Source organism: Arachis stenosperma, chromosome 2 (genome assembly GCF_014773155.1).
Source record: "Arachis stenosperma cultivar V10309 chromosome 2, arast.V10309.gnm1.PFL2, whole genome shotgun sequence".
Taxonomy (NCBI): Eukaryota; Viridiplantae; Streptophyta; class Magnoliopsida; order Fabales; family Fabaceae; genus Arachis; species Arachis stenosperma.
Genome location: NC_080378.1, coordinates 121,172,549 through 121,316,727, shown reverse-complemented (window position 1 = coordinate 121,316,727; position 144,179 = coordinate 121,172,549). Strand labels below are relative to the sequence as shown.

At 30.9% G+C, this 144,179-nt stretch overlaps 14 protein-coding genes and 2 long non-coding RNA genes across 31 annotated transcripts; 11 read left to right on the top strand and 5 right to left on the bottom strand.

Annotated features, from left to right (window-relative positions):
- The first annotated feature begins 8,105 nt into the window (after positions 1-8,105).
- Positions 8,106-10,252, top strand: LOC130961580 (uncharacterized). The gene is made up of 2 exons (XR_009079596.1): positions 8,106-8,996; positions 9,359-10,252. It is a non-coding gene; the product is annotated as an uncharacterized LOC130961580 (long non-coding RNA).
- Positions 10,253-19,169: 8,917 nt separating this feature from the next.
- On the top strand, positions 19,170-20,976 carry LOC130961980 (F-box/kelch-repeat protein At3g23880-like). The gene is made up of 2 exons (XM_057888037.1): positions 19,170-19,365; positions 19,498-20,976. The coding sequence occupies exon 2, from the start codon at positions 19,511-19,513 to the stop codon at positions 20,807-20,809; it is 1,299 nt and encodes a 432-aa protein (XP_057744020.1). The 5' UTR covers positions 19,170-19,365; positions 19,498-19,510; the 3' UTR covers positions 20,810-20,976.
- A 3,621-nt stretch (positions 20,977-24,597) lies between these two features.
- LOC130963720 (uncharacterized) lies at positions 24,598-25,559 on the bottom strand. Its single transcript, XR_009079844.1, has 4 exons — positions 25,429-25,559; positions 25,109-25,214; positions 24,852-24,920; positions 24,598-24,750 (listed from the first exon to the last, which is right to left on the bottom strand). It is a non-coding gene; the product is annotated as an uncharacterized LOC130963720 (long non-coding RNA).
- An 826-nt stretch (positions 25,560-26,385) lies between these two features.
- Positions 26,386-28,275, top strand: LOC130961901 (pentatricopeptide repeat-containing protein At1g07590, mitochondrial-like). The gene is made up of 2 exons (XM_057887939.1): positions 26,386-26,842; positions 26,911-28,275. Exons 1-2 carry the CDS (start codon positions 26,558-26,560, stop codon positions 28,159-28,161), a joined length of 1,536 nt encoding a protein of 511 aa, XP_057743922.1. The 5' UTR covers positions 26,386-26,557; the 3' UTR covers positions 28,162-28,275.
- A 12,231-nt stretch (positions 28,276-40,506) lies between these two features.
- On the top strand, positions 40,507-41,567 carry LOC130960586 (protein S40-4-like). Its single transcript, XM_057886014.1, has one exon. The coding sequence runs from the start codon at positions 40,609-40,611 to the stop codon at positions 41,137-41,139; it is 531 nt and encodes a 176-aa protein (XP_057741997.1). The 5' UTR covers positions 40,507-40,608; the 3' UTR covers positions 41,140-41,567.
- Positions 41,568-46,581: 5,014 nt separating this feature from the next.
- On the top strand, positions 46,582-47,882 carry LOC130961887 (uncharacterized). Its single transcript, XM_057887923.1, has 4 exons — positions 46,582-46,840; positions 46,974-47,085; positions 47,179-47,217; positions 47,326-47,882. Exons 1-4 carry the CDS (start codon positions 46,707-46,709, stop codon positions 47,413-47,415), a joined length of 375 nt encoding a protein of 124 aa, XP_057743906.1. The 5' UTR covers positions 46,582-46,706; the 3' UTR covers positions 47,416-47,882.
- Positions 47,883-55,436: 7,554 nt separating this feature from the next.
- On the bottom strand, positions 55,437-59,313 carry LOC130962064 (auxin response factor 18-like). The gene is made up of 5 exons (XM_057888150.1): positions 58,621-59,313; positions 58,475-58,510; positions 57,199-58,342; positions 56,103-57,019; positions 55,437-56,022 (listed from the first exon to the last, which is right to left on the bottom strand). The coding sequence occupies exons 3-5, from the start codon at positions 58,321-58,323 to the stop codon at positions 55,953-55,955; spliced, it is 2,112 nt and encodes a 703-aa protein (XP_057744133.1). The 5' UTR covers positions 58,324-58,342; positions 58,475-58,510; positions 58,621-59,313; the 3' UTR covers positions 55,437-55,952.
- Positions 59,314-74,304: 14,991 nt separating this feature from the next.
- LOC130963656 (BTB/POZ domain-containing protein At5g03250-like) lies at positions 74,305-76,517 on the top strand. The gene is made up of 6 exons (XM_057889759.1): positions 74,305-74,369; positions 74,471-74,540; positions 74,632-74,860; positions 74,904-75,649; positions 75,743-76,167; positions 76,325-76,517. Exons 1-6 carry the CDS (start codon positions 74,305-74,307, stop codon positions 76,515-76,517), a joined length of 1,728 nt encoding a protein of 575 aa, XP_057745742.1.
- A 58-nt stretch (positions 76,518-76,575) lies between these two features.
- Positions 76,576-82,549, top strand: LOC130959071 (pentatricopeptide repeat-containing protein At4g38010). Of its 13 annotated transcripts, XM_057885266.1 has the most exons (5): positions 76,576-76,725; positions 76,976-77,212; positions 78,052-78,180; positions 78,609-78,662; positions 78,813-81,350. In XM_057885266.1, the coding sequence occupies exon 5, from the start codon at positions 79,264-79,266 to the stop codon at positions 81,031-81,033; it is 1,770 nt and encodes a 589-aa protein (XP_057741249.1). In that variant the 5' UTR covers positions 76,576-76,725; positions 76,976-77,212; positions 78,052-78,180; positions 78,609-78,662; positions 78,813-79,263; the 3' UTR covers positions 81,034-81,350. The 13 variants fall into 13 exon arrangements, 12 of the variants coding, with proteins under 12 accessions (XP_057741249.1, XP_057741255.1, XP_057741247.1 ...); XM_057885272.1 differs by lacking the exon at positions 76,976-77,212 and having other exon boundaries at positions 76,603-76,725; positions 78,052-78,148; XM_057885264.1 differs by lacking the exon at positions 76,976-77,212 and having other exon boundaries at positions 76,603-76,725.
- Positions 82,550-84,949: 2,400 nt separating this feature from the next.
- On the bottom strand, positions 84,950-89,146 carry LOC130960352 (cytokinin riboside 5'-monophosphate phosphoribohydrolase LOG3). Its single transcript, XM_057885735.1, has 7 exons — positions 88,727-89,146; positions 88,304-88,401; positions 88,052-88,082; positions 87,198-87,297; positions 85,753-85,823; positions 85,499-85,642; positions 84,950-85,309 (listed from the first exon to the last, which is right to left on the bottom strand). Exons 1-7 carry the CDS (start codon positions 88,844-88,846, stop codon positions 85,214-85,216), a joined length of 660 nt encoding a protein of 219 aa, XP_057741718.1. The 5' UTR covers positions 88,847-89,146; the 3' UTR covers positions 84,950-85,213.
- Positions 89,147-109,256: 20,110 nt separating this feature from the next.
- LOC130961912 (protein CNGC15a-like) lies at positions 109,257-113,187 on the bottom strand. Of its 2 annotated transcripts, none has more exons than XM_057887953.1 (7): positions 113,000-113,187; positions 112,369-112,909; positions 112,069-112,281; positions 111,704-111,996; positions 111,516-111,627; positions 111,195-111,431; positions 109,257-110,646 (listed from the first exon to the last, which is right to left on the bottom strand). In XM_057887953.1, exons 2-7 carry the CDS (start codon positions 112,846-112,848, stop codon positions 109,909-109,911), a joined length of 2,073 nt encoding a protein of 690 aa, XP_057743936.1. In that variant the 5' UTR covers positions 112,849-112,909; positions 113,000-113,187; the 3' UTR covers positions 109,257-109,908. The 2 variants fall into 2 exon arrangements, with proteins under 2 accessions (XP_057743936.1, XP_057743935.1); XM_057887952.1 differs by having other exon boundaries at positions 112,995-113,124.
- A 1,416-nt stretch (positions 113,188-114,603) lies between these two features.
- On the bottom strand, positions 114,604-116,777 carry LOC130962113 (29 kDa ribonucleoprotein A, chloroplastic). 2 transcript variants are annotated; one of them, XM_057888206.1, is made up of 5 exons: positions 116,342-116,777; positions 116,012-116,113; positions 115,316-115,618; positions 115,042-115,146; positions 114,604-114,896 (listed from the first exon to the last, which is right to left on the bottom strand). In XM_057888206.1, exons 1-4 carry the CDS (start codon positions 116,678-116,680, stop codon positions 115,084-115,086), a joined length of 807 nt encoding a protein of 268 aa, XP_057744189.1. In that variant the 5' UTR covers positions 116,681-116,777; the 3' UTR covers positions 114,604-114,896; positions 115,042-115,083. The 2 variants fall into 2 exon arrangements, with proteins under 2 accessions (XP_057744189.1, XP_057744188.1); XM_057888205.1 differs by having other exon boundaries at positions 114,604-114,900; positions 116,342-116,776.
- A 3,327-nt stretch (positions 116,778-120,104) lies between these two features.
- On the top strand, positions 120,105-122,735 carry LOC130958360 (uncharacterized). The gene is made up of 4 exons (XM_057885210.1): positions 120,105-120,848; positions 120,943-121,281; positions 121,579-121,719; positions 121,827-122,735. Exons 2-4 carry the CDS (start codon positions 121,222-121,224, stop codon positions 122,157-122,159), a joined length of 534 nt encoding a protein of 177 aa, XP_057741193.1. The 5' UTR covers positions 120,105-120,848; positions 120,943-121,221; the 3' UTR covers positions 122,160-122,735.
- A 3,282-nt stretch (positions 122,736-126,017) lies between these two features.
- LOC130960209 (phenylalanine ammonia-lyase) lies at positions 126,018-130,159 on the top strand. Its single transcript, XM_057885537.1, has 2 exons — positions 126,018-126,549; positions 128,156-130,159. The coding sequence occupies exons 1-2, from the start codon at positions 126,155-126,157 to the stop codon at positions 129,903-129,905; spliced, it is 2,145 nt and encodes a 714-aa protein (XP_057741520.1). The 5' UTR covers positions 126,018-126,154; the 3' UTR covers positions 129,906-130,159.
- A 170-nt stretch (positions 130,160-130,329) lies between these two features.
- On the top strand, positions 130,330-133,302 carry LOC130960210 (isocitrate dehydrogenase [NAD] catalytic subunit 5, mitochondrial). Of its 2 annotated transcripts, none has more exons than XM_057885539.1 (7): positions 130,330-130,946; positions 131,544-131,864; positions 131,951-132,112; positions 132,209-132,283; positions 132,380-132,489; positions 132,569-132,641; positions 132,797-133,302. In XM_057885539.1, exons 1-7 carry the CDS (start codon positions 130,773-130,775, stop codon positions 132,986-132,988), a joined length of 1,107 nt encoding a protein of 368 aa, XP_057741522.1. In that variant the 5' UTR covers positions 130,330-130,772; the 3' UTR covers positions 132,989-133,302. The 2 variants fall into 2 exon arrangements, with proteins under 2 accessions (XP_057741522.1, XP_057741523.1); XM_057885540.1 differs by having other exon boundaries at positions 130,707-130,946; positions 131,531-131,864.
- A 1,406-nt stretch (positions 133,303-134,708) lies between these two features.
- LOC130961345 (adenosine kinase 2-like) lies at positions 134,709-138,761 on the top strand. Its single transcript, XM_057887179.1, has 12 exons — positions 134,709-134,935; positions 135,121-135,174; positions 136,004-136,050; positions 136,204-136,235; positions 136,320-136,421; positions 136,529-136,596; positions 136,963-137,039; positions 137,136-137,233; positions 137,484-137,554; positions 137,630-137,696; positions 137,783-137,963; positions 138,220-138,761. Exons 1-12 carry the CDS (start codon positions 134,844-134,846, stop codon positions 138,360-138,362), a joined length of 1,032 nt encoding a protein of 343 aa, XP_057743162.1. The 5' UTR covers positions 134,709-134,843; the 3' UTR covers positions 138,363-138,761.
- Positions 138,762-144,179: the final 5,418 nt, after the last annotated feature.

Below are 144,179 nucleotides of genomic sequence, written 5' to 3'. Positions count from 1 at the left end.
GACGCTACGGCATGAATCACTACTTTGCGCTGTGTAACCGCGCACAATCTATTTTTAGTTAGTAACAATAATATCTCTTGGACTTAATCAACACTATATAAAGTAGAAGATCGTAGAAATCTAAATCTAGATCTAAATCTAATTCAGGAGGTCAAGTTGAGTATTTGTATTTTTCAAAAAATGCAATAGAGAAATTAAAAAAAAACGAAAATATGTTTACGGAGAAACGAGTCAAGGGTGAGTAAGAATGAGAAGAAACGGCGTGGCACGGAGTAAGAGTAGCGATGGCAGAAAAATTCGCAGATCTGATCTAAAATAAATATATATGGCGAAAACGAAGTAATCGGATATGAAGGTACCTATTGAGAGTGATCAGCAAAATTGATGATTCAGATACACGGATTGACAAGGAATGTGAAATCAGATCAAACGCAAAAATACTTCCTTTAACTTCCTTTTACTCCTCTCCTAATTCTGCAAAATTTTGTTTTCTCCCATTCTGTTTTTGCGTATTAAATCTTCTAACTCAGTACTTCGTCTGAGTAGGAGGACATTCCAGTAACTTCACTTTTATTATATTTATTTATTTTTGTTATTTTTCTTCCCCCAATTATTGTCTCCCAAAACAAAATAATAATTATTCTCTTGGTCTAGATCCTTCGTTTTTTTTTTTAATTAGGAATAAGTTTTGAATTCCAGATCAGTAGGTAAGAATGAGAATACTATACTATTTGAACTCTTGTTTACTTATAAATAAAATAATAAATTTATTAAAAAAGATAAATTAACAAAAATGCATTTTAATAATTTTATTATTGACAAAAATACACTCAAATTTTATTATTAAAAAATATTTTTAAATAATTTAAAAATGCAATAAAAGTATGCAACATTAAATATGTCTTCTCAAAAAATACTTTAGAAATTGAATTGTGAGCAATTTTTTACAAGCATGATCAGGAATATGAAATATTTTTATTTTTAAAATTTGGTGATTTTTCGTTAAGTATATTTTTTGTGATTTTTTTTGTAAAAAATAATACTTTTAACAAATAAAATAAAAATATGGAAATCAAATTTTTATCGCAATTTTTGTGTATTTTGTAAATAGTTTATTTAAATATTCCTATAAAATTTTGAATCAAATGGATAACGGTTTGTCAAATACAAAAGTCATTTGCCATTTACAAAAGAAATAAAATTTTTTTTGAATATTTTTTCTCATGTTTTTAAATTATTTAAAAATATTTTTGTCAATAATAAATTTTTAGTGTTTTTTATTAATAAAATTATTCGAGTACATTTATTATAGTTTACGGTAATCAAATTTTGATAAATTTATTATTTTATTTATTATTATCTTTTGCCCACATTCTACCTTAAATTTAAATGGATACAATATAAATTACAAATAAAATTTTTTATTTTTTATTTAACAAAGGTCTCTCATTTTTTATACCATAAAGATAATATATTTTTAATTTATTTTTAGTTATATGCTTTTGAGTGAAATTTTGATGATTAGTAATTGATTGTAATTGTTTATTTGATTAATTAAAAATGATATTTTTTTTGTACAATGTTAAGAAAAATTTACTTCTACTTAATATATTAAAATTAGATTTTCTTTTAACTAATAAAAGTAAAGTGTTAATTTCACATGAATCTATTTTTCCTCTAAAATAAATATATTTAATGAATAATACATAATTATACTAATTTAGAAAAATATCTTTATTATAATATATAAAATCAGTATTTATTGTATTATTAAATTATTTATCAATTATCAATCGGAAATATTTTTAATAATAATAATAATAATAATAATAATAATAATCTACTTCTACTTAATATACTAAAATTAGATTTTTTCCTAACTAATGAAATTAAAGTTAGGTGTCAATTCCTTATAAATTCATTTTTTTGTCTAAAATAAAAGCACTATTCTCTCTTCTAAATTTATTTTAGAAAAATGTTTTTATTATAATTATATTACAATTATAATTCAATTAGCATTTAATGAATAATACATAATTATACTAATTTAGGAAAATATCTTTATTATAATTATATAAAATTAATATTTAATACATTATCAACTAATGAAAGTGAAGTATCAATTCTTCATGAATTTATTATCTCTCCAAAATGAAAGTATTATTCTCTCTTATACATTTATTTTAGAAAAATTATAATTTCACAATGAATATACGTGACAAATTTAAAAAATTTGGCAAGTTAATGGAACCAAATCATATTTCTATAACATATATAAGAATGTATATTTCTATTATATGAAACTTAGATTTTTACACTTAACAATAGAGCTGACGTGACATACTTTTTAGCGTATTTCTTAATTTATTTTTTATAACTCATTGAATACAATTTATTACAGTAAATTAATTATATATATCAACTAATTAATTTGATTAGATACTTAAATATCACACAATTTATTATAATTTATATCAATTATTTTAATTCATTAATTTATAAGGTACATAATAATATAGATGATTTGTTATTTATACTAATTAAATACAATAAATGCAGATTAATTTAGTTAAAAAAAATCATTGTCTCCTATGTTTTTTTATTTATTTTTTTAATTCATTAAATCTAATCAATGATAATAAATTAATTATCTCAACTAATTAATTCAATCAATTATTTCTTAATTTATTTTTTTGAATTCAACAAATCAAATAAAATCAATTATATTAATTATTTGTATCAATTAATTGATTTGATTAATTCTTAAAAATATTTTTATTTTATTTATTTAAATACATGAATTATAACTAATTAGTTATTTAATTTTATTAGGATAAATATCAAATTCTATTTCTAATATAATATAAAATACAAAATTTTATTCCTTCTATTTTTATTTTACCACTATAAAAGATTATATATGCCAGAAGAAAATAATATTTATTTACCAATTACTCTTTTATTAGGTAACTTTTACAACAATTCTTTTATATTTAATTTGTTTTACAGTGTGATAAAATTCATTGTTCAATCAAGAATTATTTGGCAAAGATATTTGAGAATGAATTGATTAAGGGGAAGGTCAATATCTTCTTAGATTTTGTGATTGAGGAATCAAGCGAAATTTATCTTCTGATTGTACACATGTGTAGAATAACTTTTAAGAAGGAGTCACGTATAATAAACACAGTCAATGATTGTAAAATTCCTGACAATGATTTCAATTTTCTTGCTCATGCTGAAATATTGAAATAAATAAACGAACAGTCCAATTTAATTTTATTTGGTACGTAGTTAATTTGTATTAATCTACACAAAATTATTTTTTTATTTTAATTCTTGCCAAAAAATTATATAATAGCATCATTTTACCGATAACATAAATTTTAATAGTTTATTTATGCAAATATTTAAAATTGTATTGCGACTTTTTTAAAGGTATATCATTTTATTAATATATTGTTAGTTGTATCGTTTAATATAAAATAAATTGGTAAAAAAAAGTTTTATTTATAAGTAATTTATTATGTTATTCATTTATTTATTCTTAATTTGATACTTTTAATTTTTTTTTCAATTAGATGTTATTGGACTTTCGACTGAAAAAGAAGAACTTATATCATGATTAAAAATAGGAAGAAGTGACCATTATATTACATTGTGGTTGATCTTTATGATTTGGAGTATGTAAAATTTTAATATTTCACAATAAAATTTTGTTTTGTAACAATTATCTATACATGCAAAATATTTTATCTTTTTCATTATATATTACTACTTATTTTTCTTAATTCTTGCTTTTATTTAGAAATAAGAAAAAATAAGGTGCATAATGTGAAATCAATTTACATCTCAATTATTCAATTATCTACGTGATCACCAAACAACCAAATACATACTTATTCTCCAATTTGCAAAATTTAACCAAGGCATTGGTAAGCATATCGGTTACCTTTTATTTAACATATTTTCATGTTATATTTGTAAACATATTATATCTATTTTTACGAATATATCTTTTAATTTAATTTATAAGTAATTTATTATATTATTCATTTATTTGTCCTTAATTTAATACTTTTAATTCATTTTTTTAATTTGATGTTATTGGACTCTTTACTGAAAAGAAGAGCTTATATCATGATCAAAAATAGAAAGCAGTGACCATTACGTTGTGGTTGATCTTCATGATTTGGAGTATGTGGAATTTTAATATTTCACAATAAGATTTTATTTTGTAATAATTATCTATACATATATGTAAAATATTTTATCTTTTTTATTATATATTACTACTTATTTCACTTAATTCTTGCTTTATTTAGAGATGAAAAAAAATAAGATGCATACGGTGAGATCAATTTACAACTCAATTATTCAATTATCTATGTGATCACCAAATAACCAAATACATACTTATTTTTCAATTTGTAAAATTTAATAAAGGTATTGGTAAGCATATTGGTTTAACTTTTTATTTAACATATTTGTTTATGTTATATTTCTAATAATATTATATCTATTTTTACGAATATATCTTTTTAAAAAATACTCTTAGTATTAGCATATGGTGTATTAAATAAATGTTAGTGGTTTTAAATTATTTATTATTTATTAAAGAATTTTGTGCATTATAATTCTCTAATAATTTGTTGTTCATTTTAATCTGATTTTGATTTATTCTTACTTCACGGTAAAATAACATATAAAAATTTGTTGGTGGAAAGTATTACTAGATTATTTATGGTCACATTGAGTATATATGTCTGATTTATTGAAAAAAATAGATTACTAAAACTGATTAATAACTATTTTAAAATTAATATACTTAACATTAGATTAAGAAAAAAATAAATAATACATAACATGTTACTTTTTTTATTAATCAAATTATTATAATTCAAATTAATTTTAATAAAATAACTTAAACATTACAATTGTAAATAACATATAACTTGGTTTGGATTTTATGGTTAAAATTTTGCGAGGATATTGTTATTATTGTCCAATATCTCAAATTTTAATCGGAAATTGTAATGGTAATTTATAGACATTCTATTGTTTACTTATATTTATACAACAAGTACAATCTATAGTTCATTTTAGCATGAAAAGTTGAATGCAATAAATCTACTGAAAGTATATAGGTTTTCTGAGGTTTATTCATATATAATGATGAAATTAGGTTATGTAATTAAGGTTACAAATATTCCATTATATGCTGTATTATTGCATTAGTCATTAGGTATATATGGATTGATTATTCAAGCACAAAAAAGGTAATGAAAAATTTCTCATAATTAAGTAATTAATTGCAAAGTGTCATCATCATATATCCCCTCTCTTGTTATTAAACAAATGTTGATACTGCTTACGCTTCTGATTGATGTTCTTCTTGTACACAAATCCCCCCAATCCAACCATACAAACAGCTCCAATCAAAATCCCACACGTTACCACATTTTTGTTCTCAACATGGTACCCTTCATGATGGAAACTCTCATTGGTTATTTCCCCTGCATCATCTTCAGCTGTGTAATTGAATGGCAACACTTGAGGCCGTGGTGAAACAACAGCAGCATCATCATCATTATCATCAGAGTAAGGTGTACTGTCTTCAATATCCCCAGATGGCTTGAATCCTGTAGGACTAGGAGTAGGAGCTGAAGCAGAAGAATCATATAAGTTTTGATCGATATCCTCATCATCATTATTAGGACCCTCTATGTCAACACTAAGTTCAATTGAAGGCAAAGGAGAAACAGAAGGATTTTGAATATCATAATAATATGGAGACATGTTTTCTTGATCAAATTCATCGTGTAGTGCTTGTGGTGAGGGAAGTGTTGTTGCTATAAACACAAACACAATTACTAGTTTCTTATTAGCCATGCTCACTAATATTATATTTAAAAAAAAAGGTGGTTTATTTCTAATATCTTTGTGTGATGAATTGAAAGACTTCAGAATTCAGATGTAGGTTCAGAATAATTTGTAGTCCTATATAAAGCTCCTTATTATCAAGGTGATCATGCATGTAACTCTCAGGTTGAAATGGAAATTTGCATGCAGAAATTCATGGGAAATCTTGAATTATATTCTCTTTCAAGATTCAATATTAATGTAACCATCGAATAGTGGTATATTCAATTCAATTTCAAGTCTCTCGTTTTCATCCATTAATATATAATAATATAGTGTTATTCAATATTTAATGGCTAGAAATCGAAGGGGCTGCGTAGATTAGTGACATCACTATTCCCTGTTAGAAGAAGTTGGAGAGAAAATATTATTGACCGACCCGGTTAATAATAAGAGACATTTTAGTATTTATCTTTTTTTTTCTTTTTTTTTTTTTGGTATCGAGACATTTTAGTATTTTAGTAAGGGAACTCACAAATTAGTTAGTTAGTTAGTTTTTGTTACTACTGTAAAGTTACTCTGAAGGATTATTTATAAAAATATCGTATACACGACGAAGAGGATGAGATAAATCATAAAAGGTTGGGGACCGGGTTTGGGGTGGGTGGGGCTTATAGGGTTTGGGTTCTGCTTGTAGGGCTTAGCCCATGTTAAAAAAAGTCATAAATTCATAAAAATGAGAGAATATGATGATGGCATCGGCCTATAGAGTCTCATAGCCTACAGGCTAAAGATACGAAAAAGCATTTTGCAGGTTTATTTTCTAAAGGATGAGGCCTTGTGTATTTTCTTGGTGAATGGATGAGGCTTGTTTTATTCTTTTGCTTTCAGCCCAATGAGGATTGTTGTGGCAGCTTAGGAGTTCTGTTGGGGCCTGGATTTTGTTGGTCCAGGTCTTAGTCCAAAAAAAAAAGCAGAAAAAAAACAAGGTTTTAAGAGCATAATATCCTTGATTAATTAGTCTAATTTTGCTAGGGATGACATTCCTATTTATCAGAATATAAACAACTATGAAACTGAAAAAAAAAATCATCTCCAACCAGCCCAATAGCAACGATAAAGTCCAACAAATCAAATGATGCTTTACTCACTTTTATTTTTATTTTTTTCTATTCTCTCCATATCTTCTAGAATTGGTTAGTTTGGTGAATCATTGTTCTGTTAGAATATAAATTATTTTAGAAAAATTGGCAAGATTTAATAATCTTTGCTATTGTATATATATATATATATATATATATATATATATATATATATATATATATAGACTGTTTGTACAGTAAACAATAAAAAAAATACAATCATAAGTTTTACTCATTTATTTTTATTTTTTTGTTTTATTATTACTTACGGGTATTCACTCCACTCTTAATTGAGACTGATATTTATTCACTTTGTTTTCGAGTGGGTTCTCTTACACACTGTTTAGAATAGAAGATTTTGGAAGGAAGAAAAATGAAAAAGAAGAAAATGGATGAAAAAACCTATCTTTTATTGTTTAAATAAAAAAAATGAGTGAAAAACAAAAAAATAGGCATGAGGTCGATGTAAATTTTTTCTTTTCATTTGCTGCGAAAAAAATTGAGAAGAAAAGTCCAAACAATATTAAAATTTCAGATTTACCCTTTTAATAACAAATGTTAAAATTTCAGTTATTTTTATTATTTTTTTACACAATTATTTATTTATATTTATTTAAAAAATAAAGATATATTTTTTAGTTTATGACATTTAAAATTTTAAAAAATAATTTGGATGATTTTTTTTATTAAAAAATAATTTAAATATATTAATAAATTACAATTTATATATAATATATATAAGGATAATAAGATAATTATACTCTATTATAATTTTTTATTTTTCTAATTTTTTTATTCAAAAATATTTTTTTATTTTTTTTATTTATTTTCTTTTCATTCAAACAACATATAAAAAAATTTATTTTTTTATTTTTTTCTCCTATTTTCTTTCGGGATGGTTCGAATTTTTTTTATTAATTAAGGAAATGAAAAATATAGAGTTTATCCAAAAAATAAAAAATAAAAAAACTATTGTGTGTAATTAATATTATTCAATTTCAAGAGAAAGTTTCCTTCAAGTTTTAGGAAAATTATTTCCAATTATTTTCCATATATGATTAATTGATTATTGTTGTTTCCGATCCTCGGAACATTATCGGCCATAAAAAAAATTGAGTTGGGACATGGAGATTGGAATAATGAGATCTAGCCACACAATATAGAGAAGAATACAGTAATAATTATTCATTAGATTACAAAAGGAAATCAAAACAAAATCTTTATTTGAACACCACAACTTGACAAACTCAAAAACTCTAATGTCGATTGTTGTGGAAGTGGAACTCCATCCATTCTTCTTTGTGCAAGTTTACATAGAGTGGACCAATTCTTCATCAATATCATCATCCAATTCTTCAGCATCTTCTTCTGCAATAGTTTCCAATCGAGGAAAAAGTGAAACTTTCCTCAGAGGAATCACTGGAGAGGGCGCAAACTCCACAACACACGACGCCAAGAACAAGTACTTGATTTCATTTGCCATGCCACTTTATGATATGTACTACCTTGGACAGAAGTGCGTGCTACAATAGAGACCCAATGAAGGTGTTTGATGAAATTTGATGTTGTATGTTCTCTTTAATTTGCTGTTATGCTAGTAGGATTGTCTTTCCCCTTTATATATAAGGGTGTTGTTATCATAATGAAGAATAATAATAATTATTATTTATTAGTAGTAAATTAGGCACAGTCAAGTATTCTAAGTGGGAAACGCACGTGAAAAGTATTTGTATTCTTGTGATTGTAGTGTAGACATACTTAGCTTCTTGGAAATAATGGCCAATTGAGACATTACATCAATAACACCCACCAAGAAGATGCAGGATCACAAATTTTAATGTCTAGATGCACTTAACATTTCCATTGCTAATATGCCAAAACGTGTTTCTTGTGATAAGGTAGAGGTACCTCATGATAATGCACCTATATGATTTATAATAGAATAATCTTTATTTTGTTTTATGTTCAACACTACTCATCCTAAAGTTTCGGGTAAGAATCACATTTTAACATCCAGCTTTTGTTCTTTTGCTTTTAGAGTTAAACAATACTGAATAGAGTGCAAGTTATTCTACTTTTAAATGTATAATAATTAATACTATGAGTACTTTTTTTGTAACTATATATTATGCCTCCATACTTTTTCTTTATAATTAGATCGGACGTGCATGATGCATGTGTGAATTAGTTTAATCTTGAATTTGTTGATGTCTAAATAAGAAGAGTCCACATGAAATGTATGGTGAGAATTAAAAGAGACTAAAAATAAACGATTTACATACATAATATATGATGGTTGCTTAAGATGATAGTGCATTGCAGTGTGTAACCTAAGTGTTGTGTCGCTTTTACAGTGCCTATCTAAAAAGTAGAAAGGATAGTCTCGTCTTTTCTCTTGTTGAATAAAGTATATTAAAGCCTAAAGCTACGGACGCGAGAAATTAGAGTAAAAGAATCAACAAAAATCAGTAGAGATTCGAAGACAGATTTGGTACCATCTCGAGTGTGAACCCCATTAAACAATTGAAGAATATATCCAGAGACGACAACACACAAAATTGCCACCGACAGTTACTATGTTCACGCGATTCCAGTCTACATCAAAATTGTTTCATTTGTGTCTCTGTTTTTTTTTTTTTTAACTGCATACTACCGGATCTTAATTAATATTATCGATAAATAAATAGAGATGAAGATTGAATTTTGTTAAAACCACAGGAAAAACTGCAGTTTCATTTCATAAATAATCAGCAACAGCAACTATGTTGTGCCGAATGATGGATTACAAAGAAAGAGAAAAACTAGATAATATTTACAGAATTAATTGACATGGAATTGAAGCTTCTCACGGATGGAAGAAGAGATGAGAGAGTTATTATTGGATTGCTACTTGAATTCATTTATATAGCTTGTTTTGATGACGGTCATAACCCTCAGCAGCTTCTTCTTCAGCAATTGTCTCCAATCTGGGCGAATTGGATGGCTTGGTTGGGAAGATCACCGGTGCCGGAGCAACCTCCATCCAACAACTTAGGTTTCTGATTCCCTTTGCCATTACTTTCTCTCCTCCTCCTATGCTTAGCTTAGAAAGAAGAGAGACTTTTTCTTATATATATGTTTCTTTTTCAACTACTTCCTTACTAATTCATTAAGGAAACAAACTCGGTTATGCGATCCCTATTCTTATTGTTATTGTTATGTTCCAAGCAACTTCTGCTGTCTCAATATATATATACCTATATATGAAATGGACACGTGTCACGCGGTAAGCATATTGGAGACATATTCTTAGGAAGGTTCCCAATACGGTGAGGTAATTAAGGTGTGCGAATTCACATTAATTATTGGTGGCCCATGAAAATCGTAGGCCAATTCAATTATTGTTTGTTGGAAAGGTCAACCATACACACATACGTACAATTCCTTTATTTTCTCTCCTCCACCCATCATCTTCACACATTCTAGATGTTTCCTAGAAATATGATGACCAGATTCCATCTGTTGCATTGCATCACATGTGTTTATGAGACTACCAAACACATTAATTAACATTCATTCATTCTCATTCATTTTGGGCATACATTATATTCTCCAACTTCACCATACTTGATTGTTTAAGTAATTTAGTTATATTACACCCTAATTTATCTTAGGTTTGCTCACTTGTATGTATGATGAACCTTCTGTTAAGGTCTCACACTAAGAGAATTTGAAAATCTTCAAGATGAAATACTAAGGTTCAATAAAGTTTTGGTTGCTCAAAAGTTTACGTAACTATATTTCATAAATTAAAATAAAAATAACTTTCAATAAATACAAATTATAAATTTTGTATTTAACAAAATTGTCTTTAACAATTACAATGAATTCAATATAAAACTTGGTTTTAAATTTTTTACCTTTGAAATATGCGTCCACTCAAAAACGAACTTTAAATTGTTCAAAACTAAAAATATAAGTACATAATTTTTTATTTATTTATCAAACATGAAGTGAAATGTATGTGCAATCCAAAAGGCAAGCATCTCTATAAAAAAAAATTACCGAATCGCACCAACACTACATTAATTTTTCTAAATTATTTTTAACAATAAAAATTTTACCAAATTGTACCTGGCTAATATAATAAGTTAATGGGTTATATTAGGTAACCAATGATTTTTTTGAACAACATGAACAATGGGCCATAAAATTTGTCCAATTCAGGTAAAACACATTACATTACAAATTACACATCTAAATCTTAATATTAGAATAACTATCCGTACAGCGCAGGTCAAGGACTAATCCGTCGCGGTACTGAGCTCCATTTAAGGGTTTACCGCTGGCCAATAGATTGCTGCATGTACAAGGCAGGATTCGAACTCACAACACTTGCTTAAGCAGATTAGTAAGCTAGCTACTAAACCAACCTAACTTGATTCATTATTCACATTATTTAATATTTTCATTGTCTAATTATACTTTTACTAAGTGAATATATACCTAGCAAAACTAATACCACGTTATCACTTTCCTTGTCCAAGTGACGGTTTTTTTTTTTTTTTGTCCAAGTGATGGGTTTAAACCGTAACAGTCTCAATTTAGAAAGCTTAATATTTTTTGCACGGATAAGCCCATTTTATATGGACTAAAATTGTATCTTGCAGTGGGCCTATAAACTAGCCTAAAATACTACAGCCTATAGAATAACAAACGTATGTTCATGTCCAAAAAGCAAAAAGGAATGTTCAATACCAAAAATAAAAACTTAGTGAATTTTGGTGACTTGAAAAAGACAGTTTTGAGGCTTAGCTTAAATGGTTACCCATGTGTCTCTTAATATGCTGCATTCGGGTTGAAACTTTAGTAAATGCACCAAGTATTGAAAAGAATTCTTTAGTGTTATGTGAGTAAGTGTATAGTGTATGTATATTGTGATATTTAAAATTGGGTTAATCCAATCCATCTGACAAAAACAATAGTTCTCATTTAATTTGTGTTTGGATAAATTTATTTTGTTGTCAAAAGTTAAAACAGGTTAAGACAAAAAATAAAGAAGTCAAAACAGGTTATTATTATTTTTTTTTGAAAGCAAAGCTCAACACAATAGGGTGGAGCAAACAGGATCATCCAACAAAACAAAATAAGAGCTAAATACTAAAATAACTGAAAACAACCACCCGAAATCGATCCTCACGTCATCTCCGGCATTGCCATCAACAACAAAAAGGATCCACACAGCTCCACTCATTAGCGCTAAGGAAGGTCATGTTGATAATTTCGTCAACGCCTTTGCTGGTATGCTGGAATATCCTCCTATTTCTTTCCAGCCAGATGTTCCAAATGATCACACAGAAGCACCTCAACCTCTGCCGCTGATTCTCCTTACTCCTCGGTTCCTCTGTCCAGCTCAAAAAGTACTTTTTTAGCGAACCCGGAAAAGACCAGAGCCGGCCAAAAGCTGATATCCAAGCATTCCACACCTGCCACGCAAAAGTACAACCTAAAAACAAGTGATGTATATGTTCCACGTCATTATTACATAATACACAAACAATATCTTCCTGAGTGGTGATGCCAAACCAGCTTAGCCTTTCCTTCGTATTCACTCGGTCTAGCAGTACAAACCAAGCAAATAGCTCCACTCTTGGTGGAACCAAACCTCTCCAAATACTCCTAGTAAAGCTGAAACTAGTTATCTCCTCTAGTAACACTTCCTCCTGCCATACATGCACAAACAAGTTAGTTAAAAAAATACCTTGTCTATCATATTTTCACACCACTTTATCCTCTCTGTTTTGTTCTAGCTTCACTGGTCTCAGAACCTCATGCATCTGGTTCAGAAGTTCCAATTCCCATTGGAAGAGCTCACGCCTCTATTGGAAATTCCAGATCCACTCTAGCCCATCCCAAAACCCACAAACCCCAATGACAGATCCCTTCTGGTTTGAAACAGAGAAGAGCCTTGGGAACCGATCCTTTAGAGCTCCACCAAGAAGCCACACATCCTCCCAAAATTGAGTCCTTTGTCCATCACCCACCTCCATTGACAAGCCTGTAACTATCTTATCTCTAAGCTGTTGATTCGTAAAATTGACTTGGCAAATATCCTTCCATTGACAAGCCTGTAACTATCTTATGTCACCTGTGCTTGTAATAAGAAAATTATTGCTTTATTCTCTTATAATTCTACCTCCATAGAGCGAACTTTAGCCATATCAAAGTCATGATTGCATGAAGAAGATACCCCTCCTAAACTATTAGTAGATTTCTTTCTCATCATGTAGCTCCACATGCTCCAGCTCTTGTGAACTCCTGATACGAACAAAAAAGTATCAGAATAAGATCACCATTCAAAAATAATGTAATCACAAGCTTATTTGTTTTGTGCGACATTATATGAATGACTTCTAGGAGGTTGCGGATTTGAGGAAGGAAAAAAATAGTCCTACAACAGCTGTTCTACATACACGTGAGATACAAAAATTGAAGTTGGAATTGGAGTAAAAACACAATAAATTGGCAAACATTCAACTAAAATACCATGGTCTATATTCAGCACTTCAGTATTTATTAGATTTTGGCGCATTTTGGGAGTGTAAACTAAATAATTGCTAACTATCATGTTCTTTCTTTTAATTTCAGATGATAAAAAATTGAACAAGTCTTTTCAGGATGAGCTTAAATTACCAAAGCTAAATTATCAAAGTTGGAAAGAGAAAAAGTAAGTTTGTAAACAATATAAAATTTTTTATGATCATGTTGTTAAAACACTACACCTTCTATGCTAGAAGCTTCCCGACGAAATCCATCATGTATGGTTATAGTATTCAGAGAATTTGCGAGCTATAAGAGCTTTTGGAATAATCAATAGGCCTATATTATCAAACTAAAGTATAGTTATACTTTAATTTCTGTGTAGTCTGGTGTGTCAATTTTTAATTTTTCAAAGTCTCCAAATCATTATCTCAAACTGGGAAGGAATAATCTGATCATTTTGTTGAAAATTTTAATTGTATTACTGCCACAAAAACAGAGCTTATAACTCTTACCTTTTTTCACTTCACTCTGTCTCTCCTCTGCTACCCAATTTCTAACCTTATTCTTTCCCATTCTGTTGTTAGTGTCTCCTCACTTGTGTCTTAAACTCCACAATAAACACAAAAGATATATGCTCATGTTACTTGCTTTGTTGCACTTACACAATTTTAATTCATTATTTTTTGGGTTATTCTTGTAATAAAATATTATATTTCCATATCTGACATCACTCTATCTTAATGTATGAGAAACTACATAATTAATCAACATTTTTTAATCAAAAGCTTATGTGATCATATTATATATAACACTTTCTAAAATTACACATTAAATTATCTATTAAAAACTGTGCGTAAAAAAATAGAGAGGGAAGAAAATTCTAATAAAGAAAGAGACAGAATAACCTTAAATTGAAGAAATTTGCACTTCCCGGAGAGAAATTCGTGCGTTCAGAGTGATGAACAATAAGGAGAAACAACTAGAGAATAAGATAATGGGTTATCAATGATTTTTAACTAGAAGAAGCATAAAATTGAATCAGAAAAGAAAAAAAAAACATAATTAGCTTACTAGGGACAGAAATAAATGCGTATAGTTTTGCTAAGCAATGATTCGTTGTAGATTTTTGTTTTCTTTTCATTGCACTTGTGGTTCTAGGCACGCTAGGTTTGGGAAGAATGAAAAATTGGGGTAATAGCAGATAGTAGTGGATAGTAAAACTAGCGAGAAGTGCGAACGAAAGAGAAATTAGGCGGTCTGAATAAGTAATGGCGCGAATTTCATAAACCGCTGTGGAGCGAACGTGATGGCCGCCGCTGAATTTGTGCTTCAGAGGCGATTACGTTTTACCACTGGTATGTGAAAGTAGGGATTGCAGCGACGACAGTTCTATTTGACCGCTTCCTCCAAATGGTCGCTGAAATTAGGTTTTATTGTAGTGTATGCAGAAAACGAAATTTAAATACTTAATATTTATTTAAACAAACTTATAAATTAATCACTAAACTAATCTAACTTAAGAAGATATGTTCTTTGTTAGTTTAATGTACTATTTTGTTTTTTCAAGAATATGATAACTAAGATAAGAGAAATAAAGCAGTGTTTGTTTAGTGTCTTTTAGACATAAAGACAGAGACACAAATACATAGAGATACATAGACACAAAATACACAAATTTTTTTATTATGTTTGGTTATAGTATACAAGACACACTTATCTAAATCAAATATCATTTTTGTCCCTATCCTGTATCCACCACTGTCATCATTGCTTTCCATCACCACCATTGACTTTTCTACAATCCAAATTACTATCATCATCATCTCTAATTCATAAGCAATTCAATAATTAAAAAAAAAATTGAACAGAAAATAAAAAATAAAAAGAAGATGAGAAGGAGGCTGCAATTGAACTTTCTTATGTTCCATTACCATTATCATGAAATCAAATTTTTAAAAAAAAGTGATGGCTTATTTTGTGTGACTTTTTTCCATCATCCAAACTCATTGTCGCCACGGCTAGATAGACAGATCTGGAAGCAGCACGATCTGAAAAACATGAAAGTAGAAGCACATGGAAAAGGCAGATAGAAGAGCGCATACAGATCTAGAGGGCAGCATCGACACGAAGACCAGATCTATTCTCTGGGGCGTGAAGAAGAAGATGATAGATACAAAAAGAAGGAAGAATAGAAAAGAAAAGAGAAAAAGATGATGATGATGATTAAATCTACCATATGGGATATGAAGAAAATGATGGGGGTAGAAGAAGACGAAAGAAGAACAGAAAAAGGAAAGAGAAAAGGGATCAGAAAAGAAGAGAGAGAGTGTTAATAGTATAGGATAAGTATGGAATTTTCAAAAAATAATAAGGATAGAATTGTCCAAAATTTTAACTCAATTTATGTCTCAAGCCAAAAATCCGTGTCTTAACATTTTGAGAAGACACAAAATACATGTTTTTTGTGGATAACCGTATCTTAAAAAAATTGTGTCTCGACAAACAAACTGTGAACATGTACTACCGTGTCCATGTCTCTGATAAACATGGACAACAACCAAACGGTACCTAATAGTAATGAAGAAAAGGAAAAGTGATAATGTTTTTCATACATTTCATGTTAGGACATACATAACGATATCCCTTGTATTAAATATAGGAATAGGGTGTTAGCTAGCTTTATCCATATCAAGTATGAGATGTAACTACGTAACTATGTAAGGTAGTTGTATTTTACGTTGTCACTTGATAAATGTTGTAGAAATTTTGATTGGTGAATTATTTTATACATATTAAGATTCATGGTAATGATTCAAGAATAATAAATTTAATAACTAAATATTTTGTAAATATAATAGAAGATATCATTTATTTATGGATAACGAATAAATTAAAAGACAATCAAGTAATAAAATACAAATATATAATTACCTATTCGGTTCTTAAAAAAGCTTGTTTAGCATAAAATTAGGCGCTATTACCGAGGATACGGTACAATACCCTGATTTAGATTAAAATAAAAATAAAAAAATGTTTAGATTTTAACAAAGATAGTTTCATAATAGTATTATTTATTATGACAATTAATAAGTTTTATGGACAAACTTTATTTCATGTTGGATTGTACTTATTCAAACCAGTTTTTAGACATAACTAATTATATGTGGCATTTTCAAAAGTTAAAAATAAGTTTAAAAGTTCTGCTCATGAATTACATAAAAATGTCTACAAACTCAACTATCAATGTTATTTATAGAAAAATCTTTGAAAAAATATATTCCTAATGTAAATATTTTAATTTTTATTTTAAATTGTGTATTGAAATCAATGAATAATTATTTCACTTCGAAAGTAAAATAATGATTATTCACTATTCTCAAGTTAAATTTTGATTTTGATAGTAATTTGTAATTTTTTTAGGATAGTAATTATTTCGTGTATTTTTTCTTAAAATATTTAAAAATATAAATACTTTTTGTACTTTTATAAATTTTTTCGTACATAGATACATACACTAAAATTAGATTTTTCCCTAATTAATAAAGGTGAGATGTCGATCCCTCGTGACTCTGTTTTCTCTCCAAAATAAATGTACTTTTCTTTATTCTAAATTATTTTATAAAAAATATATTTATTATAATTATATTATAATTAATATTTAATGAATAGTATATAATTATACTGATTTAGTAACATATCTTCATTATAATTATATCAAATCAATATTTAATACATTATTAAAATACTTATCAATTATCAATTAAAAATACTTTTAATAATAATAATAATAATAATAATAATAATAATAATAATAATAATAATAATATGATAATGGCACCGGTGGTGGTAATCATGATAAGAATATTTGATTCTAATCATAAAATGATCAAATCTTATGATATTAATAATGCACATTATTGATTTTAAATATTTTTAGTCATTTTAATTATATTAATTTTAAAAATATTGATATAATTCTAATTCTTATTCATTATCCAATAATAATAATAATAATAATAACTTGAAAAATCCGTATATAAACTATTTCAATTATCTGTGTATTATTATAAAAATTGTATATATCTACTTAATATATTAAAACTGGATTTTCTCCAAACTAATGAAAGTGAGGTGTCAATTTTTCATGAATCCATTTTTCTGCCAAAATGAATGTACGATTTTCTTTTCTAAGTTTATTTTAAAAAAATATCTTTATTATAATTAGCATTTAAGTAATAATGCATAATTATACTAATTTAAAAAATATCTTTATTTTTAAAAAGCACTATTCTCTCTTCTAAATTTAATTTAAAAAAAATCTCTTTATTATAATTATATTATAATTAACATTTAATGAATAATATCTGATTATACTAATTTAAAAAAATATTTTTATTATAATTATATAAAATAATCTATTTAATATAGTAAAATTAGATTTGTTTCCCAACTAATGAAAATACGGTATCAATTTCTCATGAATTCATTTTTTTTAAATAAACGTACTATTCTTTTTTCTAAATTTATTTTTTTAAAAATATATTTATTAGAAATATATTACTATTAGCATTTAATGAATAATGTATAATTATACTAGTTTAGAAAAATATCTTAATTATAATTATATAAAAATTTAAACATAAATTTATAATCCTAATTGTCATAAATATGAAATTAAGTGGTGAATTGATATTGCAATAATTAATTATTATAATTATTTTTGTACCACTAAAGGTTATATATAGTGTTGAGTAAAGTATTGTTTTTGTCCTCAACGTTTGGGGTAAATATCAAAATTGTCCCTAACGTTTCAATCGTCCTATTTACGTCCCTAACGTTTTTAAATTGACTCAATGTTATCCTACCGTTAGGGATCCGTTAATAAAATTAACGGCGGAACAAAATTGAGACAATTTTTAAACGTTAGGGACGTAAATAGGACTAAAACGTTGAGGACAAAAACGATACATAGAAATAAATTTTAATTTTATTCTTCAATAATATCAATTTTTTACTGTACATAGTATTAATTATTTTTAATCATATTTACACTTAATCACTTTATTTTCATTCTAAATAAATTAATTTTTTTATAATTTTACGCTTAAAGTAATATAATTTTTTTATAAATAAATAAATTTTATACTTTTATTCTAAATAAATAATATAATTTTACTTTCATTACTTAATTACATTACTTATATTTTTTTATAGTTTTACACTTTCATTCTAATCACATTACATTATTTAAAGAATAAGGTGCTAGCGCTAAATGCTGAGATGGCAGAATGACCTTCTTGTATTTTCCTTCTTTTTGAATTCTGTCAATCACACTTAAATACTACCTGTAATCAAAAAAATTGTAATACAACTCAAAATAGCATTGATGATGGCCTAAAACTCGTAGTTCTTATAAGAAATCAACAAATTATTATATAAATCATTAAAAAAAATATAAATAATACTTACGTATCATAATATTAAACTTAAAAGTATTACTTGTCCTCAAATAACTTACACAGTAAAAATCTAAAATGTGGGTTTGCTTAAGAGCTGAGTTCTCGTGGAAGCTCCTTTTTGTCTTATGAGTTGGACTTTGTAACATTATGATAATGAGTGCTATCTTATTTTTCACTGTTCCTTAAAAACTTGAGAATGTCAATATCTGAACCGAACCAGAACTCGAATGAAACAAGTAGTTAACTACTACGATTTGAATTGGACGTGGGGCCCATGCAGATTAGAAGCCCTGATATTAAACATTGGATAGATCTGGAGCTCCAACTCAAGCGCAGATCATTGGCTTCCTCTCACCATCGCCGGCGCCGTCTTCCTTTAGGTAAACCTCTGTTTTACTTCTTATAGAATCTCCATGTATGTTTTCTTTTGTAAATTAAATGGCAATACAGCTGAGATTTGAATTTTAGTAATTATATTGTTTTTGATTTCTTATTCCTCCTATATTGTGGAGTTTCCTCGTACGTATGAGGAGGGGTCCCATTCCTGATGATGATGATGCTGTTCCGAAGAAGGGGAAGGTTGTCACAACCACCGGGTGGTGGCCGGAACTGCTCCGCTGTACCACGACAAAACCACCGCCTATCCTTCTGGACGAGCTCATAGTGGAAATCCTGCTGAGGATACCGGCGAGGTCTCTCATTCCATTAAGGAACAGCGTCTGCAGTTCATGGAGAACCCTAATTTCCAGTTCCCAATTTGCCAAGGACCACCTTCGGCGTTCAATGGCGGTGGATCCAGGCTTGAGCCACCCACTCATGGCCTATTATAGCCAAACCTACAGATACCCCATAATCGGAGTGTTCTCCGTACGATCTGTGATGGAGAACGCTCCCCATGAACCCACTAAAGTAGTTCCCTATGAGGGACGACGCTTCCGCCTCATCATTGGCTCTTGCAATGGATTGCTGTGCTTGCACGATGAAGAGCGCCAGGATGGATTCATAATAAGCCATCGTGCCATGCTGTGGAACCCCTGCACTGGATTCACCTCTCAGCCGCTTGAAATTGGAGGTCTCCTCTGCACTTGCGGATTCGGTTATGATCATGTGAATGACAAGTATAAGCTTTTCGCGATTCTGGATAAGAAATCACGCATGTTTACATTCGGCCCAAAATCTACCTGGAGAACAATCCAGGATTTCTCCCGTAATTTTCGTGACGGCAATTACAGGGGTTGTCAGGTGAATCTTGTAGGGCTTTTTGTAAGTGGCACTGGCACTCTGAATTGGCTTTTTCACCGCTATCTTAGTTTTGTGTGGGTTCTTTCCCTTGACTTGGTCAAAGAGACTTTTAATCAGTTTTCCCTTCCCAACAGGGATTCAGATGATGATCACTGGGTGACTCCCCAATTGGGTATCTTGAGGGATTGTCTTGCTGTTTGTTATGAGACTAAGAAAACTCATTGGACTGTCTGGTTGATGAAGGAGTATGGAGTTCCTCAGTCTTGGACTAAATTGGCCATAATCCCCCACCACCCGCTACTCGGTCGTCGTCCTTTAAGCCTACGGCCTATATACATGTTGAAAGATGTTCTTCTTGCGTTTGCTCCGAGTGGCAAGTTTGTTTTATGTAATTTAAATGATGGCAGCATAGATATTCCTAATATTGACAGCTCCACTGATGGCATGCCCAAACTTGGTCCTTTAACTCGGAACGTATCTGCAAGGAAGTTTCAACTCTATCATGAAAGCTTAGTTTCACCGTTCCACTTTGGTCTTCCAAGTTGCTCATCTGAAATGCGGTTAATTAAGCCAAGCCTATAATCACTTAAAGACGGTTTGCATTTTGGGTACTTTTTTGGAGAAGGATTTCCTACACTATCTCTTGAATCCATAACTTTATTATCATTAATGTAGTGCCTTGTTTTTTTGTGTTTTATTTTTATAGGCTCTGTCTAACTGTCTTCATTTTTAATTAGGTTCCTTATGAATATCGATCTTCGTTTGCTCTAGTTAGAATATGTATTTATCATGAAATGCTATATAATTTAGGAGACATTTAGAATGAAAACAGGTTTAAATCCTAGAAGAGATTATAAATACTTTCTGTTTATTGCATGCTGATGTGAATAAAGGTGAATATGTAAGTACACTCCTAACAAAATCATTACATTTTGAATTTCAAATAAACAACTAATGTAACTACTTGTATTCATTTTTCAACCAGAATAATCAATGTCTATAAAGTACAAACTACCTTGAGTCTGAATAAGGATATAAATACTAGGGGTGGCAAAACGGGTCGAGCCCGCCGGGCCGATCCGCAAAACCCGCTAAAAAAGGCGGGTCGGGCTAGAATTTCGAACCCGCTGGGCCGAAGCTTTATATTTTTCTTTTTTTTATTAAATAAAATAGTGGTTACTATTATAAAATTAATAATTATAAAATTTTTAAACACTTTTTTTTTTTATTTTTATTTTTCTTTTAGTTATTAACTTTATTTATTTTATTTTACAATTTCGTATATATGCTCAAATTATGTGATTTATTTTTTAAAATAAAGATAATTTTATTGACAAATATTATTTTGAACAATTTTATTGAAGTTAAAAATTAAAAAAAATAGTAAACAAATTATATTATAATTTGACTATTTTTTATTTGTATTTTATTTTTTAATTATTATTTTTTGATTAATTTTAATGAATTTTATTTTTTAAAAAAAAAAAAGAAAAAAGAGTCAAGCGGGCTAGCCCGCCAACCCGCCAATCCGCCATAAAGCGGAGCAGGCTAGCATTTTGAACCCATTTTAGTTGGCGGGGCGGGCCGGTCCGCCCCGTTTATGAGGCGGGCCTAGGCGGGGCGGGGCGGGTTGGGGCGGGCCAGCCCGCTTTGCCACCCCTAATAAATACACTGTGGCAGTCAGTTGTCAATAAAGTAACCTCTGACACCATGCAATTCTCTTAACAAGCTATACACTCTGTTCCATCTCTAACTAAAACAGCAAACATTGGATGCAAGCTGTACAACAAATAATTCATTCAATGATCTCACAATGATCTATAATCCTTCACCATTAAAATTTCGATGCATAATTTCGTGGCACTTGCTTTAAAGGAAGACTAACATTTGAAACCTTCAATCTCCAACTATAGTTTTATGCTCGAAACATTAAGAAATCAATTAAAAGCGAGTGTTCATCTCATCAATTACAATATTGTGTGAATATACAAAGACTCGAGGTATAAATGAATTAAAAAAACTATAATGTTACTTTTTTTTCTTTCTTTTGTTTAGCCTACTTGCTGCTGCAAGTGATTTGAGATAAGAGTGATATACACAGTTGGAACACTGCAAACTAGAGATATATAAGAAAAAGAAATGGTACGTAAGTTCATCGCCATATGTCACTTGAATCAGTAACTGAGCAAAGGCATCCATGCATTTCTCAGCCAAAAAGTAATAAACTTACCAATGAGACGTCCATAGGCAAGAAAATATAGCCTTTAAAAGTAGAAGAGGAATCAACCAGAGTCTTCAAAGATTAAGACTGGCTAAATATGGAAGGAGAATAACACACACAAAGAGACAATTTCTTTTTTCTTTTCTTTTCAACCAACTGAACCAAGAAAGATACATTCAAGTACAATAGTAGAAGAAGTTTTGCAAGCAGAAGCTATTAAAAAGCAGAGAAAGAAACAGTTCCTAATTCAACTTGAGGGATTCTAAAATTCAAGTTAGAACATTTTTGGTATCATAGCTCAGGAGCTAAATAGGGAAAGACATTTTTTAATCACTCTGATTTATGTTTACATTTTTTACACAGTTCCTTTTCATGGGGACTGTATATTATAACTCATTTCCATTTTGCTCCTCTCCAAGACCAGCATGGAGTAATGGGGAACAGAATGCATTCGTTGCTCCTCTTCTAGCATCACATCGTCTTTGTTGGAATTGGAGAAAAAGTGTGATGCACTTCTCTTTACAAGTTTGGAATCCTTATATCGCGAACCTGCTATCTGCCAAACGATTGAGACAAGTCTGCAAAAATCTTCCAAAGATGTACACTCTCATATTTAGTGTTCTTGCCTTGTTGCAGCCGAACTATAGCTCGTCCCACCAGAATGGTTGGCCGACCTTATCAATGAGCCACAATATACCTCAACCAGCGAATGAGACAAAGGGGGAGTACTGGGGGAGTACCTGCAAAAAGTACTCCAACGCTCAAGTCAGTTAATGAGAATTATTTTGAAGAGAACTTTTCAGCTTAGAATGATTTCATACCTTTGCCGATTTCAATCGTTTCCTTTCATAGCCGGGAGATGATAACGGTCATATTCCTTAATTGATTATCTCTGATGTAACCGATCAAAGGTAATTTATTGCCATAAACTCGTAACCGATGTATAACGGTTATAACACTTAGTAAAGATCAATTTGAAATACAATTTGAAGTTACTGAATATAAGTATTTCCATAAAGGAGAGAGTCTTTTTCCTGAAAATGAAGGTGAAATTATTGAACCAAAAATCTAGTTGCAATGTTTTGCCTCACACCAGCACACTGACATTACATAATCACAACTGATATTCATGGAATAGACTATAAAGCTGTGAAGCACAACTGTGATACAATAGAGTGATAAAGGTTTAGTACAAAAATTTCTATTATAATGCATAGTCTACATGAGTGACACATTTATATACTTATATGCGCCTATATTGTGTTCATATAGATCTTATCTTTATTAGAGTCCTTTATCATTGTTATCTCTGTATATTTGTTCGTTGTTTTTATTTTTAATCTTTTGACCCTTTTCTTCACTCTTCTATTATATATATTTTCTTCTTATATCTTTCTGGCAACCTCTGATTTGTTACTATGTCAAAATTCACACATTTTGCAATTTGCACTATTTTTGGATTTTGAGGTGAATATGAAAGAATCATATTTCCCCGCCCACCCGTTACGCGAAGAATTACTATTAGGTGGTCCGAGAGTAAAATAAAATGATTTACTCTTTTCAATCAATTTATACAACATATGCTAAAATAATTGTCATACAAATTTATTAAGGACTTATTATTCAATTAATATATTAATATAAGTTATAATTTAATCCAAAGTGCCTAATAATTTTTCTTATGCGAAATATGCTTAATTTGGCAAAAATATGTTTTACTCATTTCACAATAACAACGTTTAAAATATGTTTCATTTCAAACACATTCATGCAAAATACTATTTAATCACCAAGGCACTAAGACATTAGGAAATTGTACCTCTTGCGTATTCAAGCAAGTATTTCCACTTTTGCCTAATATTAGAAATAATAAATTTTATTTATTTAAATTAAAAAAAAAAAACATAAAACAAAAATTGCAAAACAGAACGCACATCCTAAAAAAACACAATTACTACTCGTTAGTACAACAGCATAAGGGAGTGCATTGGTCTTTGGTAATTGTTCAGCCCCCAGAATAAATCAAAATCCTAATCCTAAAATAAAAGGCCAAGAATACATGACAATTTAGCAATACATTGATAGAAAAACCACCCAAAAAAAAAAATTACATGATGCTCCTATGAGCATTTTCCAACCAAAATAAAAAGACTAATAATTCTCATCTTCTCATCTTAAAGCAAACACTCTTCTCACCCTTATTCCATGAAAATGGGACCAAAATATAGAAGGCCTGTCATGAAGAATCCTCAACATCAGCTGCCACTGTTTGTACCATCTGATTGGCCTCAAAATCTTTATTCTGAAAAAAATGTTTAAATAAAGGGAAAAGATTAAGTTTATGTAAGAAGAGAATGAATCATTATCATAAATATAGTGAGTGCATCGGTTCCAAGTTCCAACCTCATTCTTGTTTAACTGAGAATTATGTCCAGCCATGGACGCGGCTCTCGATAGGTCCCTAAGAGTTCCCTATGGTTCAGAAAATGCATATCAACAATGAAATCAAAATTAGTATATTGCAAATAATATAATTGAAGGAAATCAAGCACAGTTGTTTAACTTTCTAGTTTTAAGATATTAATGTTCACTTGTAGAATAGAATTGAGAAAATAAAAAGAAAGAAACAAACTTAAGGTATAAACATGAATGTCATTCACCTTATTTGCCCACATAAGTCCACAAGCATTGCAGAGTGTTCTTGGCCTTTCAGGTCCACGTCGCATCATCGGTGTGCACTTCTCACTAATGCCGCAGTGCCGACAACTGACATATTTTCGAAAAATATGGAAAGATGGACTTAAAACTTCTCAAATGGACTGAACTCATGATTTTCATTTTGAGCCATAAAATCCACACCATATAATCATTATCATTACAACAAGAAAGCCATTTTCCACATGGTGGGGTTGGCAACATCTAGAATAGAAATTCAATTTCTTTTTTACCCTCTTGTTCTCAAATATACCGGTGGACTTACACGATATCTTGTTGAGATCCATTGTTATCTGATGACCAGCTTTCATTTGCCCCCTAGTTTGCTGCACCTGATGCAGATTCATCATGATTGGGCTTAGAAGATGTAAACCGACCTTTATTTCTTTGCATCCTACAAAAGTCACTTGTCTTGTAAGCTACTACTGGTGCAAACATAACAAAATAATATTGCCAGTAGGGACATGGATTCGAGTATATGTTTAATTATATGATCAAGTAAGTAGACAGAAGGATATACAGAATCTTATATCCTATATTTACTATAATATTACATTTCACTAAGAAAGCTATATATACTATAATCTTATATCCAAAAACACCATTGTCACGCTGCTTAGCCAAGCCACTTAGAAGATGGAGAAGGTCTCGCGCACAAAGTCAACTGAACACCCCCAGCACTAATTTTTCACGTTAAGCTAACTCCTGACAAGAAAAGCAACTATACTTCAGCATTACTACTAATTAATCCCTCCTTGTATTTTCAATGTGTTTAACTGTATATTAAATGTATCATTAGCCATCATCATTTCACAATGTCCCGAAGAGATTGAAACGCAAGTATGGCAACGATTTAAAGTGTTGTGCCTTTTCCTTTTCTAATACTTATGGGTGAAGATGTACATTATAACATTTCTAGATAATGTTAGAATGAATATTTTGTGCCGTCATGTCCATGAAGCGATCCGTTAGCCCAAGAAAGAAAAAGAAAACGGGTATTTGTACATCAGCCATTCACATTCATCCATCGTGCCCTCAATCGGTATTATAAAATTGAGATGTATAAAATTAAATTAAACCCAACTACAAAGTCTCTTTTTTGGTTTTTAGCGTCACAATTCCTATAATTGCCTACCGAAATACAATCGCTTTAAAATACATGTAACTTGCAAATATGAAATACAAACGCCGGGATGGAATTAATAAACCTATCGAATATTTATTGATAAATCCATCCAATTTACCGAATAAAACTACCTATTTCCTTATGGCGGGTTACTCACTTGCAAGTCCAAAAAATATTGGGATATTTGCCCAATAAGAAAGGAAAGGAAATTCTCATAACGTGCTGTTCATTTGTTCAATTCTGTTGGGCGAGGGAAGAAAAGAAAAACATGCTGCGACGCAGGTTTATTGAGGCAATGCGTCGAGCACCTTCTGCCCACCTCCGTTTCAGATTCCTTTGCACCCAATTACCGCGAGAATCCTCCGAAAGCGATTCCGAGAGGCCTCAGAACTCAGAGAGCTTGTCTAGAAGGATCGAGAAGCTTCGGAAAGGGGAGGCTGTTGGGTCTGCCTTCCGCACTTGGATGGGCGATGGATTCCCCGTTCACAGAGGCCATGTTTTCCACGCCATCAACCGTCTTCGCAAGCTCAACATGAACAAACGCGCACTTGAGGTAACAACCAATCATTATTACTTCCAAAAACCTTCCCTTAAGTTGAACTCATGTTACAATTATTGTAGGTGATGGAATGGGTGATCCGAGAGAGGCCCTATAGGCCTAGGGAACTTGATTACTCTTATCTTGTCGAATTCACAATTAAGCTTCATGGGATTGAACATGGTGAGAAGCTCTTCCCTCGAATTCCACCTGAGTTTCAGAATGAGTTGCTATACAACAATCTGGTCATTGCAATGCTGGATAAAGGTGTCATAAGGCTTTCACTTGACTACATGAAGAAAATGAGGGAGCTGGCTTATCCCATCTCACATTTGGTCTTCAACCGCCTCATAATCCTGCATTCCTCTCCCTCCAGGAAGAAGTTGATTCCGAAATTGCTCACGCAGATGAAGGCAGATAAGGTCACCCCCCACGTGTCCACCTACAATATTCTGATGAAAATAGAAGCCAATGAACATGATCTTGAAGCCTTGGTAAAGGTCTTTGCTCAGATGAAGAAGGCACAGGTTGAACCCAACGAGATCTCTTACTGCATTTTAGCTATTGCTCATGCAGTGCCAAGGTTGTTTACTGCAACTGAAGGCTATGTTCAAGCTGTGGAAAAGTCTATTACAGGGAACAATTGGTCAACATTTGATGTTCTACTTATATTGTATGGATATTTGGGGAGCCCAAAGGAGCTAGAAAGAGTTTGGGGAATCATTCTGGAACTCCCCTTGGTTAGATCGAAAAGTTACATGTTAGCTATTGAAGCATTTGGTAGAATCGGACATCTGAACCGTGCTGAAGAACTTTGGTTAGAAATGGAAACTAGAAAAGGGTTGAAATCCGTAGAGCAATTCAATTCGATGATGTCTGTATATTGCAAGCATGGATTGGTTGATAAAGCAACTAGGTTGTATAGAAACATGAAGGCAAATGGGTGCAAACCAAATGCAATAACTTATCGTCAACTTGCTCTGGGTTGCTTGAAATCTGGTTTGATAGAGCAAGGTTTAAAGACATTAGACTTGGGCATGGGGATGAAAATTAGTAAGAGGGTTAGAAATTCAACCCCATGGTTGGAGACCACCCTTTCAATTGTTGAGATTTTGGCAGAGAAGGGTGATGTTGAAAATGCTGAGAGATTGTTTGAAGAATTTCATAAGGCTAAGTATTGTAGGTATACTTTTGTATATAATACCCTTATTAAGGCTTATGTAAAAGCCAAGACTTACGATCCAAATTTTGTAAGGAGGATGATCCTTGGAGGAGCTAGGCCAGATGCTGAAACTTATAGTCTCTTGAAAGTTGCTGAGCAGTTTAGGACCTGATTTTGATTATTAATTCTTGAAAAAGTAGTGTATCTTTTTGTTGTAATTGTATATAAGTTACAAGTATATTGTATTGACTACGGCACAAGAGTTAATAAGATGGAAGAGATATTATTAGAGAACATCTAGCATTGTTTGAGGAAGCTCCTTTTGTTTAATTCTTAATACTCTCTTTGTTATATATTGATAAGTCATTTTCTTTTTAATATAGTAACAAATGAATGTATCTAATTGTAACTTATATTCACATCCATTGATTTACAACTATACTGAAATTATCCATAAAAAATAGAGAATATAAGATAATCATGGTTTGATTGATTTAATATGTGCTAATATATAGGTAATATAACCCGAAACAAAAATGTAAGAAAATATATCATACATATGCACTAAGATATCCATCCAAAAACATATTATCAACTTCGTCTCTATTTTGTAAACAAAAATTATTGCTTCAGTTTCACCAATTATGAAAAATAACTTATGAGGCAAGCATTATTTTACAGATAACATGAACTGAAAGCCCTGTGTACACATTAAATAAAAATAACTCCAGTCTTGTGAACACCTCTCTCCCATTTTTTGGTGAAAGCTCAAAACAATTTAGAAGCAAAAAAGAAAAGAAAAAGGAAAAAAAGAACCTTAAGCCCTTAACACTTAATACTCCCTAATGAGTAGTTTTGGAAAGCAACAAGACCTTTTGAAGGTTTCTGATATAACATTATTGTTACCAGCTTCTTCAAATGTCTTCACTGGAAAACTAGCAGTAACAAGAATAGGCAAAATGGTTCTTCTTGGATACATATGGAGATAGGAAATTGGAGGCAGAAGCAGATGAATCTTGAATATCAGCTGGAACCAATATCTGAGTTTTACCAGCACCAATTCTCTTACCAGCTACATTTGCATACAATAGACCTGAGATTGCTGGTCTCACCTATAAAATCAATTGTGAGAGATCACACTTTACTCTCTAAAATAAAATTTAAACTTTACATGATTCAAATTCAGCAAAACTAATACCACGTTATCACTTTCCTTGTCCAAGTGACGGGTTTTTTCTTTTTTGGTCCAACTGATGGGTTTAAACCGTAACAGTCCCGATTTAGAAAGCTTAATAGTTTTTTCACCGATAAACCCATTTTATATGGACTGAAATTGTGTCTTGCAGTGGGCCTATAAACTAGCCTAAAATACTTCAGCCTAGAGAATAATAAACGTATGTTCATGTCCAAAAAACAAAAAAGAATGTTCAAAACCAAAAATAAAAACTTAGTGGATTTTGGAGATTTGAAAAACACAGTTCTGCAGTTGAGACTTAACTCAAATGGTTATCCATGTGCCTCTTAATATGCTGTATTCGGATTCTAATCTTGATGTATGCACCAAGTATTAAAAAGAATCATTTATTAGAGTCCGTTTGGGAAACTCTAGAAGTAATTTTTTTAACTTTTGACTTATGAAAAGTAATAGTATTAATGTCTCGTACAATTTTTAAAACAAAATTGTAACTCTCTAAGAATCTATTTAGGAGATTATAGAGAAGTTAAAAAAATTGACTTCTCTCATAATACTACTACTTTTCATCATATTTCTATAAAATAAACACTTTTAGAGTTAAAAATCCAAACACAAAACAACTTATTTATAAGTTACTTTTAACAGAGTCATTTATTGTTTAAGTTATTTTATCAAAAGTAACTTAATTAAATTGGTTACCAAACTGGGCCTTAGTATTGTGTATTTGTGTGAATAAGTGATATCTAGAATTGAAAATTGTCTAATCCATCTAACCAAAAAAAAGTTCTCGTTTAATTTGTGTTTAGATAAACTTATTATGCTGTCAAAACTCAAAACAGGTTAAGACCAAAAACAAAGAAGTCAAAACAGGTTATAATCATTAGTTATTAATTGATACTTATTAATTATCCCATAGAATTCTCCCTTAAGAGGTTTTAAATAGGTAGTTTCTATTTGAGCTAAATTTTTTTAATTTCCTGGATACTGTTCTTACACGTATTTTCCTACATTAAGTTTACACCGTATTTTCATTGATCTGACATGGTTTGCAATTGAGTCACTACTTTTCTATGTGAACTGCATCCTTGTTTAATTTTGAACATGAAGTAGAGAGTTATGTGTAAATTGTAATTATTTTAAACGGAAAACTCTAGTTATATTGACACTACTGACCATAGTGATCACTAAAACATGTTGCACCTGAAAAACAAAAAGAGAGGTTGATAGAAGTTTGGTCTAGCTTGTTTTGCTTAAGGGTTATCTAGCTAGCCTGGTTCTGTTCCAAAAATCTCTTAAGCCATTCATGCACATCATACAATGAATTTCTCCGTCAAACTTAGCTTCAAAGCTAATAATTAAATGCATTTGTTATTCTAAAACTTAATTAAACTTATTAGTATATTGTAGGTGTTACTTATTATTGAGTGTCTAGTTAGTACCACTATATATTAACTTCTTCTTTTTAAAGTCACTAATAATGCACCTATTAAATTAAAAGTGTTGATTTCTTTATTTGTTTAATAAAAACTATTCCTTTAATATTTTCTAGCTTCTATCCTTTCCCTCACATACAAAACTCGAACCCAAAATCTTAAGGAAAACAAATACAAAATCATCTGTACAAACTACGAGTTGAAAAAAATAAATCCGAATATTCAACGTAACTGTTCTCCCTCATTTTTGTCGATTGTGAAAATAGTTCACATATCCCCACCCCCTCTTTTCCTTAATTCTCTCTCAAAATATTCAACTTAACTTGTATATAAAAGAATAATTACGAAGTTGACATTTTTGTCGGTGAGTATTTTTCTAAGAGAAATTGTTAAATAAGATTATTATTATTTTATTATATAGAAATGACAATAGACAAAAGAGAAATAATGGCAACAACCATTTCTTGGAGTTTTTCTTGTTGCTATCTTAGATAAAACAAAATGATATATACGACTTACGTATTTTATACTCAAATGCAAAATAATAATGCTACAATATCTGAATGGATAATTAAATTTTACAAGATTCCAATTGTTTTAAAATATTTTTTCTCTTTTTTCGTACCGGGTCTCACTAGGGAGACAATGGCCTATTTATACAATGTGTACAATGGGTTATTAAGTTACAAAATGAGCATCTCCTATATTATCTAGAATAACCATCCGAGTACTAGGGATAATAAATATCTTTCCAAAAATTTAAACTAATTTTGAGGTTCACCAAGAATTGAACTATTAACCTTTCGAATCTAAGACTCTAATACCATGTCATGATACCATTCATTCCAAAAATTTTAACTGATGGAAAAAAGTAACACTAATGGCTATATCTCTAATACTCCATAAACCTTCATTGTACACATTATACAAATATTCCATTGACTTCTCATACTTTTCCTTTCCTACCACAATAATACTCTTTCTGTGAATTTAAAATTTTAAGTACATTCATAACTCAACTAATTTAAGTATATATTTAAAAAAAATTTAAATATATTCTGTAATTCAGTAATTTATAACTGTTGATCTTAATTATAAAAAAATATATAATATATAATTAAAATCAATGATTAAAAAACACTAAATACCAGTATACCATATACTTACAAACTTTCCACATATTTATATATAGTTTGTGCAACAATACATTGAACTCAATGAAATTTATAGCACAAAACTCTCATGTTTCTTGAAACAATGGAACTAATTAATTAGTATTGGTGGTGAGATTGAGTCTAGGTGCAATGCATTATTGTTTAATTTGGCAACTTCCGAGTGAGACGCATGGTCCTGCATCAACAAATTGTTCCTCCTCTTTCCGAACTAAACAACAAAATCTAAGAAGGGGTTTGTGTGGTAGTAATCTTCTTCTTTGGAGAGACAAAAATCTATGATATATGATCAATATCCTTTTATTCTTGCCTAATTCGATACGTTGCTAGGAGATATGCATGTGCGCATGCATGCCTTTTATCTAATTTATTCACTTCTATTCTTCCTCTTTTGCAAATAGTTTCTAGCTACTAATATTTTACAAAATTTGTAATCATATCAGGCTCGTCTCTCTTCTTCTTTTTAACTATTGAGAAGGAATGATTTGCTTTCCTCTACTTTCACTCATTGTTTATAACTAATAGATAGATAAATAAAAATAGAAATAATGTTCGTAAGTTATATTTTGGCGAGTGAATCTTACCTTAAAACTTAAATATAATTATTTTGTATCATAATTATTAGAAACCATAATATTATATTTAATACTAGCTAGTTCGTAAAGTGACATTGGTTATCTAGAAGCTTATTCTTGCACCCGCTGTAATAATTAACTATGCATGTATATAAGGCCTTACTTTTGAAACACATGTTTTACATGTTTGATTTCTCGATATATATCCAGCGGGGGGCGAGTGGAGACCTCGGCTCCAACTTTTTTTTAAAAAAATTAATAATAGTAAATTATTAAGTATAATTTAATTATTTAAAATTTATTTAATATTTAGTTTAGTATAAATAAGGGTAAAGTATATTTTTTGTTTCTGAAGTTTAATAAAAATTTTAAAAATATCTCTAAGTTTTATTTTGTTTTAATTTTGTCCCAAAAATTTTTTATTTGCATCAAAAATATTTCTCTGACGGCTAATTTTTCAAAAAATTTAAGATCGATTCAACAACAATTTCATAAAAACAACCCTCAACTCAAGCAAATCAAACATAATTTTCATGAATTATTGTTAGATTGGTCTTAAATTTTTTAAAAATTTAGCCGTCGAGGATATATTTTATGCAAATTGAAAATTTTTGGGACAAAATTAAAACAAAATAAAATTTAGGGGTACTTTTGAAACTTTTTTGTCAAATTTTAGGAACAAAAAGTATATTTTATCCTATAAATAATAGTTTAGTCCAACCTAAATATTAATGATTTTTAATATCTAAAAAATAAGTAACAACATTAAAAAATATGAAAAAGATATTATTACTAATAATTAAAAATTTTTAAATCCCACAAAGTATATTTTTTTTCTTGTAATCGTCTTTTTTATTATTTGGTATTAATTCTCTCTGTTTCAAGTTTCAACTACTATAACTGAAAGATCTTTTTTAGTTATGAATATTGTGAAGAATGACTCTGAAATAAAAAAAAATGAATTTCTTGTTAATTATCTTTTAATTATATTTAAAAATTGCTAAAAAATTTGACATAAATTCTATTACCGATGAATTTTATAATGCCAAGAATCGACTACTTTATTAATAAAATGTATACACATATTTTTTAATTTGCACTTTAAAATATATTTTCTATTGATATATTTTTGTAATATATTTTATATTATATAATTTTTTACATAATTTTTTAATATTATATATATCATTATTTCTATAATAATATTTCTGGATCCGTCTCGTATATATCGAAGAAGATGGAAATGATATGATCATACATTATTAGGCTCTTATTTATAATTTACTATTATTTTTTTCAAGTATTAATTTAATGAGATAAGTAGTTAGGGAAGAAACAACCGATGGCGGTGAACGAAGTCCAACATATGATATATACCTTATTATTGTGCCCTTCATCATTCTACTTCTTCTCCATTTTCAACTAATCCATCAACCTCTTTGCCTTTATTTTAATTTTCCATCAAAATTGCTTGATAATTTCCTCCTAAAGAAACAAATAGTAACAAAAAATATAAAAAACATTTAAATATATTTATTAAATAAAAAAATTCATAACATAATTATAAACTAAAATTTTTAACATTTTACACACAAAAAAAATTAAAAAAATCTTATCAACAAATAAGAGTAAAAAGATCTAGTTATTATTTGCTAGCAACAACATAAAATAAAAACAAAAAAAAATCAAATAAAAAATATATAAAAAGAAAAATTCATAAATCTTGTACACAAGTGTTTTAAAATCCAAATCACCTTTCAAATGCTCTAAATCTCGTCTTCATCCCCACTATTCTTCTTAGATTTTTCTTTTTCTTCTATTTTGAATTTCATCGGCTACTGTGTAACAATTAAAAGTGGTAATTATGGAGGTTTTTTTTATCTATGAGCTATAAAGATAAAAGAGTAGAGAGAAAAATGAAAATTTATATTTTAGATAGAGAAAAATAAATAAAAACAGTGAATATATATTGTGAGAAGAAGTGTGAAATTTTTATATATAGAAATTAAAGAAAAAATGAGATTAGATAAGAGAATAGATTTAGACACATTTAACGATAAGACACTATTAATATAATGCACTTTCTTCTTGCACTTCACGAGATATAATGTAAATTTTATACATCATGTCAAAAATAATTTTCTATACGATGGCGAAAAAAAATATCCTCTTATCCCGTGTATTTGAAATTTACCAATATTAATTCCGTATCAAAATATTTCTCTTGAGATATTATTTTGATTACTATACTGATAGTATCTAGTAACCGGTCATTATTTTCTCTGAATACCTAACTTTTGGAGGTTTATTTCACACTAATATCAAGGTAATGTCAATAGCATAATTGGTCAAGTTCATGTAAGCTGCAAAAGTCTTTGGTGACGTGTCAAAGATGTGGAACGTTTTAATTTGATCATCATTGAAGTGTTATTGGTGGAACCCACAGCTTGTCCTGGTTAACCCCTCAATAATAACTTGCATTATCCAAATCTGAAACGCAACATTATTATTGGATGTCCTTCAAATCTATATAGTTCTAGTTTTCCTTTTCCTTTTTTTTTTTCTCTCCGTAGAAAATAATGAATACCTATAAGCTTTTGTCCTTTATCGTGTGCTAGGGGTGTTTTATACATCGGATCCGATCATATTTACATTATTTATTTGAATCTAATTCAAAAACTATAGATATATATTCCATCCACAAGGTTTTTGAATCAGACCGGATCTGATTCGCATACTAATAGAATCGAATTGCGAATTTTATGTTGAAATTTGCATATTCGTAAAAATAAATAAATAAATAAATAAATATTTTTTTATATTTTATTTCAACTATTAATTATCATTTATGTTGTGTTATTTTAATTTATTATTTAAGAAAAGAATATTTAATATTATTTTAAAAGTAAATATATTTAAAAAAATAGAAAAAATGAAATTTATTGATATTTTTTTAAAAAAATAAACTTTTAAAAATATTTTTGTGTTTTGCGAATATAATCAATATCCGATCTACAAATGTGCGGATTTGATCGGATCAAATCCAAATTTAAAAATTATAGATATTAGATCCAATCCAATCTGATAATTTTAATGCTCGATTCGATCTGATTCGCGTTCACGCATGTAAACTTTTGCATAAAAATAATTTATCTCCATTTCAGCATTTTTTTTAGTTACTTGTTAGTCTGTATTATTATTAAGTGATAGTAGGTACGTACTAAAAAAGATTATTATAGAAGAAGATGTTGCATTCCAGTATGGTGAAATTCTTTTTGGTGAGTGTTATATATATATATATATATATATATATATATATATATGTTTTTTATTAGTTTAATTTAAAAAAAAATAATTTTATGATATAATATTAAAATATTTATTTTTAAAAGATTTAGAGTTTCAATTTTTATTTACTCCAAAAGAAATTTTAGCATAAGACAAATTAAAAGATCTATTTACATAAAAGAATGTATTAGAGAGTTAATTTATATATCTCTTTTTATGAGTTTAAATTTTAAAAAAATAATTTGATGACATTAAAATAAAAACGAAGAAACTATTTTTAGTTTCTTTTAAAAAAATATTTATCAAGAAATTAAAATCATCTTTATCGATCCTTAATCATTACTTGTAACAAAAATTCAATTTAATCAACATTATAGTAGACCAGTTATTACATAATATGTGATAGTTATATAGTAAGGGATTAGACATAAAAATAAATAAAAAATTAGCTATATATTAAAGATATATTTTAAAAATATAATAATTTTTTAAGTTTTTATATATTTAATAAATTTAAATATAAAAAAATTAATAATTTTTAATAAAATACTTGTTTAATATTCTTGAAATATTGTCTTAGAATCCATGTTAGCAAAATTAAAAAATAAATTGCATCTAGCTAACCCATTATATTAAGAAATTAATTTCAAATGAATTTTTGACAATAGATATAGTAGTACTGAATATGAGAAGACATCATATTTAATAACAATAATCATACATAAATGCAAGCAGAGGTATTTTGTCTTATGTCTTTGCTCAAAGCCTCAAACTAACAGCATTTAAGAATCTCTACTTCTATTACTACTTTCTGTGGTCGAACAGAGGAACACCCACATTGGTCCACGTGTATGTGTGTTTTCATGAATTGGATAACTTTGCCCTTATCCGTTCTTTAGTTTATTCAATTTTCTCTCAAACTCTGAAGAGATGAAATCGTTGAACAAGTTTAAATAAGTAAGGGTGGATTACTGATTTGCCTACGTGTTATTTGGTGGACTACTGGCTATGCCAAATCCATTTATTCACCCACGCCACGTATTGTTGTCCTTCCTGTCTCTAATAAGAAAGAAAGAAAACAATGATCAAACATAATCCAAATTAAGAATTGAGGTTTGAGAATAAAACAATAATAATATAAAAGATAGACATTACTTTATTTGTACAAAGAGACAGTAAAATATACTGTTATCTTAAAATAATTTTCCTTTTAAAGCACTTGAAGGTAAGTGTTTAATTATTAGCAGAAAGATATTTTTTTAGGTATTTTTTAATTGAGTACACTAAAAATTAATTTAAAATTTAAGTTTTATTTAAAAATTTATTGTTGACTAATAGTTTTATTTAAAGCGGCAGCGGTTATTTGAGAGTGTGGCAGCGGTTATAATTGCCGCTATTTTTTGTTTCCAGCGGTGAACAAAGCGTGACCAGGTCAATTGTCGGCACAGTAGCAGCGGCGATTTTGAAGAACCACTGGAATAATCGCCGCGAGAGTCACTCGGCAACTAGCGGCGGTTTGAAGCCGCCACTATGTTCTCGAGTCAGGCAGAACAGGTATATGGCAGCGGTTTGGTAACCGCCGCAAACTTTCAATTTGAAATTAACGTTGAACTTTTGCGGCAGTTTTGAACCGCGTAAAAATCAAATCGAAAATGATTTTTGTGGCGGTTTTAAACCGCCGCGATACCTGCAACATATTTTTTTATTAAAAAAAACTTGTATATAAACTACTTTCTAATCCTTCAATCCTAATAAAAAAATTACCACTACAATATTAAAATCTACAACTCAAAATAAAATAGAAAAAGGTACCAAAATAATATGAACATTGTATTTCAAAATATAATATATATTTAATAAGTCTTACATAATCATAAATCAAACACCACCAGTGTTTATTAACAACTATATTTACATATCAAAGTAAATTCAAATAACGCAATCCTAAAATTGAATTAGAAAAGAGTTTTGCTTCTATTATTTAACTATGCTAAAAGTCTAAAATAAATAGTCACTTTGATAACAAAAGTCTTCAGTCAATTCAATCATAAAATTCTATAATCAAGTCACGAAATAGTAAAAGGTGGCCCTTGTCTCCATTGGTGAGTCTGCAACCTAAAATTAAAAATAAATAAAAATACATTAGAATAAAAACAAAGACCATTATATAATTTAAGTATAACATTAATAGGCATAAACCATACGAACAAATAAGGATAATGACCAACAATAACTAAATCATCGTTTTATTAAATCATTCACAATGAAAGATTCAGGAAAAAAGAACAAAGTATAATATTTACCTCATTATTTGTAGTTGTAGGAAAGTCATGTGGCACTTTTTCACCCATACAATGATTAATAAAATATGTCACATGGGCTTGTAATAAGAAAATTGTTGCTTTATTCTCTTGTAATTCTACTTCTATAGAGCGAACTTTAACTATATCAAAGTCATGATTGTATGAAGAATATACCCCTCCTAAACTATTAGCAGATTTTTTTTCTCGTCATGTAGCTCCACATGCTCCAGCTCTTATGAACTCCTGAGACGAACAAAAAAGCATCAGAATAAAGTCACCTTTCAAAGATAATGTAATCACAAGCTTATTTGTTTTGTACGACATTGTATGAATGACTTCTAGGAGCTTGCGAATTTGAGGGAGGAAAAAGATAGTCCCACAACAGCTGTTCTACATACTCGTGAGATACAAAAATTGAAGTTGGAATTGGAGCAAGAACACAATAAATTGGCAAACATTCAACTCAAATACCAGGGTCTATATTCAGCACTTCAGTATTTATTAGATTTTGGCGCATTTTGAGAGTGTAAACTAAATAATTGCTAATTATCATGTTCTTTCTTTCAATTTCAGAGGAACAGAAATTGAACAAGTCTTTTCAGGATGAGCTTAAATTATCAAAGATGGAAAGAGAAAAAGTAAGTTTGTAAACAATATAAAATTTTTTATGATCATGCTGCTAAAACACTACATCTTCTATGTTAGAAGCTTCTCGATGAAACCCATCATGTATGGTCATAGTTTTCAGAGAATTTACGAGATGTAAGAGCTTTGGGAATAATCAATAGGCCTATATTATCAAACTAAAGTATAGTTATACTTCAATTTCTATATAGTCTGGTATGTCAATTTCCAATTTTTCAAAGTCTCTAAATCTTTATCTCAAATTGGGAAGGAATAATCTGATCATTTTGTTGAAAATTTTAATTGTATTATTGTCACAAAAATAGAACTTGTAACTCCTACCTTTTTCACTTCACTCTGTCTCTCCTCTACTACCCAATTTCTAACCTTACTTTCTCTTATTCTGTTATTAGTGTCCCCTCACTTGTGTTTCAAACTCCACAACAAACACAGAAAATATATGCTCATGTTACTTACTTTGTTGCATTTACACGATTTTAATTAATTATTTTTTGGGTTATTCTTGCAACAAAATATTATATTTCCATATTTGACATCACTCTATTTACAGAATTAATCAATATTTTTTAATCAAAACTTATGTGATCATATTATATATAACACTATTTAAAATTACACATTAAATTATCTAGCAAAAACTGTGCGTAAGAAAAATAGAGAGGGAAGAAAATTCTAATAGAGAAAGAGACAGAGTAACCTTAAATTGAAGAAATTTGTACTTCTAGGAGAGAAATTCGTGCATTCAGAGTGATGAACAAGAAGCAGAAATAACTAGAGAATAAGATAATGGATTATCAGTGATTATTAACTAGAAGAAGCATAAAATTGAATCAGAAAAGAACAAAGAAAAATACAATTAGCTTACCAAGGACAGGAACAAATGCGTATAGTTTTGCTAAGTAATGATTTGTTGCAGATTTTCGTTTTGCATGAAGATTTTCTTTTCATTGTACTTGGGGTTCCGGGCGCGCTAGGTTTGGGAAGAATGAAAAATTGGTATAATGGCAGATAGTAGTGAGTAGTGGAGCTAGCGAGAAGTGCGAACGAAAGAGAAATTAAGCGGTCTAAGCAAGTAATGGCTCGAATTTCATAAACCGCCTTGGAGCGAATGTGATGGACACTGCTGGATTTGTGTTTCAGAGGCGGTTGCATTTTACTGTTGGTATGTAAAAGTAAGAATTACAGCAACAGCAATTCTATTTGACCACTTCTCCCAAATGGTCACTGAAATTAGATTTTATTACAATATACGTATAAAACGAAATTTAAATACTTAATATTTATTTAAACAGACTTATAAATTAATCACTAAACTAATCTAACTTAATTCAAGAAGATATATTCTTTGTTAGTTTAATGTACTATTTTGTTTTTCCAAGAATATGATAACTAAGATAAGAGAAATATTAGTAATGAACAAAAGGAAAAGTGATAGTGTTTTTCATACATTTCATGTTAGGACATATACATAACGATTTCCCTTCTATTAAATATAGGAATAGGGTGTTAGCTAGCTAGCTTTATCCATATCAAGTATGAGATGTAACTATGTAAGGTAGTTGTATTTTAAGTTGTCACATGGTAAATATTGTAGAAATTTTGATTCGTGAATTATTTTATACATATTAAGATTCATGGTAATGATTCAAGAATAATAAATTTAACAACTAAATATTTTGTAAATATAATAGAAGATATCATTTATTTATGGATAACGAATAAATTAAAAGACAATCAAGTAATAAAATACATAATATATAATTACCTATTTGGTTCTTAAAAAAGCTTGTTTAGCATAAAATTAGGCGCTATTACCGAGGATACGGTACAATACCCTGATTTAGATTAAAATAAAAATAAAAGAATGTTTATCCATAAATACTGAGAAAAACAATATAAATATATGCAGCGAGCAGTGAATGAAGACTTGGAACCGGAAAACATACACAGCAACAACCAACTAATCAACTTTATAGAGAGAGAGAGAGAGAGAGAGAGATTGAATTGAATGGCGTCTAGGAAGAGCTTTCTTTCAAAGCAAAGTTACATGTTTCAACCAACAAGGAGCACCTCAAAATCGTGTTCACAGGGTGATGCCATGTTTGAGTTTGATGAAGCTGATTTGTGGAACAACATCTCCGTTGCAAGTAACAACAAGAAGGGCTTCTCTTCATCTTCATCATCTGCATCTGGTTTGAAGAGAGGTCCTTCTAGGAAGGTTGTTCATCATGATCATGATGTAGCTGCAGCTACCTCGTTGCCGGTGAACATACCTGACTGGTCAAAGATTCTAAAGCAGGAATACAAGGATCATAGGAAATGGGAGAGCGATGATGATGATGATTATGAAGATGATGATGATGAGGACGGTGATTATAACGGAGGAGGAGGAGGAGTTAGGGTTCCCCCACACGAGTATCTGGCAAAGACAAGAGGGGCCTCTCTGTCTGTTCATGAAGGCATTGGAAGGACCCTCAAAGGTAGAGACTTGCGTAGTGTCAGGAATGCTATTTGGAAGAAAGTTGGCTTTGAAGATTAATTAACTTCAATCATTATTATAGTCTCATTAATTACATCTTCTTCTTCTAATTAATCAGAGATCAGAGTATAGAACAGACTTGGATAGATCCGATTCCAGAATTTTGTATTTTGGGGGAAAATTTTGGATAAGGTTATATTATTATTAGTTTCATTTAATTATTACTTAATTAGCCTCTGTTATCGGCCAGCTAATTAATTAACTATACTTCTTGTTCCATCATGTTCTACAAAGATGGATCCATGTGTGTCATTATTGTTAATTGTATTGGGAATTTTCTATTGTTGGCTTGCATTGTAATGTTAAGTATTAATTACGATTAATTAAGGAGAATAATCCCTTCTCCTTAATTCATTTGGGTGTACGTCTTACAACAGTTTTTAAGGACCCTCTTGCTTGTAATCCACTATTCTAATGCAACTTTAATTATGTGCTTATTATTGTATTATCATTATGAAAAAATTGAATTGAAAAGAGATAAATTTGTGTACGATGCAGTCACTTATTTAATGATTAAAATGGAAGACGAGAAAGCAATTAAAAGCAAGAAGAGGACAAGGCATATTTAATGGGAAAAAGTCTAGGGAGCCAATGGCCTAAGCGTACAATGTGTACAATGGAGGTTTAAGAAGTATTAGAGATATGACCATTAGTGTTACATTGTCCTATCAGGTTACGCTTTTGGGATGAGTGGTTTCAGATATGGTATTAGAGTTCTAGATTCGAAAGGTCAAGAGTTCGATCCTTGGTGAACCCCAAAATCAGTTTAATTTTTTATTGAGATGTTTATTATCCTTGGTATCCGGATGGTTATCCTTGGTATCGGATGGTTATTCTAGCTAGTATGGTGATGTTCATTTTATTCATGGACCAAAAATTTAGCCCATTGTACACATTGTACACTTAAACCATTGGCTCTCTAGCACTACCCATTTAATGGTGGTTTATGATGAGTTAGGATAGGTTGGTTGAATAATGGGAATAATATAAGAGGAAATTAAATAAGGAATGGTGGAGGCAGATCGGTGGGTGTGAAATCTGAAATCTGAAATCTACGGCTGTGTGTGAGTTTTTGATTAAAATTGTATGTACCAGTTTGGTGAGAAAGGTATTGCTTAGCTACAACAAACATCACTGACTTTTGAGTAACATTATTCATCTACATATCAATAACACTATACTCAACTTTTTCCCATACCCATAAAGGACACCACTTACTTTATTCTATCTTATTTTTCTCTTTGCTAATAAAGTACCTTACATAATCACATAAAAAACCACTCACGTTATTTCCTCTAATTTCTCTCATATTTTCATCAGTCACATTCACATTCACATTATTGCCAAGTTACTGACACTTATTGCACGCCCTTTTTCAAAGTCCTAGATGAAACCGGATAACTTAGCTTCAATAATACATTATTAGAATGTGAAAATTCAGGTGAAGTTGACTTTACGTGAAATTGATATTTAAGAGTATTAGTTAAATCATCTAACGACTCTTAAATATCAACTTTACGTGAAATTGACTGCATCTGAGTTTTTACATTATTGTAGTGAATGTCTTTTATCTAAAATTAAAGAAAATTCCATTCAAAATGAGGAGTCATACATTCACATAAAAGGATAAGACCAAAAACATACACAACTCAATTTCCATGTAGCAACAATATTTATTATATTATTTATAATTCAGTCGAATTGAAAGAGAGATGAAATTTATTCGGGATGGTGATATACTAATAGATCTTTTTTTTTTAACCCGCAAGTCTCATGCTATAATGAATTGTATTGGAAATGTCGACGTGAGATTTAATTTGGACCGCGTAACTATAAAACCTTTCATAAATTAAGAGGGTCAGACTATTAGAGCAACTCCAATGCTAAAAAATAGAGTTCCTCTTCTGACATATGGAGACTCAAGTACCATTGGAGTGAAAAGGGAAAGAGGACTCTTCACGTAGATCAAGGTTGAGAGTCCCTCTAAACAGGGACTTGCAACAACCAATAAAATCATGCTATGTGGTAAGTTAATAAAAAAAATAAAAAATATATTAAATATATATTAAATAATTAAATTATAATTAATTTATTAATAATTATAATAACTTATTATATTAAATATTTATATATCTATTTAGTTAATTATTTATATTAATTATTTAATAATTAGTTATATTAAATTATAATTAATATAAATAATTATGTTAAATCAATATCAAATATTATTTATATTGTTATATTAAATTATAATTAATTAAATTTATTTTACATAAAAAATAAATTTAATTTTTACATATTATAAAATAAATTTTAGTTGGATTATTTATTTTTATTTATAAAATTTAAAATATTAACCAAATTTAAGTTATTTATTTTAATATTTTATAATATTAAATTATTTTAAATTTATAAATTTAAATAATATTATTATAAAAAATAATAATTATATTAATTTTAATTACTTTAATTAATTAATTATGTAGGACCACAATAGGAACTAAAGTTAGTTCCTTCTAATGGAGGAGAGAGAGATTTTTTGAGTTCCTATTTACTGGTAATGATGCAAAAGCTGACGTGGAGTTACTTTTTATAACAGGTGGGCCATAAATAGGGATTAGAATGAGTTCCCTACTGGAGATGGTCTTAGTATTAGTTGGGTTAGACTCCACCATATAACGATATATCAATCGTCGATATTTTATTGGGAAACTATATAAATATATGTTTCAATCGCTTTCCTAGCTAAACGTACCATGATATCACCATATCTTAACAAATAATTAAATTTTTATGTTACATATTAGTGCAAAAGGAAAAAATAAATAAAAATTAAACAAGGTAGTGCGATGTTGTTGAAACCAAAAAAATATAATAAAAAAAAACTTATAATCGATTCATTTATTCTTACTTGAGTTGGTCTTCTAATGATTATTTTTTAATACACTTCAATAAATATGGATGTTCGCAATTTCATTTTATATATACTACAATTTATAGATAATAATAAATTCTTAGATAAAATTTTAATTACCAACAAATTTATTCTTATTCTATTAAATTAGGTGATACGTAAAAAAGCACCAACAGTTAGTTAAAATTTTTAAATTATAAAAAAATTAATATATTAATATATAATTTATCTTAATTATATATATTATATATATATTTTATAATTAAAATTAACTGTTAAAAATGACTAAAATACTAATATACTAGTATACTTGAAAATTTTCGTAACATATATGCAAACTATTAATAAATTCTAGTACTTAAGTTAATGCTGAAGGATAATGATGGAGGACCGGAAGTAAATAAAAGAGGACAATGTTGAAAAATTAAAGATGAAGGACTAGAAAGTTCTGTACTGTACCGAATGGGCGAATGGAAATTAGACAAGTGAGGAAAGATTATTTAGCAGCATTTAAAGGAATCTCAATTGAACATTATTATCCATAATATTATTCTTTTCTGTTTTCAAATAAGTATTTTTTTATTTTTATCTAAAACTAATTCAAAATTTACTAGAATTATAAAAGGTAAAAAATAAATTATAAATTACTTTTTAGACTCTACAATAATAATTCTATTTATTTACTTAATTTATTATTTTTATCACTTATTTATTTCAAAATTGTTAGAGGAATATTTAAAAAGTTAATAAGATTACATTAATTTACTAAATAAATATGTATTTATAAAATAAGAAATGAAACTTAAAAAAAAACTTTATTGAGAACGAATTAAATAATGAAAAATAATTTTAATTTTAATTAATAACACAAAAAATATAAAATGTAATGTAAATATTCTTCTTAAATAATAAATAATCATCAAATAAATAAATAAATAAATAATCATCTTATAGAGGATTATTCCAAATTCCTAAACCACCACTACAAACCAAACAAGAGGCGCAGTCGCTTGATTTGATAGATATGTCATATGCGTGTTTCTTATGGATACGTTGATATGGCTTAATTAATTAATTAATTAGCTACTCCTTGGTCCACCAACTTTGGTCGAGTGAATTAAATATAAGTGATTAGACACAAAAAATGTATTAATGGCTAAATTATTTTATATTTTAATTACTAATTTTATATAAGTAGCTAGTCTCCTAAAATATATATCATTCTGCTTAATGATTTTTTTTGTCTTGAATTATTAATGACTATAGTTGAACAGTAGTAAACTTTGTTAGTTTGTGTAATTATCAGAGGGTTTAACTTGTTTAATTTGTTTTAACTTAGTAACACTATAATATATATAATGTGATTTTACTATAAGGTTTCTTTGCTGCTTTGAAAATGAACAATCCTTTGCACTAAAAGCTGGCATTTGAGAGTCTTATTTGAACTCCCATGCAAACAAACAACATAGGAAACATTGTAGATAGAAATGTATTTAAACTATCTATTTGTTAGCCTTCGTTATTCTGTGTTGTTGGATCTTATCTACCCACTATATATGAAACTGTGATTATCGCTGAAACGAATCTAATTTCGGTCAAGCTAAGTGTGTGTAACGTGTTGCCTAGAATGGGTTTTCCCAAACTTATATTCATGCAATGATTATTCATCTCGTCCTCGTTTCCATTCGGTATTATAATTAATAATTAATTAATTCATGTTGAGAGTTAGATCACATCAATTATATCCTCTAGTTTTCGGCATTATCCCTAATTACAACTTTCCCTATTCATGCATGGCTCGCTGAACAGAATAAGAGAATATACCTTTTATTTAGCCATTATTTTTCTTTTTGGGTGGGCACAGAATATATCTTTTGTATTATTAACCAACAGAAAATTCTTAGTGTTGGTATATTTTGGTTTTCTATTTGAATATCTGGTTTTGGATAAGATTCGTGAACAAAAAGCAAGTGTATATATATATATATATATATATATATATATGATGATGATAGTAACATTCATTAGTAAATGGCAAATTAAGGAGCTAAACCTGTGCATCTCCCTATGCTATGCTCTACATATATAACATTAATTACTTGGCGTTACCTTTTGACTTTACGTATTTGATATTTATTATTGGAAAAGTGTTAGGGATCAGTCACTTTTGTGACTTGTAATCATTAAATAACATCAATGATGTTTTTAATGGAGTGAGATTTTATCCAATGATGTGAAATTACTTATTTTTCTTTTGCTGGTTATATGCTAGCCAAAATTTAATAACGTTGTTACTCCCAAAACTTTTCCTTATTATTATTATTATTGTCTATTACTTACCTCGATCTCTTTGGTTAGTTAAGTTTGTAGTTAGGTTTTTTTTTTTGAACAGTGAGTTTTTGGTTAGGTTTGAATGGGGCAGGGGAGGCGTGATTTGATTGGGCTTCCTATGATGGGTCCAATAAGGCCCAATAGAAAATGAAAGAAAATGTAGGTGAGCGAGTGGTGTGGTGTGGTGTGTCTGACAAGGTTGGTTCTTGTTAGGAGGAGTTGGGACCTCAAAATGTGAAATCAATAAGAAACCCTCTCTCTCTCTCTCTCTCTCTCACTCACTCACTCTCTTCACTCTTTTTCACAAGAAAGAGTGTGTGATATGGTTGTGGTAAGAATGAAGAGAAGAAGAATCATAGCAAGCTTGGGTTTTCTAATGCTAATGGGCGTTGCTGTCTATTTCAGGCTTTGGGCCATTCACTACACCATCTCCTCTGATGACTCTGAGCTCCTAAGGTTACCTTCCAATCCCTTTCTCATAATTCAAGATTCCTGCCATTTTGATTGTAATTTGTGGTTCTAGTTTGACAGAGCAGATATGTGATCATAATATCCCCTTGTTTTGGTTGCCAATTGATGATGTATGCAGGCGACAGTTTGACATTGCTAACAGGGAAGCAATGGACGAATCTGCGGAGTGGAGGCTAAGGTATGACCAGGCTGTAGATAGGGAAAGCAAGTGTTTGCAGGAGCTTCAAGGGGTATGCTATCTTCCTCTTCACTTCATTCCACATTAACATTTTCAACCATCTATGCATCTCTTTGTAATCATTCTCTACTTGTGTATGTGGCAGATTAAGGGTACTAATAATAAATTCAAGATCCTGCAAAAGGTATGCCTTTAGAAAGTATGAATCAAGTTTCATTATAAGGCTTTGTTGTTGTTGTGATATCAAGTTTGTTGTACTTGAGTGCTCTAACATTGACATTCAACCTATCAGGAGAATGCAATCTTGCTTGAAAGGCTGGAAACATTGAAACGTGAGGTTGAAGACCAAAAGCTCAAGTGCAATTCAAGAAAGCATTCATGATGTCAAGTGGACTTCTTATTATCAACTTCTCCTCACCTCAAGTTGTTTATTTTCAACCACTGCTATATAGAGTTATAGAGGATTTCTGGTCTAACGTTTTCACGTCAGAGTCACCAAACAAGAATCCACCAAATGAAAAATATACATGAACCATATACTAATCTTCACACTTTGTTATCATCATGTCATTCTCCTCTGGATTATGCCTTATAGTTTTACATTGTTTTATTTAACTCGGAGAAGAAATAGCAACATTTTGTATGTCTCATGTCTTATCTGTTATGTGTTAGGAAACGAGCGAAAGCATAACAAGAAATTTGACACAAATGATGTAATGCATGTGTTTCGAAATTGATAGAATGCTAAAAATTTGGTGTGTTAGTCAGTCGGCTTATGACCAGAAATTATTAACCTTTTAGAATTTTTGAATAAGATCAAATAAAGTGATATTTTACTATTAAGTATTATTAACATACGTTTCACAAGAATGTTCAACCAATGGTGCAAATTCACAATTGATTTTGTTAAGTGAATTTTACCATGGAGAGAATCTCAATTTTATCTATAAACCAACATCTAGGATATATGATGTACTATTTATTTTTTCCGGGGGGAGGGGAGGGGGTATCTTCGTTTTTGTTAAGTGTAGGGACTTCTTCTTCTCTCTAAAGGACAAGGTGTAGGGGCCTTTTATTTCTGGACATCATGTAGGGCCTTACATTGATTCCAAATCAATAATTAGGCATCCAGTTGTCAATCTAATGGGCCAATTATTAGGTCCATGTTTGACACTGCCACAAGTTGAAAAAAAAAAGAACTCTCATTATCTTGTGTAATTCAGCAAATAATCTTTCAATAACACCTTCAAGAATTGATTAAAAAAAGCCCAATAGGCTGAGTGATAGTTGGGGTTCCCTTGAAAAAAGAAGAAAAATGGAACACAAGTGGAATAGAGTTATAGTGGTAAAGTCTCTATCAAGTGTAGCTTGTGAGTGATTGGAAATGTGACCCACCCGCACGAGGCTGTGATGGAGACACGTCATCAGAATCTATGTCGTGTTTGGATGACCCCTTCAAGCCCTTTTACTTTGGCTAAAAACTTGTATAACCTTCTCACACGGTTTTCCCAGATAATGACTTCTTCCTCCTGTGCCTCTTGCTTCCATGGGCCCCACTTTAAAATTAAAAAAGTAAAAGGAAGAAAAGAAAATTAGAAAAACTAACCCATCATCTCTCTTTTAAATTTACAAAGCTACTTGTTAAAGCTTCTTTTCTTAAAATGATAGTTTTCAAAATTTTAATATATTAAATGCGTTAAAATGTTTGATAAATACTTATTACTTCTTTTTCTTCAAAAACTTTATACAAACAAATACCTTTAAACACACTTGTTAGAATAAAAAGATTCAGTGAAATCGTTATTGACAATTTGTGTAAGATAGTGGAAGTAACATGTTTATACATGCATCTTGTGAACACACATGATGAACAATATTTTAATTGAATAATAGGCTACATATATGATGAAGTATATCTTATCCATCATGACATATCAGACACTAGGGTGGCACCAGATAATTCAATATCTAAAATATAACGAGTGGTAGTGGTTAATCAGCAGAAAATTGATAATTGTGTTGTTCAAATATGTCAGTTTATAAAACAGAACTAATAATATATTAGAAAAGTTTTTAAATGTATTAAAATACTGATATTTCAATATTTTAATGTTGATTTTAATTAATATATATTATATATTTTTTATAATTAAATTTAACAGTTAAAATTATAAAAATACCAATGTACTTAATATACTTGAAATTCTTTTAATATATTATACTTAAATTCAATTTTCATTTTGTATCATAAAGGGTGACAATAGTGCTTACCAGTGACCTTCATGGCAAAAGATGGAACAACTCAACATAAGTGTGTGGTCCATTTGGTATAGTCCTTAAAACTATAAAATTTTCCTTTTTCTCCATTTTCTTACGGAAAAACGAGTGATGTATTATTATAGAAAAAATTTTAAGTGTATCGAAAATACTGATGTTCTAGTTGTTTTAACCGTTGATTTTAATTAATATATATTATATATATTTTTTATAATTCAGATCAACGATTAAAACAATTAGAATACTAGTGTTTTCAGTACACTTAAAACTCTTCCATTATTATATATTGTTTGAAGAACAAAGTCAATAGACTGATATGTACTATTGTACTCAAAGTTTTCGGTATAGATTGTGACATGAATAAAAAACTTGCGAGTTGAGACAGTTTGTAATTTTATTTGGACTGCTGGAAGAGAGCCCGAGTTCGTGTGGCTGGTCTGGAGGCCGTTCTGATATGAAACCCGAAAATTAGGTCTGTATGCGAGTTTAGTGAGTTTAATGTCATCACTTTCCATTGCTGTGTTTAGAGAGGCTTGTAATTTATGTTTGGTTTTTCGAGTCGAGTTTTGGAACTCGGAAAATTTTGGGCCATCCCGTGGTTGGGAGTAGGGTGCGTCATCTGTTGGGGGTGGATAACCGTTCCGTGGTTTTGGTCGCTTTGACATGCGCTCGTCGTTTTTATCGGGAGAGGTTTCGTCGGTTACGCTTTTCCAGGTGTCATAATGACACTTAATGTGAAGGGATGTTTGGGTTGTTTTTCTGCTTTTGCCTTTCACATTTTTATCTTCTTTGGGGTGTTTTTGGTCTTTTGCTTCTGTAACAGTTTTTTATCTTCTTTTATTTTTCCTAGTTTTCTTTCTTCACATTGCTTCGCATTTTCTCAATCTACTGATTTCGCATTTTCCTCTACCGTGGTGTGTCCCGCGACTTGGGTTCTGTTGTTTAAGATTACAACGACGAGGTGTCAAAGTTGCCTGGGAGCTGTGAAAAAGGGCCGACGAGGTCAATTCCCGTGTTCCGAAGAGCCGATCTGCCATTATGGTGCTGAGCTTTTGTGGGGCGGCTTGGTAAAAATCGAAATGGATTTGGCACTTGTCGCAACTTTTGACTAATTATAGGGAGTCCTTTATGATGGAAGGCCAGAAGTAGCTTGATCAGACGATTTTTTGGGCCAGCGTTTCCCTCCTACGTGGTGGCCACAACATCCTTCATGGACGAAGTATGTAGCCATGTCGTCGGTTACTGTGGAGATATCATGAAAGCTGGTTCTGGAGCCATTTGAGAGGACGTTGAACCATTTGATTGCGAGGACGGCCAGGGTTACTGGAAAAGCCCTGCACTGGACCGCGTTGGTAGCTCCTTCCAAGTTCATTCTGGCCTCAAAGGCCGTTAGGTGTTCCTGAAAATTTTTGGTCCCGTTGTATTTTAGGTTTTATTCTTGTCAAAGCCCTTTGGAAGCTTGGCTCTTAGAATTCTTTCGGTGAAAGGGGTGGCTCCCACTACGACATGTTCGCTTCTTGCTCGCTTGGTTTTACGGTGGAGCCGTGGTCGTCTTCTTCACGTCGGCGTTCTGGGTCCCGGAAAATGCTGCAGTCGTGTCTCTTGCTGTGTCGCTATTCAGGTGACCTGTTGTTTCTGGTTTCACGGTGAGATCAGGTTCTGGAAGTCGCATGGCTTCCGTATTCTGCGTGATACCATTCCTTGGTCGTAACTCGACCTTCGAGGTCTTGCACTCGGAGGCATAGTTCTTGAATTATTTGGACTGCTTTTTCTCCCTAGCCGTCGAGGGCCCGGGTTCTGGAGGGTGGGCGGTTGTCTTCTTTTGGTTGTTGCTGGGGCAGGGTTGGTTGGCGATGTACAATGTCCTATTATCTTTCCATGGGTGGGAAGGATGGTCTCCCGATATTCAGGAGTTGGGCTTCGTGTGTGTGAGTTATGGTGGTGGCTTGGGGATTGCTTTTCGGGATTATCCGCCATGCCGTCATGATGTTTCAGTTCCTACAGACGGTGTCAATGTATTGAAAGTTTTTGATACGGATTGTGAGATGGATCGGGGACTTGCTGGTCGAGGGAGTTATCAAATCGTCTGATTGGAGCAATGAGGGGTAGTACCTGTAAAGATACTCCGATACTCAAGTCAGAATGGATCTAAGAGGTATAAAGTGTGTGGAATGAATGACGTACCTAAAGGAAGCTTTGGCTCCCCTATATTTAGCTTGATGAAAGTTATCTCATCGTCTTATCTTATTTAGCTAAGATAAACGAAATATTTGAATTTAAATAGTGGTTAAAAGATGCAGAGGCCAGTTTAAGCCTTCTAAAAAGAAAGAGTGGTGCCAACTTCAAGTATCCGAGTCGGAGGTCGTTCTGAGTGCGGGATCTGAGGATCTGGTCCGTAATAACTATCATAAAAACTCAACTTTTTTTAATTTTATAAAAAAATATTGAATATAAATTATTTTTATTAATTATTTGATTTAATCAATTTATGTCCACTTCTCCTCCTCTCCCATATCAATAAAAAGTTAGAATGCCTACAAGAAATCAAAGAGGTATGTGTAAGTGTCAACAACAATGTTAAGATGGTAAAGATAATAGTAGCCATACATGAAGGAGAGGACAGAATGGAAGCAACTGTACATTGAATGCAAATGAGGCACATATATACTTGGATCCATCAAATTCAAAACAACTAGGGCGGGCCCACTTAATTACTTCCTTTTAATATTTCCTTTTTTTCTTTTTCTTTTTCCCTGACTTTTTATCTTCTTAATATTCTTATTTATTTCATTTGGAAATTGACGTTTTCTTGACGAGATCGTAAAGCCATGTTAAGTTCAGGTTATAACCAGGCCATGGAGATAGAGTCTGAGTTATTTATGTTTGTTTAATATCATGCATGGATAGAAAAGCATGCCATATTTGGTGGCAAAATGGTGGGTCCTGAAAACAAGACTAGTCCAACCTGAATGAATGAAGAAATACTATTAATACTGAAGAGGAAACTCTTCTTGTCACCTTTATTTCCTCTTGTTTAATTTCCTCCATCGATCTCTATTCTTCTTCTACACAAATCACTTTTCATACACTAATAAATTATTCTAAATATCTTCACTTCGATATCAAAGTATATATAATTTATATGCAGTCATTTCTTTTTCCTTTTTTTTTTCTCTATATGTATGAGTGTGTGATGTTGTAGGCACATTCATATAATAATTATTGAGGCAATTAACGAAGAGATGTCGTTGATGATACGGTTTCTTCATAAGCTGTGTCACATGATCCAACTCAAGATCTATTTGTTTTGTAGGGATCCTTGTGTTTCGGATTCTGTCTTCTCAGTTTCCTAGAGTTGTATTGTATACACTTAATGCTTTGAACATGGAAGCTTCAACCTAGCTAGCTTAGCTTGGTTCCATGGAATTTTCTTTTCTTTTTTGAGTGACATGTGATGATGAATAAATACGATGACAAACAAGGTTGGACATGTCCAAACATCCCACTTCTACTCATGTTTGCTTCTAGCTAAGCTCCAACTAAAATTTAGAAAAATGTACAAACTGGGTTTTGATGCTTTTATCTAAATTTATATATAATAAAATAAAAATACAACGCACACAACTAGTCATTCATTACTTTCCTTCTATACGCATAAATTAAAAAAAAAATCACGTGCAAGCAATAAATTTTAATAATGTATAACTAGAATAAGAAAAAGTATAGTAACATATTATCTACCAATTTATTATCAATATTAATTAATTATTATATTTTAAATACATTATATATAAAAAAATATATCTAAAAAATATATTTATAAAGACATTTTTATTAAACATATCTATAAAAAAGACATTTTTATTAGATACATTCATAAAGACACTTCCATTAAATACAATTATAAATAAAAATTAGTAGAAGTTGACAGAAATATTATTAGTAACGTTGCAAATTGCTAGAATAAAGTCTTCCATGCATTGAAAAAGTAAAATGTGCATTAACCTCTATTAATAATAAGTTGCATTAGAGATGTGGTAATGGAACTCCTTACTTTTTAATATTAACTCTTTTAGATTAATTTTTTTTAATTAACGTCACTAAAAAAAAAACCCTCATGTAAAGTATATTTTCTAATATAAATAATGCTAGAGAATTAATTAATTTATTTTAAATTGTAATTTTTTAAATTTATAAATATTAACTGATTAATTAATTTTTATAAATTATTTTGTAATGATGTTATGAATTTGAATGTAGTGAGAGAAGAAAACAGCCCGGCAGCCAACCCGCCGCAACACATGCGTAAGGGCACCGTCGATGATGTCAGCCGCACGTGAAGCAACCCACTTTTTATTTATTTATTATTATTATTATTATTAGGTATTACCAAACAAGTCTTTAACTTTACCTTTACTTTACCATGCATGGCCCCACGTTCTCACGTGTGCCTTGTTAAATATTATCTTATCTTATTTCATTTGTTTTGTTGTGTCTTGTGTCATTGTGTAGTGAGTCAAACTGGAATAATGTGTCTCCCTTCTCTTCTGCTTCTTCTTGTTAGTCCATATAATTAATTAATAATCTTTCTGTTTCTTATATTAGTTACCAAATAGCATTATTTTATGCTTGTCACGCTCCGAATCTAACCTATTATTGACTTTGTGTTTGACAACTCCCTCTGCCTTTTACAATCCCGATATCACCACCCATGCTTTGCTATCATATGTGCTTTTTTTTCCTTTTCTTATTTCTTTCATTAAAACTATTAATTATATAATCCATCCATACTTTGCGGCATCACCATGGGACCTGTGTTTCGTTGAATTTTCTTCTGGATTTTTATATATTATTGTTGGTTACAAATTACCAGTAATATTAGCTAATAATCTATTTGTAAGGTATTACTAATTTGGTAAAAAGATGTTCACAGTATTTGTTTCTAAGAACAAGACACCTGAAAACAAGAAAAGACAAGATACGGATCTACAAAGATAAAATTTTGTGTTATTGTATTTTGTTTGGTGATAAATTAGAAGAAATTATGAAAATTCAATTTATTTTCATTTTTTTTATTTAAAAAATTTGAGATGAAAAATATAACAATAAAAAATATAATTATGAAAAATTAATAAGAATAATGAAAAAAAAATAAAAAATAAGTTGTGTTCTTTATTAGTGTCTCTGTGTCCTTTTTGTCAGGATAGACATACAATATACTAATTCAATATCTCTGGAAACATTGTCTCTATTCATGTCTCCTTTACCAAATACGATTTTGTGTCTCAGTGTCCTGTCTCTGTAAACAAACGCAGCCTTAACATTCCTAACTCAAATTTCCATGAGTGATTCTTTAGATGAAAAAGAGAGGACAAGACCATGATTTAAAAAATAGAGAAAGAAATTGTTTGAATAATTATGATAATTTTACCCCATAGAATGACAGTTGTAAGCATAGTTTTTCAAATAAATTTAAATGGTGTTAGGTTTGTATTCCAACAAAAATCTCAATTTAGATGTTAATGTTAGGAACCTTGGGTGGAGGCATGCACGTTTGATTTAATTATCTGTGATTGATTATTTTCCATGTGGCAAGTGATTAGTTGATGAGAATGATGGATCATGATCCCTGTGATAAAACTTCTCATTAAGTCAACTCTACCTATGTACATATGTTTCTCTAACCCGTGATTACACACCCGGCCCCTTCAACTAACTAAATATTTTCCTTCAATTTGTGCTTTAATTTTCCGGGTCAACCAAGCTAACATTATTATTTTGGGAAGATTATTAATCTCTGTGTGTCTCATGAACTGAAACTTGTTCACATTTGTTCACCTCATTTTTCTTGGGTTTACTTATGTGCTAAGCTACTATATCGTTTAATATGCAATTAATTAATAAATGCATAAGAAGGTTGAAAGACCTTGCTTCTAGTTTTTGCATTTTTAACAAGGAGCAAAATAAATACACATTATTAAACCTACCATATTGCCACTCATTAATATTTGAATTTGACTTGAAAGTGAAGTTCCTAACAAAACCATGCACCAATTTTCCACCAACCAAACCAGAACAGACAGACCCCCCAATTGATTATTCTGTTGACAAGAGTTATTATGTTTACATACATTTTGGGGCTAAGGGCCAAATTTAATGCAACATGAAACTGTTTTATATGTATGTGATGGCAGCAACATGACAAAAATGTAAAAATATCTTGAGGTTAATTGCAGAACAACAACAGAGTCACTTTCTCTGTTTTCAATTTAAGTGTTTGCAATTGATACACAATACAATAATACAGACCAATCTATTTATATCAGGTTCTCTACCCTTTCAACAAAATTTAGAACAACAAAGATGTGCCAAGTCAAAATTGAGAAGCAAGAAGGAATAAAGGATCAAGAGTTATGATCACTGCAATAAAATCTCAAAATCCAAAATACAAAATATGTCTCCAAGATAGATCATAGATCAAGAAAGAATTATCTTGGAGAGTATGATATTCAAAAATCAGATCCTTCCTTCCAATTCTTAAGGAAGGAGTAAAAGGGGTCATAAATGGGAATATAGAGGATTTGATAAACCAACTATACAATTGAAAAGGGTAAAAAAGAATTGGTTTTATTTTTTCTTCAACTACACTCCTACATTGTCACTGCTGGAATCCATTAGAATAGTCAATCTCTTTGTTGTTCTTGAGAAATCACTGCAACAATAACATAAAGGACAATGAGATAAACATGTCAAGCCTTAAGTTGGATTTCAATTTTGCATTTATTTTCTTACCTGAATGGTTCATCTCCAAGGTGTTTGACTGCACCATTTATGTCTCGGTAGAGCACATGACTTAGCATCTCGGATTTTTCGATGCCAAACATGTCTGCTAGCTTTCTGTGCAGTTCATCGTACGAAGCAAGCAACGAGAGGTCCAATGTCCGACCTACATCTTCCGATTCCATAAAAACTTTGCAGTGACCGGTCTCCAAACCAGCCTCGGTTTCTTGACGGTGATCCCTATACCACGGGAACCTCTCACAAGAGGAACGTTCTGGTATGCCTTGCTGATGCAGAGCAGAACCAGAACCATCAGAAAAGTTATTGAGTTTATCAGCATTTCCATCGGATGAACTATTTCCGGTAAGAACAGGGGAGACAGCATCACCAGAGCTGCTGAGAGAGAGCTGCTGCTCTGTGAGAATCTTTTGGCCAAAAAGCACAAGCTGTGGTGTCTTGCCTTCATCTGGTTTCTTTGAGGATTGCACAGAACTCGCCATAGATAACAAGCAAGAGACACTTTCACTGGTGCTGGGTTTTTGCAATAGTAAGTTATTGGGGACCCTGATTGGTGTAGCAGCGTGATCAAGAGACGGGAAACCAGCCGAATATAGACCTGACTGCAGTTTACTGAGGTGGAGATCTGATAAGGATATACCATAATGACCATGCCTGGCTCCCTGCATGCCAGCAGGAGTAGTTTCGGGTACACAACCATAGGGGTTACTCGGACCTAAAAGGTTGCTGGAAAATGTTGGCACATGAATTTGGCCATCAAGGGGAAAATCCGGATGTTGGGGCAATCTTAATTTCTTCCGCGGTGGTGAGAAAGGCGAAAGATGAAGGGCAGGCATGTTTGATACCAATTCAACAAGCCATGGACTCACTCTTCTCACATTTTGAAGTAAATCTGGTTCGTCCCATGTAACCTATCAACATATTCTTAAGAGAGTTATAAACTTCATTGATTAGGAATCATGCATTGTATGGTTGAATTGCTTCTTAACATTATTGAGCGCAATGTGCAAATATATATTAATAGTTTCTACCAAATTCAGCATATTTCAGAACTATGTAATGTTCTGTTCTAGTTGAATATGTTTGTTACCTGAAGAAGCCTCCAAGGTGAGTTAGGCCATCCAAGGGGATCAGCAACCTGAACTGAAGATATGGTACCCATAAACCAGCTAATTCGCGACGAGTCCTCGGTTTCAAAGGCCATCTTGAACCTTATTCCAGAGCACCACCTAATCTGCAGTGCAGCTTCAACCAGTGAGGCCTTCACACAGAACTCGGGCGTACTCGCGCGAGGGTAGTAAACGACCTCAAAAGATTGCTTGTTGGCAGCAAGAGTAGCAGCTTCAATGACGGCTTCAGGCCGCACTTTTCCCTTCCCCATCATTCTGGTGCCAGTGTCCAATCCATTTCTCAAGAGCCTCATATCATCCTCCTTCAGAAACCCTGGAAATCCACCATAAGGCATTGGACAATTTCCACCCGCCGGATTCCAACCTGAAGAAGCCTCAGGCCCGCCTCCTAGACCCTTCTTTGCTCTCCGAATCCCAACACACAGTTCCCCATTGTCCGCCCTCAAAAACACAATTGAGTCCCCAGCCACAAGCTTCTTGTGATTCACAAAAGTACTCCAACCGGTAGTTAGGAGGTGCCGCCTCGGCGTGCCCCTATAAATGTGCCTAAACTTCCACGTCTCGCCGTGAACATCTTTTGCAAGTATGCTCTGCACCGGAGGGTCGGCCGAGTAGTCCAGCCGCGGGAAAATGGTCTCGGCACAATACCTAGGAACCGAAAACCCCCCACCGTTGTTGGCATCGGATTGAGTCAAGGTCTTTGCAAATGAAGCAGGCTTATCCTGAGCCTCAGGTTCATGGATTCCACCTCCTCCAACAACACCAGCATCATTTCCATAATCAGCATCATTGCCACTGAGAGGAAGAAGCCTAAGCTTGGCATAGACCTCATCAGTCTCAGGATCAGCCATGTACTTCACAGCAACAACCCTGCATGGAACCATAGGTGGAACCACTTTGGGGCAGGTCCTAAAGTTCACAGGACCACATGCATGCTCAGCATGGCCCTGAGGGAAGTAATAGACCTTTGTGTTCACCTGTGGCATCTGCACCATGCCACCTGCACACGCATGCCATAGCTGAGGGTCCAGACACTTCTCCACTGCTTCTCTTGTTTTCTCCTTTGACTCCATAAACGTTATCATCCTCAGATTAGCTTTTTCACTGCATCAAATTCTCACACTTTCATCAATTTTCCTTAATTCACCCACACTATTCGATATTCATGACAAGCAATTATCGGGTGTAGCCAATTTTTTTTAATGGAAAAAAAAAAAAGAGAGAAAAATTAATTACCTGAAAAAGCATATAGGATCACAATTCACAGCAAAGCTGAAACCAGAAGAAAAGCAAAAAATAAATTAATAAATAAAGTAAAATAAAAATCAGTGCCAATTACAAAATCAGGAAAACCTCAGAAAGTGGATGCAAACTATGAATACCATCCAATTTTGCTGACCGAAGAATTCAGACTCCAGAAGCTTCCTTCCCTATTTTGCTGTCAATTAAACCAAACTTCTTTTGTCTATCCACAACTTTGAAACAATTGGGGGAGTCGAAAAGGGTAGCTTTCATGGAAGAACGAGAGCCATGTGAAAGTCCATGGAAGAGAAACAACTCTCCGTGGAGGATGCTTGAAAAGGAGAATTTTGAAGGAAGAGTTGAAATTGGAAGAGGCAGTGTTTAAGTTTACAATTGAAACATTGCCAAAAGCGTAAAAAAAAAAAAGGCTCAAGATCCAGGGAAAAACATAGTGTGTCCTGTCTGTGAGGTAGACAGTGAAGAGGAAAGAGAATATAAGAGAAGCAACAAAAGAATCTGTAACTGAATTGCAGAAGAATCTCCCCAACAAGATCTCTTCAAAGCTCCAAAATTTAAGCACAAAGCTCCAAAATTTAAGCACAAAAAAGCTCACCCCAGAAGAAAAGGAAGAGAAGAAAAGAGAAAAAGAGAATTAAGAAAAAAAATAATAAAAAAAAGAAGACAGAATTGTTATTTATTGTGTGTTTAGAAAAGAGAGTAGTTGGTGTTGAAGGATTGAAAGGGATGGAAGAAGGTGATGACGAAGTGTATGGCAGACATGGATGGTTGGAAGCAGAGAGAGAGAGAGAGAGAGATGATAAAAAGGCCAAAGTGAGAGACCCACACTTCTTAACGCAGCAGAGGAGACAGCAGAGGGGGCCTTTTCTTTTCTCTGTCTGTTTTTTTTGTTACCAATATTTCATTTCATCTTAAACTTAATTCAATTTCTAATCTTTTCACATTTTTATATTACATTACATTTTAGATAATAATAATAATTCATCTGTGTACCAGCTAGGATTACTAAGCAACCCATTCTATAGTTTCAAAATCTGTATTATTAAAATTTTAACTGTCTTAAACATTAGTATACCACAAGTAGTATTTTGATATAAATATTAATAAAAGTAAATTATTAATAAATAGTAATATTTTAATACTTTTATAATCAAATCTTAATAATATTATAATAATGTTGTAATTAATCCTTCTTATTTTGATTTATAAATATTTTTCCATTTGAGGGGAGGACCGAAAATGTTTCCACAAACATGGCTTATGATTCTCCACGCAATTCAAATTACCTATGTACAGTAACAGTAACTCTCACAACAGTGTTGGGTAAATCTGGTAAGTACTTTCAAGTTTCAAGATTCCTAGGTTCTCAAACTATCAGATTCTCTCGCCTTTTAATATTTTTAGGTACGAGGTTTACGCTAACATTTACTATTCCTCACAAAATTCATATATGTGTTAATATATTTTCTTTTTTTAGAATACAAGAAATTTTGATATTTTAATATATATTTTTTTGGATAAACTAATTAACTAAATTAGTTTGGATCCAACAAGTTTATGACAAAGTTCATTTTTCTTCAGCAATAATTTATTACTATAATAATAAAGTAAAAAATTTTCAAATAATATTAAATAAAAATTGTATACTCCATATAACAAGGTAAAATAATTTATATATTGAATATTGATATATTTTGTCAAACATTTCCTTATTATTATTATTATTAATTTTTTTTCCACACATCACATATAAATGATGTTTCGGTTGTTGGTAATGGGTCCACGCTTTCCGTGTAGATAGTGAGTCAAAGTTTTGTGTTACGGTCTCGTTAATATACAAATTTATTGATATCTAACATATTACATTACTTGTATAAAAAAAAAACTAATTATTAATCTGTTATCAATATAATATAATATATATATTTAAATATAAAAATATGCATTAAATTATATGAAACAATATATATATATATATATTATAGCTGATTTTTCGTATTATATTAAAGTATTTTTGTTTCCTAATTAACGTGTTATTAAAAAGAAACAATGATAATAGTAAGAGAAATGATAAATATACCAATTTTTAAATATGTATAAATATTTCTTAAAAATATTTTGTTCTAGTATTATAAATATTGACTTTTTCTTTAAGGAAGTAATTAAGAGTTCTTTGATTAAATATATTAGATAAGAGAGAAAAAAAATGAGAATTTTGATTTTTGTTCAATATATTTTAGTGCATTAAAAACTAAGAAAATTATATTTTGAGTGGTAGAATTTTGGACGCTTATTAGAATTTTGAGTGCATTAAAAGATTTCTAATATTGGACACTTATTACTTATTAGACCTCCCAAGTCCCAACATTGAGATAGAATTTTAACCTATTTCTCTTAAATGCATATCGGTAGCTACTTCATTTTGTTTTCCAGATTATGTCTAGTGAGATACATTATTATATGGTTCAATTAATATCAAGAAATTATTGAACTAATACTTTTAAAAAATACGTCCAAGAAGAATTAGGTAATTTTTTTCTCTCCAAATATTATCACAATAACCTCAAGACGATTAATAAAAATGTCAATTATTATATTAGATATATAGGTTAATCTATTATATTACATTGATGGCTTTCAATTAAATGAAAAAAAAAAACAAATAAATAAAACGAACCATCTTGCAAATATAATCATTTAAGCTATACTATAGGCTGGATAATATCTATTAATGGGTGCATAGCAGGGTCCAATCATACCTATTGAAGTTAAAAACAAGCACTAGACTGTTGCCAAATGGAGCGGCACTAAACTTTTTCCCCTAATTTTGAGGTCATTGCTACAACAATGAAATTAAAAGTGGGGTGTTATTAATTATTATATGCTGTAGGCCAAATTTAACCATTCCACATATAGCATTTATCATTATGACTTGAATTCATTATTTTCTTAATTTTATTATATATATTTTTCTCTATTATTAAAGATATATTCATCATGTAACTCGTTTTGTCAGCTCAAATTTTTAAAAATAGTAATTTTATGATATAATATTAAAATTTTATAATTAAAAAATTTAAAATTCGATTTTTGTTAAACTTCTAAAAAAAGAATTTTAATATAAGATATTAAAAAAATTATACAAAACTTATAAAAATTCAAAAAAAAAAACTATTACATAAAAGCTAAATATACATATTAAAAATAATTATTAATATGTTTTTTTTTTAATTAAAATTTTTAAGAGCAGTGATAAGAGGTATTCTAATTTATTTTATAAGTTATTGAGACAAATAATTTGTTATTCCCGGAAAGAAGCTAAGAAAAATCTTAGCCCACGCAAGGCTAGCTAAGACTCGGCGCTAAAATGAAACATAAAAATAAGAAGCATAAGATGATATAATTATAAGCAAGAAAGAGACCTTATAACCACCAAAAATAAAAAACAAAATAAAGACATACACCATTAGCTTAGTAAGGCCCAGCCATGCACTGCCCTAATTGATAAATGAAATATGAGTGGTGGTGGGGATCCCGGAAAGAGAGAGATATATAGAAAGAACACCAACAATGTTTTTACATCAAATTATTTATTTTAAAAAAAAAATTATGATAAAAGAAATTGGGAGACAACAAAGACTAAAATCTAGACCTCTTGATTATATAGAAGCTCTAACATGATATTTGTGTCATCAAGAATAATATTTATCAAAAAATATGTGTTTTTGGTAAAGCTAAATACATGAAAGATCCTCGTTCCCATTTAATTTATATATATCATAAAAAAAGTAATTGCAAATTTACAAATAATGAATAGGTTAATTAAATAATTATGTGTATACGTAATTTAACTATATATATAAGCATGTATATCCCGGGATTAGTTAGTTAATTAGGTGATGTCATGGAAACTAGACGATTTACCTAGATAGGTTTAGATGGATGTTGGCATCATTGAATTGAAGATGTAACATTGAAAACACATGGAGGCAGACGTCAAATTTAGGCAGTTGTCGATCCCATATTGAATTGGAACCTTTGCATGACCCGTTTTGTGTGCAAATTTGTACCCTCAATGTATTACTACTATATGGCAAGCATTGCAACCATCCCACCAACACTTAAATACACCCTTCATCACTTGTCTCATCTTCTATTTTAATTCTTCCATCTTCTTTGAGGATGTGTCTTCTTGCTACCCATGCATCCAATCAAACAAATTTCAAATAGTTTCTTCTTAATTTTCTTCCCCTCCCCCCAATAATTATATTGGAGCCAGATATCATTCAGTTAAGTACATAGATATTAGTTTCTAATTGATTATTAGTGATTACCCCATTAGTTATAATCACTTACAGATTATTAGTAGGTAGAAACTCAGGTGCAGTCGACTTCACGTGAAGTTGATAACTGACAATCATTAGATAGTTTGACTGATTTGACTAAATTTTTATCTAACGGTTCTTAACTATCATCTTTACATAAAGTCAGCTGCACTTGAATTTTTATCTTATTACTAACATTTTGATTTCATCGTCGTTAATAATAAAATTTAATCTATTTATAAAATTTAAAAATCTTAATGTAATACCATTTTTTTAACACAAAAATATTTGACGTAAATTTTTTAGAAATCTATTTAAGTATATATATTCTCTAAATTATCTTATTTTTTTAATGAGGAATGCTAGGGCCAGCAACTTTTAAAATTTATAGTTATTAATAAAACTTTTAATGATGTGAGATTAATGTAAGATTTCATTTAATGGCTCACTCTTCTTTACTGATTATATGCTGACCAGAATTCGATAAAGTTGCTGTCCCTAGTTTTCCTTCGTTAATTTCTCTTTCTCTGTTGTTATATATATACCAGTTTTCTTCTACTAATTAAGTTATTGCCTTGGTCTGGGTCTATATCCGCACAACTGGTATAGCTATTAATACATCAATATATCATTATTATGGTTGTCGTGGCTCTATGTTTGTTTTTGTTTTTCTTATTCAATCTTGTTCTTGGTGAAGAGCCATGCCATGATGACTATATATATTGAAGGAACAGTGTCTGCAATAATTATCCGATCTTATCATACTTGGTTTTATTAGGATTTCAACTCAACATGTGAGGTGTTCTTTTGATTAATTAGATTACGTATGTAAGGATCATTATTCAAACTCTAATACAACTTTTAAATTTGTCTCAATAAAATAATTAATTATTTCAAATGACCAGATAAAAGAATTTAAATATTGCTTTGGACAGATAACTGAACGAAATTATTAAATTAGTATACTTAATTGAGCATGAAAGAGTAATAAGGCAAGGTTAAATAGAACGAACTTGATTCTCATAATAATAAATTAATAATAATCAAGTTAATGGTATGAATCTATCTTTGGGACCAAAATTTGAAAAATAATTTCTTATGAAGAGGATATCATCTAAAGAAAAAAAAAGTCTTATAATAAGATGTTAGATATTTTTATTATTATAGTGGTGATTATTTTTTTTAGTATTGACAAACAGGTCAACTTGACCTATTTAGATTCGACTCATTTAAATATATGGGTTAAACAGGTTGGTCCGTTTAAATTTGTCTTATTTATGGATCATGATTTTTTGAACTATTTATGGCCAACTCAATAGGTTAAACAAGTTGGTCTATTTATCCTTTTATTTTATTTTTTTAAAAAATATTTTGACAAAAATATCATTTTTCAATAAAAAAAATGGGTAAATAAACTAATCCGATAAATTTAACCCATTTTAACAGCTTTAGTTTTTTCGTGTTAAGACCTTGTGATTTATTATATTAATACTTTTTGTTTAGAGTTGGCCAGCCAAAAATGAAAGAGAGTCACTTTGATAAAGATGCTTAAAGCGCTTTTTTCTAAAAATATTTTTTAGTAATTAAAATTGAATACATATAATCAATTAAACTGTGTTATTTTTGTCAAAATTAGATCAGACAAATTGATTTTGTCAAAAAATCGATAAACCAAATCTTGAACCGATCTAAATTAATATTTTTTTGGTAGAAAATGACTACATAATTCTATTATAGAAAATAACTAAAACATTCTTGTTATATATACGTTTTAATTTTGAAAACCTTCAATCTTAACTCTATAACGAAGAAAATAAAACGGTTAGAATTTAGGATTCTCAAAATTTTTATATAATAATAAGAAGAAGAAGAATATTGAAGTTATTTTTTATTAAAAAAATATTAGTTCAAACAGGTTCAAAGTATAATTTACTAATTTTTCAGTCAAATGTTTTGACTTATTTAATTTTAATAAAAATAACATAATTCAATCAATTATATATATTAAATTTTAATTATTTAAAAATATCTTTATAAAAAAATGTTTAAACCTCTTTATTAGAATAACTTTCTTAAAATTAAATTTTTTTTGTAGAGAATTCAGATTAGTGAAAAGTTTTAGCCCATAAAAAATCAAGTGAAACATCGCAAAGTTAAACTAGACGTACAAATACTTAAACAACTATATTATAAGACTTTAGGCTCTTCCATCATAATAGTTATTTTTTTTAGTGATTCTCTCTTATAGATTATATATTACAGCTAATTAAGTTAAAAGCTAAGCACAAAGAGTTTTTTAGAAGAAATTAATAAGAAGTCATATGTTGTTGAGTTGTATCTATAATTTGTGTGTTGTTGATGTGAAGGAACGAGATGAGGAATTAAAGAGAACAGCAATGCAAACATATGTTGATATGAAAGCAATTAAAAGCAGTGATTCATAAATTGAGGGGGAAACCGCAAAGGGAAGTTGTCATGTATGTATGTGCATGTGATGTGGATGCATGCTTCATTGATTAATAATGTTCATTCATTTCCTAATATTAATATCTGAAATTGAATTTTAGAGGCATGAGCGCATAAGAGGTGGACGTTGAAGTGAATCTCTGTCCCCTCTCTATTTCTCTCTCTCTCTCTCTCACCTTCTTTGCAATGAATTTGTCTTTGTAGTTCTACAATGCATCTGTCCCAATCACCCCAAACTCTTATTCATATTTTTTTTCTCATTTTTATTTAAATTTTCTTACACTGATATTTATGCGTTTTTTAATTTGAATATAGAAGGAAAGGAGGTGTTGGACTCGCATATGGGGAGGAGAGATGCTTCACCTCGTTGTGGGATCACAGAACCAGAACTTGGACCCTGCGAATTGTGTTCCTGAAAACGGACGATCCAAGTTGCGTTTTGCTCAATAAATTTAGCCAGAACAAGCAAAATGGAGGGTCTGAGTTGCGTGTTTCAGATTTCAAATTCCATTAGCTGCAAATCGGACCATGCTATTTGTGAAGCAAAATTTCATTTCCAAAGAACTCGCATGATCCGAGTTGTTGTACCTTTGGCTCAGAAAAATCTATCCCACATTTTTATCTTATACGCCATAACTCCACATCTGAGAATAACACACCCAAACCTTCTATATCCATAAAATTGAGTGATTAATTAGCTAATTGAGTCAATATATATATGTTCATATCTCTCTAAATCATTTCCTCACCTTTGATTTATGTGTCCTAATTGTGATTATGATTATATGTGTGATTCTTCTTAGACTAAGCTAATATATTTCATTTTATTAGAGATATAATTATTTATATATCTATTTTTATCGGTTAAGTATTTTATATAAATAATATAATGACATAATATCACATAAAATAAATAAAATAAAATAAAGTAGTTATGCAAAATTTATACAAATTTAGAAAAGATTTTTAAATATATAAAAATGTGTTAAAAATATAATTATTTGTATATTTTTATTAGTTAAAATTTTTAGGATAAATGAAATTTAGAGCTACTATTGCTAGCTATTAAAGTAGAGTAGATATATTATTTATATATTTAAAGATCATATATAATAATGAACTTAAATTGCAAGAGATGTTTAAATTATTAAAAATAATTAGGCATGTTTAATTTATTTTAATGTCGAGACACTCAAATTTGGTGTCATGAGACAAGTTGGAGAGAAGCAATGTTTGTATCTTAATTGATGAAACATGGATTTGACTTTTTCCTAACATTACAACAAATAATAAACAATAAACTGTTACTTATGAACTGCCTTCCTATAACCTATCTACTATTAATTAATGGCCTCATCGAGATGGATATTAAAATTCGGTCACCTTTATTTCTCCACACAATTTGTCATCATAAACATATCTATCTTGAGATAAACACTTTAAAAAATTGGAAGACAATAAATTAAAAATCAGCCTAGAGAAATTTAAATTTTTTACTTTGTATTCTCTAATGAATCATGTTGCAGGATGAATACAATTTATTATTTTCAATAAACAGTAGTCAATAATATTAAAAATATTGATTAAAAGTACTATATGGTGTTAATTTGCTGAACTAAAGATATTAGACTGTTAATTAAAAGTGTTAATATAAATTAAAATAGTTGACTTTTAAATTTGTTTCTTTTTTAATTATTACTAAAATAAATAGATAATTTTAAATGTAGTATAATTATAGATGTTATATATATAAAATTATGAACGTTAAGTTAAATACAATAATTTTTTTTAGTATTAAAAATTTTAGGGAACTAATATTTTTCTTTAATTTTGTTTTCAATTTGAACTAATACTAACTAATTTTCTTTTTTTTTTTACCCTAAAAGTATTGGCTCCTGGCACGATCTTATTTTATTTTTATTCTCTTGGCCAATACTCTTATAGCAATTTTAGCTGAATTCTTTGAGTATTCGTATTTAGTTATATCTCTCAGTGGTTAATATATATGATATAATTAAAAATATTAGTAGTGAGTATTAGGAGCATATTAAAATTAGGAATTTAGCTAACAATTTATGAAGGAGAGATATGAATAATAACTAACTTATAAAGTTTTTAAAATATCAAAACATTGAATTTTTGTGAAATTTTTTCTTTTAATACTTCTTTATATAATAAGTGTGTCCTAAATATATAAGACTCTTAAAATTAAATAGGAATTTGTAATGAACAAATTATAATGTATATCAGAAGAAAAAATATAGGTAGACAAAAAAATATTAAACAATGTAAATAATGAATATATCGGATATTTATTTTACTAAATATGCGGATAGTTATTTTAATATTAAAATTTAAGTAAATAATTTAACAGTATAATGTGTTGTTATATTTAATTGGTAATTATTTATGTTCAAAAAAAAATAATTAGTTACCTAACATCTCCCATATTCGAAACTAGGATTTTGGATTCAACTCATATCATATCTATCCTTACACCAATAATTAATAACACTTAACAAGGCATTAGTGTTAATAATATAATTAATAAATGAAAAGTTCTATGATGTGTAAGATATTAATATATAATTTATTTAAAAAGCGAGAGAAATAATAATGAACCTTATTTTTTATTTTTGTATTAAATAGTTAAAAAATTATACATAATAGAAGACAAGTTAATATTTATATATATAAATTAAAGATTATAATTAAGATGATGGAAGAAATGGCGAATGCGAGTGTGACAAGGTTGAGTTAATTTTGACAACTACAAGACAACAAAGGGAGGCAGTGTGTGGACGCAGAGATGCTACGTTTCATTCACATTTTTCTTTTTTTTCTTCATATCATAATAATTATTGTGTTGCTTTCGTGTGTTATGAATGTAATTGTATTTTTATTGTTGGATGGGATATGTTTTGAGGAGTGAGAGTGAGTGAGTGACAAAACAATCTTCCACGCGTTGGAATGTTGTGTCCCACTTCACACATTTCCAATTTCTATCAATCTCGGATTTTGATTTATGACTATGACTTTGACTTTTCAATTTCGACACAACCTAATATTAATATCAATTTACATGCTAAAATTTGTTATTATTAAAATCAAATATTATATATAAATATATATATATATTTAGTTTATTTTTAATATATATTTTTATATTAATAATTAATAATTAATTTTAGTATACATCTAATATGATTATATTAATATATAATCCCACATAACCACATATACATATTCTCTTAATTATTTATTCAAATCAGTTTTCTTTTAATTCAATTCATCTTATTTTATGTCTACTATATGCTTGTTTGGATGTTATTATTTTGATAAAAAAAAAAAATTTTTTTAATAAAAAAAAATCTTTTCTTATTTTTTAACGTGTTTAGCAAATTTCTAATAGTAAAAGTAAAAACAGTAGAAAAATAAAAAAAAGCATCTTTTTTGAAAAGCTGTAATTTTCATCTTTTTTTTAAAGATCTTTTTTCCTTAAAAAAATATTTTTTATGTAATAAATAAACAAAAAATACTTTTATATTGTTATACCCAAATATAATTGATAAATAAAAAATCTTTTGAATTGATATATCAAAACATAAAATTACTTTTACTTTTCCATAAGATCTCTTAAAAAAATAACTCAAAAAAATATCTTTTCGTAAAAATTCACCCAAACAAACTCTATATATCATTTTAAACATCGTCTTTTGATTTTAGCGTAACCTTTAATTATAACATACTTACATACACAAATTGTCCTTATTCGCTAATAAATTAAATAATCTCGCTACGTTACTAATAGTATTTCTGTCAATTTTTGCTAACTTTTGTTTATAACTGTATTTAATAGAAGTGTCTTTGTGAATATATCTAATAAAAAAATCTTTTTTATAGCTGTATTTAATAAAAATATCTTTTATATATATTTTCTAAATGTATCTTTTTATACATATATTTAAAATATAATAATTAATTATAATTAACAATAAATTAAGAAATAATATATTAATACCCTATACTTTTTCTAAATTAAATCTTGGTGGTGTCAAATACATATTTATCTTCTAAGGTTTAAATGACATTTGTCTGATCTTTTTCATTTAATAGACCCATGAGGTTACATTTCATGCACGGTACAAAAACATTCAAGCTCAACTGTGTTTCTGTCCCCCATTTCCGATTTGTATTGACTCGATTACATTATTTTCTATGAATTCGTCACTTCACCCTTTAATTTGCTTTCTTGAAACATAAATAGTCAAATCATATATATATGGAATAATAATGCCAGATGGAGTTAATAACAACGGCATTATTAGAACATACATTTAACCTGAATGAGTTGGCTAGATATTGATACATATACAGCAATGCTAGTAATAGTTTGAGAAAACTAAAATCAATCATTAATAATATACACTTTTATTTACTCTCGTTTTTTATTTCTGGTTGAACAGTAAACTTTTACTGCATAAAGTTGATACGAACTACACTATTGTAGTATCATTATATTTATCACTTTTTTCGTTTTGTTTTAACTAATAATCTTATGTCTATTGAATTTTAAATAATATAGTTTAAGTTAGGTTAGTTCACTATAATATAATTTTTATGGTTATATTACGTGTAAATTAAAATTAATCACTAGTATATAAAATATATATTAAATTATAAAATATATATTAAAAATAATAAACTAAATAACAAGTATTTATATACAAATAATAATAACTGATTTTAATAGTTAATTTTAATGTACAAATATAATATTTGTAATTTTTATTAGCATTAATACTTTATAATTAGATTATAATGCTAGTTGGATTCAAAATCTCATAGTAACTAATTTCAAAATATCATATTAGTATATATATACTAACAAAAATATTATTTATACATTAAAATTAACTATTAAAACTAGTTATTAATGTATTTATATATAAATATATATAAATTATTAGTTTATTTTAATTATATATTTATATTTTAATATATATTTTATATTAATGACTAATTTTGATGGTTAATTTTAATATTACACATAATATATTTTATATACTAATACATTGGAAAAGCTTATACATGATTATTACTCAACATTTTTCTTTCCATTTATGGTCGACTCTTGAAAAAGAAGAAGAAGAAGAAGTAACTAAAAGTATCAATCAAATGCAAGCAGCGCCGCACCGCCAAGGGGGATGAAATTCATCAAAGTTAATTAATTAGGTAGGCAGAGTCTAGAGTTAGAGAGCCTATGTATGTGATGTGTTATTTCATAATTTTATTCTTTTTCAAATTTTATATTGGTACTATTAATAGTATTATTACATTTTAATATAATTCTTAATCTAATATTTAAATTCCATATTTTATTGTGAAATTTTATTATTTAATATCTCATAAATATTTATTTAGATATTAAAAAATGATAGTTAGGGCAGGGTCTGTGGCAGAGGGGCCCAAGGCAACAATAATACGGAACAGAAGCGTCTATTTTCTTTTTCAGTGTACGTGTATATATCCTGCGTATAACTGACTGTATATATACGGTGAGAGGAGTCAGACCAATTAAGGCAGTACTATATATCACATGCCCTAAAATCCCACTGAACAAAACAAACATCTTCACAACATACTTTAAATGCGTGTCTCGGAATAAATGGCCATAAATATATAGTATAATGGAATAACTTGTTCTATCCCCATAATAAAAATTACTATTGAATTTAAAAGCAAACAACATATGAAAAACTCATCGTTTAAACAAAATTGATGCATTCAAAATTCAAGAAATTATCTGGATATGGATGATATATATGAAGTTCTTTTTATGAGTGAACATCCAATCTGATTTTTGTCTTTTTTTTTTTTTTATGGATATCGCGATTCTTATAAGAAAAAATGGACAAATTAATTTCTTCTATCCCATAATTTTATGAGACGTCGTGGTTCTTTCCGTCATTTCTTCTGACTAAAATAAACAGAAATTACTTACGTGTCAGTTAACGTTGTTGATATAGAAAATAGAGGTTAATACTTTGTTAAATTTCACGTTGGCCATTAAAAAATGGACAGGAGTCGATCTGTCCTGCTTTAGAAACATAAAATTACGTTGCTTTTGGATTTGAATCCATGTTCCATTAAGAAATGGATAGAGGTCGATCTGTCCCGCTTTAAAAACCTAAAACTACGTCATTTTTGGGTTTCAATCCATGTTCCATTAGAAAATTGACAGAGGTCGATCTGTCCCGCTTTAGAAACCAAAACTTTGCAAATTCACCACAATAATTCTTATTTCATTCATTATCAAAAGTGTTATTCACAACTCAACTCTAGGAAATAACAGAATTCAGCTATCAAAATTCTACACAGTTATTCTGAACAAGCTTACAATTACAATTCCACCAAAAAATGCTAACAAATTAAATCTATACCTAATACATCTACTTTCACCCATTTTCAATCTACACTTATCTAACTGATCTTCCAAACCAATTAATCTTTCCTCCAACTCATTAATTTTGTTATCCACCACATAACCATGGCCTTCCAATCGATTTTGCTTCTGCTTTGATGCCCCAACTGAGACAACCTTATTATCATCCTCACTACATGAAGTAATATAATCATCTAATCATGTAAAGAAATTGCAATGCCATTTTTTCAGTCTATGAAAATGTTTAACATTTATTAGCATTTATGGAATAGAAATTGAAAACAAAAAATTAGCTAAACGCTAAATAATTACCTTAAAGTTATCCACCACATAACCATGGCCTTCCAATCGATTTTGCTTCTGCTTGATGCCCCAACTGAGACAACCTTATTATCATCCTCACTACATGAAGTAATATAATCATCTAATCATGTAAAGAAATTGCAATGCCATTTTTTCAGTCTATGAAAATGTTTAACATTTATTAGCATTTATGGAATAGAAATTGAAAACAAAAAATTAGCTAAACGCTAAATAATTACCTTAAAATATGGGCAGTGAAAGAATAATCTGTTTGGATTTTTCATCGTCCCTGACATGAACAAAATTGCATGAGAATTACAATAATAAATTGGGACAATCCATTTCTTTTTTCTTGGAGCTCCAGCCTGAATCGTCTCTACTTCGTTAGTTTGATGATGAATAACGCTCTCCACTACCAATCATGGTCTTCTAGGATTTGTATCTGGATTGGGAGAAGAGTGAGAGATTAGTGGAGTGGAATCACTTTCAAACCATTTTGTTTCAGTGAAGACCAAAAACGACGTAGTTTTGGTTTCTAAAAGGGGACAAATCAACCCCTGTCCATTCTCTAATAGAACATGGAATGAAACCTAAAAACGACATAGTTTTAGGTTTCTAAAGCAGGACAGATCGATCCCTGTCAATTCCCTAATGGAACATGGATTTAAACCCAAAAACGACGTAGTTTTAGGTTTCTAAAGCGGGATGGATTGATCCCTACCATTTCATAGTGTTAAAATTTAATAGAGTATTAACTTCTATATCAGCAATGTTAACTGACATGTAGACAATTTTTATCTATTTTGATTAGAGAAGATAATGGAAGAACCGCAATGTCTTACGAAAATATAAGACAGGGACCGATTTATCCATTTCTTTTGGATAAAAATCGTGATGTCCATAAAAAAAATGACAAAGACTGAATTGGATGTTCACTCTTCTTTTTGATTGAATTGTAGGTATAGGACAGTGTCTGATTTTCAATGGACGAGTTTAGTGTGTATATATTCGTGTTGGAAAATATAATTGATTTCTTAAGATAAATTATTCAGACTTTTGATAACAATAAGGTCTGAGTATATACCTAAAGACAAAAAAAAAAAGAAAAAAATGCATGATTTTAAAATAAAATCCCCAATATTAGCTTTCTGAATCCCTAGTAAACAAGTCCATTATATTATTTATTCCCTTCACTAATATAATCCAAGTATGGAAGCAGACATCCATAATAATAATAATAATAATAATAATAATAATAATAATAATAATAATTAGGTTTGCAATCAAAGAGGGTCTAGCTATGATGAAGGTAAAGTGGTCATTTGACATCTCAAGCCTTGACCCAATAAAAATTATTAGAATCAAATGTTCATTTGATTATCAAATTAATAATTAATTATTAATAATAATATATAAGAAAAAGAATGAATAAAAAAAATAAAAAAAGAAAAAAAGAGAATTTTTTTATTTAAAAAAAAATTATTTTAATTACAATAAAAGAATAATATATAATATATTTTAGTTGTAATATTAGTAACATATACAATATATAATAGATTTTTCATATTATGTTGAAAGTAACCATGATAAATTGATAATAAAAAAGTAACAGAGACTTAATATGTTTGTGCAGGTAATATTACAATTCAAAATAACCAAAAGCTACAACACCATATTAATTAATTAACTCGTGAAACAAATACAAGAAAATTGTAAATATGCATGTGTAGCTTTATATAGTGATGCAAAACCAAGTGCTTGACCACTTGAATTGTTACAATTAAGAAGTATCTATTAGCACCTTATAGAGGACGGAAACAGATGCAAATTGATTGCAATAAAATATATTTCATGTACTAATGATTAGTCAAGGACAAAGGCAACGGATCGGAGGCAGATTCGTTACTTGGACCATATGTAATTACTCGGGGATAAAGTTCACTTCTGCTTGTTGGTAATAATTTTAATTGAAATTTTACATGCATATATAAGAATCAAGGTAATTACGTGGCTTTTTAAGCGATTAAGAATTATTGAAGATGATGAAGGCAATTGAAGTGCGTAAGCTAAGCATTAGTTTCGGGTTGGTTACGTTTTCAGTTATGAGCTATAGACTCGCTACATGTTTGTGTTTAATTTGGACCATAATCACAATAATGGATCATCTAGCTAAGCAACACCAGCAACTAATTGCACTATGCATGCTCCCTCTTTCCATTCTACTATTCTCTTGAATGTTCTTTTTTCTCTTCTTCCTACAACATAACATGGAGGCCCTCTTGAGGCTTGGATCTAAATCTTCTGATGCATTTCGTCGAGAAGGCCAATCTTGGTAATTTTATTTCGATTAATTCTTATACACATGAGAATCACAGATCAAAATGTATGTTAAAATGCTCAATATCCATAGTCCAATATGTGTTAATTTTGTAGGCATTGTACAACGGGGCTCCCAAGTGATCTTACCATTGAAGTAGGCCAAGTAACTTTTTTCCTCCACAAGGTGCATGCCAAATACGCTTTAATTTCATGCAACACCTTAGAGAGGTAGTATGTTTGTTCATTAATATGTAAAGCTTGATGCACGCATGCAGTTCCCATTGCTTTCTAGAAGTGGATTGCTCAAGAAACTCATCAATGACTCCTCAAAGGAGGAAGAAGGAGCAAGCTGTGTTTTGCAACTTCATGATGTCCCCGGAGGAGACAAAACATTCGATCTTGTAACAAGGTTTTGCTACGGCGTACTAATCGAAGTCGTGGCGTCTAATGTAGTACCTCTAAGATGTGCAGCAGAGTATCTAGAAATGAATGAAAACTATGGGGAATAAGCCCACAATGACTGAAGCTGATTCCTTGAATGAAAAAGATAAATCACAAACCAAAGGTGATGATTGGTGGTATGAGGATCTATCATTGTTGAGTTTACCACTATACAAGAGACTAATTTTGTCCCTCGAAGCAAAAGGTATGAAACCTGAGAATATTGCAGGGTCCTTGATACGTTATATTACAAGATATGTACCCTTGATGAATAGGCAATCAAGCTTCAAGGAAAAGAACAACAACAATGATGTGAATCAAGGGACAAATTCTGAAGCAGATCAAAGAGATATGGTTGAAGAAATTGTGGCAATGCTTCCAAGTAAGAAAGGTGTAACACCTTCCAAGTATTTGCTTAGAATGCTAAGAACAGCTATGCTTCTGCATGCAAGTCAGTCATGCATAGACACTTTGGAGAAAAGGATTGGCTCTCAACTTGAACAAGCCATGCTTGTTGATCTTCTGATTCCAAACATGGGGCAACCGGCTGAGACACTTTACGATACAGATTGCATTCAGAGGATTATAGATCATTTTCTGTCCATATACTTGCCGGCAACTGCATCAACTACTCCGTGCATAAGCATGCATGAAGAAGGGCCATTGGCGAGTGCAGCTGATTCACTAACACCTATGACAATAGTAGCCAACTTGATAGATGCATATCTTGCTGAGGTGGCTCTTGATGTAAATTTCAAATTGCCAAAGTTTCAGGCCCTTGCAACTGCAATTCCAGAATATGCTAGGCCTATAGATGATGGTTTATATCATGCTATAGATGTGTATCTCAAGGTAACACCATGTTGCAATCTAAAATAAATATACATGGTGATATATATGTTGATATTTATAATGTAACACATTGGTCTATGACAACTAATACAGGCACATCCTTGGCTAGTTGATTCGGAGAGGGAGCAATTCTGTAGACTCATGAACTGCCAAAAGCTGTCATTGGAAGCAAGCACACATGCAGCACAAAATGAGAGATTGCCACTCAGAGTAATTGTGCAGGTCCTCTTCTTTGAACAGCTTAGACTCAGAACATCAATATCTAGCTGGTTATTTGATGAGACTAATAACTTTGAGAACTCACAACAACAAAACAGCCTTAATGGAAATAATCTTGGCCATCTAAGGAGTGCTAATAATGGTCAAGTAGACCCTTCACAGCAACAAGGTGGTGGAAACTTGAGGGAACGTGTCTCAGAGCTTGAAAAGGAATGCACCTGTATTAGGAAAGAGCTCCATAAGCTAGCTAAGAGTAAGAGAGGTTGGAACATTTTCCACAGAATCTTCTTTAGAAAAAGGTCTTGCTAGTGTTGCAATATCAACATATATGATGTACTATTGCGCCGACTGAGAATGGAAAAAAAATCAACTTTTGAATATCCTAAGTGCATCATGTAAAAAAAAAAGAAATTGTTCGCGTTGCCTTTTTCTTAACTTAATTCTCATGAAAAATAGGCCTAATGCATGGGTTTCAAAGTGGGTTTTAATTTTTGACGCCAAAAGTGTTATTGTATTAGTAAGATACACGGGTGATGAGGGGATGATGGCTACTGCGTCCACTACTGATTCAGGGGCTTCGAGCTTCGAATATGATGTCGACGATCAGAGCTCCGCCGGGATGCTTCCGATCATCTTGTTGGTTTGCTGAGGAAAAGCTGCTGCAATGGAGAGGAAAACGCAGGTTTGATTTCCGGGTCGGGTTGGGGCTTGGAGATTCTTTGGGTCTGGGCCAGTATTGGCCCGGGTCCCTGACAAAAAAAAAAAGACTCAGTCCCTCTCCACCCTCCACTCTCTTTCTCACAGCCGCTCAGCTCCTCCACGTCGTCAGGCATCAGCGGCGTTATCCACCCTCCAAGGTCCAGTCTCTCACTCTCTCTCTCGACCCTTACTCATTCACTCACTCCCACGATTCTAGGGGTGTGCAAAAAAATCTAGATTATGGATTTTAAATCCAATCCAAACCAAACTATTTAAAAAAATCAGTTTTAAATAAAAAAAAAATCTAAACCGAATTGCATCAATTTTATAGTTTAGTTTTTTAAACCAATTTAAATCCGGATCTGGATCCGACTCTTCCCTCTTGGTCTTCTCATCATCTAAACTCAGCTGCCGGCGCTTATTGTCTCCGCCGCAGCTGGCACCGGAGCAGGCAGCTGGCACTGCAGTTTCTTATCTTTCGCCGCCACCACAAGCGCGTCGCGTCTCTGGTCGTAGCTTTCGCCTCTTTGGATCGTCGTCGCACCGCCGCTCTCTTCCGCCGTCTTTTGTTCTGCCGTCCGCCTTTCCTCGTCGTGACCAGCTCTGTTCTTCTCTGTTCTCTGGGTACCCTCGCCTTTCCTCAAGGTTCTTCTCTGTACTCTGTTCTGCCGTCTTCTGTTCTTTGCATTTCCTTGATGAGTTCTACCGTTCCAAGGGTGTAGAGAATTTGAGTTTGCATCTGTGATATTAGTTTATGAATCAAGAATCCTTATGAATGGTTCAATAATGCTTAATTGCTTAGGTTTGTGAAATTAGTCAGAAATGATAAACTGGTAACATATATAGTTCCTGAAACAAGTAACTGTGGACATCTTTATGTTGCTATAACTAAGTGGGCCACGAAGCAGGCAGCAACTCGCCCAGGTTCGTGGTCGTCTCTTCCTGGCCTCGCTATTGCCGCCGTTGTGAGTCCCTGTCTTCCCCTGGTTCCCACTTTTCCAATTTTCACTAGTTCCTCCCTTTCCTAGTTCACAGCTTTTTCCCTTCTTCTTCACCCAATCAATTCATTTTCCAGTTTGCTATAATTTTAATAATGAAGGTTTTTTAGGTTTTGAATTTTTGATAAGCTAATTAATTTTTTTTGCTGTTGCTGTAATTGTAATTATAAAGTTGATTTAGGTGTAGTTCTAGTGTTGTTGCTGTAATTGTAATAATTAAGATGATTTTAGGTTTTGAAATTTAGATAAGCTGGTTAATTTTCCATCTTGCTGTTGCTGTGATTGTAATGTTGTTCCTGTAATTCTAAAGTTGATTTAGGTGTAATTGTAATGTTATTGCTGTAATTGTAATCATAAAATTGATTTTAAGTTTTGAATTTTAGATAAACTAATTAATTTGCCATTTTGCTGTAATTGTAATGTTGTTGGCTTTTGCTCTTGCTCTTGCCCTTGCCCTTTTATATTTTTTTTTTTAATTATGAACAGGTCAACCGATTCAACCTCTAATCCACCAATTCGACCTCTAATCCACCAGTTGAATCAGTGACCCCATTATTCAGTCATATGATCGGTTCAATTACTGGTTCAGTCTGATAACTATGCTCCGAATCTCAAGTAAATTATTTGGTTGTAATTTATTTGTTTTCTGTATCAGAAAATTTTTACCACAACTCAGCAAGCTCTAAAATTCTGAAATATGATAAATTATAACATGATAAAATTAGAAGCAAATACGTTGAACTGAACTTGGACTATATTTATCCAAAAATTAGGTACATTTTCATACTTTATAGTTTTTATTTTTACTCTTTTGGAACTGAAAATGAACAATGTCCAAGTTAAGCTGGATTCCGTAAATGCTATATATATATATATATATATATATATATGATTTCTGAATTCTGAGGCCTGTAATACCGGTAGCATTCTGAATTTCTAATTAAATAGATATTTAATGCTTTGGTGTGTAGAACTCGTGGTTCTCTCTTCAACCAGTGATGACAAATTTTTTGAGATCTAACAGTGGCAATATCTGTTGGCAGGATGGTTTTTGACATTATTTGCAGTGGGAGGGACAAGATTGAAAATCCGAGCAGGTGCGATGCTTAGTTGCTATATGATTAGTTCATTTGAATTCTTATTTTGACTTGTTTAAGTACGGACAGCACTACTGTTAAACTTTTTTATTTTAATTGAATTATGAATTAAAATGTTCTAATTTTAGTTTTTCCCTTTCCCCAAACTAGGATTGGTTAACAGTGGTTCCTGAGCTCAAACTAGGAGCCAAAGTAGAACAAGAGTTAGTGTGGTCATCAGAAGAACAACTAGGCGGCGGCAGCTGCACCAACACATGGCCTAATTGCTCAGTCGCAACAAACCCCGAAATAGGCCGAGCTTGAACGGTAAAATACAGCGTTGCATTTGCTGGAAAAGCCCAATAATGAGGATGGTTCACAACACTATCACTGGAAGAAGCAGCAGTGCCAGGTAACTTTTTCATAGGTCCGTCAATTAAGGCCCATTTGGCCATTTTAAATAGCAACAAGGAGACGAGGAATTCACAAAAACGTGTTTTTATTGCTTGTTACTTTTTAGAATGCAAAGTTGACAAAAAGCATTCATATTAGTCATTACATAATTCATTGGTAATGGCAAAAATGATTAATCATGTTTGAGCATTGAGCATTCTTGATTGGCATGAATAAGGCTACGCAATCTCTGAAATGGGTTCTGTTGGAATTCATTGATAAATGTAAGGACTTGAGATCCTTCAAGAAAATTCATGCACAATTATTGACCTCTGCCCTTGTTTCCAATGACTTGGTTGTCGCCAAAGTTGCGAATCTTTTTGGTAAACATGTCACCAATGTTCATTACACCGGCAATTACTTGACGCAATTGGATTGGAGCTTGAGCTCCTTCCCTTGCAACTTGTTCATTTCCAGTTATGCTTCTTCCCACTCACCCAGGGCTGCAATTCTTGTCTATAGATGGGTTTTCAAAAATGGGTTTGTTCCTGATGTGTTCACTGTCCCAGCTGTTTTGAAATCATGTGCTCGATTCTCTGGGATTTTTGAGCTTAGGCAGTTGCATGCAGTGGTAGTTAGGAACGGTTTGTGGTGTGACATGTATGTGCAGAACAGTCTTGTGCATGTGTACAACATTTGTGGGGACAATGCTAGTGCTTGCAAGGTGTTTGATGAGATGCCTATTAGAGATGTGGTGTCTTGGACTGGTTTGATATCTGGGTCTGTGAAGGCTGGGTTGTTTGATGATGCCATTTCATTGTTTTTGAGAATGGATGTGGAGCCTAATTTGGCAACTATTGTTAGCATACTTGGTGCTATTGGGAAACTGGGTCATTTAAATTTAGGGAAAGGGGTTCATCGGTTGGTAGTTAAATGTCCATATGGGAAGGAATTGGTGGTAGACAATGCGTTGATGGATATGTATATGAAGTGTGAGTCTGTTGCTGATGCAAGGCAAGTGTTTGATGAGATGCCTGAGAAGGACATTATTTCTTGGACTAGTATGATAGGTGGATTGGTACGATGTCAATTTCCAAATGAGTCACTTAACCTGTTCTACGAAATGCAGGCATCAGGTTTTGAGCCTGATGGGGTTATACTGACCAGTGTTCTTTCTGCTTCCGCAAGTCTTGGGCTTCTTGAATATGGTAGATGGGTCCATGAATACATTGATTGCAGCTGCATCAAACAAGATGTTCATATAGGAACAGCATTGGTTGACATGTATGCAAAATGTGGTTGCATAGAGATGGCGCAGCATGTCTTCAATGATATGCCTTCTAAGAATATCAGAACTTGGAATGCCTTTATAGGTGGCCTAGCAATAAATGGACATGGACAAGAAGCATTGAAACAATTTGAAGAGTTGATTGAATCTGGGACCAGGCCTAATGAGGTGACGTTTTTGGCCATTTTCACAGCATGCTGCCATTCCGGCCTGGTCAATGAAGGTCGTCAGCTTTTCAATCAGATGACGAGTCCAAGTTACAATATTTCACCGTGGTTAGAACATTATGGATGCATGGTTGATTTGTTCTGCAGGGCTGGGTTGGTGGGGGAAGCTATGGAGTTGATAAAGACAATGCCAATGCCGCCCGATGTGCAGATCCTAGGAGCTCTCTTAAGTGCCTGCAGTACATATGAAAATGTTGGATTCTCCCAAGAGATGTTAAAATCACTTCAAAATTTTGAATACCAAGATAGCGGTATATACGTTCTTCTATCGAATCTATATGCAGCAAGCAAGAAATGGACTGAGGTGAGAAGCTTGAGGAGACAGATGAAAAAGAAAGGAATAAACAAGGTTCCAGGTTCTAGCATTATAAGAGTGGATGGTAAAAGCCATGAATTTTTAGTTGGAGATAATGACCATCCTCAAAGTGAGGATATACGTGTAGTGTTAAACACACTTGCGAATCAAATCGATACCCTCTCTTGATTATGGTCTTAGACTTGGTTTATGTTTGTCGGTTTCTATCTGTATAGGCTTTGTTTATGGTCTTTGATCAATGAAAATTTTGACAACGAAAAACTGGTGGAGGTCTATGAATTTATTTCTAGCAAAAGTTATAAAATAAAATCAGGGATTCCTGCTAATATGGCCCTTGTCTTTTTCCACAATTCGTGTTTTCCTTGGAAGAATTGTACAATTTATGTAGTATATCATGACTATGATTATTATAGTAAAATCAACTATCAAGTGTGCGCAAGAGAAAATATACACTAATGTTGCAGACTTCTTCGTTGATTGCACTTTGAGTGGTAGAAAATTGAAAAAGACTTGCTTCAATAAAAACAACTTAGTCGTGATTTATATTTCCGAGTAATGGACATGTGAATCCAAGACTTTTGAAATAAATAAATAACTCCTTTGAAATTGTTGATATGGTTCAATGAAAATAATAGCTTTGTTAAATGAAGATCATGTTTAGTATTTTTAAAGATTCAAATTTAACTTTTAAATATCTTAAGTACATGATATAGTTAAACTTGTCATCTTGTTCTTTATGAGATGTTTCCTTTTCTCGGAACTTTTATTTTTTTTTTATGAAAAAAATTGGCCTTGCCTTTTCTCTTAACCAAACTCATATTCCTATCATAAAAAAATACCCTATTGGGCTTCAAAGTGGGTTTTAAATTTTTACACCAAAAAAGTGATATTGTATTGGTTTACTTGTCCCTTATTTGTGACTCTTCATTCTTCAACTTTCTTTAGGCCAAGTAGGAACTGGGAAAGTTTCGTATTTTAGCAATTATTTGTGTGTGCATACTGCATACAATACAAGACATGGGCATAACTTTCATAATGTTAAATATCATTTCACACAAAAGAAAGGATTGGAGTATACGTTTTGTACAAATTTATAGAGAAGGCAATAGATGTGCGGATTGCCTAGCAAAAAAGAGTTTAAATTTAGATGATGAGTTTGTGTTTTGGGATTTACCTCATTCAGATCTAGTTAGTATCCTCAGTGATGATGAAATAGGGACTACCTTACCCCGTTTAGTTTGTATTTAGGCCTTTGTTTTCTGGGTTTTTATAACTTCGTTTCAATACCAAAAAAAAAAAAATATCATTCCACACTTTCTGCAACTTATTGGATATATATTTATGGCCCTTCCAACTCAACAAACCCCAAATGACGGTTGGGAATTTAAGTTGCTTAATTGACAAGTTAGTTAGTTAGTTATCGGATAAAGCTGAGTTAGTTATACCAACCAACTGTCACTTGCACTAAGTGTATCTTTTTTCTTTTTGGTTGCCCACGGTATTCCCCAACTCAACAGGTAAAGAACTAATTCGTCGCGGATCTGAGCTCCATTTAAGGGTTTGCCGCTGGTCAATGAGTTGCTGTATGCACAAGGCGGGATTCGAATCTCCGACACTTGCTTAAGCGGATTAGTGAACTGACTACTCGACCAACTCAAGTTGGCTTGCACTAAGTGTATCTACGTTAGCTATTTTTAATCATGTATAAAACTTTATTGATTGATTTAGTACAATCAGAAGCTATTGTATTATATCAATGAATATACTTCATCTAATACAATCATGTACATTTAGTGATGCAATCTTTTATTTTTAATTATTAATGTCGAAAACCAATCACTATTCAGTTGGAAAGTTTGAGCTTTTCATAGTACCTTAAAAGGAATGGCTTATGTTGTTTTGGTTGCTAAGGACATTCACTTTTTGAATCCTTATAAATGCAGAGTTTTCTCTATAATAAGTCGAGTAAATGCATCAATCAATTAATTAATTATTTTCTTTATTATATAATATGATAGTATATTGATCCCCACTCCCTCCAACAACCAAAGCAAGAAGCACGAAGCACCATGTGACAATCTCATTGGAAGGGAAAAAAAAAAAAAAAAAAAAAGAAAGAGGGGCAATGTTCTGTTTACAGAAAAGGATAAAACCAAAGTACAAAAGAAGGAACAGCACTATGCTCTGTTACATAATTGGACTATTGCATTTTTGCATATACCAAAATGCTGTATATGGTGAAGCATGAAGATAAGATTGCTGTTTAATACAAGAAGATCTTCCTTATCCAAGATACATACAAGTGAGAATTGATCAGAAACCGTAGAAAAGGGAATATAATTTGACACACTAGGATACATAATGCAAGTCCTTTTAACTTAAGAAAACAAATGTGAGGCAGAATATGCAAACCAATGTTTACCTAACAATGAAATAGTGGTTGATAGCTACTCTACATGCTAGCGGTCCAAGATGTGGATGTTTGCCCAAACTATCACTGCATATCACACAATCATCCTTTTATCCTTTAGTCCCTTTGCCGTTACTAGATTCTTTTAATTTCAAGCAAAAACTTTGTAGCACAAAACAACAACTTTCAACTAACCTACTCTTGCTTCTTCCCATATAATCCTATGCTCAAACATGAATAATTCTATGTTGTCTATACCCTTAATTCAAAACTTTATTATATTTCAATGCAACAACTAGCTTAGTTTCTGTTAAAACATTTGATAAGTTCTCTTGCAGAACTCAGAACAGTTGTATCCACTGCCATCAACATCTCTAGAGTGTTGTATATATAGGACCTTGATGTTTCAAATTTTTGTTCTTCCTTGGCATGCAATGTTTCAGTTGAGCATGGCTTCAAATCAAAACATGATTACCAATACAAACTACTCGAGCTTTTTATCGAATTAGAGACCCCAAAAATGTACAAAGAAGTTGTTTCAACAACTGGCAATTTGAAAGAAGATACCGGGGACCAACAACATCAATGTATTGGGAATGCTATGATAATATGTCCTTAGACGCATGTGGCACATGATCACTTCATTTCTAGTTTGGATCCCATGTGGCCTTTGCTTAACACATGGCAATGTCATGTTTGATAGGATGTATAGGCCCTACAAACTTTTTCTTATTAATAAATCTTTTATGTATATTAATTAATTAAACCATCTATTTTTTTATATCAGAGTTCACAATCACAAGTAATAGTAAAAGCTATTAAAAAGAGTGTCATGCTATCTTGAACATGTATTGGTATGCAAAGTTCATAAATTGAAGCTTCTTTGCCTAATTAGGCTGAGGGAAGAAATTTCATTTCTTTAAATATAAATTTAACACATTATACTTTATCATCTTAATTGAACTTGGCAAGATTCGAAGGTAAATTAGTGCATTCTAAATAAAAGTTAATGCAACTAAATTTTATTGTGAGAATACAGAATCACATTTATCAATCATATCGTCTTTTGTTTTATTGATAAGACAAGCTTCTCTATATGCCTCACATTAACATATGATTCTATCAAATTTTCCATCATCTTAAACAACATATTCCAAGTTAATCAAACAACTTACTAGAATATAAAGTAAAATCGCATTCAGAAATGTAAGATTCACAAAAAAAGATGTGGTGCTAAATTAATACAGTAAATTTTGAGCGACTCTTCTTACTGTCAATCATTTATGTAAATATAAAATAGCAAATTTGTATTCATGCAAAAAATATCTAAATTGTACTCCCAACTCAAGTATTGGTCTGAATCACAACCGTTGAAATTTGAAAGCAGTTACTTCAAGACAAGCAATGAACATGATTGTTGCACTATCTGTCCCATTCTAAAATTATTAACACTTGATCCTGTTCAAGTTGGACTATATTCTGCATGAACACCTTCCCCACCTCTTCCCAAGCCATGCATTGTGTCCTCTGTTTGTCTCTCTTCTTTTCCAAATATAAGTTCTTTGTTTACAAATTTAATGAAGTGTTTTTGTGTGGTTGAAGTTGAAACTTTGCCAAGTCAAACAAAAATTACTTGAATAGAAAATATACTGTCAAAGGTACGCTGAAGAGTGGTTGAAAGGTAAAATTAGTTAACATGGAGTAATACTAATAACTAAAAAGGTACTTACAAGTTACAAATTGAGAGGAAATCATAGTTTCACATGAAGGGAGAACAAAGTACTTTCACATTTTTCAGGTCAATCACAAGTACTTTACAAAAGAAGTTCACCACCAAATAAAAAAGAGGCTAGAATACTGATATAATACTATAGCTTCTTCCACCTCCAAAATTCTATTCCTAGTCTCATATCTTCCGTGCAGATTAAGAAATTGCAGCTACCTTGACATGTCATACTCCTGAGGATAAGCAAGTTGCTGTTCCATCTGCCAGCTTAACTTGGAAGCAACACCTTCATGACAGGGAACATACTCCTGTGAAACAAAGAATATTATTTCATCTTCTGCCTAATTAAATACATTCTCTCTACTACAGTAATAAATGTCACACTTTTAAGGTTTAAATATACTAAATGTATCAACTTGCAACGAAATGAGGTTATAGATAAAACATGGTAGCAGTAATATAGTTAATTAGTTATATGTATTGCTATGAGAAATCACCTCCAATTTCTTGACAAGCTCTTTTGCTGTTGGTGCTGATACAATTATATGGCGAGCATTTGGACTAATAAACCCTTCTTCCACAGCTTTGTCAATGAATGACAACAAGGAATTAAAGTATCCATCAACATTTACCAACCCCACCTACAGGTTGAAAAGTATCAAATCTAGTTAGGCAACTTTGTAGACTTGAGCTTATAGCAATTTATAGTAATAGAGTTTCCAATTAAATGGGAAAAGTGAAGTATTATTACTGGTTTGTCATGAATCCCAAGTTGAGCCCATGTTATGACTTCAAGAAGCTCCTCTAGAGTCCCATAACCACCTGCATGTAACTTCCATGAGCTTTTCAACAACTTAAAAAGAGAAATTGGAATTCACTTTAGTATTAACTATTCTACATAAAGAGTGAATTCACTAAGAAAGTAAATACAAACTTAAATCCAACAAAGATTTTAATGTATAACACTAATTTTACTCATCAAATGTTTAAGCCAAAAATCTATTTTTCCTTATAAAGTGCAATGCATGCCATTATGGATTCGGTTCGTAGCTTTTACTCTGTATATTGTGTAACAATGAACATAAACTCATCCACTTTTGGATTAAGTATAAAATCCACATTGAATAAGTTCACATTCTATCTAAAAAGTGAAAAAGTATGTGTCGAATTAATGTGAAAATCAAAATAAGTACCCAAAAAAAATTTTATTCCCATATTTTTGTCATCTAAGCAATAGAGTGATTAAGAGTTTTATCTTTGCGTGCCTCCTCTCTACTCTGTCACAAAAGTGCAGCACTCAAATACTCAGATTGATAACTACTAGAAAGAAAAAAACAAAAAGGTCTTAGAAAAGGATAAAGCATCATTCCAATTTCAGGTACAGGTGCTAATTAGAAACCTTATCATGTCAAAGTTCTTCATTTGAAAAAGGGTAAGGCTTTTGTACAATCACGTCATGGTTTAAAGTGAAAGGTAAAATTGGTATTCAACCAGAACCACAGATAAACTCATAGCAGCTCAAGTTCTTTGTTTTTGGCCAAAGATGGTTGAAAAGAGTGGCACCCTAATCAATCATCACAGTCATAGCATTGGAATATGTGAAAAAAAAATAAAGTCACAGAGAAATTGTTTTTTTGGCAGCAGGGTCAAATTGAATTGAATATACATAACTGGCACAAAAAAGTTTTTTATTTATGATCCCCTTTTTTAAATCATGAAAAACCTTGTCTACTTCTGGTTTCTTCAAAATGACTCATGAATAAGTCAGACCCAAAATAAGGAAAAAAAATGTCTTAACAAGTGAAGGAAGGACTAGTCCACATCCATTACTTATATATGGCTCCAAAATCATAAACAAGTACATAATATTAATACTAATATAGTTAATTAACTTGTCAACAACATTCATGATTAGGCGTGATAAGCTTTTTAATTTTTAATAATGTTAAGACAAAAAAAAAAAAAAGCATAACCGGTCTTGTTAAATGCTGAATATAAAAAGGGCGATAGACAGACACCAATTGGGAGACTTAGTCTTGAAAGTTGCATACACTGAGATACGGTCAGTGCTTACATGATAAAAGTAGAAAACTACAAGCACCATGATGTTTCTATTTTTTTATGTTTTATTTTTCTTCATATACCTTATATAGTTCTATTTTAATGAAACCAAATGAGTTTCTTTTTAAGGCTAACCTGGTAAGGCAATGAAAGCATCTGAATGCTTAGCCATCTCTGCTTTCCTTTGATGCATATCTGCTACTGCCTTTACTTCTCCCACTGTTTCACCAGTTAGCTGCAGAGTGTACCATTTTGCACAGTTGAGACAACAGAAAATAACAAGAAAGAAGAGCTGAATAGTTTAGTAGTTATGAGGTTTTTGAGAAAGAAAAATGTTTCTTAAACATGGTTATTATTGTATTTCAAGTCATATACTTGTCATTATTATTGGATAGAGTATGGAATTTAATCTGAGTTTAAATTCTAACCAATGACTATATGTTGGCACAAAGTACTATAGCTATGTTCAAATAATATTTTACTCATTTGGAGGATAGGTAATCCAATGCATGATGCATCTAATCTAGAAATGTTGACGTCAGGAATGTAATGTGCAGCCAAAGAGGTTGAAAACAAAAATAAAGTAATTAATTTTAATATACTACAGTACATTCCTCATGTAAAGTTTCAGTATAGTAAAAGCCAATGAAGAAAAAACAAAAGAAATTGCAAGAAATTGAACAAAGGGCCAAGTTTTGAAATTGTCAAGAAGCTTATTTTGAACACAGAGGAACTGAGTAGGCTTTTAACTGAAAAATGAAGATACATAAGCAAGAAAAGCATAAGTAGAGGGTACACAGATGAATAAGACATAGAAAGAATAAAAAAGGAACAAAATCTGAGTTCTACTCTCTCCTTGTTGTAGAGAAACATATAAAACTAAAAGAATAAAAATGGAAGAACAAGTAGGCATATTTTATTATGAGAAGCAAAAAGAGTAGAAGCTTTTTCTACTGCTGAAGCTGAAGCAGAAGCAGAAGCAGACATACCTCTCGAGGCATGAGCGTCTTGGGAATAACTCTGCAAAGAAATAGTAACATCACAAACAGTGTAAAAGAAGTAGAGACCAACCAACAAACAATCAAACATAGTTAGATGAATCATTAACTCTGATCCTTCTACCCTTTTTACCCCACATCTTTTGGGGGAAAAAAGAGAAAGAGAAAGGAGAAAATAATCATAGAAACAGTGAATTGAAACAAAACTCAAAAAGAGTGTCATAGTGTCATACTCATACATACCCAATAACATGCCTTCCACCATCATGAACAGCTTGTGAAACCAAACCCATTAGACCAATGCTTCCACCTCCATAAACCAGATCAATGTTCCTTGAAACCTTGAGAGACATTTAACACAAATAATAAGCAAATGATAAGAGTGGCCATGATACTAAAATGATGAAGACTAGCTCGTTTGGAAGAATATATTAGCATGAGTCTAGAAAAGAGAAAGAAGGTCAATCAGCAGAGGGAACTTTGTAAATTCGTAAAAGTGCTTAGCTAAGAAGCAATGATCTTGTCAACACAGCTCAAAAACCCAAAGTGAATAAAAAAGCAAGCTTTTTAGAACCCCAGAAAAGAAAAAGGGGGTGTTTTTGATTGAAGAGAAGATTAAGGTAAATGTAGCAGTTTATGAGGTGAAAAGGGGTGATTCAGATTTACCAATTCATTGCCAAGTTGAATGGCAGCATCTTGGTAGGTACTCTTCTTGCCAGGGCTACTACCACAGAACACACAAACCCTCTTGAACTTTGACACCCTCTTCTCACCATTATTCTCCATTCTCTCTTCAACTCACAATAACAACGTAACGCTGCTGAAGCTAACAAATTTTAAGGATTGTTTTTTGCTGAACCTATCACTCATCCAATGTGTGACATGGAAAGAATCATCAGAATCATGATGTCATCATCATCATCAAGTTATTGAGTTCTATATATGTGTGTTGTTGTTGCTTCACTGAGTGAGAAAGAGGCAAGCACTCTTCTCTTCTCTTCTCTTCTCTTGTGTGCTCAAGTGCGCCCTCTCCTTCCTCTGCTTTCATGGCTTTATATAAACCGCCCCATTCACAAACACTGCCATGGCACGTGACTGCCACGCGTGGACCACTCTTTCATTTTTTTTATTTAACATTCTCAATTTCTCATAAAAAATACAAACTTTTTATCAAAAGCTTTGTTTAGTTTACCCCCCAAAGAGATTAGAGACTCAAGCTTATGAAAAACCCTAGTTTCTGAAAATCACGAAAATAATTTAAATATTTACTGTAATAAATAAGTTAACATAGCTTTTAGATTTTTCTAAAATGAGGTTTATAATAAAGTACAAGAACGAGATATTATAACTTAATTTGAATTAGCCAAGTAGCTAATTTATTCATTATTTAAGTAAGTGTTAAAAAATTTAAATATCTGTTTTATAAATATAATAATTTCTTGACTAATAATAAAATTTAGATTCGCAATGAATTAATTCTTATCATATCGATTAGACAACCTCAGCTTATACTATTTTGAGAGAGCAACTAATAAATATAAAAAAAAAACTTTATTGAGGTTGAATATAAGTTGGGGAAGTAATAGAAAATAGAGTTATAATATAGATAGATAAAATGGGTGGGGGTGTGAGTGATATGATATAGAGAGTAGAGAGTAATTTGGGAGGCTTATCCAAAGAAAAATGAGTTAGTGATGGCCACTCAGTGCTCATAATAGTGCCAATTATGTTTGTGCGCACTGCTTCATTCCCATTCATTCTTCAATTCCTTCCACTTGCTACCTTTTATATTGCTCCTTTGCCACACAAACTCTAACTAATCTCATTCATTCATAAAATTCCAACTAACCAAACTTCTTGCATAACACAATTAATAATTAATATATGCTCCATTAAATATCTAAAGGATAGATTATTCAATAAATGTTTTTTGTAATTAAGTCTTAATTAAGTACTTCAAAGTTAGTTTTTTAATTGTTAAAAAAATACATAAATTCCTTACAATAAAAAAAAAAAGCTAAAAGAATTAATTGATGGGTGTCATATTGTATAATATTTGTGTGAAATATACAAAATTTGGTTTAAGCAGAGGGAAGTTATGGGTAATAGGTAGTAGTAGTATATATTACATGCATGTGCCCTTAATTAGTAGACACACTTGTTATAGACATAGGAAACATTTCATTTTTATTTCACACGCTCCTTCGCATTACCCATTCTTCTCCACTACTTATATGAGGTTAGCAATGAAAAACATTATAATTTCATGGGGGTTTGGCTTCATGCAATTATTAATTCATGTCACAATATAAAATATTTGTTGTCAGGATTGCAGCCCATGCCTTTAAGTAAGCTAATTTATTTTTAAACCAATATATTATGCTAATTTTAATTTAGAGCTCCAATCCCAATGTATAAGCCTTTCTGGCTGTAAGCTTTTTATATGTTTGTCTACTTCTTGTCCTATGCCATTTTTAGAGATTATAAAACTCATAATCATTCCTTCTCATGCTTGCATGCGCGTTTATAAAACCCATGTTTTTGTGTGTTTCTCTCAACTTCCTACTTCTCTTATTACGTTACACAATATCATTATTAACCTTAACACAAGGAAAAAGACGATAATCATGTTCGTTCCAAACTCCAAACTCTCTAATTCGCCCTACTTTAATGATCATAATGCACAACCAAAACACTCATTCAAGGCATATGCTTGGAATTATCGAAAATTATATACTTCCTCTAATTTTAAAATTATGCTATATATGCGTGTATATATATACATGTTTAAAAAAAAACATATTATTTAAAATATAACTATTTATGTATTTTTTTTATTAGTTTTGATCCGTCACTTTATAAGTCTTTATTGTGCATTATAAGTTATAACTCGGCTTTAATTATCATTCATTCTATAACCGACAACTTCATTATTGACTTAATGACCATTATTCTGACTCAATGATCAACGATCATACCATCAACTCTATTCATCAACTCTATGCCTATAAAAGGCAGCAATATCTATATACACCGGACATTCGATATACATTCTAGATATATTCTATATACATTCTATATTCATAGAATTATTATAATATACAACACATGATGACTTCTATTTCATGTCTTACATTCTATATTCATAGAATTATTCTTATACCTCTTAAATTTGAGCGTCGGAGTGTCTTTTGCAGGTACCCACCCTCTTGCTTTCTCCTTGTCGACGTATAACTCATCCTAACGAGAAGCTTGAAGACATTCATCGACAGACGAGCTATACACCGGTCAAACTTAGCAAGAACAAGTTTAAATTTAAAAAAAAAAATTCAGATATAATATCAATATTTTTATAATCTAAATTAAAAGTTTAATTAGAGTTCAATCTTTACTAACTCAAAAGAAAAAGTTTAGAATAAGATGGCCAACAAAAAGAGAACAAATACAAAACAATCATATAAACTCAAAAAAAAAAATTTGCATAACAGAATGTATTAAAAATATAATTATTTATAACATATATCATTAATCACTCGTTGATTAATAGTAAAAGGACCGTGGAAAATTCTAAACTATACCATGTACTTTTTTAATCAGAATAATAATGTTGTATAGATAGTAGGTATATATTCTTTTGTCCACTTAATATGATACGGTAACGGAAATTTACATCTTCTAAAGTGAAAAAAATTACTAAAGTAGTAAACTAAAGAGTTAATTACTATTGATTTTATAATTTTTATGAAATGTATGTCTTATTATTTTAATTTAAGAGTGATTAACTTTTCATTTTATTATTTTACCAATTTTTTCATTTTAAAAAATCTTGACCCCAACAATGAAATGAAATATCACAATATAATAGATATATGCATAATTAATAGACAAATGAATTGTTACTATCATTAGTTTTTCCTTTTTTTCAAATGGCTTATTTGTATTTAACATACATCCATTATAATTTGATATATAAAACATTCATAATTTGACATTTGTTATATTAATATTTTTGAATTATTTGAGAAGTAATTGAAAGAAATAAAAAAAAATAAAATGATTTGTGAAATTGGCATTCACGGCAGGATAATGTTTTTTTTCCAAAGGAAAGTGGTTGGTAATTAAGGATGCATGCATGCATGGAAGTCACATGCACAATTATCTTCCATATCATTATTGGTTTCACCCAAACATAAAGTGTTTGGAAGATCTGTGAATATAGTATACAATGGGCCGCCCATGAATAATTTGTTCAAAATTCCCAATTCTAGTTTGTGCTGTCAAATTCCGTATAATACAAGTTTGAGGATATGTTTGATTTCAAAAAGGGAAATGGTCCAAACTATTCATAAATATTATCTACCTCTTAATCATACCATGAGTTTCATATATTTAAGGAAACAAAATGAATTAACCTCTCATCTTCTTTCCGGGTATATTTTTATTCACATGTAAACTGCAAAAAAAAAAAAGTCTTTATTCACATGTATGCAAAGTGTCACCACGCACTATAAACCACAAAAGTCCTTCAATTCCAACCAAACATTTATTTAATTTCTATATTCATTAATTCACTCACAACAAATTAAATGCAACTGAACTTTTTACCACTACGTTCAAGATTTGAGTTTAGAGTTAAAATTAATATTTATAGATGAAGATAAACATTGATTACCTTATTATGAATAAATAATTTAAATATGATAGTATAATTTAAGGCAGATCAAGAACACAATAAAAAAGTAAATCAAAATCAGTAGTCTATGACAATATATAATGACATACTTCGTGCAGTATATGGTTGATCAGAACAAATTTATAAATTTTTTTTTTCAAAAGCTCTTTGGAGTAAAATCATCTTAATTATATTTCTTAAGATATGACCTAATACACATTAGAATGGGATTTAAAGAAATCGTTGTTGTCAATACTAAATTTCTGTACACTTACTAAAAGATGATTTCCTAATTGGAGTTAAATTCAAAATGGCATATGAGATTAGCGTCGTGCATTAAAATCGTCTATAAAATTTTAATTGTACCAATTATGTTTTTAAGATTGACAAAAGTACACCACGTTAATTCCAATTCTATTTTCTATTAAAGATGTGATGACATGGCTTGATGATGTAGATTGTTAGTGACATGTGTCACTCCATAATTTAGCCACGTGTAATGGTATAATGATGTATTGACCAATGACACGTGGCATACTAATATGAACGGTTGTGCCACGCACATGTTACAATGGTATTTGGTCACGTGTCCATTTGTGCCACGTGTCGCAACAGTATTCGTCTACATGTCATCTGTTATGTCATCAATTCATCATTGTAGATGCATCAAATTAGACCCTCACTTTATATTAGTTGACTCATTTTAGTCTCTAAAATTGAATGTCGTGCACCAAACTACCCTTCACTAATTTTTTCTCATTTTTTTTCTATAAATTCAAAATTCTCAATATCTTTAAATGATTTAATTTTAATTATATTTTTCACATATTATTTAAATATAAATATTTTTATAAATTTTTTTTTTTACAAGTAGTGAAAGTGCTTGAAGTGCCTTCAGTCTAACCTATTTACATACAATAAAAACGTATATTTCATAAGAACTAAAAAAAACGTGTATTTTAATTCTTAATAAAAACACACAGTTATTTATAAAAAAAAATATGTCTAATCCATCATAGAATTTTTTTTATAATAATATATTTATATATTATAAAATATATCAATGTTAAATTATTATAAAAACACAAAAGTTTTCGGAAGAATGAACTTGGAATAGTTAATGCAGTTCTCTTTTCTTTAAGTTGGGTTAACACTTATAATGTTGTTAAATTAGATTTGAGTTGTGTGATAAATTCAAAGATATAAACTTGTATAATTTATAATTTATACTTAGAGACTAAATCAAAATTATAGTTATTTCATTTTTCTTCTTATTTTATGATTTGTTCAAAATAATAAGTCTGTATGTAGTATAAGAAACAAGCTCTTAACTATTAGAAATGTTTTTCTGTGGTGACGACTTTTTTTTTTCTTTTTTTAGGTTTGGGACCCGAGGGGCAAATAATTAAATGTGTCAAATTGAGCTCCCCTTGTACTTTCTCTCTTTCTTCTCTTCCTAAATAATTTTGATTTCAGTCTAATCTCATCTATCTCTTGATTAATTATTATCAACGAAAGTGGTTATATGATTTTATGTTGCTATGTTGCCACGTAAAACTATCTCAATTCTCAATACATCAAAATTTTGTCCCTTCACCATATCTATCTCAAATCCCATCACCACACAAGTTATTTATTTATTTATTCATCAATTTATTTAGTTTTTTTTTCCCTGTCCATGATTTCTGCCTTTTTTAAATCTGTTGAGGACAGAGTACGGAGAAAATAAAGTATTTATACACAATTATTTTTATTTTTAACACTAAAACTCCCATATGATCTAATTATATAATTACATTAATGATGATAAATTGCATAATTTGGAGTTTGAATAACATCGGTTACAGTGTCTAGTGAAAGATGCTCTTACATATAGAGTTTACTTTGCATGTTATATTAAGAATTTAGCTAATATTTATTCTACAGACATATATTAATATTATTGATTAAAAATTTATATTTAAAATTTTAATATATTTATTTTTTATTTATTAAAACTAAAATTAAAAACTTCACATAAATTAGGAAGTAAAAATAATAAAAGAAACTAATAAATAGATTTCTTATCTCCTATTTTAATTATAAATTTATTATTATTTAATTAAATTTTTTATAAAAGTGATACATAATAAAATCTTTACTTATAATAAATTAATTATGTACTTTAAAAATATATATGTTAATGAAATTGATGGTGAAATTGTTGTTATACCATAGGAGCAAAACTTGAGGAAAACTCAGATCCAAAAGGAAATGGATAATTAATGCAACGCAGGTGGTGATTTCAATTGACTTGCGGCTCCTCTGCTTTTTCTCAGTAAATAAAGGAATCTCAGTCCTTTTTGTAATCATTAATTTTAGGAATGATTGCATTGGTAATCTACAATATGCCAGTTAAACATCCATACACTGAGACATATCTCCCTCACTTGCCAAAAAAAAAAAAAAAAAAAAAAAACCCTCATGTTTTGCTTGCCAATAATGCTCAATATAGATAAATTATTTGCTTTTCTAAATTTGCTACTTATAGTATTTTCTCAATTCTTTGAAAACATTGAGTGCTTTTTATTGTACACATCATTTAATTTAAAATATTCAAACTTATTACATGTCAATGCAAGCGCCCTTTTATTATCTAATTTGGCAATTAAATTTAAACAATTCAACTAGCTAGAATATTCTTAACTTCACCAGAGATTTTACAGAATTTAATTTTTAGATAAAATGTATGTGACTTCTATTTGTTGAGGAAAAAAAACATATTTAATCATGTGACTTTATTAATTACTTTGAAAATTTAAAACTTCTTCTAGTCGATCATTTGTATCCCTAATTTCACAGCTAAATAATTATTAATAAGAGTTATTTAGATAAAGACACTAAAAATATTTTTTTATAAAAATATTTTTTAATAATTAAAATTTAATACACATATAATCAATTAAATTATATTATTTTTTTAAAATTAGGTTAGACAAATTAATTTGACCAAAAAATGATAAATTAAATCTTGAACTAGTCTAAATTAATATTATTTTTTATAGAAAGTAACTATAATACTCTATTATAAAAAATGACTAAAATATTTTTATTATATATATTAATTTTAAAAATTATAAATTTTAGTCTTTTATTTTTCTATCGTATGGTTAGAATTTAGAATTTTTTAAATTAATATATATAAGAGTATTTTAATCATTCTCTATAATAAGGGTATTATAGTCATTTTTTATAAAAAATAATATTAATTTAGATCAGTTTAAGATTTGATTTACTATTTTTTTCAGTTAATTAAATTAATTTATCTAGCCTAATTTTGATTAAAATAACATAATTTAATCAATTATATATACTAAATTTTAATTATTATTAAAAAATATCTTTAAAAAAAAAGATGTTTTAGACGTCTTTATCTAAATGACTCCTATTACTAATTTCTATATATACAAAAGAATCAATGAATATACATGCAAGTCTTTTAATTAACACATAAAAAAATGGACTTATTGAACCTGATTAATTCATACATACCTTAATTAGCTTGATATAAAATAAAGTGCTTTATTTTCATCTGATGAGATTCACATACATGTGACAACATTTCATTTTCTAAAGCAAGATTATTGTTGCATGCACTATAAAGTAGTACTTTGATTATCTTTCGGTTGCTTTTTATCTCTCCTTATTAGCTTATTGGAAAATGAAAACACAATTGCATTACATGAATAGAATAAGGTGAAAATTTAAATATAATCAAATTCAAGTTGATAATTAAGAGCCGTTATATAAAATTATTTAACGACTCTCAACTATTAATTTCACGTAAAGTTTATTATGTTTTCACCATGGAACAAACCTCCAGCGATAATGTGAATTTTTTATTTTTAATATTGAAGTGGTAGTGGTATTTTTTTTAAATGTGGATTGTTAGGGTGTTATATTTAAACGTGCGATCGTTTAACTAAAGAAGCAGAAATCGGATTGTCCGATTTGTTAGAAGTACACAAATCGGACTGTCCGATTTGTTAAAAGTACACAAATCGGACTGTCCGATTTATTAGAAGTACAGAAATTGGACCGTTTGATTTCTGAAAGGTACACAAATTGGTCCCAGAAATTTGTGGAAGGTACATAAATCGGTCCCAGAGATTTGTGTTAAAAAAAAATAAAAAATTTTAAGTACAAAAATTGGACTCAGAAATTTGTATACTTCCACAATTTTAAAAAACACAAAAAATTATCATGTTAAAGTATATTACCACTTTTACTTCCATAACAAAAAAAAAATATCCGCGATAATGTATGTCCCTTACATTTGAGCACTATACTTCCATTTCATCTAAATAATATAATTAAAGTATTTTAATTGAGATTTGAGAGAAAAAGAAAAGAGAGTGGGATAGAGTAGTTTGTGTTGTGAGTTGAATTGAAGGTGCAATGATGCATACTCATTAGAATTGAATGAGACAAGAATAATAATGCATGCTCCATATTCATCAGATTCAGAGGCACTCATTCATATATATTCATTGCTTCTCTCTCTCTCTCACATTATGTTGTCCACCAACCACGCTTACACGCATAATCCCCATCTTTATCGTCTCTCTTTTTCTCACACCTCGCCACTAATAATATTATTACTACCAATTTCATTTACATAACAAATTAATCCTCGAATAAAAAAATCATATATTTTTCTAAAAAAAAGTTAAGGATAGATGAGTGATTATTGAAAATTGTTTTTAATTAGTCACGTGCGTTATGTAAATAAACTATATATATTATATGAATAGATAAAGATAATTATTATTGAGATGAAATGAAAGAGAGCAACCTGAAACTGGTGGAGGAAGCAGAATTGCAAAGTTGAATGCGTATTTGTTTTTGTTGGCCACTCATGAAGTCATTAGTTCCGACCATAGCTCCCAAACACGACGAGACGTTTCTTCGTGTCACCCAATTCATAATGTCTACCAAATTTTTATAAACTTTTCCCTTTCAATTTAATTTCAATTTTCCCTTTAAGGTTTATATATACTTTAGTATTTTCTTTTTCTAGCAAACTATAATTCGACTCAACTCCAATTAATTTATCATAAATGAATATTTTTTTGTTAGACGTATAACTAGTTATGTGCGTGTCTTTTTTTATTATGTTAAATTTTTATAAAAATTAATTTTATGATATAATATTAAAATTGTTATAATTTAAAATATTTTATTCTTATTGATTTTAAAATAAAGAATTTTGTATCAAGCCATATGTATCTTTATTAAAAATGGTATGAGAATGCTTATGAAAAAAAATCTCAATTCTCAACTAACCATATCTTCAAAAAATATAAAAAAAATTAAGTTTCAATACATTTACTATATCTTTATTAAAACAATTATTTTTTACTGATAATAATTTTAATATGTATCTAAAAATAAAAATACATGTTAACTAAATTCATTAATTATTACACAACTAGTCCTAAATCTTAATTGCTACTAAGTGGTTACTTGGAGCATGATGTTTTCCCACTATGATGAGTTTCTTTTTGCATGGTCCCATAAAGCTGGAGACGTGGAAGGGCCCTCTAATTACGTCTGTACCAAAATAAAGCAGACATTTAGGCATAAAAGTCTTGATTAATATGTAAGTATGTTACTAACAACAAATGACACCTCTAACAACTTATTTCGGTCATTTTGTTACTTTTGACCTTAGCTTGTTCTCAACCAATGAGTTAGTATGTTAGGCTTTTAAATTTTATTATTACTTTCAATTAATTTTTATTCGATCTTATTTATTTTTTTACTTGTTTTCTTGGGCTAACTAACTTCAAATTAAATTTCAAAGTCAAACAAATGAACAATGCATGATAGGAAAGTGACTTTGAATTTATGGATCAAAGTATATTACTTATGCTTTTTTGTTCTCAAAATGATACTATTATTTTTCAGTTCTCACTACTTTACATAGATACTTATTCTAATGTATATTAAAAGTATACGAAAATATAAAAAAGAAAATAAATATTATATTTTTTGAATTATTCTCTTTTTCTTTTTTTATGCTTAATATTTATTGTACCATATTTATTATATGTTTCTTTGGGAGGCATAATCACCGAATTTGTACATTGTGATTAAAATGAAAGAGATTTCATTCACATGTGCTGGTTGAATATTAGACAACTTTATTTACTATTTTCAATCTTTGTTTAAAGAGACCAAAAGGACAATTTAACCTTTTCTCCTTTAATGTCATAATCTTTCTTCATTCTAATTCTGATCTCCCGCTTTCTGTATTCTAGTTATTTCTTTTAGTTCTTTATATTCTTTCACTGTTTGAGCTTTTGAATTTTTGTTCAATAGTTTGCATGTGCCTAATTTGTAACAAAAGTATGCTTAAGTATCAAGCATGCCACAGTGAATGAACTGTTGAATAATTGTGACATCTTTTAATGAATTAATATTTTCTGGTCGAAAAATACATTTTTTCTTAAAATAATTTTGTTTGACAACTAGATATTTATATTTATTATACAAATCATGTTTTAATTTCTTTTAAACACCATTTTTTACACTTCATTCCTATAAAAAATTACTTATTCTTAAAGTTTAAATTAATAGATAAAAATATATAAATAAGTATATTTAATAAGCTTTTTCATGCCATTTTTTATTTTTTTTTAATCTGACGAGGTTTAATTTTTTTTAAATCGAATTAAATGAAATATAATTATTAAATTGAATTGAATATACGCATGTATTCTGAATTGAATTGAATTTAATTTATAATCTCTCAATTATAGACACAAATATTTTAAATTTATATAATGAATAATGTTTCGTTCATTTAATACTATACAATTGTTTTACCATAATAATGTGTTCAATTCATTCTGCAAAAAGCTGTTTGAATTTGATTTTATATAATGGATAATATTCCGTTCATTTAGTACTATACAATTATTTCACCATAATGATGTGTTCGGTTCATTATGCAGAAAGCTATTTGAATTTAATTTTATATTATGGATAATATTCCATTCATTTAGTACTATGCAATTATTTCACCATAATGACGTGTTCGATTCAATATGCAGATACCTGTTTAAATTTGAATTTATATAATGGATAATTTTCCATTCATTTAATACTATACAATTGTTTCACCATAATAACATGTTCGGTTCATTCTGCAGACCAGGTGTATTGTGGATGAACAATTTGCCCCAAAGGTCGAGATGATTTTTAAGATACTAGAAGAAGCCAAAAAATTCTACAAAAATTATTCCAAACTTGCCAGTTTTTCTACCAAAATAAGGAATTACACGACTCACAAGGAAGACAAGATTAAGAATAAACTAATCGTATGCAGCAGAGAGGGGAGGTGAAAATCTAAGATATCTCCAACTCTGAATAGTCACTTTTTTGTGTTTGATATTAGTTTTCTGAAATTTTTTGTTGAATAGTCACTTTTTGTTTATTAAATAGTCAATTTATTCTGTTATGTCAAAGGGTTCAGGTGTTTCTAAAACTAAATACTGATAGCAATATTTTTTTAAAATTAGCTCTCTACTATATTGATATATGAACTTTTTCGGTTCATTTATTTTTTGGGGCTCTTAATGTGTTTGATAAATACCATAATTCCACTCACTGTGAACCTAAAACAAAACAGTAGTCAGACAATTTCAACAGATATATACATGAACATCTCAAACCGACAAGACAAGGATTAATCCATCTTGAATCATATATATATATATATATAAACATTAGATTTTCAATAACATTTACATTAATATTTACATATATATATTGAAATAAGCAGTGTTTATTTTTTTAAACAAGTTAAATAAAATAGTCTTAATTACAACCAGTCAAACAAAGTATATCCTATTTACTATCTATATCCCCATATGTGAATACAATAAGGACTGGAGAGGACAACAAATGGCTTTGAGAGTCTTATTGATTCAGATGCTCAAATCACTTGGTCTCTGATTTTGGTGATAAATATATTTAATGTGTACATATGCTTACTTATAGCGCAGCTTCTCCTTCTTTGTCACCATTGTCTTCTTCATTTTTGCTGTAAAGACAAAAAAAATTGGTTAATACTTCACTCAATATACCGATAAACACAAGCATGCATATTTTAATCAAGTGAATCACAATGTCCAACCCAACTGAACCGAATACCATATGTGCTAAATAAAATGTGATAAACATTCAATCATCTAGAAAAACCTTTCTGCATGCAAAAGAACTCAACTGAACATATAACAATCAGGTGAATCAAAATGACCGATACCATTGAACCGAACACCAATCGCATGTGCTGAATAAAACATGATAAACATTCAATCATCAAGTAAATCATTTTTGCATGCAAAAGGACTCAACTAAACACCCTAACAATCAAATGAATAAAAATGAGCAACTCCACTTAACAGAAAAAAAATAGGAACACATTTCCATTCCTATGTCCTGGTTACGTCAAAAAAATGAAATCAGATTAAGTCAATCTACTAAATGAAATAATTCAATTCAGTAAATCTAAAATGCAACTAGGAGAAATGCAAGATTGCAAGATTTTAAATGAACATTAGTTTTTATCGTACCTTTTGCAGTTTCTGTTCTTGTTTTCGTTCGTTTTTTCTTCTTCCTTTCGAAATCTTCTTGCGATTCTTTTCCAGTAACGATTTTCACAGAGAACACAAGTGAAGTTTGAGAGATGTTGAAAGAGATTCGAAGTTCTCGAGTAGTGGTTTCAATGTTGAAGAAGCAACATTATTTCATATTCAAGGCACGAATGAATATGTTAACGTTTTCGGTGTTCTGAGCGCGTGTAATACACGCTCATTTAATGATATTGGATTTTTTTAGTATTGAACCAGTTTAGATGAACTTGGATAAAAAATTATATAGATATGTAGCATGACTGTTATTTTTAACTATTAAAAATTTAGACACTAACAAAATTAATTACAAAAGAATTAACGATATATTCATAAAAGATTAGTTCTATTAAACAAAAATATCTAATAATTAAATTTTGTGCTAAGTGTATTTAAAAATATATAAAATTTTTAAATTACCCTCCATCATCTTCTTTAACATTTTGAAACCCTAATTCCTCCTAAAAATATTAAAAAAAAAAATCAAAACTTATAGTCCATCCCTATTAACACGGTTATTCTCTTTCTCTTTTCTCCCAATAAAAACTTTTTAAGCGAAGACTTGTTCCATATGAGATCCTCAAGAATAGAAACCTCAATGCGAAGCTCACAATGAGCAACTACCTTTCACATATTTTGTTTTTACACTTTTATAGTATATTACTTAACGCAAGAAATACTACTAATTAAATAGATATGGTCGTAATTATTATAATTGATCTCTTACTTTTTTTTAAAGAATATATAAAAATAAAGATAACAATACAAAGTCAATCATGCGACCACAATTTTAGTTAGAAATCATTCATAAATAAAAGTCTCTTTCCTAAACAGATTCCATGAGAGATTAAAATTGAGATAGCATGAAAAAATTTCTGGTTGGAAGTGACATAGAGGGACAATAATTGAATGGTACTATATAAAGTTATTAACTCTTCCTTACACGGCAAGGGGATAAAAAAAATTACAATCCTTTTTATGGGAAAATTCAACTTGATGCATACAAGACTATGAAATATGATTTTATTTTTTAATATGTAAATTTTTGTCTTGGCCTGCACACTATTTGACTAAAGACAGAACTAATTTTCAAGTACCATCAAGTTCCCTTGAATTTGAGTGTGACAAATTAAAATAAAGAGTTTGGTTATGGCCTTACACTAGCCTTGTCCTTAAACTTGAACACAATTGTTTGAGGTGTTGAATAACACATTAAAACTTCATTGAAAATTTGAAATTAAAACAAAAGTGATTTTTACCTTTAATGGAGAAGATTCTCAAATATAAGGAGTGGTCGTTTTCTGTCCCCGCACCGTTTATAATTAAGATTGTGAAATCTTGTATAAAAAATAGAAAACTCTATTTATATATTTATATTATAGACACCTAATATAAACACATACTTTTGTTTTTTCTTTATTAAAAAAAATGCTTGGAACTTTCTACTAAATATTTGTTGAATTACAATATGCTAAATTAATAACTTATATTCATACATATTTTAAATAATTGTAATATATGACGTGGATTTCATTTATAAAAGAATATGTTATAAATAAATCTTAAGATAAATATAGTGGTATATTTGATGTGATTTAAGTTATTATAAATGTTGTGCCATGCATGGTCATGTTTCTCTAGCTAGCTCTGAATTCCACCAAAATTTGCACCGCCAATTTTAGGTGCAAATGTTGGATTGCTTTTGTCACTTTTGTCAAGATTTCAATTCAACAATGGCACGCGCATATATATTTTCACAATCTATCTATAATATCATCCTACCTCCTACCTAGGATCGATCATATATATGTATACACCAAGTGCTACCTAGTTTCTTGTTTTCTAATGGAGGTTAAATCACAAAATCAAATCTATCACCAATTTTCATGTTTTGCTTCACTTAATGTTTTTAATTAACTTTGGGCACGCACATTACTTGGAATTAGAATTATATTTAAATTTGTTGTGTTATACGTGCATGTGTTACTCAATTCTTCACCATGCATTATCTCAATTTTAGTAGTTTAAAAATTTGAAGATTCTAATCTAATATATATTAAAATTATGATTCCTATACTAGAATAAAATGTTGTAGTTTTTAAATCTGATGAATTGCACATGAAATTAGCAAAATTAAATGATAGCAACTATAATTCAAAATTTAATTATTTTCGTTCTGGCCAATTCCATGCCACTCTACTAAATAATTAAATTTCTCATATGCTTATTGTGCAACTCATTTCAATTAAATTAGAACAATACTATCTATTATTTTTGTTGGGTCATATCTAACTGCAAGCAAGTTAGGAAGAAAATATTTTCTTTTTATGGATGAAATAAAAAAGCAGTGTATAAATATACTGAACTTTTTTTTTAATATTGTATTAGTATGGGTAAAATTTTTTATGATGAACCAAATTTTGTGTTAAATACTATTATGGTCATCTACGAAATGTCACTGACGTTTTGTGTTATTTCAATTAAAATAATATTTTTTTTAACAAAACGTCGTTAACATTTTGTGTTTTAGTAATTAAAATAGTTTTTTATTATAAAACGTCAATGACATTTTGTTTTTTCATAATTAAAAATTTTTTTTATTATAAAATATCAATAATATTTTGTACTATCACTACAACTGTATAGAACATTAAAATAATAAAATATTTTGATATTTCACATTTAAATTATTCATATATACAAATTTTAGCTAAATATAGTCATGATGATGAAAATGTATATAAGCTAAGGGTGATTGATTATATATGCACCATAGAAGACTGTGCCCGAATCTCAAAAGTTTCCTGAAAAATATTTTGACAAAGATAAGGGGATGTGTATTGTGCAAAAGTTGTTTGGCAAAGAGTGCTTGGCACGTACCATGCATTACTACTCATCACTGCCCAACACAGATTATTATTATTATTTTTATTTTTAGGTAATTTAAATATTAAAATATGTTAAATTAATTTATAATAATAAAAAACAAATAGGAATAGGAAAAATGTTAAAATAACATGATTGGAGGGTAAGTGTTAGAAAGAAGACATAAAAAAGCCTGCTAGATAGTAATGTTGAATTGAGTGGTTTGACTTTGAGGTCCACAGTCCACACACATAGCCATAGCCCATATCTTTGTGTTTCAGAGAGCAGTGTAAGCATTAAAACCCTACTTCACCCCCTTAGCCTCATCATTCTCCATTCAATGGGGTCTTGACACGTGCCATCCCCCACTATATCATTCGCCACCCCTCTACCTATCTCCTATCCCTGCCTTGCCACTCTATCCCCTCATCATTCATTATTCTTCCATCATATACTTTCATTTATATAATAGTATGAATTAATTTTTCACATAATTAAAATAAATGAGAGAAAGTGTTACGTAAATACAATATTTTAAAAAACCAGATACAAATGCAAGAAACTTAACTATATAGAATCTACGATATCTTAATGCGGAATCTAAATACACGTAATTTGTTATATTCTATTGTAGATTGCGTTCAGAAGCTGCAAACACATAAATCGCTACATCCTATACCGATTTATAAACAGATGGACCCAAAGTGTATTTCATGAGACTCTGTAGCGGATTATGAAAAGAGTGACTCACTATAAAAATCGTGTGAGGGTGTAGTAGATTTTATGATAGGGACTTACACAGAAAAAGTAAAGAGAAGGCAGAAGAAAAAAGGGTAAATTTAGGGTGATATTCTTGGAGCAGTTCTATTAAGTAGACCAATGGAAGATGAAAGACAGTTGTACCGGCTCAACAGCGTTGCTCACGTAGACGGAACCATAAATGAAGAGGTAAGTCTCTTTATTCTCTTTCAATTGAATGATATCTGTATATTTTATTTAATCTTAAGGAAGTTATTTATTAATTAAAAAAATAGAACCTTAGTTTAGTTTATGTTTTGAAAATTAAAATTTAAAATTTAAAAGAATTTGAAGTTTAAAATGTAGATGGTAAATTTGTTGTAATTTTAAAACCTAGGTAGTTTCTATCTTGAAACATAAATTATGGTTTGGTGATGTCAGTGTTAGAAATTAATCAGGTATTCTTTATTTCTGAATATGCAGCCAACACGATGTATTTATAGCATTCGTTGGCAATAGAATATGCCATTACATGATAGGATCATACCTTGTTTGGAGAGGGTTGGGTTGTACCACCTGGCTAGGCTGAACGCGCATTGGTTTTAGTTTGATTAGCCTCTGGTCAGCGCATTTATCAAGAGGTAGCAGTCTGAGACCCACACTTTTCATATGCCATTCGAAGAGTGTACTATCACGCTCCAAGATATGGCATATTAGTTGGGGCTGCCCGTGGATGGCCAGCCTGTTTCTTGGTACATTACTGACTTTCACCTGCACATCGAGGAGCCAGACCGGTGTGGGAGTGGTTCCACAAGTTATTTGGTGAGCTTCCGCCACCAAATAAGAGAAAGTTATACATGGTCCACTTCATATGGTTCCATGAGAGGTTCAGGGTGTTACCGACTGATGCTTTCGAGGAGACCGTACACATATATATGCACGTGCGTATATTATGATGTGCCGTCCTAGGTTCCTGACTCCCAGCTGCCGGTCGACCTTAATGAGCCCGCAGGCAATCCGTAAGACACTTGGTTTGGCATGGGGAGGGGGGGACGCCGCCATCTGCATTTGGAGTGGGTCTACAGGATGCTCCACCCGGAGATCAACGAGTGACCAGAGTTAGGCGTCCGACTCGATGTGGCATAGGCTCGCACCTACTTAGTCCATTTGCGGACGACCATGATAATGATGGTGACCAGCAGCAGCGTCCCTTGTATTAGTTCCAACAGTTATATTTATATGAATTATGACTTATTTATTTCTTATTAGTGTTAATGACTTGTGACTATTATATTTGTATGACTTATGTAGAAATTTATTTTGTGTTAGTGTTAATGCCTGGTGGCTATTATATTTTCTATGGCTTTATATATTTATTTTGTACGACTTATTGCTTATGAGTTATGACGAGTATATTTGTATGACTTCGTACATTTTGCATCATGGATTGTTACTATTATATTGGTATTCATGAATTTGTTCCAAAGTTCCACTTTTTTCATAATCCGCTACAAGGTCTCGCAAAATACACTTTGGGCCCATCTGTTCATAAACCACTACAGGGTGTAGCGGTTTATGTGTTTGCAGCTTCTGAATATAATCCGCGATAGGGTCTAACGAATTACGTGTATTTAATTTTGCGTTAGGGTGTTACAAATTACAGATAGTTAAGTTTGTTGCATTTGCGTTCGATTTTTCATAATGTTATATTTACATAACATTTTTTTCCATTTATTTTATTTATGTGAATGGCCCATAATCATATCTATATGTATATAAGAGAAGTTTGAATAATTTTGACAAGCGACACATTTTTATGTAGAATTAATTTGAAAATTTTCATGATGACATGCATGGCTAAAAGCAGGATTATTGAGGAGTGAAAAGAGTAACTAAAATGGTGCATGTCCAAAGCCTAACTTGAAGGAGTTTTAATAATATCCTATATCTATCTATATATATAGCAAATGAAGTGAGAACTCAATCAAGCTAATTGCTTTTTTGGAGCCACATTGGTCAATTTTGTCCATTTCTTATTAAAGATTATTATTATTGTATGTGGTGTTTATTTAACAAGAGACAATAGGCCTTTCCTAGCCGATTTTGGTGTCGACCAAAAGCCTTGCATTATATGAAATCATACAACTTTGATTTGCAAAATCAAGACAATACAATATATATAGGACCTAAAATCATACATTCATTCATACCCTAAATTTTCATTTATATATATAATATTTTTCCCCCCCTTGTAGCTCAGATATTGTATTGCCTTTAATGGGAATTTTGTTTCCTTATGTTTCTTCCTTATTTGGAAAAGGAGTAAAGGTTTAAATAATGCTATCAAGAGTCCTCTCTTTTGAATAATACAATAACTGCTTTTTTGACTGCAGTTGTTTGCATGCTTCCTAACAGAATGAATTAGAATTACATATAAATATAAGGAGTTAAAAGCCTCTTTAGATTATGGAAAGTTAAGGACTTCTTTTTCTTGTTCAAAATATTTTGCAACTAACTTTATGAAAGACAACTAACTTTATTTATTTACAATTTTTGAATGTCTTAGATATGAATACAAATTTTGAAACGGCTGTGGTCAAACAAAAAGTAGTATGATTCAAGAAATAATAGCATGCAATCAATTGGACAGCCTATGTGCTTTGGATCCCTTTCTTGATACAACATTAATTATTAGCTATTTAAAAATGTACAATATACCAAGACCAGTTTCAATTCATTCTTTGAATGTCAAAAAGGGAAGTCAAAATAGAACATAGCAACATGTATATTTGAATTGAAAAAAAAAAAAAGAACAAGATGTACGTGTCATATTGATATCCCCTGAATATAACAAGAATAATAATAATAATAATATATAATATAAGAAGACACCACATTCAACTCAAAACCTTAAGGTGTTAAGTTAATTGATTTCTCATCTTTTAAACTTTTCACTCTTCTTTACTTTCTTTGATGTGGGACTAACTTCAACACTCCTCACACTTACAACACTAAGATGGGGATTTCAAACTCTAAAAATTCTTTTCGAAAGAAAAAATTATAGCATTATTTACAATTTTTTAGTGATTTAGTTTAAACCAACTGTTTATATGTAAATCATTTAAATACATAGTATGATAAATAATTAAATTAAATATATCTAATTGTTTAACTATTATTTTTACGGAAGTAATAACTTTTAAATTTTTCACCCGTAGAAGAAGTTCGGGTTTGAAATAATTAAAATGAATGAAATATATTTTTTAATAAACTAATCGATTTATTATTTGTATCCACGACACAACAGATTTATGGTCCATTGAATATGCCATAAAGTTCCAAAATGGCATATACTTTTTGCCTATATATTCCGGCAGTAACAGACAAAATCAAAGGTGGTGGCATTGCATTTGAACGATATACTAAAATGCAGATGATACGTATGGCTTGCCTTCAACACTATTTAATTTGTCACATATTTTTGAGACATCCTTATTCAAAATCATGTTCTTCCTAGTAAATTTTAATTCCTAAATTATCCACTTTATTAGTAGCCGGCAACTTTAGTATCAACAAGGAGAAATCAGAAATGTTAGTTAATCTGTAAAAAAAAAAAAAAAAAACTGTTTAATATCAACATGACATTGATGGCATGGAGTATTTAGTATTGTAAACATGTTTTAAAAAAATGTTGAATAATAATGGATCCCATATATATAGGTTGTTCATCATGGTAGCCATTAATAATAGTAAATGAATGGATAAGTTTGGCTAAACGAAGGGTTTTAAACTTTGATTGGATTAATGTTGATTTTTTTAATTTTGGCTTGGCTTGCAAGGCAGTTTTCCTAGGATAATTAATATGAGTAGCTACGAGGCACTTGTCTCTAACATGCACTCTCTAATCATCATTACATTTAATTTTATTCATTCAAAACTTACGGCTATACGACCACTTTGATTTGCACAAATATATGCTCATAGGAACTTGGAATTAGGCCAGCTTCAATTCAATGTAAACTAATATTATACTACTACTAATAGAAGTGGCGGTATTAATTAAATAGTATGTAGCATATATAATTAATTAATTAACAAGCTAATTAGGTTGCATTGATTAATTAAATATAAAAAGAAGGAAATATATAGAGTAGTAGAGTATTGTGTAGAAGTAGAACACAGCATACTATTGGGACATTTCTGACCACTAAGAATTAAAAAAGGACTTTATTTCATTCTTGGAATTAAGTGTGTGTTTTAGGCTAGTGCATATAATATAATAGGTACTTAGCAGAAGGGGTTTGGAATATTCTTTTTCAGAGCTTACATTTGATAAAGAATCTTCCATTCCTTGAATGTTAGGTAATGTTGGTGAAAAAACATTCTGATCGATTTCCATGGTAATGAATTGTTGAATTCCAATATAGTTAGTTACTTACTAGTCAAACCTCTAGTACTCTTTCGGACCCACATTAACAATGTCCAAAATTTTCGTCATTCAGAGCCGCCAAATGCTCTTCAATTTGCCCAAGCTAACGTTAGGTGTTTCCCCATAATAAATAAATAATAAAAACAAAACATGAAAAGCATTTATAATTTTTAAAATAATTCCTATGATGGGGAATGACATGCTATTTAGAATTTTTGCAACCAAAATAAAATTGAATTTATAAATTTTTTAAGAGAGAGAAATCATAATTATGTACAACCAAAAATTTTTCCTCAACACTAGTTTATTTATATCTCAAAGGCCCTAATCTAAAAGATGAGCCCTTAATTGTTAGAAACTTCACTGTATGTATATCTCATTTTCTATTTATATTTGATTAATCCAACAAATATTTTTCCACTCTCTAATTAAGGAATTAATTAAGATCATTAAACTTGTTTGTACTTTACTTATCATCATCATTATCATCATCTTCATCTGTAAAGTCTGGTTCAAGCGGCTTCTTCAATGACCCAAAAAACATATCAAACTCAGGCCCATGTCTTAGGCTCATACCTCTCCTTGGGCTTGCTGCCAATTTTGATGAATACATACTTAAACTTGATCCAGTCATGGGCTGCAAGGGTGCAGAGAAGTGCTCAGGCCCATTTCGAGGCCCACAGGCCATCATGACCATCATTGGACTCTCCTTTCTCTGGAGCTCACTTGTCTCCTTGATTCTCTTATACCTAAACCAAGCTGCTTGTATAAAACATGCAGCCCATGTTCTCCATTGATGAGAATGGAACCTGAAAGTTTGCCTAAGTTGCTTGCTATGTAACCTTCTGAATTGGGCCGCCACAAATTTCAAGTCTTCAGAAATTAGTGCAAAGGCCTCAACTTCAGTTATGGCCCGTACTGTTCTTGTTGATGAAGGAAGGGCCACAGTTGGACGTGGGTCCAAGGCCCATGTAAGAAGCTCCTCACCGCAGAAGTCACCGGGCCCAATTCGACAGGAGTTGAAGAATCCGGTTCGGCCACCATTGGTGGTGCAAGAATCTAAATGGCCTCGTACTATGAAGAACATCTCATGAACAAGGTCACCTTCACGGACAAGGCATGTCCCTTGGGAACATAGTGACGGTTTTAGCCTCTCACATATTGCATCTAGGATTCTCTCATCCATCTGATCAAATAATGGTACCTGATCACATACAATAATTTGTCACATTCAAATATGAATAATCACACGATGAAAATTTAAGTACAGTTAACTTCACGTGCAATTGATAAGTGAGAACTGTTAGATGATAATTTAATCAAATAATTTAACTTTCAGTTATCAACTTTATATGAAGTTCTTTGCACTTGAGTTTCTATCTAATCGCACACATCATTAAGAATAAGAAACTTCAGTTATATATGTTACTAGTGAATCCAATAAAAGGATATCAAACATATTGTCATAATGTCATATGTGTGTTTAAAATGTGGTGGAAACTCAGGTACAGTCGACTTCACGCGAAGTTAATAACCGAGAGTCTTTAGATGATTTGACTAAATTTTCATCTAACGGCTCTCAACTATTAACTTTACGTGAAGTCGACTGCAGTTGAGTTTTCACCTTAAGATTAAGATGTTGTATATATCCAACTAGGAGTTAAACAAAACAAACAACACTACATGAGAAGAAGCTTATTGAAAACTATGATGCACAAAATATCAGTGAAATACAAAATAAAAGAAACATACTTGGCGAACAAGATTGAGACAAAGGTGGCGCTTAATGTCGCGTCTAAGATCAGCAGGAAGGTCTCTAAGAATGGCTTCTTCATCAACACCACGAGTGGCAACCCATCTCAATTGGTCATACCTTCTCACATTTTGCTTCAGATGCCGAGGGAGTTGCCTATGGTGCATCCATCTTTCTGTATCTGTTCTCCTTATTCTCCATTCTTCTAGTCTCATTGTTGTTGATTGCAAATATGTCTATTTAGAAACACAACAATTTATTATCCACACTCAAATCTATTGCTATTCTAATTCAATAGAAATAATCATAAATTTCATTACTTGCATATTGCCTATGAGCAATGCAAACAGCACCAATCCAAGAATTGCAACAATCACAGCAAAATTTATCTCTGTGACTTGCGTGCTTGTCAAGAGATTCTGTCCTAAAGAGCTGAAAATTTGACATAGGAACAGTGTTAGAACATGATTTTCATTTATCACTTTATAATAATCAACAAATTAGTTACCTAAGATTTCTCAGTCCCCACCAAAGACAATAATAGTATTTGCTGAAGAATTCTGAGGCTGTAACTTCCAAAGAAAGAGCATCAGCAAAAATACCAAACTGAAAGAAATCACTGTCCTGATCACAAAGGCTTGAGATATTGCTTGATTTGAGCCATGAAGTCCTACTTAGGTCCCCTATGCTCTCACATTCAAGATAATGGTACTTGCAATTTCGGTACTCAAGATTACAAACTTTCTTCCAACACTCATCTTGCCTTTCAATTGATAGCAGATACCAGCATGATCCTAAAACCTTTTCAACACATATTGTTAAGAACAAAACCCCGAAATCGCAATATTATATGAATTTGAATGGGTTACTCACATGACTTGCTAGCATATAGAGCATAAGATTATATGCTGCACCAGCCCAAGCTTTCTCCATCATTACCCCTTTAGTCTTGATGATTTCATGTGAGAGTGGATAAATCAGATATAGCCTCAAGAGGTATTGAAAAATGGTAACCATGCTCAGAACATGCCTTGAAGCAAACATTTGTGACCCCTTTAGATTTGGAATTACAGTCCAAATAACCACCTAACATTTTATTTATAGAAATTGTAAGCTGTAGCAGCAGAAGAAACACAAGAGGATTATGATGGTCTTAACAATTCAGCAGCATACCTGTGGAAGAGGCTGTGCAGCCAATAGATCAATCCAAAAGTCCTTATGCATATACTGCGATGCAATCTTGGAGGAGTCTATGATAAGCTCTCCTCTACCAGAAACACGCGAAGAAGGCGCCACATAAGCAGTTTGAAACCTTACATAAATCTGAATAATGTAAAATGCATCAACCATGGACCGGATTATGGTGAGGGAAACTTCAAGACCAATAGACATGTCAATGCACATTTCTTTCTTGGCCACTGGCAAGTAAAAGAACAAAGGATCCACAAACAATGAAATCAAGCATGCTACTAAGAAAATCCTGTTCCATCTATTCACTCTTGGACCCCTTGGATCCAATATCAGAATCTCATCTGCATCATAATCCTCTGAGAACACTCTAGATAGTTCTCTTCTTCTCTCTAGGCACTTTCCTCTTGTTGCATCCTTCCTATCATTCTCTTTTCCGCTCATTATCTTGTTATAGCCATGCATTGATAAGTGACTCTTTTCCTTGCTTTCTGTTAACTTCTCTGTCTCAACATCATCATGAAACCTGCAACCACATGTTATCAAACTCATTAAGCTACTCATAGTTCCCAAGATACACTGATTAGAAAAAGGGTATAGAACATGCAAACCTTACAGAAGATCTTGATCTACCACCAGAAGCCATAGTTCTCTTCTTCTTTACTTCAAATATATGATCTTCACCCCATGAGAAATCACCATTTATACAGAGTTATTAGCTACTGAAAAGATATTCGGTTAAGATCTCAACCACATAAAACATGTAGTCAAAATTTGCCTTGCCATATCCCCCCCACAAAAATCATGTGACTAAAAAGGTAGAACAACTCATATAGTGTCATAAGCTATAAAATACAGTATCTTTTAACAGGGAAAACCTGTGAATTTGGAACTGCCAAAAGCTTTGGTTGGAATTGAAGTCTTCCCTATAGCTAACCTTTTTTTTTTGCCCTTGACTCTGCCTATCTTAAACTTTATGGCAAAGTTTTACATAGCCGGTGCCAAAAATAAAAGGAGTATTGTGCTAAGTTATTCAATGCACAGGTAAAATACTTTGTCAAATTTTTATGATGTAGTTACTTTTTCTTGTTTTGGAGATAAAAAATAAATAAAATTAGAGATAGTGAACAAAATGAAACTTTAAGTGAAATTGAGTGATGACAGATGGACAGCCACAAAAGAACTGTCTTTATACACTACTTGTTGAGTTATATATATATACTTATATAGGCATGCAAAAGATTTATGGTGCAGTATGGAGAATTGTATCACTGAAAAGAAGCACATTAAAAAAACAAAGATAGAATAACAGGAGAGTGAGAAAGAGCAGCTAGAAGAATGGGTAATGAAGCATGCAATTCTCATTCTTTCTTCTTTTGGCAAATAAACTGCATAGCCATAGTCATATATAATTATTAATGGTAGTAACTGTTAACGCCAAGCTGCAAGCAAAATCATCTACCATCCTCTCAACTGCTTCTACCACTCTTAGGACTTGGGAGTTAGGACAGTTATCGGTTAATTAATACTTGAGATTAACCTAAACAATATTGACAAATAGGATTTTAGTATTGGTTCAAATCACATACATAATTAGTGCTTTTTCTCGTGCACAAGTGGCTTTAGAAAAAAAAAAATGGACTAATCATCTAGGTTGAAGAATTGTGTTGTGGTCGAGGTCTTGACACAGTAGCAACATATTTGCCTCCTTAGCAACCACACCCGGATTTGAAACTTTGTTAAAAATTAAAATCAAGTATTGAATAAGAACCCTTCAAAATGTTACTTGTAAATATGCTTATGTTTGTAATGTTGTAATGACTAAAGTTGAAGACTAAACAGGGAAAATAAAAAAGAAGAATTGTGTTTACCTAATTTTATTAGTGACAATATGGTTCTTCTAAATATGATTGATTAATCATTTAGGCAATACCGTGACTCTGAATGGAAGACTGGCAGCGGCAGCATTAAAGATAAGATGAAGCTCGTGCATGTATTGTACCATTCACCTCAACTACTCCCCATGCTACGTCTTTGTTTACAAACTACCACTTTTAATATATAAATTAGTCTACATACCACACCTCATTATTTAGATTTTAATCATTCAATTTTAACATTAACTTGCCCCTGGTTCGTAATATTCTATCACAAATCTCATAATTCTATCTCAACTTAAACAGAGAAAGAAAAAAAAAAAAAAGCAAAACAGCTAGAACATTTGCTGCTGAAAAATAATTTTCCAGGCACATTGACAAATGAAAATAACCAATAATATTGAGTTATCTACTACTATGACAAAAAAGTGGTGAAACAAGGTCTATAATTTAGTTTCCAATCACAACCAGCAACTTTGAAGCATACATCAAACTCTTAAAGAGACACTTATATGCTCTTCTCTACAGGAAGAAAGCCTCTCAGATGTTGCTCCTTCTCGTCGGATACAGCCGCAATGTACGGAGTTCATTTTCTTCTCACAAACACGGATGGGTTGCATCCACTTAGCTTCCAATCTACCTGTCAATGAGTTAGTACAGGATTACTAAAAACTCAGTGCATGGATTCAGTGAGGAAATTAATTGTGGTGAAGACCAGAATTACATGGTGTTTTTCCAACTGAATTCACAACATAAATTCAATAGGTTTATAAAATAGTACCGAATTCTACTCTTGATCAGGCATAGATGATACGTTGAATCCTCAAAACGGGCGCTTTGGCTTAGAATCTGCTAAAGAAACTCTAATAGCTCTGCCATTCAAGTCCTGCAACCAAATGATATCAAAATAATCAAACAATGGCATGATGGAAACTAGATGTCTCGGCAACCCATTACACTTACAATGTAACATATACAAATGGACAAGTTCAAACTCATTAAATTGTTATTTGTGATTAGCATACAGGATACTAGGAGTGGATTCACGTGCTTACCGCGCCATCTAGGGATTCAATAGCACTATTGACCTCTTCAGGGCTGCTGTAAGTCACAAATCCAAAGCCTCTTGATCTTCCACTTTCCCTGTCATAGATTACCTTGGCCTCCAAAACTTTTCCTTGTTCACGAAACAAGTTCTCAAGTGCTAAGTGGTCAACACCCCAAGCAAGATTACCAACATGAACACGGTTTCCGTTATCTGAAGAGAAACCACCCCTAGAAGGAGATCTGAAACGGGAACCCTCATTCTTAGCAGGAGGTGGTCCAGAATTCACTCTCAGTGCCCTCCCATCTAGCTCCTACAAATTTCCAGCAACACTTATCTTAGACAGTAATAACTAATAAACAAAATGGTCACAAAGGGACACCATAGGATACAATACTACATTAACAAATAGTGCAATTTGAACATAGTAGTTATCCACATACCACCCATCTCCCATTGGATAGGGTGCACACTCCAACTAATGGAAAACTCGAACCTTATCCTATCCAATGATGGATGAATGGTACATTCAAGGAACATTTCTCATAATAAACACATTGATATTTCACAAAGCAAAACTCAAAAAACATAATTCACATAGCATTGTCAAATTTTAACATAGATAACTTCACAGAATAAAGATGTAACAGTCAGAAAGAAACAGAAACAGTAAGATGTATTAACAAACAGAACACCACCAACTTACATAGCCATCGAATTGTTGTTTAGCAGCTTCAGCTTCCTCAATCGAAGACATGGTCACAAAACCAAAGCCCCTGCTCCTTCCACTCATCTTATCATAAATCACCTGCCAAAAAGCAAACAACTTCATTCAGAACACCCAACCCAAAAAAAGAAAAAAAAAACTTTGTATGCAATTCAATTCGCTAACCCTAGAATAACTAGTTTAAATAATTTCCATGAAAACAAACAGGGAAATCCCAAAACCAATCCTTCCACGAAGGTTTCCTCAGAGGGTAGCAAAATCAATGATAAAAAACCAAACTTTAAAGAAAGAAAAAGAAAAAAGACGCACCTCAACGACTTCAACGGTACCAGCACTTTCAAAGAGCTCAGCGAGTTGGGCGCTGTCAACACTGAAAGGAAGGTTGCCAACGAAGAGCTTGAGGTCAGGGGAGAAGCTGCGGTCATCTCCATCGCTGAGAATCTCCTCGTCCTGGTCGAATTGGGAGGAAAGAGCGACATTTGAAACGAACCTGGTTGGACGAAGAGGAAGGAAAGTGGTGGAAATGGAAGCGGATTTGGTGGGGTTGAAGGAAAAAGAAGCGAAGCATTGTGGAGGAGAAGAAGAGAGGGGTTGTCGGGTTCGAAGTGATAGGGTTGGAAGAGCAAGAGAAGCTGCAGAGGTAGACATTGTGGCTGAGGCTGAGGTTTATGAAACGGATAAGATAAGAAAGCAGAAGAAGTGCAGAGAAGAAAGAATGAGAGGGTTTATGAAATAATAATAATAACGAAGGGAGGCTGAGATATTTATCCAACACAAGGGAAAATATCTCTCACTCTCACTTCTTCAGATAAGGTAAGGTTACTTGGTTCCTCTTTAGGGTAACCTATTTTACCAATTTGACCTTTTATTGTTTTTATTTAAAAGTAGATTAAATTATTATTTTCTATTAAAACATTCAATTTTTCACAAAAGAAATTAAAAATGGCAGTTTCTCTTAAAAATTATTTTCTCAATACTAAAAATCAACTATTAAGTAAAATATGGGAGATACTCCCATAAAGACGCAAAAAAGTCTTTTTTTAAAGATATTTTTTAATAATTAAAATTTAACACATATAATCACTTAAATTATGTTATTTTTGTCAAAATTAGGTCAGACAAATTAATTTGAGTGAATTAAATTTTAAATTCGTCTAAATTAATATTTTTTTATAAAAAATAATTACAATACCCCTATTATATAAAATTATTAAAATATTTTTATTATATATATTAATTTTGAGAATTCTAAATTCTAACCCTTTTCTTCTCCAAAATTAATATATATAGGAATATTTTAGTTGTGTTTATAATAGGAATATTATAATAATTTTTTATAAAAAATATTAATTTATACCGATTTAAAATTTAATTTATTAATTTTTTTGCTAAATTGATTTCTCCATTCTAATTTTAATAAAAAAAATATAATTTAATTGATTATATGTATTAAATTTTAATTTTTAAAAATATTTTAAAAAAAAGACGTTTTTGACATTTTTATATAAGTGACTCCCTTTATATATATTTATACATATTATTTTATAATTTTTAATAAAATAATTTAATCATAAAAATAGTTAAACCTAATGCAACAAAATAATCAACTTATCATTTATGTAAAACTTAAAATAAAAAGAGTATTTTATAATAATTAAAATTTTATTTAAGCTTGTAGGCTTGTAGCTAAGCATGGGCGAAATGTGGTGAGGAGATATTTTTGTTGTGGGCCGAAGGACCTAAGATAGATCCAAATTCAAATTATGAGTCCAAGTGGGCAATTGTGCACTGCAATTTTTGTTGGTATCTGCCTTGGATGACCAAACAAAAGCTGGATTTTCTTTATTCTTTTCTGTTACCAAGTTGGTGGCTAGGAAAAAAATATTGTCTTATGAGTTGAGTTATGATTATGAAAGTGAAAGAAAATTATAAAGATTATACATGTTTGATTGATAACAAATTACATACGTGACAAATTCATAACCTCTAGAATTATTTGGCATATCTTTTCACACTTCATTAATAAGTTGTCTTTATAAAAATATTTAAAAACCATTCGAGTGTTTTTGCTATCTAAAACATATGCAATGAATAGTGATTAAATAATATCTATATTATTTCATTTAAATTCTAAATTATCATTATTTGGAGATTGGACTCTAACTCGCACTTATAAACAAAATAAATATTGGAGAACTTGAACTAATTTACTAGGAGTCCATTTTCAATAGTTTGTGTGGCCTCACAATCTTCACAAATATGCCAATCAAAGCCTCTTCATTTCAAGCCCACTAGTGGCCCATAAATAAAATATTTTTTTAACGGGAGGCATAAAAAAGTCAACTTGTTCAGTTGTTTGTTGCTATTTCAATTTTCTTTTTAAGAAATTAAATAATATTGATTTTGGTGTTTTATACTACTAGTGAAATAATCACGTGTTTAAAAAAGGAAGAAAGAAAGAAAGAAAGAAAAATTGCTCTAAAAGGAAATTAAAAAAGAATAATGCATGCTCACGTCTACTACTACACCACATCATGCAAGAGCCTTCTTGAATTAGGTGCAAGGCCTTTCAAAGTTAAAAAAAAAAAACTTTAGTGCCTAACTCAACGTTGACCAGTTAAATTAAATATTATTATTTTGTTGACGTTATTTGTGTGTGCACAATAAAATATTAACGCATATGGTTGATACTGTATGAATTTAACGCATATGGTTCATGTAAAATTATCTGTACATAAATTTTCATCTTATACTTATATCTATTTATGTATTTACGTCTAAAAGACACCGACCAAACCCCGCCATATATTCCTATGCCGCATGTATTCACCAAAAGATACACAGACTTTTGAAAAGAAATTTTGATAACTAACATTGATGTTGTCATATTATAGTAATGACTTTATTCAATGTGTACGCACTCAAATCCTTTTCACACCTACGGATATGGCTTTGATTAAACTCTTGAGTCTTAAATCCTTGTGTTTCTTTATGTTCGATCCGAGGTTCTAACATGCATCACAAAACTCATCAAAAGGAAAAACAATGTACATTCTATTTCTATACATATAAATTGATTTTCACAAATAATTTTAATCACTCTTTCATGATGACGCAATTCATAAACCTTTATTTTGAGCAAAAAAACAAAAAGATATTACAAGAAATGAATTAAGCTAAGCTAATAATAATAAGGAATAGTTGATTCCTATTACAACAACTATATATAGCGCATTTACGAAAAAGGCAGGCAACTACTACGCAATTGTGGTGGTAGGTGTGTGTGATTTATTCAGCTTCAGTGGGTTATTATTACGATACCACATTGCAAGTTGGAACACTTCAATCCTTCACGTTTTGGGACTTAATATCTGGGGTTGGTTTCATGGATACTTTTCATACTTGTGTTGTGTGTATAGAGGTGATTTCTCATCAATAATCTTAACTTAAAAGATCGAGTTTTACCAAAAATCAAAATTGTTTTTGCATTAAAAGTGCCCTATCAATTCTACGTATTAAGACTTAATTAAGAGTGTGTCAATATTAATTTTCAATTTCGAGAAATAAATGGTGTGCACAAACAAGAACTTGGTAGGAATTAATCTCAACTTTGTTGATGTATATATGTGCATGATTTTCATTTTCAGATCTGTTGGCTTTATAAAAGTACCGTTTTATTATTGTCAAATAACAACCTCAGTCTTTTGTATGGGTCAACACAGAGCAAAGCGCGTTATTAATAATAGCATTTCTCACACTTACCTACTCCATCGTTGGCGCATATGTATGTAAACATACTATTTATATGTATTTTGTATTAGTTATTGATGATTTTGATGTATGCTTAATATGTATATATATATATAACGAGAAAAAAGGTCAGGAGCCAATAAATTCTAACTAACATTTGACTAGGATTTGTCTTTTTTTTTTTTTTTCCTGAAAAGAAAGACAAGCTCAATATATTAGGTGGAGTATACATAAGTTATAAAATAACAGCAATTTAGTTTTTATGTCATTTTTGACATAGCCATCAATAACATAAATTATTTTTCACACCATTCTTTGAAGCAATAAAACGATTTAGCAACATAATTTACCGCAGTTGTAGTTTTATGCTGAAAAATGTGTTCATTTTTACATAATCAAACATTTTATATAACTGAGAAGAAACCCACTAATTATGTTTTATATTTGTCTTTTTTCATAGATATCAATCTCCAGCTCTCAAAGTGTTATTTTATGAATTCTAAGATACTCTAAACACAACCCACATGAATAATTCATGTGTATCATACCTACCATGCAAACTTACACTAATAAACAGATGTTGTACAGATTCAACTTTCTTGTTACACATAGCACAAATGTTATCATTTTGATCAATGATATCCAATCTACTCAAACGATCCTTTATATTAACTCGGCTTACTAGCACAAACCAAGTAAACAGCTCAAACCGAGGGGGCACTAATCCTTTTCAGATTCCATTTGTGAACTTGTAGTTAAGGATATCATCCACCAAAGTCTGTTCCTACAAAATCTGCACAAATGAACTAGTAGTATAAACGCCTTTTTTGTCAAATTTTCACACCACTTTATCTTGTACTCCTGTTATCAATCTCACATCATGCAGGATATCCAGCAATTGATTCAAACTGTTAGTCTTCCATTGGCGGAGTTTCTTCCTCATTGGAAGTTCCACACCCACTCTATCCCGTCCCAAAACCTACAATCCCTAATTATGGATCCTTTGTTATTTAAAACCAAGAAGAGCCTCGAAAATGAGTCTTTCAGCTTCCCATACTGTAACCATGTATCCTCCAAAATTTGGTTGATCTACCATCTCCCACTTCCATAATAAATTCATCAATAATTTTTTGTCTGACATTTTGCTCTTTTATTTGTAGGTGACATATATCTCTCACGGGTCTCTTTTGTCAGTAACTCTTGAGTAGACAAAAGTTGTCTAGAGTTCAGATTATTGCACAAGTACACAATCTTCTTTCACAGTGGACAATTTTCTTTAGAAAATCTCCACCACCACTTGAACAATAAGGCGGTATTACGAACCATCACATCTCCCACACCTAATCCTCCTAAATTCTTCGGAGCCTGAATCATGTCCCACTTTACCACAGCCAACCCAGGTCGACCATCGTCTTTCTCCCAAAAGAAACTTCTTTGCAATGAAATTATTTTTGTCGCCATTGCAACTGGCATTTTATACAACCTCAGATAGTAAATGGGTATGCTATTAATAACTGACTTGATGAGAACCAACTTTCCTGCTTTATTGAGTATTTTTGCATTCCACAAGTAACTTGATGTAACTGTTATATATCGGTTACAAGTTATAATTTAGCCATAACTACAAATACCAAAACGCCAGATATATATTTATTCTCGACTTAAAACACCATTATTCGGAGATTTGACAGTTACTATTATTTCTCAGATATAAAAAAACGGTAAAAAGATTATTTGATTCATTGTATTCTGCAAATTAAAGCTTATTATTACTCACTTACTTACTTGAGTATCAGAGTGCCTTTTGCAGGCCCTTACTCCTTTGTTTTCTCACTGCCGATATATATCTCATCTTGAAGAAGAAATTGCAAGCATTCACCAGTGGACGAGTTATACATTGGTCAAAATCAGCAGGAACATTTGGCGCCCACCGTGAGGTTTTGAAATAAAGACCTTTTGTTTCTATAGGCCCCAAAATTTCCTTCCTTGATCATGGCTGACTTACCTCCTCTCATACCATCCGAACTTCTCCGGATGGTAACAGGGTTACAACAGGCCAATTAACGCATGGCGGAAAAAAAATCAACGGATGGCAAACCAAATAGCTAAGCTAACCAATGTTCGGATTGAGCATAACAACGGTCACAATGAGCAATTAGATGATGAAGAAAACAATTCTGATTCAACACACGTTTTTGAAACTCAACAACCTAAGAAAATTCAACAAAATGATGATGAAGACGATTTAGACAACGCTGTTGTACCATTCACGGCCGATGTTACGAGCTTCAAGTTACCTAGGAACTTCATCTTACCGCTAACGTTTACTCCCTATGATGGCGTGGGAGACCCAAAAAAGCATATTAAGAAATTATGATCTATGATGATCGTTAACAGTGCTTCTGATCCTATTTTATGTCATTGCTTTTCTACTTTTTAAACAGTGCTGCACTTGATTGGTTTTCTTTTTTGCCTGTAGATTCCATTTCACGCTTTCAGGAGCTCGCCAAACAGTTCGAAAATCAATTCGCTGCATCTTCTATCTACTTGCATGACTTTGACTATTTGAACACTATTAAACAAGGACAACACGAAAGTTTAAAAGACTACATCATTCGCTTGACCAAAGTTGCAATGACTATTCCATACCTCCACTTCGAGGTGCACCAACATGCTATAAAGAGTGGACTCCACCAAAAAAAAATTTCAAGAAACCATCACAGTGGCCAAACCGAAGACCTTGGCCGAGTTTCGAAAAAAGACTAAAGGTCAAATGAAAATTGAAGAGTTGCAGTAAGCTCGGAAGTCCGAGAAAAATCAAAACAATAAGGAAGATGACAATGTCAGGACAACAAAAAATCTTTTCGATTAGTACCACGTTATAATTCTTATACCCAGTTCAACACTAAAAAGAAAGACATCATAAAAAAATCCTGTTTTTACAAGTAATTAAAGCTTCATTATGTAATTTTTTTTCAAAAAACACTTTGTATTTTTTCTACTAATCCTGATATTACATTCTTTATTTTTTTGTACCAATACTTTTGATACGATCTTATACACATATTCTACTATGTTATTAATTAATTGAACGAAAGTCTTTCATTTTCTTTGTCCCAACAAATTTAAGAGCCATAACCACTCAGGTAATATCAAAATCTCTTGATAATTTTGCGGTTTAAAAAAGACTCACCATGATTATAGTAAATTCCGACCAAATATCTCTCTAGCTAACACTTTTAATGAAGTTCATATTATAATTTTCTACCTAATGATCAAATATAATCAATTGGTTATTTTTAAATAATTAGTATTAAAATAATCAATTTTATTAATATATTATTAAATATTTTAATATATAAAATTTATAACCGTAAATAATTTCTTCATCAATCACCAAATTAATGTCGTCTTGATTGTAGATATGATGGAGGAATCATTTTGATTTATAATTTAAAATCGAAGTATCATTTTGATTATTTAGTTAAATTTGAAGGACTATATATTTTGATTATTATCTTATGCATGCCAACGTAAAAATTAATGTGCAAGCTAAGCAAAATTTGTATTAACAACATTAACTTAACAATTAATAAAAAACCATTTTAATTTACAGTTTAAAGTTGAGAAATAATTTTAATTAATTTCAAAACTAAGGGACCATTTTAACTTAAAAGGGAAATTGTTATCTATAAACTTATTTCCTGACTTCAGAAGACTCAAGTCAATGATGGAAAAAAATCACGGTCAATAATATTTAATTTAAAGATAGGTCAAAATAAAGCTGCAAAGAAGACCGGCGGCTGTGATGATAAGCATTTTTTTCTTGTGGATAATGCATTATTCCAATCTATATATTAGTTTATATATATACTTCGTTGAATAATTATAAATATTTTATTGATATTTAAATATGATGATTGATGAATGTAGTGTTCATGCAGCAGCCTGCCATGTTAGAACAACTAACTGTATATATTAATTAATATACAAACTATATATATAATAAGCTCCATTATTTGACTCGTTGACTTATTCCTCATCTTGAATTCAACCTATGAACTTTCTCCCATACTTTGTTGGAGGCCAAGACTCAACTATCATTAAGGACTTAATTGCGTTATATCTAATAATTAATTTGATGCAAATAACATAATGTATGTGGTTGTATTTCCATGTGCTACAGCCTTAATGTGAGATTCTGATCTGTTGGTTGTTTTCGAACCCATCCATCATTATTTAAAATTTCATATATACTTTTATAGTTTTTTTTTTCAGTACTAATTTAGAAACTATACATATGCAATGTATGTGTTATTCTAATTAATCACAATTCAGAAGTGTATATAGTTTTAATATTTCAACCTGATCAAGTTCAATTCATCATGTCACCTTTCATTTGTGATTTGCAGCCCCCTAATCTGTCGTTATGTAATTAACTGATCTTTTTTGCTTTCTGTGACTAGAAATAATATATTCGGGAGTATAAATCTATAAAATTGTATAGTCAATTTTAAAATCTCTAGAATAGTATTAAGTAAAACATCAATATTTTTAGTTGTTAATTCGTTAATCTAGTTAAATAAGTGTTAAGTAAGTGTTAGAATTTAAATTCTGCTTGTATATGCAATAATTTATTGACTATTAATAAGTTTTTAAATAGAATATAAAATTTTAATCTGTGATAAATTAATTTTTAGCATCGTTGAATTAAAAAATACTGTGAAAAATAAAAATATTCAAGCTAGGCATTTAGAAAAAAAAAAGAAAAGAAAAAAAAGTTTAAAGAAAAATATGGAAATCCTGTATCGATATTTTCACTATTGTAAGTGATGGATATGAGTGAGTTTACGTGGAAACTCAGTTGCTTTGCGTTACCCATGCGAACAACGTGGAATGTCACTCGGTGGTTGCAATTATTTATTTCATTCATTAATTTATAAAACTGCATTGATATATACATTAAAATTAATAATTAAAATTAATTATTAATATAAAATATATATTATTTAATTTATTTTTAATATATTTTTTATTTATTTATGATTAATTTTAGTATATATTTATCGTAATTGTTGAAAAATATGTAAAGTTATATGTCCTTTTTGGTGTAATTAGGTGTCGTTTTCCCAAGCCGTCACTAAATACTACAAATTGTTAGATTTTGTCTTCATTGAAAACATTTAACTCTGCGTTCAAACGGGGTGGCTTAGTGGCTATTGCTTCTCTCAATAAAGAAAGTTTTAATCAAACCCCAAATTTCTTCATTGCAAGTGGTAAATGTATAATAATAATAATAGACACAAGTACTACTCTTTAAAAATATATTTACCAAAGATTTTTGATGTAACGTTGTTTCTTGCACTTGCCCTCTCGGTTTGTATATATCTCTGAAGAAATTAAAATACAAATTTCCAAGAAGCTCCTAACATTTACTCGGTCAACTGCACTTTTCAATACATGATAAAGCATAAAGCTTCAATCCAAAACAAATTTCATACTAAAATATATGATCCTAATATGGTCATGTGGTATGTATATATGTCTAGTTTTAATTGAATTCAGAAAAATATAGAAAAATATAGTTTTAATTATGTCTGACATTCAATGTATACGACTAATATTGGTGCTATTCAACGTATATATCCTTAGTAACTACTATATAATTGAATAATAATAATGATTTTCTCTATATAGTAACATATTTAATTTTCATCAGTCTATAAAATAACAATTGTGCACAAAAGAAAAACTAAGGAAAGAATGTCGGAGCAAAAAATACTAGTAGAAATGAAATTAACAGTTAAAACGCATATTAAGAATATTATTGAAAGATTAAAATATTGTTTTAATAATTAATAAAACCGTAGATCTAAAGCAGCCATAATAAAAGGAATAAGAGTAATAAATAATAATAGATAATTAAAGAAGTAGTAGCCAGCTAAGTAGTAGTAATGTGTGTAAATAAAAAATAAGAGAATTACATACAATGTAGTTGGTGCTTTCACCAACTACTACGCTCCAATGTTGTTCCACTAGGCAGGCAAGCCCAGCTACCAGAGGAGAGAGAGCCTCCACAAAACATAAAAAACAAGACGCCACGTGTCACAATCTAAAACCGTCCATTAGTCTCCCACCAACCCCCTCCCTCCTTGCCACCCCTTATGCTCACCTACCAAACACACCAACGCATCAGATTTCCCTTCTTCCCCTTTATATAATAACCCCTCTCTATTCCAACCCCTCTCAGGAAATCATTTCCACTTCATTTCATTTCATTTCCATTTGCATTTCATTTGGTTTCCTCTCTTCACTTCCCCGTAACCGACTAACAACCTCTTCAGATCCGTTTCCCCATCACTACTAACTAACATGGACACTCACGTGAATGGTGATGCCACCTTCTGTTTGAGCGCCAACGGTCAGGTGCCACGTCACGACCCATTGAACTGGGGCGTCGCAGCCCAGGCGCTGGAGGGGAGCCACTTGGACGAGGTCAAGAGGATGGTCGCCGAGTACCGGAAGCCGACAGTTAAGCTTGGCGGCGAGACTTTGACTATATCTCAGGTGGCCGCCATTGCTGCCAAGGACCAAGGTGTCGCCGTCCAGCTCTCCGAGGAGTCCAGACCTGGGGTTAAGGCTAGTAGTGACTGGGTTATGAATAGCATGAACAATGGTACGGACAGCTATGGTGTCACCACCGGCTTTGGTGCCACTTCTCACCGGAGAACCAAACAGGGCGGTGCCTTGCAGAAAGAGCTCATTAGGTACGTATAATTAGTTAATTACTCTTTATTATATTATTCTTAATTATTATTGTTAGATTCGTTACAGATTTAACTCTAACATATATACGTAATATTAATCTCTTTAATTATAAAAAGAACAATGTCTTTCCATATTAAAAAAAGTAGCTGGACATCAGGAGAAATCTATCAATAATAATAATAAATTAATAATAATGCGGAGTTAAATAGTGTCGGTAATGAGTAAAAACAAGTTCAATAATTCAATTAAAAAATTTTCGTTAAGAATATAATTAGAATTTATTATAAAATAAAATAATAATAATAAAATTAATCAAACATGAAATCGAATGAATTATATTTTTATTAATTTTATTAAATTCTCTATTTTGTTTCCCTTACAGTGTCTTTTATGTATCATACATTTTTTGTTTGATGTCTAAAAATAGTTAGGAACGAATTATACTATAACTTTTACGCCTTATTATTGTAGTGAGATTCTAATTTCAATACGAGCCACTAATATATTATATGTATCTGTTTCTTTATCCCGCACAAAATTAGTAATATCATGAAATAAAGCATTTTCGGACATTCTCAAGTTAACCACTTTGAGTATCTATAATTGCCACGACACACCGCACCACGATGCTGTCGCAATTCATGAATAATTGAATATACGTGACATCCTCGTAGAATCTGTTTTTTATAAACGATAATAAAGATCTATGACATAATTAATTCACATGGTGCGTAAATCTGTTTACTGTTTATGTTATCCGTACATTCTCATAATTAACAATTGATGTTAATAATTAGCTGGTTTATAATAGTTATTAGAAGTAGTAGCAAGTTTTATTCTTTAACCATTTTTACCAATAATAATAGATGCCATAATGAAAACGTGGTTATTATTTATCATAAGATACAGTAGTATATTTTGGCAAACATGTGAAACATGACCTATCAAATTTACTGTTTTTGTTAGATGGTAAATAGTAATGGATCCCTAAAACTGAACAAGTATTGCAGGGAACACGAGGTACCCGTGGAACAAACAACAAAAGGATTATTTTTTGATAAATCATAAGCATGTTGGGGACCCTAGGGTAGATAGATGTCCACATCATATCCGGTACTGCCAGTTCTTACACTTATAATTATTGGATTTGGTGTCCAAGCCCTAAATTTAACCAGTCAACGTGGTGAGTTGATTCAAGTCGAGAGTTATAATTAATTATTCACCAAAAATAAAAGAAGTTCCGTTTGGTATTTAATATTAAATATATATAGTTTGAAAAATTGTTAGGTGAAACACGAGCGTTGCACGTGACATGGGGTTAGGTGGGTGCATAGTCTTCTATAGTTACTAACTTTTCTTAGTGCCAACTCCTAACTCCTTTGGCCAACTCGCTAGTCACCATCTTTGACTTGGTGATTGCTCATTTTCTAAGTTACTTTCCATTTTATTTTAAAACTTGACGGCTCTAAAATAGTACTCTAATTGACTATTGACTATTCCCCACCTAACTGCTAACTATACTTGTGATATTGAATTAAAATTTACTTATGATTAATTGTTAAATAAAAGATTTATCTAATCCTTAGTTCTTTTTTCTTCTTTCAGGTTCTTGAATGCTGGAATATTTGGCAATGGAACAGAGACAAATTGCACATTGCCACACACAGCTACTAGAGCAGCAATGCTAGTGAGGATCAACACACTCCTCCAAGGCTACTCAGGAATCAGATTTGAGATCTTGGAAGCCATAACCAAGCTTCTGAACAACAACATTACACCATGTTTGCCACTTAGGGGAACAATCACAGCCTCTGGTGACCTTGTTCCATTATCATACATTGCTGGTTTGTTAACTGGCAGACCAAATTCAAAGGCTGTTGGACCCAATGGAGAGATCCTTAATGCAAAAGAAGCATTCCAAGTGGCCGGAATCGGATCCGAGTTCTTCGAGTTGCAACCTAAAGAAGGCCTTGCACTAGTGAATGGCACTGCTGTTGGTTCCGGACTAGCCTCAATTGTCCTATTTGAGGCCAATATCCTAGCTGTCTTGTCGGAGGTTCTTTCGGCCATATTCGCGGAGGTGATGCAGGGGAAGCCAGAGTTCACTGACCATTTGACACACAAATTGAAGCACCATCCTGGACAAATTGAGGCTGCAGCCATAATGGAACACATTTTGGATGGTAGCTCATATGTCAAAGCCGCCAAGAAGTTGCACGAGATTGATCCGTTGCAAAAGCCTAAACAGGACAGATATGCACTTAGGACTTCACCTCAATGGCTTGGCCCTTTGATTGAAGTGATTAGATTCTCAACCAAATCAATTGAGAGGGAAATTAACTCTGTTAACGACAACCCTTTGATTGATGTGTCAAGGAACAAGGCTTTGCATGGTGGTAACTTTCAAGGTACTCCAATTGGTGTGTCTATGGATAACACAAGATTGGCCATTGCATCAATTGGGAAACTCATGTTTGCTCAGTTCTCTGAGCTTGTCAATGATTTCTACAACAATGGCTTGCCTTCAAATCTAAGTGCTAGTAGGAACCCCAGCTTGGATTATGGCTTCAAGGGAACTGAAATCGCCATGGCCTCTTACTGTTCCGAACTGCAATATCTTGCAAACCCGGTGACTAGCCATGTCCAGAGTGCTGAGCAGCATAACCAAGATGTGAACTCTCTTGGTTTGATTTCAGCTAGGAAAACAAATGAAGCTGTTGAGATTCTCAAACTTATGTCATCGACCTTCTTGATTGCACTTTGCCAAGCCATTGATTTGAGGCATCTGGAGGAGAATTTGAAGAACACCGTGAAGAACACTGTGAGCCAAGTTGCCAAGAGGACACTAACCACCGGCGTCAACGGCGAACTCCACCCATCAAGATTCTGTGAGAAGGATCTTCTCAAGGTTGTTGATAGGGAGTACTGTTTTGCATACATTGATGATCCTTGCAGTGCTACATACCCTTTGATGCAGAAGCTAAGGCAAGTTTTGGTGGAACATGCACTTGCAAACGCTGAAACTGAGAAGAATGTGAACACCTCAATCTTCCAGAAAATTACAACCTTTGAGGAAGAATTGCAGACCCTTTTGCCTAAAGAAGTTGAGGGTGCAAGAATTGCATATGAGAATGGACAAAGTGCGTTACCAAACAAGATCAAGGAATGCAGGTCCTATCCATTGTACAAATTTGTGAGGGAGGAGTTGGGGACTGAGATGCTAACTGGTGAGAAGGTTAGGTCACCTGGTGAAGAATGTGACAAATTGTTCACGGCAATGTGCCAAGGGAAGATCATTGATCCTCTTCTTGAGTGCATTTCTGAGTGGAATGGTGCTCCTCTTCCTTTATGTTAGGTTTAAAGTTTGGTTTCATCTTTTTCTTTCTGTGTTTGTATTTTTTATTATATTGCTAAGAATTTGGTTTGTTTGTTAAGCATGTGGGAAATCAGATGCAGAGATTTGTTAAGCATTGATTGAGTGTGATTAATGATGTAATAGATCAGAATCTCTCATTTGTTTGCCATTGCTTTTTGGGCACAGATACAATACCCAGCCTTCTATGTAAAGGAAGTTCTTTCACTTAAATAATGCTTCTAAATTTTCATGCATGGTGTGTTCTAATCTTTTTAACTAATTGTCTTTTAACTTTGTTATGAATAATTATTAGTAGCGAAGAATTGTCAAATGCCTCTTTTGATGCCGGAGATGACAATTCAGCCATTTTCAGACTATCAATTTCGAGAATAAAGGAAAGACCAAAAGAATATGTCAAATGTTAATGGAACTGTATTAAAAAAACTACTGCTTTCTTCAGTTATTAGAATTAAAAAATCACAAATTATTGCCTTAAAAGAACACTATTAGAAGAAGCAAAAGAATATATATGGACCAACTGATTCTCCAGATTTTCCTGATTATTATACTTGTGTAAAAACTTGGTATACTAACATAACATGTATTTTTATCTAATGGCTCTCAGGTATCAATTTTACGTGAAGTGGACTGTATCTGAGTTTTCACTATAAGATTAACCAACCTTTTATGTTGTTTTATTGACAAATGCCACAAAAAAGAAAATAATAAAACAAAAAGTATATTTATTAGAAGTTTAGAACTTAGAAGTATAACGGAAAAAACTGCAAATAACTAATAAATATATTTGATTGTAATTGTGCTGCGTAAGAATCAATCCATCAAACTGAGTGTGTGTCGCCGTCAACTATGGCTTCTTCTTGCATTCACCTCCTCAAACGAACCCTCCGAAGCGCTCACCTCCCATCAAACCCTACCACCCCCGTCGCCAGATTCTTCTCCTTCGCTTCTTCCACTCCGATCCGCGCCACTCTCTTCCCCGGCGACGGTATTGGCCCCGAGATCGCCGAATCCGTCAAAAAGGTTTTTCCTTCACCGCCTATTCTCTTCGATACGCCATTTATTTATTTTCAATTTTTCTTTTGCTTATTTGATTTTCTTTTTGGCATCGGTGCATGGTTTGAGTAAAGATCTCTCCTTTTTTACCACTGATTGTTTACCTCTTTGTGATTAATATTTTCAGCTTAATTTTCCTGTTTTACGTGACATAAATTTATGAAAGTAAAATTAAGATGATTCGTAAGCTATGCTCTTTAATTCCATAAGTTTGATTTGATTTATGTAAATTTAGATTTACGGTTCCCTACGTGATGCTCATGCAAGTATATATTTATTTCGTTACTTAATGTTTTTGAAAGCATAATTTGCGTATGGAAATGAAGTAATGGAACTATGCTTATGTGTTTGATACTATCCGTATGTGTTTTTACTCATTTCCAGAGTTATAGTTAACATGTCATAACTTTTCGTTGGAGTTAAACGGATCCTTTATTAACAATCCCAACTCTCAAGTTTCGTATGCTTCAAAAATATGACTCTTGTAGTATGGTATATTAATAAAAAGAGACTTGTGTTGAATCAATGTAATGCTTTGTAAACTCTTACAGTTTCAATGATTAGATATTCAAGGAAGCTGAGGTGCCCATAGAATGGGAAGAGCACTATGTGGGAACCGAAATTGATCCGAGAACCCAGAGCTTTTTGACATGGGAAAGTTTGGAATCAGTTCGGCAAAATCGGGTTGGCTTGAAAGGGCCAATGGCCACCCCTATTGGAAAAGGGCATCGTTCATTGAACCTTACACTAAGAAAAGAACTGAATTTGTATGCAAATGTTCGACCCTGCTACAGCCTGCCTGGCTACAAAACTCGGTATGATAATGTAAACCTTATCACCATCCGTGAAAATACTGAAGGAGAGTATAGCGGTCTTGAGCATCAGGCAAGTTTCACACTTTCGCAAATTTTGATGTTGGATGCTATCAACCAAGTTCTGATTAATATATCTTTTAGTTTTTTTGTTAACAGGTTGTGAGAGGTGTAGTAGAAAGTCTCAAAATTATTACACGCCAAGCAAGTTTAAGGGTGGCTGAGTATGCTTTTCACTATGCCAAGGTACACGGAAGAGAGAGAGTGTCTGCTATTCACAAGGCCAACATTATGCAGAAGACTGATGGTCTTTTCCTCAAGGTCCAACAATACATACAAATACCTATAAGTGTTAATCTCAAGATTTATTTGTGATCCCTACCTAACAGTGACCTTTTATTTGGAAACTTGTTCTAGTGCTGCCGTGAGGTTGCGGAGAAGTATCCTGATATAAAATATGAGGAAGTTGTCATTGACAATTGCTGCATGATGGTATATCTTTGAACTTGGATGTAGGATACCACTGTATATGGAAATTCTTTTAGTATTATAAAGGGAATGACATTTGTTCTATTTTACCATCTACAGCTTGTGAAGAATCCTGCACTTTTTGATGTATTGGTGATGCCTAACCTTTATGGTGATATTATTAGTGACCTTTGTGCTGGCTTGGTTGGGGGATTGGGCTTGACACCAAGGTATAACTTTTTGCAGTTTAGTCAACAAAATCAAGAAGTTACAATCTTATCATCTGACCTTATTTTATGCCTTTTTCAGCTGCAACATTGGTGAAGGAGGTATTGCACTTGCTGAGGCTGTACATGGTTCAGCACCTGATATTGCTGGAAAGGTAAGGTTGTGTAGAAATGAAACTTGGCTTGGCTTATGAGAGTAAGGTTGCATAGATATGAAACTTGACATACGGTGGCAGGCAGGGTCACCCTCATTTGAGGGTTATATAATATATACTGTTGCTTGCTTATATTTTCCTTTGGATTTGTGCAGAATTTGGCAAATCCAACTGCTTTACTGCTAAGTGGTGTTTCAATGTTGCGCCATTTGGATCTCCATGACAAAGCGGATCAAATTCAAAATGCCATCCTCACCACAATTGCAGAAGGGAAGTACAGAACCGCTGATCTTGGTGGCAAAGCAAAGACAACTGAGTTCACCAATGCAATTATTGATCATCTCTAAATTATGCTTTTGAGTCAGCAAGTAATTGCTGACAATGATTTTGTTTTCTGTTAATGACTTAATGTTCATCCCCCCCCTCCCCTTCTCTTTTCCAGTGGAATAGGACCTCAGCATAATGGAAAACTCATCTAAGTGTGTGACCTTGAAACCAAAGACATGGAGTGAGCAAGCCTCCATGCAGTCTTATGGCCTTTGACAGGGGACAAGTCTCTAACACTTCTAACATGCACTTTGATTGAAAACCTTCCTTACTCCATTCTAGTATTCTTGTTAATGATCTAGCTAAATAAAAGTACCATACAATGTTTCGTTCATTCATAGTCGTCATTTTTCTTGTCTGTGCCGGTTATTTGCTTAGTAACTTATTCGAAATTTTCTTGATTCAATCACTACTATCTATATATACACTTTGTATTTTATTTCTTATTGGCTCAGGATATATACACGTTGTCTAAATCATGATTTGAAAATATCAAAATGGGGAAACAAACAAGTTTTTCTGTTTTTGTTCCTGTTGGAAGTACATAGATGATAGATCATTGGTCATTGGCTAGGTAATTAAGGTCATACAATACCATTCATCCAATTAGCCTCCAACAACCACGTAGTGTCAAGGGTTTATTGGAATTTTGCTAGTGCTTGTCAAATATGATGACATTAATAAACTCCAGATGGAAGCAATGTTATGGTCTATGGATCGGGGGCCAATAATATCCTAATCTAATGGAGCGAAGCTCCAATACAAACCATATAAGGTTTTGGTAAAGGGCAAAATTGGAAACATGCAGCGCAAAAGTAAACAAATTTTGTCTCCATCAAGTATCCAAAGTATCATAGAATATAAATCAATATTAGCTATCTAAGTTGATAACAACAGGGGAAAAAACACACGGTTGTTGGAGAAGATTATATCGAGAAGAAAAATATTTTCTATGCGTAGTTTGTTTTGTGTAAATAAATTGATATCTACTACTTTACTAATAGATCCTTTCAGAGTAACTTTCACATTTTATCAACAATAAAATAGAGGGATATTAATTTAGTGGACAAAATATGAGTGAAACCCCATTATCTCACTCTTTCTCCTCTCTTGGTTGCTGTTTCTTCTTTCTTTTTTTTTTTGTCTGAGCTTGGTTACACTAAATTCCTTGCCCGGAAAAAATATTCAGGGGTTGGTGTGGATTTTTCACTATAAGTCAATGTTATATATTGATAATAGTTTGACTTTTATTTTCTTAATAATAAATTATACATATAAAAGTATTATGTGTATATTTAAAATATATTTTATATAAATAACTAGTTTTATAGATGATTTTCGTATATAAGTAAGATAGTCAATATAATAATTTTATAAATTATTTGAAAATAGAAAAATGGTGACCGACAAGTTAGGGTAGCTTTGTGGAATTGTGGTGTGGCCGTATGGCAACGAATGCCAAACATTTATGGAGTTGGAGGTGAAATGGGACCCACCTGGGTTGGTGGATTCTCAGATCTCACCAGTTACTGCTTATCGGTGAAACAGGGTAGTTGAAAAGCCCACACACTGCATTCAAATTACAAAAAACGCCCCATTAGCAATTGGTGAAGGGTATATTATCTAACCAACCTATGTAAACATATCATCACTTATTCACTTGATAATGTAAGAAAAAAGATTTTAAATGAAATGGATGAAGGTAAATTATTTATTTAATAAGTAAAGTATTTTTCATAAATATGAATTAATTAATAAGTAAATAACAGAAAAGAATCTGAAAGCGCCTATAAAGCGTAAGCTAGATCTGCATCTCACTCTCTCACTCACTCACTTCTTTCATTTCATTGCTTTCTCTCACTGCGTTTCGATTCAATGGCGTCTCAGTCGTGCGATGGCATTCTCCTCGGAATGGGAAATCCTCTCCTCGACATCTCCGCCGTCGTCGACGACGAGTTCTTGCAGAAGTAAGCATAATCTCCTCTTCCTTCTCTTTCTTTCTGCGTATCTTATAAAGTGTAGCTCTGAGCTTAGAAGTAATAATTATAGAGTGATGATGAAAACTATAGTAGAGTTTTTTGTTTTTGAATGATCGATTCGTAAGTCGTTGTTGAGGAGATTCAGATCTCGCGGTTTTGTGTGTTTGGCGCAGGTATGATATAAAGTTGAACAATGCTATTTTGGCAGAGGACAAGCACAAATCCATGTAAGACTACCATACACAGTTACTACTTTCCAACAATATGCTTTACTAATTGCTACTTCGTTTTCATTTATGCCTGAAATCAATCTCTTCAAAAACATGCTAATTTTTGTTCCGTTTCTCTGCCTTATTTTATTATTATCTTTAGTTTTAGATATAGAACAATTACTTCTCTGTTACTTGCTAAATGGCTAAGCTCGTGAACCTTTTTTAAAAGCAAACCTGGAGCTGAAAACGTAGTTATTTTCATTTTAAAATGAAAGGGAAGGGAGTTCATTTCATTTCAAACAATAATGATGACGATGAGTTGCATTCATTTCAAGGAACTGGAATCAATAAGCTGTTAACTTATGATTTTGGCTGCTGCATCTGACTACTATCTTAGATTAACTTTTTATTACTATTAAATTAAAAGAATTACAATATAGAAGTGAAAATCCAAATGAATCCTTGACGAGCTTCATAGGGAAAAATTGCTGTGCCCATTTCTTATCCACTGCTTCTTTTCTGGCAATCCTGTTTTCTATGTATATAATAAATTTTATTATTAAGGTGAATCTCACGTTTTAGGTGGGTTAGATACTCTGTTTCTTCCGATAAGTATCGTTAAATACTCATTGTTGGAATTTCTCTTTTAAGCTATGAACTTGACGTAGTAATTAGAATTGGACATTCAACTTACATTTATAGAAGGATTATCATTAGGTGTTAATGTCACTACCCAAGCTCTTTTGTTTTTTGTTTTGTAAATTGCTACACTTTGGTTTTAGGCAATTTAGTAAGTGGACAAGATTTTTTTTTTTTTAAATTAATGACTAAACCATCATTTCAGGTATGACGAAATGACCAACAAATTTAATGTGGAGTTTATTGCTGGAGGTAATACATCAGATCTAGCTTATTGCTTTACTATTAATTTGTAATATCATGATTCACGAACATGCTGGCTAAAGAAGGAGAAAGGAAAGAACAGAAAAAGCGGATGTCAATATTTCATAATAATGATTCTATGATTTTCTTGTTGGCTGGCAGGTGCTACTCAGAATTCAATCAAGGTTGCTCAGGTCTGTACTTTATCTTTATTGTTAGTAAATCCCAATATTGAATTGTTGTGATCAAAATAACTCACCCTGTATTGCTGCTTACAGTGGATGCTTCAAAAACCTGGTGCAACAAGTTATATGGGTTGCATAGGAAAGGACAAGTATGGGGAGGAGATGAAGAAGAACTCAACAGCTGCTGGTGTAAATGTAAGTATAATCTTGTTATTCATCTTCTCCTTTCCTTGCCATTTGTTTCTCTGCACTGTTAAACATAAAATTCGATTTTGAAATCAACTTATTCATTAAATGATCAGGTTCACTATTATGAAGACGAAAATACACCTACAGGAACTTGTGCTGTTTGTGTCGTTGGTGGTGAAAGGTTTGGCAGTCAGATTTTCCTCAAGTTCTTTCTTGTTTTAGTTTTGGCATAACCCAAACTGTTTATGTTTGATTTCTGTTCTCATTATCTATTTTTATTTTCTGCTTTCTTATTTTTAAGATTCCATGAAGAAAATAGTAACAACAGAAAATGAAAACAGGAAACAAGGTTTTCGTGTTTCCATTATTTTCTTCTCAAAGTTATCAAAACAAATGAAAAGAAACGAACAGAAAATGCCACTCAGGAATCAAAGAGTTATACATTTTATGCTGTTTTTGAATGTTACTCCTATATATCTTTGGCTTTATATGTGCTTGATTGCAAGACAATTATCTGAAGCTTTCTATTGATTGCTTCTAAATATAGGTCACTTGTTGCCAACTTAGCAGCTGCTAATTGCTACAAGTCTGAGCATTTGAAAAGACCAGAAAATTGGGCATTAGGTACCCAGCTTATTTGTTTGGACCCCTTTATATCTCTATATCGGAATAGTCCTGATGACTGACATTTGTTATTGTTCATGTTTTGTGTGTAAACAGTTGAAAAAGCCAAGTATTACTACATTGCTGGCTTTTTCCTAACTGTATCTCCAGATTCCATTCAATTAGTTGCTGAACATGCTGCTGCAAATAACAAGGTATGATACGGATAGAATGTGGTATTTCCTTTTGATTAATGATATAAGTCTCTGAATGTTGTGCTTAAAACTTCTAATTCAAAAATTTCACTTGCCATAGCATGAATTGTAATTTACACCATATCTAAGGACCACCGAATAGATGAGTGAGATTTTATATTGGGAGGATTCTTTTGCGCACTAGTTAGGAGAATTTATCATTGATCATTGATCATTCTTTTTACTACCATTTTTTTGTTGTTGTATGCAGGTCTTCACCATGAACCTTTCAGCCCCCTTTATCTGTGAGTTCTTCAGGGATCCACAGGAGAAAGCCTTGCCGTAAGGATCTTATCTAAATGTAACTGAATTGAATCTTACAAATTGATATTAAGAAGTCTCATTTTGGGGATACAGGTATGTGGACATTGTTTTTGGAAATGAGACGGAAGCGAGAACATTTTCCAAAGTTCATGGCTGGGAGGTAATTTTGACTTGTCAGAGCTCAAGAATATTGCAATTTTGGTTTTAAATCTATCTTCATATTTTGACTACTCTTCTCTTTACCAGACTGACAATGTTGAGGAGATAGCTAAAAAGATTTGTGAGTGGCCAAAGGTAACAGCAAGAAAAAGAATAGCCGTTATCACACAAGGTGCAGACCCTGTGTGTGTTGCTGAGGATGGGAAGGTGCAACTGTTCCCTGTGATCCTATTGCCCAAGGAGAAACTTGTTGACACTAATGGAGCAGGTATATCCCTTTTGCTTTTAGTAGATGAATATAGAACAAAGTTATATTTGCAACTGAATTTTTAACACTAAAAGAAATTGAGTTTGGTTTTGGTATACTTCAACCGATAATCAAGCATATGTGACATTGAATGCTTAGAATTTTAATAGGCATCTGATAAAATGATCTACTCCTGGTCATAAAACGTGTGTTGTCGATGGTTTATCAACATGATTATATGATGATACGTTTTCAATTATTTTTAATGTGGTTGTAGGAGATGCATTTGTTGGAGGATTCCTTTCACAATTGGTTCAGGAGAAGCCAATCTCAGAATGTGTAAGAGCTGGTTGCTATGCAGCAAATGTGATCATCCAAAGGTCCGGCTGCACATACCCAGAGAAGCCCGATTTTCAATGATTCTGTTGCCGCCATCAAGTTTTGATTATTTTGAGGATTTTATTACAATTCGATTATGGTACTCTTAACTGGTATGGGATTTTTTAATCCCCCAGCAAAGGGAAAATACGTGAAGTTCAACAGGGAGACATTATATTGATATATTTGAGTCCTCATTATTGTTGTCATGTCCTTTTTGGGTTGGTTACATGTTATCTGTTAGATACGTAACAAGGTGTTTGCACTTAATAATTGGGATTGCTTACAAGGAACCATCGCAACTTCGCCTATGATCTTGGGAGAAGTTTCGTAGGTGCCTTGAATTTTCGGGACTCAACTTAACCACTTTGGTTCATGTCTTCATGATTATATGTATTCAATGATATATTTTCTATGGATATTCTGTTCTTGCATTTTAGATACGAATTTTCAAGTAAAAGAAAAAAGGGAGGAAATAAACACTGCCTTTAGTTGTAGATTTACAATTGGTCTAGCCTTTTGCCGTGGCTTAAATGGTAAGGAAGGATTTAACCGAACGATAGTTAAAAATTGACAGTAATTAAAGGAAAACAAGACAATCTTATATGGGGAAAAATCTACGAGCATTATATTATACGTCCAAAATTTTCACAGGTAGCATAGACAAAGGCACTTTGAAGTTAACTTATTTCTAAAGCAAGGATGTTAAATATCACGTTCAGTATCATTTTCCTTGAAAGCTTTACGTTCAATCTTTCACCCAAGAGAACCCTGTTTATATCTTTTTTTTTTTTAATTTGTCGCGGATCTAAACTCCATTTAAAAATTTGTCATTGGTCAATAAGTTATTACATGCACATATACTTTTTTAAACGGATGAGTGAGTTTATTATCCGACCATCTCAAGTTGGTTCTTAAACTGTATCTAAATCTACTTTCTAAAACACTTTTTAAGAATATACAAGTTTAATCACCCGTATCATGCACGTGATAAGATTGAAATTATAATTTTAAGTTGTTATGTTAAATTTTATTTTAGTTATAATAATTTAATTAATAAAAAAATAATTTGTATGCGTAGTTTTTCTTTTTAATATAGTGTTAATTGTATTAATTATAAAATAGTTATTTAATCTACTTTTTTCAATAAATCAGGTATATATACTCAATATGACCATAAATAATCTAGTAATACTTAAATCTACCAATAAAGTTTTATGTGTTGGTATACTGTGAAGTAAAAAAATATCAAAATCAACTCAAAATGAAGAACAAATTAATAGAAAATGCTAATGCAGAAAATTTTGTAATAAACAATAAATAATTTAAACCTACTGAATAACAATTCAATGCTATCCTTTGATACCTACAAAATATATACATAAAATAACACTGTATCAATGTTTGTATATAAAATTATATGATTAACGTAATTATAAAATTATTTGTCAAGAGAATAAAATTATACGAATTTTATCAGGTAATAGTAGCACCTTCATCACCGGCTTCATCAACAGCAAAATTTTTATCAACAGAACTTAAATTCTGTCCAGACATGATTGGTGTGATAGACTTCGAAGACTCAATGTCATATTGGAATTCACCTACTTGTGAATCAGCATTCTATCAAAAAAATAAGTAAAAGTTATCATTAGAGATAAAAATCTAATTAACAATCTCATCAATCAAGTTTAAATATTCAAAAAAGTGCATTTTGAAGAAGTTGTAGCTCAATCTTAAAATTTATAGAAGCTTAAGCAACAATAAAAAGAAATTTAGAATTATCCTAAAACCATACATAAAACAATCACTGTTTCATGGTCAATGCTACATATCAACCACTACGAAGAATAGTGCACCAAGGAGATTTTTTTTCAAAGAGAGAGTCCACGTTACTTATTATAAGGAAAGTGCACCTGAAGTTGGGGTTTTTTATATCATTTAAATATAAGGGATAAACACATCAATGTTAATAAGAGATGTACATTATATCCTGCCAATTAATTCAATATCTTGTAAATAGCTGAATGGTTTAATAATGTTAATGTTGTCACATACCCTTTCTCATAGACATGAATTGGATAAATAATCTTGTAAAAATTAAATTGACAAAAATTTTTTTTCGTAAAGTTATTCACCTTATTCATATCTGAGTAATCAGCTGGAAGTGTTATCACATCAGAATTTGCAGAGAAGAAGGCATCCTAATGAAATTTTAAAAACAAAATGAGTATAATAAAAAATTACATATATATCGTGTCTACTCTAAAATGATTGTCAGGAATGTTATGATTATCGATCGTATTTACTATACGTGACTCCATCTTAAAAGTTATTCTACACACATGTGTAGTCGGGAGATAAATTCCGCTTGATTCCTCAATCAGAAAATTTGATAAGATATAAACTTTCCCCTCGATCAAATCATTCTCAAACATCTTTGCCAAATAATTCTTCACTGAACAATGAATTTTATCACACTGTAAAACAAATTAAAAACGAAGACTATTAGCACTTACAACTCTATTAAATCGCACTATGGTTGATTCCTCCAAGAGTTTACTCATGAAATAAAGTAAAAATGTGAACAGTAAATATATATAAACTGGACTTAGTATCACTCGAAGAAATCATGTAGAATAATCAACCTATCTTATCATCCATGAGAACCATTTCTAGATAAGCTGTCTTACTCTTGTCAAATTTGGATGGAACTTTCCATAACCTTATAATCCTTGCCTTTATTTTCCAAACTTTTTCATTACATAATCTACTACAGGTAATACTACTGTTGATAGAATCATAACTTGTAGCCATTAGGTATGGAAAATAATAAAGAAAAAAATACAAATAAGATACGAATTTTGTAGATAAAAAATAATTGAAACAATTGACTATTACGACTTTTATATATATATATATATATATATATATATATATATATATATATATATATTATATAACAAAACAGTGATTTTCAAAAATTATGGAATCTTTTTTTGACATATGTATTATGCCATACGTATAAATTATACGGGTTATTATATAAATTCATATATATGCATAACAAAACAATTTAATATTATATATTTTTTACATTAATTATATGCCAATATTTTAAAAAAAGAGATAAAATAAGAGATATATAAATATGTATAATATTATTGCTATATATAAAGCAGTTTTATATTACTTTGATTATAGAGACTTACTATAATTATATAAAATTTAATTTGAAGAAATAATTTCCCTTGTCATAAATAATATACTAAAACTGTTAGTATATTATCTTCTTTATGATTAATTGAATTTATCAATTATTTTCTCGTGTAAATCGTTATTACCCAGTTTTTAATAACTACTTAATATACAAAATTTGAAATTAAAAATTGTTATTACTAATTCAATTAACTGGTTAATTGAGTAATAATTGTCAAATTATTAAGGTGCAAAATTATTGATTTACTCAATAGATTTTCATATATTTTTTATATTTCAAGTAATAATTTAAAATTATATTATTTACCCAGTTAATAATACTATTATTAATAATTATTTTTTGCATTGATTTTTAAATCAATTATTAAATAATTATTTTTGTTAAGATAATTGTTTATAAATTATTTCAAGATAATTGTTTATAAATTATTTCAAATTATATTTTGTTAAGATATAATTATTTAGATTATTACTCATGGCACGGGTATATCTCATTTTATACCAATTAATCAATTATAATTATATGACACGGGTGTAATTTTAATTTTATCCACTGATTATTGGCAAATAAATTTTATTCCAATTATAAATAAAAATATGTTTTTATTGGCAAATAAATTGTCTTTAGGTCAACGATTTAATATATGTGTAGGTTCATTTTTTGTCAAATATAATGAAAATACAAATAAAAAAATAAAGGATAAAAATAAACTTAATAATATCTGACACTACTTCATTTTATTAAATTATTTAAAAATAGCACATCCACAAAAAATAATTGTAATATATAAATTGAGGTAATAATTTAAAATTCTATAATTATAATTAAATAAAATACTAATAGTAAAACCAAATTACCTAAACAATATTGAACCTATTCTAGTCCTTAGTCACGTATAGAATAGAATCATTCTTGTAACGACATCCAACTGAAATGACATCGTAAGTTTCAATATTTAGAATTCGTGCAAAATCAGACCATCCTCTTGTTAGATAAGCTTCATCATCCGCTATCCATGCAATGCGGCAAGGTATAAAATTGCCACACCGAGAAACCAAACCAACTCTTATTCCCCTCAATGGCATTGCATGCATGCAAAAGAAAGTTGGTAATTTCTGAAAAAAATCAAAATATATTAAAAATTATTCTAATAGTGAACAGCTTAAACTAAGAAAATTTAAATATATTACCAATCGTTGAAATTGCATATCTGAATTTGTCACGAATTTAGCAAAACTGAACTGAAACTGAGGGAATTCAATTTCATTATGTGCTCCACTTCTAAGATTTTCGGGCAGACGTAAAAAGCATGGAGGGGATGGAACTTGAACTTGCCCTATAAAGTTCCGTGAATGCAATTCCTCAATCAAAAATCGAGCTCCTCCTATAAGAAATCTAACTTTAACCACATTCCATCCATTGGGTTGGTCATAATAGGTGAGTAGATCCAACCATCCTTCGATAAAGTAGAGACTATTGCCTCTTCTTCGAACGCTTACATTCATGTAGTTGGAACCCGAATCAGTGAAGACAACTCGATGAGGTATTTCATGGATGTGATGCATTGTAAATGATTGTGGCAAAAGACAATCGAACTGGAACATTAGACGATAAGAATAACTTAGAGTAACAACAAATAAAAAAAAATTATCAAAAGAATAATATAATAGAATGAGTATATGAAAAATATTATAAAAAATTATAAATTGTACCTTAAAAGGATCAACTTCAATAAAAAATGAAGAATACATTCTTATTCTATGAAGTAGTAAAAAAAAACACTAAATATAAAATTATGAATTGATTCTCAAATTTAAATTCATGTACCACAGGAAAACACTATATATAGACTTTAGTAAAACAAAAATAAATATGTAAATTACCTATTATTAAGGTAATTTTTTAATAATGCATTAAATTTTGATTTGATACAATTATAATGAAGATATGTTTCTAAATTAGTATAATTATATATTATTCATTAAATATTAATTATAATATAATTATATTAAAGATATTTTTTATAAAATAATTTAAAAAAATTATTTGATATATACGTAAATCGGATAACAAAGATTTTTTATTATTATTACTATTATTGATATTATTATTATCATTAAAATTATTAAAAGTATTTTTAATTGATAATTGATAAGTAATTTAATAGTGCATTAAATATTGATTTGATATAATTATAATGAAAATATGTTGCTAAATTAGTATAATTATATATTATTCATTTAGTATTAATTATAATATTATTACAATAAAATAATTTAGAATAGAAAAAAATTTTATTCGTTTTGGAGGGAAAACGGAGGCATGAGAGATCGACACGTCACCTTTAGTAGCTGGGGGGAAAACCCAATTTTAGTATATTAAGTAGTTGTTAAATATCTAGTTATTTTTGCTATATTTTATTTTTTTTCTTATTTATCGTTCATATAGATCAAAATTATTTTTGTTAGTTTAGTGGTTTATCGTTTACCCATAATCTAATTAATACTTAAGGCCTCTTTCCTATAATGGTTTCTTTTGTGAGAAAGAACTATCCTACTTTTCCCATTGAAAACACGAACTACATACCGTGGACCAAGTTTTTCTATCGATAACTTTTCTGAATGGTGACAATGCCTTGT

What these genes read in the sequence shown, in the direction of transcription:
- LOC130958360 (XM_057885210.1), top strand. Translation starts at nt 121,222, where the DNA reads ATGAAATTATTTTTGTCGCCATTGCAACTGGCATTTTATACAACCTCA. An exon ending in CAACCTCAGATAGTAAATGG is followed by an intron (nt 121,282 to 121,578) that starts GTATGCTATTAA and finishes CTTGAGTATCAG; the next exon opens with AGTGCCTTTTGCAGGCCCTT. An exon ending in CATTTGGCGCCCACCGTGAG is followed by an intron (nt 121,720 to 121,826) that starts GTTTTGAAATAA and finishes GGATGGTAACAG; the next exon opens with GGTTACAACAGGCCAATTAA.
- LOC130961345 (XM_057887179.1), top strand. Translation starts at nt 134,844, where the DNA reads ATGGCGTCTCAGTCGTGCGATGGCATTCTCCTCGGAATGGGAAATCCT. An exon ending in CAACAGCTGCTGGTGTAAAT is followed by an intron (nt 136,422 to 136,528) that starts GTAAGTATAATC and finishes TTAAATGATCAG; the next exon opens with GTTCACTATTATGAAGACGA. An exon ending in TGTGTCGTTGGTGGTGAAAG is followed by an intron (nt 136,597 to 136,962) that starts GTTTGGCAGTCA and finishes TTCTAAATATAG; the next exon opens with GTCACTTGTTGCCAACTTAG.
- LOC130960210 (XM_057885539.1), top strand. Translation starts at nt 130,773, where the DNA reads ATGGCTTCTTCTTGCATTCACCTCCTCAAACGAACCCTCCGAAGCGCT. An exon ending in TCGCCGAATCCGTCAAAAAG is followed by an intron (nt 130,947 to 131,543) that starts GTTTTTCCTTCA and finishes TTCAATGATTAG; the next exon opens with ATATTCAAGGAAGCTGAGGT. An exon ending in ATAGCGGTCTTGAGCATCAG is followed by an intron (nt 131,865 to 131,950) that starts GCAAGTTTCACA and finishes TTTTGTTAACAG; the next exon opens with GTTGTGAGAGGTGTAGTAGA.
- LOC130961980 (XM_057888037.1), top strand. Translation starts at nt 19,511, where the DNA reads ATGAGGAGGGGTCCCATTCCTGATGATGATGATGCTGTTCCGAAGAAG.
- LOC130961901 (XM_057887939.1), top strand. Translation starts at nt 26,558, where the DNA reads ATGCTGCGACGCAGGTTTATTGAGGCAATGCGTCGAGCACCTTCTGCC. An exon ending in TGAACAAACGCGCACTTGAG is followed by an intron (nt 26,843 to 26,910) that starts GTAACAACCAAT and finishes CAATTATTGTAG; the next exon opens with GTGATGGAATGGGTGATCCG.
- LOC130959071 (XM_057885266.1), top strand. Translation starts at nt 79,264, where the DNA reads ATGAATAAGGCTACGCAATCTCTGAAATGGGTTCTGTTGGAATTCATT.
- LOC130960586 (XM_057886014.1), top strand. Translation starts at nt 40,609, where the DNA reads ATGGCGTCTAGGAAGAGCTTTCTTTCAAAGCAAAGTTACATGTTTCAA.
- LOC130962064 (XM_057888150.1), bottom strand. Translation starts at nt 58,323, where the DNA reads ATGATAACGTTTATGGAGTCAAAGGAGAAAACAAGAGAAGCAGTGGAG. An exon ending in CACCTTGGAGGCTTCTTCAG is followed by an intron (nt 57,020 to 57,198) that starts GTAACAAACATA and finishes ATATGTTGATAG; the next exon opens with GTTACATGGGACGAACCAGA. An exon ending in CTTGGAGATGAACCATTCAG is followed by an intron (nt 56,023 to 56,102) that starts GTAAGAAAATAA and finishes TTATTGTTGCAG; the next exon opens with TGATTTCTCAAGAACAACAA.
- LOC130961887 (XM_057887923.1), top strand. Translation starts at nt 46,707, where the DNA reads ATGGTTGTGGTAAGAATGAAGAGAAGAAGAATCATAGCAAGCTTGGGT. An exon ending in GATGACTCTGAGCTCCTAAG is followed by an intron (nt 46,841 to 46,973) that starts GTTACCTTCCAA and finishes TGATGTATGCAG; the next exon opens with GCGACAGTTTGACATTGCTA. An exon ending in AATTCAAGATCCTGCAAAAG is followed by an intron (nt 47,218 to 47,325) that starts GTATGCCTTTAG and finishes TCAACCTATCAG; the next exon opens with GAGAATGCAATCTTGCTTGA.
- LOC130963656 (XM_057889759.1), top strand. Translation starts at nt 74,305, where the DNA reads ATGGAGGCCCTCTTGAGGCTTGGATCTAAATCTTCTGATGCATTTCGT. An exon ending in TAACTTTTTTCCTCCACAAG is followed by an intron (nt 74,541 to 74,631) that starts GTGCATGCCAAA and finishes GCACGCATGCAG; the next exon opens with TTCCCATTGCTTTCTAGAAG. An exon ending in AATGAATGAAAACTATGGGG is followed by an intron (nt 74,861 to 74,903) that starts AATAAGCCCACA and finishes TGAATGAAAAAG; the next exon opens with ATAAATCACAAACCAAAGGT.
- LOC130962113 (XM_057888206.1), bottom strand. Translation starts at nt 116,680, where the DNA reads ATGTCTACCTCTGCAGCTTCTCTTGCTCTTCCAACCCTATCACTTCGA. An exon ending in GTACCGTTGAAGTCGTTGAG is followed by an intron (nt 116,114 to 116,341) that starts GTGCGTCTTTTT and finishes GCTTTTTGGCAG; the next exon opens with GTGATTTATGATAAGATGAG. An exon ending in AACAACAATTCGATGGCTAT is followed by an intron (nt 115,619 to 116,011) that starts GTAAGTTGGTGG and finishes GGAAATTTGTAG; the next exon opens with GAGCTAGATGGGAGGGCACT.
- LOC130960209 (XM_057885537.1), top strand. Translation starts at nt 126,155, where the DNA reads ATGGACACTCACGTGAATGGTGATGCCACCTTCTGTTTGAGCGCCAAC. An exon ending in TTGCAGAAAGAGCTCATTAG is followed by an intron (nt 126,550 to 128,155) that starts GTACGTATAATT and finishes TTCTTCTTTCAG; the next exon opens with GTTCTTGAATGCTGGAATAT.
- LOC130960352 (XM_057885735.1), bottom strand. Translation starts at nt 88,846, where the DNA reads ATGGAGAATAATGGTGAGAAGAGGGTGTCAAAGTTCAAGAGGGTTTGT. An exon ending in GGTGGAAGGCATGTTATTGG is followed by an intron (nt 88,083 to 88,303) that starts GTATGTATGAGT and finishes ATTTCTTTGCAG; the next exon opens with AGTTATTCCCAAGACGCTCA. An exon ending in AGCTTGTCAAGAAATTGGAG is followed by an intron (nt 85,310 to 85,498) that starts GTGATTTCTCAT and finishes TTTGTTTCACAG; the next exon opens with GAGTATGTTCCCTGTCATGA.
- LOC130961912 (XM_057887952.1), bottom strand. Translation starts at nt 113,029, where the DNA reads ATGGCTTCTGGTGGTAGATCAAGATCTTCTGTAAG. An exon ending in TCTATATGCTAGCAAGTCAT is followed by an intron (nt 111,997 to 112,068) that starts GTGAGTAACCCA and finishes TGTGTTGAAAAG; the next exon opens with GTTTTAGGATCATGCTGGTA. An exon ending in GTCTCAATCTTGTTCGCCAA is followed by an intron (nt 110,647 to 111,194) that starts GTATGTTTCTTT and finishes GTATGTGATCAG; the next exon opens with GTACCATTATTTGATCAGAT.